The 144179-nt window shown below is 45.0% G+C and overlaps 1 protein-coding gene across 1 annotated transcript; it reads left to right on the plus strand.

Annotated features, from left to right (window-relative positions):
• The first annotated feature begins 61782 nt into the window (after positions 1-61782).
• On the plus strand, positions 61783-118348 carry LOC141272620 (potassium channel subfamily K member 9-like). Its single transcript, XM_073683528.1, has 3 exons — positions 61783-62084; positions 62767-63183; positions 115880-118348. The coding sequence occupies exons 2-3, from the start codon at positions 62853-62855 to the stop codon at positions 116794-116796; spliced, it is 1248 nt and encodes a 415-aa protein (XP_073539629.1). The 5' UTR covers positions 61783-62084; positions 62767-62852; the 3' UTR covers positions 116797-118348.
• The last annotated feature ends 25831 nt before the right edge of the window (positions 118349-144179 follow it).

Below are 144179 nucleotides of genomic sequence, written 5' to 3' on the forward strand. Positions count from 1 at the left end.
GCATCTAGCTCTGAAAAAATATTTGGGCTTCTAGCGGTGTGTGGGACTTGGTCTATTAGTCCATCTATACTGACCTCCATCAGGTTGCAAATTAAAAATAATTTTTTTCTGCATCTAACCCAGCCAATAGTTTTGGCCTAATACCACAGTTTGGCCACTCAGCTCTGCTCGGTTACCATCCATTGTTTTTTTGTGCAAACAACTCCAGAGTTGTGAATTAGTTAACCACCAAAATAAGTGGAAAAAGGCCTGCTGCTGGTGGAAAGGGGAATAGGCGTGTTGGGAAGGGGAAAAAAGGTTGTGTCCGTGGGGTAGGTGCAGAAGAAAGACCATCTTCCAGCCAAACTAAAATGTCTACTTCTTTTAGCGGACAATGTGATAAGATCCCTTTCTTACGGCCACGCCAATCGCTACAAATTCCAGATGAGGCACAAAAACAGCAGGTGCTTCAACGGATATCAAGTGCTCCTTTAAGTGGGCTCTCCTCCACATCAACTTCAACATCACAAATACTCCAGTCCTCAAAGGTGTCACCCAAATCGCACTTGCTTCCTCACAGCTCCCAAATCTCCAGCTGCCCGTCTGAGTGTGAGGTAGAACAGATGGTTGAGTCTGCAGAGCTGTTTACTCATACTATAGCCTGGGAATCAGAGGTCGACTCCAGCGCTTCTGTGAATCCAGACGAGGAAATGATCTGCACTGATGCCCAGAATCTTTATGAGTCGGATCCAGGACCAGACGCAGAAGGTTCTGACCATAATGTAGACCCTCATTCCCAAACTGTAACTCCTGTTGGTGGAGACAATGAGGAAGACGATGATAAGACTCAAATACCTGATTGGAGCGACAACTTTAGTTTTTTGTCAGGGCAGGAACAGGTTGGCTCTGAGGACGACGGGTGTGATAACGCACAGGGTGATGATGATGAGGTCGGAGATCCCACTTACTGTCAACCCACAGTCAGCCAAGAGATGAGGTCAGCAGAGGAGGTGGAGGAAGATGCTAGTGACGACGAGGTCAGGTTGCGCCTTCCTGGACAGAGACGTAGTACTGGAAGCACGTCAACAACTGCATCCTCAAACACAACTCTGCCTCTCACCACAAGTCGTGGTGGCTCTTCAGGTCGCATGGGTGCTAAGCCTTGCATAGCCTGGGCATTTTTTCAGATCGATAAAGATGACCCAACTCGTGTTATCTGTAACATTTGTCAGCAAAAGCTAAGTAGAGGCCAAAAAATACATAGTTTGAGTACTTCATGCATGAACCGGCACATGGACATGAAGCATAAGTTGCAGTGGGAAGCTCAGTGTGCTACAATGCGGCCTAGCCGGCCGGGCCAATCACCGTCTGCCATATCTTGTGCATCCGCGGCCTCTTCATCCTCTGTGACTGGGGGGACAGCAGTCACACCTGTTTTGGGGCGCAGACCTGCCACCTCTTTACCCGCAACAGCCAGCGTGATTGGCAGGTCATCATTTTCTTTGGAGGTGGTAACACCAGCTGGTGTTGAGCGCTGTCCGACATCGATAGCACCACCTTTGGATCAAGGCAACCTAACATGTCCGCCTGCATCTTCCTCACAGACCGGCAGTTTGCCGGGGACACCCTTATCAACCCCGTCTAAGCACAATAGCCAGCCCTCGGTCCCTCAGATGTGGACAAGTAAAAGACCATTTCCTCCTAGCCATGAGAAAGCTAAGAGGTTGAATTTCACCATCTGCAAGCTCTTGGCTACAGAAATGCTGCCTTTCCGCCTGGTGGACACAGAGGATTTTCGAGACCTTATGTCCGTCGCAGTGCCCCAGTACCAGATGCCCAGTCGGCACTACTTCTCAAAGAAAGGTGTGCCTGCGCTCCACCAGCATGTCGCACACAACATCACCGCTTCTTTGAGAAACTCTGTGTGTGACAGGGTGCATTTCACCACAGACACTTGGACGAGTAGGCATGGACAGGGGCGTTACATGTCGCTGACTGGGCACTGGGTAACTATGGTGACAGCAGGACAAGGGGCTGCTGTCCAAGTCTTGCCGTCCCCACGAGTTGTGCGTCAATCCTCTTTATGTCAAAGTTCCTCCACTGCTTCTTCCTCCTCAACCTCCTCTCGGTCTTCCACCTGCACCCAAAGCCTGTCTGGTCATGCCACAAGCTTTCTAACTGCGCAGAAGGGATCCTGCACACCTCCTTACTATGCTGGCAGTAGGGCTCAACGTCATCAGGCGGTTTTTACATTGAAATGTCTGGGAAATGTGAGTCACACAGCTGAGGAGTTGTGGTCAGCTCTGGAGAACCAATTTCATGAATGGTTGTCTCCACTGGACCTGAAACCAGGGAAGGCCGTGTGCGACAATGCTGCAAACCTGGGTGCGGCCCTTCGCCGGGGCAATGTCACACACGTGCCTTGTATGGCTCACGTGTTGAACCTGGTTGTCCAGCAATTTTTAGCCCACTATCCCAGACTAGATGGCCTTCTGCAGAGGGCACGGTCGCTGTGTGCTCACTTCCGCCGTTCGCATCCCGCAGCTCAGCGACTTACATCTCTACAGAAGTCGTTGGGCCTGCCACTTCACCGGCTAAAATGCGATGTGCCTACCCGGTGGAATTCAACTCTGCACATGTTGCAGCGACTGTGGCAGCACCGACAAGCCCTGGTGCAATACGTTCTGACGTATAGCCTGGGCCAACGAGATTCAGAGGTGGGGCAAATCACGCTGGAGGAGTGGTCTCAGATCAGGGACCTATGCACCCTTCTGCACAGTTTTGAAATGGCGACGAAGATGTTTAGTGCTGACGATGCCATTATCAGCATGACTATTCCGGTGATTTACATGCTGGAGCACATGTTAAACAGAATTCGGAGTCAGGTGGTGGCACAAGAGGAGGTGGAGGAAGTAGAGGAGGAGGAGTTGTATGCGGAAGGGCTAACATCTGCAAGGTCCAGACGGTCGGCAGCACCAAGGCGGCAGGCATGTGAGGGTGGGGGAGATGGTTTTACCAGGGCGCATGGTAGCAGCCAAACTAGTGAGGAAGGTGCAGGAGCCCAGGAAGAAGTGGAGGACGAACTGATGGAAGACTCATCAGATGAGGGAGACCTTGATCACATTTCTGTTGTGCGAGGTTGGGGGGAGAGGACAGAGGAAGGAAGCATGATTGTTACCTCGCCACCAACACAACAGGGACTTGGTGCTCCTGGATGCGCAACACACATGAGTGCCTTCTTGCTGCACTACCTGCAACATGACCCTCGAATTGTGAGAATTAGAAATAATCCTGACTACTGGGTTGCCACACTGTTAGATCCCCGGTACAAAAGTAAATTTGCAGAAATTATTCCTGCCATAGAAAGGGATGCACGCATGCAGGAGTATCAGCAGAGACTGTTGCAGAATCTTACATGTGCTTTTCCACAAAATACCAGTGGTGCACGTAGTGAATCTCACAGTTCCAACTTGCCAACCGTGGGACCGTCAAGTGTTCAGCACTCAAACCGTAACAGAACCACAGTATCTGCTGGTAACATCAATTTTGCGGAATCATTTCACCACTTTTTTAGCCCATCCTTTGCAAGGCCACAGGAGACAAGAAGTCTGACACATAGTCAACGCCTAGAGACGATGGTACAGGAGTATCTCCAAGTAAACATTGAAGCCACGACTGTGTCACTGGACCCTTGCTCTTTTTGGGCTTCCAATCTGGATAAATGGCCGGAGCTAGCCACTTACGCCTTGGAGATCTTGTCATGCCCCGCAGCCAGCGTTCTGTCTGAACGTGTGTTCAGCGCTGCTGGTGGTGTGCTGACAGATAAGCGCACGCGGCTCTCCACTGATAATGTAGACAGACTCACGTTCATAAAGATGAACAAATCATGGATCCGAAACGACTTTTCTACCCCTGTGTCATCCTGGGGAGAGTAAAAGCTTGATGATTGGTTAAAATCACCCTACCAACCGTTTTAAGCTTTCAAATTACTAATCATGTTTATCTGTATCTTGACTGGAAAATAATTTGGGCTTTGTAGCAGTGTGCAGCACTGATCCTATTAGGCCATCTATACTAAAGCTTCACCAGATTTAAAATTAAAAATAATTTTTAGCTGCATCTAGCCCGGAAAATAATTTTGGGGCTCCGAGATGCGCAAGGCACATAAGTGCCTTCTTGCTGCACTACCTGCAGCATGACCCTCATATTGTCAGAATTCGAAGTAATCATGACTACTGGGTTGCCACACTCTTAGATCCCCCAAACTTTTCGATCAACCTTTTCATTTTAATAAAGACCAAAAAAATGGTCATTTTTGAAATTATAAGCATTAGCAGGTTGTTAGAAACTGAAATCAAACAGTTTTCAACTCAAAACTTTATTCTAGGTGATGTTACATTTTCACATAGGACCCCTTGTTCGAAAGGAGCTTCTGAACTCTCTCGTCCATTGAATTTGTCAGGTTTTGGATGGTTTCTGCTTCAATTGTTTTGCATGAGGACAGAATACCCTCCCAGAGCTGTTGCTTAGATGTGAACTGCCTCCCGCCATCATAGACACTCCTTTTAATGATGCTCCAAAGGTTCTGAATGGGGTAGAGGTCAGGGGAGCATGGGGGTCACACCATAAGTTTGTCCCCTTTTATGCCCATATCAGCCAGAGATGCAGATGTTTTATGTGCAGCATGAGATGGTGCATTATCATGCAGAAAAATGATCTTGCTGTGAAATACACGGTTCTTCTTCTTGAACCATGGCAGGAAGTGCTGTTTGAGAAAATCCACATACATTATGGAGTTCATCTTTAGCGCCTTCAGGGATCCTAAAGGGGCCGACAATCTCTCTCCCCATGATTCCAGCCCAAAACATTACTCCACCTCCTCCTTGTTGGCGCTGTAGCCGTGTTTGCGTGGGGTGTCCATCAACCAGCCATCCTCCACTCCATCCATCTGGACCATCGAGCGCTGCACGGCACTCATCCGTGAACAAAACAGTTTTGAAATCAGTCTTCATGTAATGTTTGGCCCACTGGAGCCGTTTCTGCTTGTGTGAAGTGGATAGAGGAGGTCGACAGGATGGCGCATGCACAGCTGCAAACCTCTGAAGGACCCTGCATCTTGTTGTTCGGGGGACGTTGGAGGCACAAGCAGCTTCAAAAACTTGTCTGCTGCTATGACAAGGCTTTTTTGCCGCTGCTCTTTCAACCTGACGTAATTGCCTGTAGGAAAGAGTCCTCAATTTGCCCTTATCAGCACGCACACGTGTGTACTGTGAATCAGCTACATACTTCTTGATTGCCAGGACACTTCATCCTGATCATCGCACAATGTTGATTGTAGTCATGCCTTGACCTAAACACTCCACAATTTGTTGCTTCTCAGCAGCCGACACATCCTTTTTCTTTCCCATTTTGGCAGAAAATGTAGGCTGCTTAATAATGTGAGAGAGCCTTCTTAAGTAGTCTTGCCTTTCATTGGACACACCTGCCAAACTAATTAGCACAGGTGTCTGCAATTGCTTACAGTGATATAAAGAGCCCTGACACACATCACCATCAATGAGTTTAACTGACAAACAAACAAATTCTTCCCTTATCACTCCTAAACACTTTTTGTATAATAATTTGGAACGCAGTGTACATGTGCTTTTCCACAAAACACCAGTGGTTCACGTAGTGAATCTTACAGTTCTAACTTGCCAACCGTGGTCTGTATGGAGTTGTTCAATAAAGGGCCCAAAATTAAGATAACATAGATGGGAGAGGTCTCTATGAATAGGAATTCCTAAGTATTTGATACCCTGTGAGGGCCAGGCAAAGGGAAAGTTGGACTGGATGGAATCCTATATGGATTTGGGGAGGGAGACATCGAGGGCCTCAGACTTCGCTGCATTGATTTTAAAATTTTACCATGTAACAAAGTGATCTATTTCAGCCATAACAGCATGGATGGATATATGTGATTGAGTGATATATACTAGGACATCATCAGCAAATAGAGAGCACTTGTACTCGGTGCCTCCCACCTCAATCCACCTAATATTGGGGTTATGGCGAATTGATGAGAGCAGGTGCTCCGTCACTAGGATGTATAAGAGAGGGGACAGAGGACATCACTGCCTTGTCCCATTGGTGATTGTGAAAGGTGATGAAAATGTTCTGACGCACCCCCTGGGCCTTGGGACACCCGGAGCCGGACCCTTTTTGGTGGATGCTGGTGGTTGTAGTCTTCGTGGCGGCGACCCAGTTCCGTGGCTCAGGGCGGTCAAACCAGTGGCGGAACTATTTATGTGGTTTTCATGTTTAAATGTCCGACTACGCCACCCGTGGATTGCGGTCAGAGTGAACCGCCGCTACAGGGCAGACCACTGAGGCTGGTGTTGTGGGTGCAGCAGAGCGTAGCATAACTCCCCACGGGAGGAGTATAGCCTCAGGGCAGTGTATGCGGAGGATGGGGGTGATGGTGCAGGGCAGCAGCAGTAACGACACGGAGTCAGTGATGCAGTTCAGGGCCTTTACTCACAGTTCTTATTATCCAGACCACGTCTGCAGGTAACGGCTGCCCACGTCGTACTGTGCTCACCAGGTGAGGGGCTCAGACAACTCCCAGATAACTTTGGAGCACTTCACAGGACCCCCTTTGTGTGTCCTTTGTCTGGCCTTTCTTACCAACACTTCTGTCCGGCTGCCTCGGGCCTCCTCTTGGTAAACTTGGCGCCAGTTTCCCTGACCCTATGTGGTGCCTTCCTAGCGGGTGTAGCGAGGGGCTGCGCCACATAAAATGTCAGAGCCTCCGGTTTCTAGCTGAGGGTCGTTTCCTGCCTCCACTAGTTCGGGGACCGGTCTCCCCCTTTGGCCTGACCCCTCCACGCAGGTGGATTCGGGCGTGCGGTGGCGACTCGCCCGTCCGCACCCCTGGGATCCCTTCATTCCTCGTTCCTGGAGCCTTCTCCGCTCCTCTTACTTCCTTCTCCCTCTTCCAGGCCTGGGCCTCTGTTACTAGGCCCGCCTCCGGAGCAGAGCTCATGCAGAGCCCCTGCTCCCTGCCACTTCTGCTCAGACTTCTCTGCACTGAACTAAGATGGTGCCCACCTTTTATACTCCCTTCTCAATGCACCCAGGAACTGCTTCCTCCCTGCTCCTGCACTACAGGGTTCCCCTTCCTCAGTGTTCCCTCCCCCCACTCCAGCCAGGGACAGGGACTGTCGTGCCCATCTCAGGGGCATATTGGTCGCCCTGCCCCACGGCAATGTGGTGTAATGCATGCAGGTGTCGGGTCCTGATCCACACTCCATCCTTACCTGAGAGTGAGATATCACACCTCTGGGTGAGGTGCAATACGTCTTTAGCAACCGAGCCCTCAGGGTGCTACAGTTCCATTTATCTTCAGCCTAGGTGACGTATTGCGATACAGGGCCGTGATTTTGGCTATAAAAGGGTCCCCTAGACCCCTACCCCAAGCTTTTTAAGAGAATCATATATGGCGTGCCAGGAGACTCTATGGAATGCTTTCTCAGCATCCAACGAGAGTATCTAATTACAAATTTTTAACTGCATCTAGCCCAGGAAATACTTTGTGCCTAGTAGCAGTGTCTGCTAGTAAGCGGATTATCCCGGCTGTTAAGCAAGCTGCACCACCTGTAGTTTAGACACTTAATTTTTTCAAAGGAAATGCTTCGGGACCATGGGATACTTAGTGAAGAGCATCAGGAGGCACCCCAAGGCATAGGGGCTGGGACTGGCAGTAGGATGCCTTGCGGTGGACAGCCGAGCTCGATCCTTATAAAAGCTTTTTAACTGCAGCAGCTTTAGTGGACGCTACTGGAGCTGGAATTACCGCGGCTGCTGGCATGAGACTTGCCCTCCAATAGATCCTTGTAAATGGATTTAAAGTGTATTCATTCAAATTAGAGAGACAATTTAAATTAAAAAGCTTAGAGCTGCCTCCACCACAGGGGGGCTCGCTCGACCCACCAGCGGACAGGCACCAGTATTGGGAGAGGGGGGCTGGCCGTCAGGGTTCACCGCGGCTCTGGCACAAACCCGGCGACACGGAGGTGGCACGGGCAGGAGCGGACTGGCCGTGTCGGCTTCTCACTTTTTGGATTTTAGAAGGGCATGACATGCCTATATCTGTGTCTCCACCTCCTTTTACTCCTCCACCTCTTTTATTTTCGCATGACTATATGTACTTGTCACTTTTCCATGTGTTAGTTATGTCTTCTGAGCAGTTTGTCAGCTTTTGGACACCTTTGAAGGTGTTTTCTATGTGTTTCTATGTGTTTTTGTTTGCCTGCCATTGGTTTTAACGGTGTTCGAAGGTGTTCGACGAACAGTTCGACGAACAGTTCGGCGAACACACGGGTGTTCGACGAACCGAACCGAACTCGAACACTACGGGGGTGGCTCAACACTACTTAGCACCCATGCGACCTGAAGAGCCACCACGACTTGTGGTGAGAGGCAGAGTTGTGTTTGAGGATGCAGTTGTTGACGTGCTTCCAGTACTACGTCTCTGTCCAGGAAGGCGCAACCTGACCTCGTCGTCACTAGCATCTTCCTCCACCTCCTCTGCTGACCTCATCTCTTGGCTGACTGTGGGTTGACAGTAAGTGGGATCTCCGACCTCATCATCATCACCCTGTGCGTTATCACACCCGTCGTCCTCAGAGCCAACCTGTTCCTGCCCTGACAAAAAACTAAAGTTGTCGCTCCAATCAGGTATTTGAGTCTTATCATCGTCTTCCTCATTGTCTCCACCAACAGGAGTTACAGTTTGGGAATGAGGGTCTACATTATGGTCAGAACCTTCTGCGTCTGGTCCTGGATCCGACTCATAAAGATTCTGGGCATCAGTGCAGATCATTTCCTCGTCTGGATTCACAGAAGCGCTGGAGTCGACCTCTGATTCCCAGGCTATAGTATGAGTAAACAGCTCTGCAGACTCAACCATCTGTTCTACCTCATACTCAGACGGGCAGCTGGAGATTTGGGAGCTGTGAGGAAGCAAGTGCGATTTGGGTGACACCTTTGAGGACTGGAGTATTTGTGATGTTGAAGTTGATGTGGAGGAGAGCCCACTTAAAGGAGCACTTGATATCCGTTGAAGCACCTGCTGTTTTTGTGCCTCATCTGGAATTTGTAGCGATTGGCGTGGCCGTAAGAAAGGGATCTTATCACATTGTCCGCTAAAAGAAGTAGACATTTTAGTTTGGCTGGAAGATGGTCTTTCTTCTGCAGATGTTACTGTTGCTTTAACACCTACCCCACGGACACCACCTTTTTTCCCCTTCCCAACACGCCTATTCCCCTTTCCACCAGCAGCAGGCCTTTTTCCACTCATTTTGGTGGTTAACTAATTCACAACTCTGGAGTTGTTTGCACAAAAAAACAATGGATGGTAACCGAGCAGAGCTGAGTGGCCAAACTGTGGTATTAGGCCAAAACTATTGGCTGGGTTAGATGCAGAAAAAAATTATTTTGAATTTGCAACCTGATGGAGGTCAGTATAGATGGACTAATAGAGAAAGTCCGACACACTACTAGAAGGCCAAATATTTTTTCAGAGGTAGATGCAGAAAAAAATATATTCAGTTTGCAACCTGATGGAGGTCAGTATAGATGGATTAATAGAACAAGACCCACACACAGCTAGAAGCCCAATATTTTTTCAGAGGTAGATGCAGAAAAAACTATATTCAGTTTGCAACCTGATGGAGGTCAGTATAGATGGACTAATAGAACAAGTCCCACACACTGCTAGAAGCCCAAATATTTTTTCAGAGGTACTGTAGATGCAGATAAAAATTATTTTTAATTTGCAACCTGATGGAGGTCAGTATAGATGGACTAATAGAGAAAGTCCGACACACTACTAGAAGGCCAAATATTTTTTCAGAGGTAGATGCAGAAAAAAATATATTCAGTTTGCAACCTGATGGAGGTCAGTATAGATGGACTAATACAACAAGTCCCACACACAGCTAGAAGCCCAAATATTTTTTCAGAGGTACTGTAGATGCAGATAAAAGTTAGTTTTAATTTGCAACCTGATGGAGGTCAGTATAGATGGACTAATAGAGAAAGTCCGACACACTACTAGAAGGCCAAATATTTTTTCAGAGCTAGATGCAGAAAAAAATTATATTCAGTTTGCAACCTGATGGAGGTCAGTATAGATGGATTAATAGAACAAGACCCACACACAGCTAGAAGCCCAATATTTTTTCAGAGGTAGATGCAGAAAAAAATATATTCAGTTTGCAACCTGATGGAGGTCAGTATAGATGGACTAATAGAACAAGTCCCACACACTGCTAGAAGCCCAAATATTTTTTCAGAGGTACTGTAGATGCAGATAAAAATTATTTTTAATTTGCAACCTGATGGAGGTGAGTATAGATGGACTAATAGAGAAAGTCCGACACACTACTAGAAGGCCAAATATTTTTTCAGAGCTAGATGCAGAAAAAAATTATATTCAGTTTGCAACCTGATGGAGGTCAGTATAGATGGACTAATAGAGAAAGTCCGACACACTACTAGAAGGCCAAATATTTTTTCAGAGGTAGATGCAGAAAAAAATATATTCAGTTTGCAACCTGATGGAGGTCAGTATAGATGGATTAATAGAACAAGACCCACACACAGCTAGAAGCCCAATATTTTTTCAGAGGTAGATGCAGAAAAAACTATATTCAGTTTGCAACCTGATGGAGGTCAGTATAGATGGACTAATAGAACAAGTCCCACACACTGCTAGAAGCCCAAATATTTTTTCAGAGGTACTGTAGATGCAGATAAAAATTAGTTTTAATTTGCAACCTGATGGAGGTCAGTATAGATGGACTAATAGAGAAAGTCCGACACACTACTAGAAGGCCAAATATTTTTTCAGAGGTAGATGCAGAAAAAAATATATTCAGTTTGCAACCTGATGGAGGTCAGTATAGATGGATTAATAGAACAAGACCCACACACAGCTAGAAGCCCAATATTTTTTCAGAGGTAGATGCAGAAAAAAAAATATTCAGTTTGCAACCTGATGGAGGTCAGTATAGATGGACTAATAGAACAAGTCCCACACACTGCTAGAAGCCCAAATATTTTTTCAGAGGTACTGTAGATGCAGATAAAAATTAGTTTTAATTTGCAACCTGATGGAGGTCAGTATAGATGGACTAATAGAGAAAGTCCGACACACTACTAGAAGGCCAAATATTTTTTCAGAGGTAGATGCAGAAAAAAATATATTCAGTTTGCAACCTGATGGAGGTCAGTATAGATGGACTAATACAACAAGTCCCGCACACAGCTAGAAGCCCAAATATTTTTTCAGAGGTACTGTAGATGCAGATAAAAATTATTTTTAATTTGCAACCTGATGGAGGTCAGTATAGATGGACTAATAGAGAAAGTCCGACACACTACTAGAAGGCCAAATATTTTTTCAGAGGTAGATGCAGAAAAAAATATATTCAGTTTGCAACCTGATGGAGGTCAGTATAGATGGACTAATACAACAAGTCCCACACACAGCTAGAAGCCCAAATATTTTTTCAGAGGTACTGTAGATGCAGATAAAAATTAGTTTTAATTTGCAACCTGATGGAGGTCAGTATAGATGGACTAATAGAGAAAGTCCGACACACTACTAGAAGGCCAAATATTTTTTCAGAGCTAGATGCAGAAAAAAATTATATTCAGTTTGCAACCTGATGGAGGTCAGTATAGATGGATTAATAGAACAAGACCCACACACAGCTAGAAGCCCAATATTTTTTCAGAGGTAGATGCAGAAAAAAATATATTCAGTTTGCAACCTGATGGGGGTCAGTATAGATGGACTAATAGAACAAGTCCCACACACTGCTAGAAGCCCAAATATTTTTTCAGAGGTACTGTAGATGCAGATAAAAATTAGTTTTAATTTGCAACCTGATGGAGGTCAGTATAGATGGACTAATAGAGAAAGTCCGACACACTACTAGAAGGCCAAATATTTTTTCAGAGCTAGATGCAGAAAAAAATTATATTCAGTTTGCAACCTGATGGAGGTCAGTATAGATGGACTAATAGAGAAAGTCCGACACACTACTAGAAGGCCAAATATTTTTTCAGAGGTAGATGCAGAAAAAAATATATTCAGTTTGCAACCTGATGGAGGTCAGTATAGATGGATTAATAGAACAAGACCCACACACAGCTAGAAGCCCAATATTTTTTCAGAGGTAGATGCAGAAAAAACTATATTCAGTTTGCAACCTGATGGAGGTCAGTATAGATGGACTAATAGAACAAGTCCCACACACTGCTAGAAGCCCAAATATTTTTTCAGAGGTACTGTAGATGCAGATAAAAATTATATTCAGTTTGCAACCTGATGGAGGTCAGTATAGATGGACTAATAGAGAAAGTCCGACACACTACTAGAAGGCCAAATATTTTTTCAGAGGTAGATGCAGAAAAAAATATATTCAGTTTGCAACCTGATGGAGGTCAGTATAGATGGATTAATAGAACAAGACCCACACACAGCTAGAAGCCCAATATTTTTTCAGAGGTAGATGCAGAAAAAAATATATTCAGTTTGCAACCTGATGGAGGTCAGTATAGATGGACTAATAGAACAAGTCCCACACACTGCTAGAAGCCCAAATATTTTTTCAGAGGTACTGTAGATGCAGATAAAAATTAGTTTTAATTTGCAACCTGATGGAGGTCAGTATAGATGGACTAATAGAATGATGCTATGCCCAAAAGATTTTACTTCACTAGGTGCAGTAAAAAAATTGGTATTCTATACACAGGTGGTATATCTTGCAACACAGATAGGCTACTCCACTGACTAACACACTCTGCAATAGGCCAAAAAGGATTAGCTTTGCTAGATTCAGCCAAATGCTGTGAAAAAAACTTGCACAGCACTGGCACAGACCTGCCTGGCAAAAACTGATAGGAACTCATGTAACCTAGTCCTGAAAAGGACTGCAATTACAATTAGTCTTTACTCCCACAACCGATCTATTTAAGAGCACAGACCTCCCTGATAAAAGTCGTAGGAAATGCTGTAACCTAGTCCTTAAAAGGACTGCAATCACAACTATTCCCTACTCCCAAGCTATCTGTATATTTGTTCGAAAGTTGGCTTGAAATTAACAAGGTATAGCGCACACAGCAACAGCGGTGCCGTCTAACACGCAGCTGCAGCAGTGAGAAAATGGTGGCGACGGGGAAAATGGCTTGGTCTTATAGGGCAAGGACATGTGACATACACTGCCAATGACACATGCCCTTGCTTGTGTGAAAAAAAGCACTTCGCTCCGTGTGTGCGCTGCTGATAGGCTGACAGATTGCACCTCCCCACTGTAAATGCGGGAAAGAGAAAAAAAAAATGGAGATCTTCATTGTTCCTGCAGAGATCCATCCCCTGCCCCTCCCCCCACCCCGCTGTACACTCAAACTGCGTATTAACATTAATTTTCATCATTACTGAGAAAAAATCCAGTTATGATTTTGGTGCACGAACAGTTATCGAACATAACCTCGAACAGTCGAATTTTTCTCAAATTGTTCGTGTTCGCCGAACGGCTCGAACACCGCCCAAAACAGCTCGAATTTGAGATTGGCGAACAGTTCGAGTAGAACAACGCTCATCTCTACTTATGACGCGCAACCCGGAAGTGCGCGTTAAATGCCGCTGTCGGAGATTGACAGCGGCATTTAACATGTTAACAGCCGCGGGTGGATCGCGATTCCACCCGCGGCTGTTGCGGGCACATGTCAGCTGTAAGAATCAGCTGACATGTGCTCCGTTCAGTGAGGGCTCAGCGCAGCAGCCCTCACTGAAGGGGGGGTACGCAAATGTGCGACGTCATGGGTTGGAAAGGGGTTAAAATTGGAGCGAACATGAAACACTCTTTCAATTTACTAAAGGCTACAATAGCATCTTGCGACCAAACTTTTTAAGATCCGCCCCTTATGTGTAAGATCATTAAGGGATTTAACGATCTGTGAAAAAACCCTAATAAATTTTCTATAGTAATTGGTGAATCCTAGAAAATGTCGGAATGATTTAAGGTCACGAAGTTAAACACAATTAATTATAGCCTGCACCTTCCGAGGATCCATCTTAAACCCCTCAGAAGATACAATAACCCCAGGAATGATAAATCTTGAACAGAAAACGTACATTTTTCCAATTTAGCAAACAAGGAATTTTCCCTGAGCTTATGTAAAACAACACGGACATGTTCATAGTGCGAATCCAGATCAGGCGAAAAATTAGAATGTCATCAAGGTAAACCACAATAAACCTTCCAGAAAATCAGAAAAGATAGTATTCAAAAAGTTTTGAAAGACTGCTGGTGCATTGGTTAACCCAAAAGGCATGACAAGATTTTCAAATAGAAACGCTGTTTTCCACTCATCACCCTTCTGGATGCGTATCAAAGTATAAGCCCCTCTAAGATCAAGTTTAGAAAATAATTTAGCCTTAGGGGATGATTGGAAGTTGGTAAGTATTCTTAATCGTAATTTTGTGCAGTTGAAAGAAATCGAGACAAGGACAGAGACCCCTGTAACATGGTGCAGGGCGGTAGCCGTGGGTGAGGTACTCCTGTGTTGCACCCCAGCACGTTACATAAAGGTGAGGGTCCTGGCTGGGTGTGTGGACTTGTGCGGTGAGGGCGCTATGCCTGTGCAGGCCGCATGTAACCAAAGATGCTGGTTTGCCAGGACAAGATGTTAACGAGTTCATGAAAGGAGACCTTCAGTTCTTAACAGACGAAGCTTTACTAAACAGCCATTGCGTGGCAACTATGTACACAACTTCACGCACATTTCTTCATTAATACATAGCATCTCAATACACAGTCTCATTACTTCCTCGGCCTCACACATTCCTGCCTCCAATGGTCTCATTTCCTTCACCACCACCCAGCTTTACACCACAGTAGAAAGTAATTTCCTCTCCCCACGGTTCTGTGTCTACATCTCGCAGAGGAGAGGTTTTGCCAATATGGCGGAACTCAGCTTCAAGCTCTCAGACATTTAGGGAACTCCCGCCTGGGACAATCTATTTAGACTCACATTCTATTCTGTCCTGACCCATTACCTTTAAGAGCTGTAAGATATTTGGGGCGGTGCTGCTAGGCGTACTTTCTCTGGACCCTTCTCACTTGGTCACTCTGCGTCTCTGGTCAGTTTTGTGAGCTGACACTGTCCTTCTCTCTGCATCTCTGTAACTTTCTCTCTGTGTTGGTCTGTTTCTCAGGATCACGCCATCTCTGTATTGCCGGTCCCTCTGTGGGCTAGTCCCAACACTTAACTATGTTTTACCCTACTCACTGTCTTTTGCTGGGCAGAACTCCACTTCCTAACAGTACAGTGCAAAACATTACAATACACCACATCAAAATCCACACTACACATCACCATAACATTATACACAGTACAGTTTACATTATACATAACACTGATGTCTTCAAGAGGGAACATGGCAATATGTCCCTTGCTCCAGCTGTCACCACTCACCTAACTAAAATTTTCAACCTTTCCCTCTCATCTGGTATCTTTCCCTCTTCTTTTAAACACGCCAGCATACAACCATTACTTAAAAAACCATCCCTCGACCAGAACTGCACGGCCAACTACAGACCTGTTTCCAATCTTCCCTTTATCTCTAAACTCCTGGAACGCCTGGTCCACTCCCGTCTAATCCGCTATCTCTCAGACAACTCTCTTCTTGACCCTTTACAATCTAGTTTCCGCTCTTTACATTCTACTGAAACTGCCCTCACTAAAGTCTCTAATGATCTACTAACAGCTAAATCTAATGGTCACTATTCTCTGCTGATTCTCCTGGATCTCTCTGCAGCATTCGACACTGTGGATCACCAGCTCCTCCTCACTATGCTCCAAACTATTGGCCTCAAGGACACTGTTCTCTCCTGGTTCTCCTCTTATCTCTCTGACCGCTCCTTCTCTGTGTCTTTTGCCGGCTCCTCCTCCTCCCTACTTCCTCTTACTGTCGGGGTTCCTCAAGGATCAGTCCTAGGCCCTCTTCTTTTCTCCTTATACACCGCTCCTATTGGACAAACAATCAGTAGATTCGGTTTTCAGTACCATCTCTATGCTGATGACACCCAATTATACACCTCTGCTCCGGACATCACGCCTGCATTACTACAAAAGACCAGTGATTGTCTTTCTGCTGTGTCTAACATTATGTCCTCCCTCTACCTAAAACTGAATCTGGAATGCACTACCCAGGACAGTTCGATTAATTCCCAATACCCACAGTTTCAAGCGAACCCTAAAAACACATTTCTTTAGACTGGCGTATCACCTAAACACACTCTGTCCATCCCAGCTTTCCCCCATATTAAAATCTTCTTCAACTTCGGGTTCAAACCAACCATGCACATAAAAGCCTCTGTCAGGACTGCACACATACTGGCTGGCGACCAGTCCATGTATTATTATTTATCCTATTCAGTATATCAAGGCTGCATTATACAATATATGTACTTTTTACCTTTTGTGTCTCCCCCACTTCCTCATAGACTGTAAGCTCGCGAGCCGGGCCCTCACTCCTTTCGATATGAGATATGCTTATTCTGTATTGTCTGTATAAGTCCCCCCTAAAATTTGTAAAGTGCTGCGGAATATGTTGGCGCTATAAAAAAATAAACTATTATTATTATTATTATATGTCCATCTCCTTACACCCCCATCTTTCTTTTTAACAAAGAAAAACCCAGCAGCTACAGGTCAGAAGGAAGGACAGATATGACCCTTGCGCAAGCTTTCACCTACATATTCTTTCATGGCTATACATTCAGCACCCGATAAATTATACAGGTGAGCTTTAGGCAATTTGGCATTCGGGATAAGATTAATAGCACAATCATAAGGACGCTGGGGAGGTAGCATCTCTGTCTCTTTTTCTGAGAACACATCTCCGAAGTCTCTCAGGTATCCCAGCAGACTCTCCAGACAAGCGGAGCAAATTTGTACAGAACTAAAGGCCCCGTCACACTAAGCGACGCTACAGCGATCCCGACAATGATACGACCTGTCAGGGATCGTTGCTGCGTCGCTATGTGGTCGCTGGTGAGATGTCAAACAGTCAGATCTTCCCAACAACGCAGCAAGGATGCGGCGACCCGTAACGATCTGTATAACGATGCACGCAAATGTGTTTCTGTGTCTGAGTCGTTAACAAGGTCGTTGGTAAGGTGTCAAACACACCGATGCATGCTGCCCAGCGGGGCCTCAACGATCAAAGAAATGTCCAGACCATTCCGACACGACCAGCGATCTCACAGCAGGGGCCTGGTCGCTCTTAAGTGTCAAACATAGAGAGATCGCTGCTGAGGTCGCTGTTGCGTCACAAAACTTGTGACTCAGCAGCGATCTCGCTAGCGATCTCGCTTAGTGTGACGGGGGCTTTAGACATTTCTTATGACAATGAGGCTCCTGTTCTCTTCAACAGGAAACGGCATCAGATTGCTTATAGTGCAGAAAACTCTGCCACCCTATTATATCCGTTGAGGCAAAGAAGGAAATGTGTTTCCATGGTTACAGACTACAAACCCAGTGTGTAGTCTGATCCTGCAGTCACGTGTCCCTCTATATTCCTGCCTCTTCCTGCACGTCCGTCTAAGAAAAATATATTGCTAGTTTATAACTACAGCAGTTTCACCTTAATGACTTTATCAAGGTATAACTGATGGGAGTACTCTGATAAAGCTGAAAAGGCTAAACTATTTGAACACAATTCTACCACATTATCTTTATTACTGTCTGAAAAGTCCTTTTCTTAATGTCCTTATACTGACATTAGCTCCAAGACATCTTAGATCAGATTTTAATCTCTATATATACCTTGCGTCCAGTAAAACTACATTAAGAGGATTTAGTACCTCTACTGCTATGAGATACAGTCATTTATGGTAAGCGGAGAACCTCTTTAGTGTCACTGTTGAGCCACTATGCCAGTAGATATTCAGCCTGTGCAGTATTTTAAGCTTTTTATTATTTGTCACATTGATTGTTAGTGACAGCCTTGGAAATAACCTGAAATAAGTCCTGGAGAGAGGAAAATGATGTTTCTTGTGGTATTTAAATTCTAGTTTTTATACTACATATGCTCAGAGCATAATGTAAGAGATTCTTGTGACATAAACATTTACAATATAAAATTGCCTGCGTTAATTGTAATTACTTAGCCTGTATTTAATTGAATTGATATTGAAGAAAAATGAGACACTTTTTTCTATGCAGCTTTCACGGTAGATGAAGATTTTTGTTGAGGACTAATATAAATCTATGTTTTATTGTCCTCAGTTTACTGCAGTTTGTCTTTTGCAACATTAGTTTTAGGGCTTCCTTGATTGTGTTTTTATGGTTGGTTGTTTAAGTGATTTATAGTGAATTTGTGGTTGTTGTGGAGATAGAACCGTAGAGTAAAACATCAGTGGACTGAAAAGCACAAGGTCTCTATCTGTCCGGGTATTTATACAGTACAATTAGAAGCAATTTACATACACGTAACAAACAATGCTGGAGATAATGCAATAAAGTGAGAAAAGATCTATGTAATAACAAATTTACTTTTAGATATTGTTCAAACTTAACGACCAATGTCACCATTGGTAAAACAAGGAAGTTTGCAGACCCCATAAAACAGCAGACCATGTAAAGTTACTGAGCAGTGTGCTCAAGTTTCCGGGCCAATCTCCGCCTATCATTGTGTCCAAGACAAATATGGGGCTCATCGTTGAGGATAGACCAGCCTCACTTGCTCCATTACTGCTTTTAATCTCTATCTGTAGACCATATGGGCAGCGCAGTGAATAGACCTTTTTGAGGGAACATCACACCAGTCCCACTCCCAGGATTATGGTGTGGGGAGGCATAATGGAACCGGATCTCTCTAGTCTTTATTATAGGTACAGTAACATTGGCGCATTGATTTGATTGTGAAACCAATGGTACGGCCATTTCTCCAAAGTGTCCCAGGAGCCATTTTTAAAACACAACAAAGCCAGGCTGCATGTTGCTCATGCTACTGTGAGAAGTCTGCATGGCCTAAACATACTACCATGATCTGCAGCGTCTCTGGACTTGTCTCCCATCACGGACATCTGGGACGTCGTTGGTCGGCAATAACAAAGGGATCTGCCAGCAGTAGATCATGATGATTTGCCCAAGTGCATTCAGCGTAGCAGAACACTACTCAGACAATCATTAAGGAGTTGTATGGTACTTTAATGATACATCCATAGGATAGGCCATCAATACCAGATCAGTGGGGGTGCGATACCCAGCACCCTTGCTGATCAACTGTTCCTGTTGCCGTCGGCAGCCGGATGTTCTTAGATAAGAAGCCGATGAGCACAGCTCCATCAACTGCATAGTTTGTACATATCATAAAAGTAAAAGAAAAAACATTACATGCACATTACCTGTATACCGATATGCTCACTTACAGTGTATGCATCTACTACATACGTACCTATCACATTTACTGGATATATGCAGTCTCACTAAATACATGTGTACAAAAAATTCAGGCAGAATTGCTAAAATTTCTGCAGACATATAAACATTCACTTTTTTTTTAAATGAACTCATAATGTTGCCGCCTAAATTCTGTGCCCTAGGCACCTGATAAAGGAGGCCTTGTGTTAAATACAGCTCTGGGTACAGTATAGGCCTGATACAGGCTGATTTGGCTTAAGGCTTTCTGAGATATGAAGAATGCCTAAACAAAGTAAAAAAATAACAAAAAAACTAAATTCACTGGATAAATAAGCTGCAACCCTTGCACTGCAGCTCTGGTGCTTCTCATTAGTATTTGTTTAGCTTGCTGCAGTGGTGACATTGCCATCTGTTCATGTTACCCCTGCAGCCAATCACTGGCCTCAATGGTATATGGCACTAGACAGCTGAGGCTGGTGATTGGCTGCCACAGTCTACTACAACAATGTAGACAAAGATTGGTGGAGAGCGCTAGAGTGGGGGTACCTAGTGAGTTTATCAGGTACATAAAGGTTCTCCATTTAGACAATTTTATTCAACTCTTGGAAATATCCCTTTACATATAATTGTTATTATATATTAATAACTGCATTCTCCCCCTAAAACTAGTATATTTAAGTATAAGAATTAGATGTAACAGGAAGAGACAAATGAAATATAATAAATTTTCCTGGCACCTTATTAGTCCTGGATAAAGCTTAGTTTTACTGCAAATAGGAAGTTTCCCAAAGAGGGATTTCAATTACTCTGGAGCTGATTAGCTTAACGGGTCAATGGACACAATTAATTTGTGTTTGCTTACATGGTTACTCCATGTACAGACTCCTCCAATGTCTTTAGATTCAGTGATATTGGATTTATGCAAAACCAAATGAGGAAGGGTTATTCAGAGGAGGTAGTTCTGTGATTAGGTGACCATTGAAAAATGTAATATTCCATGTTGTAAGGAAATATTACTTAAAGACGTATTCCAATCATAAACATATATGGTGTATCCACGGGATATGCTATAAATACAGGATAAGTATTGGTTCCTCATCTGAGACCCTCACCTGTTGGGAGAAAAGGAAGGTCACATGATTCAGACAAAGTGCTTGACTGCTTTCATGTGTCCATTGAGATCTGGGGGAGTTCTAGAAAAAGTAGCACATACCTGACTATTGACTTCTAAGGGAAGAGTTTTCGACATTTGGCATATTATTAATAGGGCAATTTTTTTGTAAAATGTGGGTATATGGGCAGAAACATACTCAAAAACATCTAAACTAAAGTTTGTTTGATCAAAAAAAAGAGATAAAAAAGGGTTGGAGCATGTAGAGTTTTGGTTGCATGTCATCAGATTTCATGTCCTTCCCCTAAATTTTCTAAATTTACTATTTCTAGCATTTCAGAGTGCAGCTATGTCTTTTCTTAGAATTGTTGCCTTAGCTGGCACGTGTACACACTAGTTTGGATGTGCTGGTCAGTTTTTCTGTTGGCTGTGTGATTTTAGCCAGGTATGTTTGACTCTGAAATACTGTAGCGGCTCAGAGGAAAGCATAGCTTAAAAGCCGCTATGGACCGAGCCGCGCTGAAGACTAGTCAAATAGGTGAGTCCCCAGCGGCTTCTCCCCGCCCTTTGCCTTGTAGTGACAGGTCTCTCCCTGCATTTGTGTCCAGGATCCCCACTATAAGAGTCATTTTGTTACATTACTTATGGATATCTTGTTGATCAGTGATTCTCCACTGGAAAGATTGTCACACTTTTTCTGATAAATGCTTGGTTTGCCCACGAGATGGCGCTCTATCAATGTACATACTGCTGCAGACAAAACAGGAGACATATTAGTTTGGACAGAATTATTTGTCCCTCCCTAGTAGACACATTGAGGAATAAACACAGCAAAAAAGGGCAACAGTATTTACCTGCCAAGTTCACAGAACTAATGCAGGATGCAGCAAACCCATATAATAAAGATGGCGGCAACACAGGTGCAAAATACTGATAGTAAACTGTTGGCCTTGTAAACTAGGGTGTCTGTCCTCACGGGGTGCACTTATATAGTGCTGGGCAGCCTGCCTAATCTAATAGTATTGGCGTCACTAATAGGCTGTAAGCCAGATACTGTGCCCTACCTGTGCGTGACCAGTGCCCAGTCTTTTTTGTGTGCAATGTTAATACTAAGCAATCACCCTGTACGTGAACTGGAAGGTTTTGAGTGGTTGTCTCATCAGTATTTTGCACCTGTATTGCATCCATCTTTATTACATGGGTTTGCTGCATCCTTATTAGTTCTGCGACTTGGGCACAAATACTGTTGGCCTTTTTTGCTATGTTTTTTCTTTAATTTTTGGGGGAATTTTAATTCCTCTTTTTGTGACTTTGCTTTTAATTTTAGTCACATTAAGGCCGGTTTCAAACGTCCGTATATCTCTGGTACTGGAAAAAACAGTACTGGAGATATCCATGTCCCGTGTGTCCGAGTGTGTCACATGTGTGGCAACTGTGTGCTGCCCATGTGCCGCATCAGGATCACACAGACCGGCGCCTGGGAATCAATGTACAGTTAGCGCTGTTTCCAAGCACCGGTGCTGAACACTGCCTTCATCATGGTTCCCTGAAGGCGCTGCGATCATCACCAGCAGGGACAATGATGGGGGTAGTAGTGTCTGCTCCCGCAATGTCCACCTGTGCAAAAATAAGAATAAAATAAAAAAAATGGAGTAGCACCATCTCCTGCTGCCACTACATCCCGCCTCAGAGGACTGCCGCAGCGCTGGTGGACATCACCAGACACCACAGGTGGCGTAGTCAATATCACCACTCGATGAACACTAATCCTGAAAGCCCATTACACCCCTTTTTAGTGTGACGCCCTGGGCACGGAACGGGTCCAGGCCATGGCTACAACCCACCAAACATCTGACCCGGCTCCGAGTAACCCCACTTCCCAGGGTGAGGGCTGCGAGCGTCACATGATCACGTTGTGTTGATGATCTCCATGGTGACCCGGGGTCCCAAGATGACCACGGGGCCACCTAGGGACAGTGGCCTGTCAGTTCATGCTCAAAGCACGGCTGACACTCCTCCTCCCTGCATGTCAGATGCTGATCTGATGCTTTGCAGTGCAGAAGCATTCCAGAGTATCAAATCAGCGATCAGACAGTGTAAAGATGATGTCCCATCCTGGGACAATGTGAAAATGTAAGAAAAAAAAGTTAACAAACATTTTAAAAATATAAAAAAACAAAACAAAATAAAAAAACAAGAAAAAAAGAAAAAATATTAATCCAAGAAATATATTTACTTATGTAAAAAAAAAAAATACACATATTTGGTATCGCCGTGTCCGGAACGACCAGACCTATAAAACTGTAGATATTTCAGTGAACACCGTAAAAAAAAAAAAGACGAATGTACAGTGAATAAAAATGCTACCACTGAAAACATCATCTTGTCCCGCAAAAAAGCAAGCCACCATACAGCTCGATCAGTGTAAAAATATAAAAGTTATAGCTTTCAGAATCAAGCAATGCAAAAATAATTATTTTTTCTATAAAATAGTTTTTATTGTGTAAGAGCCCCAAAACATAAAAAAGATATAAATGTGGTATCGCTGTAATCGTACTGACCCAAAGAATACGGCGATGCACAAACTAGTTTTGGCAAAAAAGGTGTCTTTTAGTGTGTGACAGCAGCCAAACATAATAAATCTGGTATTGCTGTAATTACACTGATCCGAAGAATAAAGTCGTCTAATCACTTGTACTGCACGAGGAACGGTGTAAAAAATAAATAAAACCAATTCTTCACCTGCTGTTGATTTGTTCATTCTGCCTCCCAAAGATTGCAGTAAGGCTCGGGTTAAATTTATCCTGCGCTCTGCGCTAAGTGCTTACACCAGGGTTTCCGTGTTAATCTCTGAAATACGCGATTCAGACGCATCTGAGGCAGGTGGAGGCACTGTGAACGCCTTGTGATCCGGCGATGTCCGTCTTTTTAGGCGTGCATAAAAGTGGAGTCGGCCAACGCTGAACAGAGGCCAGACAGAGTCCAAAGTAACTCTGTTGCCTCATTATAGCTCATTATAGTGAAAGGATCACTCAGGGGTTTCATCTGAATCACGTCACTTGGAGATTTAGATGGAAACCCCGGTATACAGGTGCATCTCACTAAATTAGAATATCATCAAAAAGTTAATTTATTTCAGTTCTTCAATACAAAAAGTGAATCTCATATATGCTATAGAGTTATTACAAACAGAGTGATCTATTTCAAGTATTTATTTCTGCTACTGTTGATGATTATGGCTTACAGCCAATGAAAACACAAAAGTCATTATCTCAGTAAATTAAAATAATTAACAAAAAACACCTGCAAAGGCTTCCTAAGTGTTTAACAAGGTCCCTTAGTCTGTTTCAGTAGGCTCCACAATCATGGGGAAGACTGCTGACTTGACAGATGTCCAGAAGGCAGTCATTGACACACTCCACAAGGTCTCAGAGTTCCAATTTTCATTTGGATATCAAGGTCCCAGAGTCTGGAGGAAGAGTGGAGAGGCACAAAATCCAAGCTGCTTGAGGTCTAGTGTGAAGTTTCCACACTCAGTGATGGTTTGGGGAGCCATGTCATCTGCTAGTGTAGCTCTACTGTGTTTTATCAAGACCAAATTCAGCGCAGCCATCTACCTGGAAATTTTAGAGCACTTCATGCTTTTTGGAGATGGAAATTTAATTCTCCAGCAGGACTTGGCACCTGTCCACACTGCCAAAAGCACCAATACCTGGTTTAAAAACAACAGTATCACTGTGCTTGATTGGCCAGCAAACTCGCCTGACCTTAACCCGTTCTATGGGGTATTGTCAAGAGGAAGATGAGAAACACCAGACCCAACAATGCAGACGAGCTGAAGGCTGCTATCAAAACAACCTGGGCTTCCATAACACCTCATCATTGCCACAGGCTGATCGCCTCCATGCCACGCCACATTGATGCAGTAATTTATGCAAAAGGAGACCCGACCAAGTATTCAGTGCATTTACTGAACATACATTTCAGTAGGCCAACGTTTCAGATTTAAAAAACATTTTTTAAGCTGTTGTTATAAAGTATTCTAATTTACTGAGGTAATGACTTTTGTGTTTTCATTTGCTGTAAGCCATAATCATCAACATTAATAGAAATAAACACTTGAAATAGATCACTCTGTTTGTAATGACTCTATATAATATATGATTTTCACTTTTTGCACTGAAGAACTGAAATAAATTAACTTTTTGATGATATTCTAATTTAGTGAGATGCACCTATAAATGCTCAGCGTAAGAGCACTGGATAAATGTGATCCAAAATGTTATGTAAAATGTTCCCAATAAAATCTTCAACTCAATCCACAAAAAAATCCCTCACTCAGGTCCGTCATCTGTTATCGGAAATATAGGGGGCTTCCATGTTACTGGTAGTACAAAGACTCTGGAAAAGCATTATGGCTCCTCATCCCCCAAAAGAAATTCAATGAATTCTGCGCTCCCAAATCCAAATGCCCCCTCCCTTCTGAGCCAACATGTCTAAACCACATTTAGCGTCCACATGATTGGCATTTCTGTAGCGACGAGAGCACGCCTAATTTACAGGTGCGTGTCTCCAGAAGAACGAACTGGTCACAATGAACTGGCACTATTTTCGCTCAGCAACATCCACTACTGCTTGTTTCTGGAAAACACCCATGGAGTCAAAATCGTCATTACACCTGTAGATAAGTTCCCAAAGGGGTATAATTTCCAAAATGGGGTCACATGAGGGGTGATTCTGCTCTTCTAGCACTTAAGGGCTTTGTATATGGCGTCCGCAAACTATTCTAGGAAAATCTGTGCTTCAGGAAGCAAATAGCGCTCATTCCCTCCCGAGTCTCGCCGTGTGTCTAAGCAGTACTGTACAGCCACATATGGGGTATTTCTACATTCACCAGAAATTGGGGGACAAATTTTGGTGCCATTTTTACCCATTTCCCAGTGTGAAAATATAAAATCTGGGGCTAAAACAAAATTTTGGTGGTAAAAATGTAATTATTTTTCTTCACTGCCCAATGGTATAAAATGCTGTGACACACTTGTGGTGTCAATATGATCACTGCATCCCTAGATGAATTCATTGAAAGGTGTAGTTTGTAAAATGGGGTCACTTATGGGGTGTTCGGCTGTTGTGGAACCTCAGCAGCTTTACCAATGTGACATGGCACCCTCAAACCAGTTCAGCAAAATCTGAACTCCAATATGGTGTGTCTTCCCTTCTGAGATTTGCACTGTGCCTCAAAAGTAGTTTTCGACTACATATGGGGAATCGGTGTACTCAGGAGAAATTGCACAACAAATTTTGGGGTCCATTTTGTCCTGCTATCCTTGTGAAAATGAAAAGATTTGGGGCTAAAACAAAATTTTTGTGGAAAAAAAAATGTTCTGTGAAGCACCTGTGAGTTCAAGGTTTTCACCACGTCTAGATAAATTCCTTGATTTGGTCTAGTTTTCAAAATGGGGTCACTTGTGGGGGTTTCCACTGTTTAGGCACATCAGGGCCTCTCCAAATGCGACATGTCACCATTTCATCGAAATCTGCATTCCAAAACGTCACTACTTCCTTTTTGAGCCCTGCCATGCGCCCAAACAGTAGTTTTCACCCACATATGGGGTATCTGCGTATTCAGGAGAAATTGCACAACAAATTTTGAGTTCCATTTTCTCCTGTTACCCTTCTGAAAATTTGGGGCTAAAAAACATTCTTGTGGGAAAATTGTTTGTTTTTTTTCATGGCTCAACGTTATAAACTTCTGTGAAACACCAGGGGGTTCAAGGTGCTCACCACACATCTAGATAAGTTCCTTGAGGGCTCTAGTTTCGAAAATAGTGTCTCTTGTGGGGGAGTTCCACTGTTTAGGCACATCAGGGGCTCTCCAAATGCGACATGGCGTTCGCTAATTATTCCAGCAAATTTTGCATTCAAAAAGTCAAATGGCGCTCCTTACCTTACGAGCCCTGCCGTGCGCCTAAACAATGTTTTTCCCCCCCATATGGGGTATTGGTATGCTCAGTAGAAACTGCACAACAAATTTTGGGGTCTATTTTTTCCTGTTAGCCTTGTGAAAGTAACAAAAATTGAGTTTAAAGGAAAATTTTGGTGAAAAAATGTTGCCGTATTTTTCGCTTTATAAGACGCACTTTTTTCCCCCCAGATTTGGGGGGAAAATAGGGGTGCATCTTATAATGCGAATATACCTTACCGGCTGCGGTGGAACGGGATCCCAGGGTCGCTGCTGGCGGCGGCATAGGCAGGAGTGGGGCGATGCTGCGGGCACCACGCTGGGAGGAGGGGGTGTTTGTATGTGCGACGCTGCGGGTGTTCGTCGGTGCTGGAGCTCCGCCGACATTTTGAGAAAACCCGGAACCCCCGCACTTACATGGTATACAATGTGGTGGCCTTCGGGAAAATGGCCGCTGTGGGCGGCGCATGCGCAGATTGAGATCTCGGCACCGAGATCTCTGGAGACGAGATCTCAATCTGTGCATGCGCCGCCCAAGGCGGCCTTTTACCCGGAGTCGACCGCATTATGTACCATGTAAGTGCGGGGGCTCCGGGCTTTCACAAAATGTTGGCGGAGCCCCCGCGCCGCCGAACACCTGCAACATCCCCTCGCACCTCCGAACAATCCGCTCCACCCAGCCTGAGGCCCGTAGCATCGCCCCACTCCTTTCATGCCCAGCTTCCTGCAGCAGCGACGCTGGGACGCATTGACTATAAAACACGCCACAATTTTATTAAAAACATTTTTTTTCCCATTTTTCTTCCCAAAATTTGGGGTGTGTCTTACAATCCGGTGCGTCTTATAATCCGCAAAATACGGTAAATGTTTATTTTTTCCTTCCACATTCCATTAATTCCTGTGAAGCACCTGAAGGGTTAATAAGCTTCTTGAATGTGGTTTTGAGCACCTTGAGAGGTGCAGTTTTTAGAATGGTGCCACTTTTGGGTATTTCCTGTCATATAGACCCCTCAAAGTGACTTCAAATGTGATGTGGTCCCTAAAAACATGGTTTGGTAAATTTTGTTGTAAAAATGAGAAATCGCTGGTCAGCTTTTAACCCTTATAACTTCCTAACAAAAAAAAATTATGTTTCAAAAATTGTGCTGATGTAAAGTAGACATGTGGGAAATGTTATTTATGAACTATTTTGTGTGACATAACTCTCTGATTTAAGGGCATAAAAATGAACAGGTTGAAAATTGCAAAATTTTCAACATTTTCGGCATTTTTTTCACAAATAAATGCAAGTCATACCAAAGAAATGTTACAAATATCATGAAGTACAATATGTCACGAAAAAAACAATCCAATCTCAGAATCACCGGGATCTGTTGAAGCGTTCCAGAGTTATTACCTCATAAAGTGACACTGGTCAGAATTTAAAAAAATTGGCCTGGTCAGGAAGGTGAAAACTGGCTTCGGGGTGAAGGGGTTAAAGGGAATATGTCAGCAGATTTTTGCTACCTCATCTGAGAAGCAGCCTAATGTAGGCCAAGAGACCCTGAATCCAACGATATATTACTTAGATTACTGGAGCCGTTCTGATACAATCAGAGTTTTTAGATTTAAGCCCCCGTCTCACATAGCGAGATCGCTGCTGTGTCACGGTTTTGGCGACGCAACAGCGACCTCACCAGCGATGTCGCTATGTGTGACACTTTGCAATGATCAGGCCCCTGCTGTGAGGTCGCTGATCGCTGCAAAGTGTCCTGGACCCTTTTTTGGTCGTTGCCCTCCCGCTGGTCAGCACACATCGCTGTGTGTGACCAGCGGGAGCAGCGATCAGGCTGGTAACCATGATAAACATCGGGTTACTAGGGGCACGCGCGCACCTGTGCCCCTAGTAACCCGATGTTTATCATGGTTACCAGCCTGCTCCTGCTTCAGCAGGCTGGTAACCAGGAGCAGGACATCGTGGAAAGATTCTTTCCACGATGTCGCTGCTCCCCTGATCGTTGGTGAGCCTGCCTGTTTGACAGCTCACCAGCGACCACATAGCGACGCAGCAACGATCCCTGACAGGTCGTATTGTTGTCGGGATCGTTGCAGCGTCGCTAAGTGTGACGGGGCCTTTAGAATGAAGCAGAGCTGAGAGAGCTATCCCCGCCTTCACCAGACTCTGGTGTATAAATGTTTATAGATAGGGAGCTGTTGTAGTCTGGGAATGTTAGTTTCTTAGTGATAAGTCCTTCACAGATAGTAACAGCACACACATTTGACAAAAGATACATCCCTGAATTCTGTGTTTCAGCCTCTATCTCCTGCTGTCTTCAGATTACATAACAAAAACCTGCTGACAGATTCCCTTTAAGCACAGGCTACACAATGAATTGTTGACCAAGCAATGTGAACTGAGGTCTAAGATGGTAGACATGCAAGAAATAGGAGCATGTTCACACTAGCAAAAAGAAGCAAAACCTACAAAAGACAAAAATATATCTCATACCCTACCATCATTATATATAAATGAATTGTTGGCTATGTCCAATATATGCTGCAGAACAAGCACCGGATTTAATGCGATAGCAAGTTTTTTGCAACTTTAAAGAGAAATAATTTAGATCTTTTAAATAATTAACCCCTTAATTACCAGGGATGTATTAGTATGCATATTTGCGTACTGCCCGTTCAGTGAGGACTGCTGCGCTGAGCCCTCACTGAACGGAGCACATGTCAGCTGATTCTTACAGCTGACATGTGCCCGCAACAGCCGCGGGTGGAATCGCGATCCACCCGCGGCTGTTAACATGTTAAATGCCGCTGTCAATCTCTGACAGCAGCATTTAACGCGCGCTTCCGGGTAGCGCGTCATAAGCCCCGCCCACCGGCGACCCCGTCACGTGATCGCGGGTCGCCGATGGGTGGGCATGACAACCCAGGGTCTGCAGCAGACGCCTGTGGTTGTCATGATCTTGTCGCTATGAGCGCCACCTAGTGGTCGGCGCTCATAGCACAGGACCATTTCTGCTGCATGCAGGGGACCTGCTCGTCCCCTGTATGTAGCAGAGGCGATCGGATAGTTGCTGCTTCTAGTCTCCTATGGAGACTATAGAAGCATGCAAAAAGTAAAAAAAAAAAGTTTTTAAAAATATAAAAAAAAATAAAAAAATATAAAAGTTTAAATCACCCCCCTTTTGCCCCATTCAAAATAAAATAATAAAAAATAAACCCCACATACACATATTTGGTATCGCCGCGTTCAGAATCGCCCGAACTATCAATATAAAAAAAGAATTAATCCGATCGGTAAACGGCGTAACGAGAAAAAAATTCTAAACGCCAGAATTATGTTTTTTGGTCGCCGCAAAATTGCAATAAAATGCAATAACGGGCGATCAAAACATCTGATCTACCCCAAATGTTATCAATAAAAATGTCAGCCCGGTGCGCAAAAAATAAGCCATCAACCAGCCCCAGATCACGAAAAATGGAGACGCTACGGGTCTTAGAAAATGGCGCTATTTTTTTTTTTTACCAAATTTTGGAATTTTTTTTCACCACTTAAATATAAAAGAACCTATACATGTTTGGTGTCTATGAACTCATAATGACCTGTAGAATAAGAAGGGCAGGTCAGTTTTAGCATTCAGTGAACGTGGTAAAAAAAATAAATAAAAAACAACTGTGGTATTGCACTTTTTTTGCAATTTTACCGCACTTGGAATTTTTTTCCCGTTTTCCCGTACAGGATATGGTAAAACTAGTAATGGCGTTGAAAAGTACAACTCGTCCCGCAAAAAATAAGCCCTCACATGGCCATATTGACGAAAAAATAAAAACGCTATGGCTCTGGGAACAAGGGGAGCAAAAACGAAAATGCAAAAATGGAAAATGCTCCGGGGCTTAAGGGGTTAATGTAATCCAGTCCCTGAAGCAGAGTTAGGATACTTGTGCTATTCTCGCTGTCCTTCTGGGAAAGAGCTTTAGGTGGCACTTGATGGCGAAAGCTGTTATTCAATGACTCTTCTCCAATTCTTAATGCTGCGCATTAGAGGCATTAACGCGAATCATGGGTGATGAGGGGGGACACAAGATTGGTAATGCTATTTTCCCGTGTACTGCTGTTGCTGTAGCTTAACACTACGATGACTGGGGAAGAGGTGACAGCATCTACATCTGTAATGGCAGCTGGCTGGTTGCGCATGCATGCAAAACCACAGCATAGAAAAACTACAGAAGTATGCCTATAAATCTGTAAGTTTATTCTGTATTTACCCAAAGTAATTCATATAAACTATACAGTAAGGTATTGTTCACACCTGGCATATTTGTTGCAGAAATCCATGCAATTGTAAAGTTAAAGATTTTAAAAGAACATATCAGTTGCACTGTGTAATGGGATCCAGTGGTCCAAAGGTGTCTCACTTTCATATTACATACTTTACACTGCAGCTATTCTTCTTTTTTATTTTTTCTATCTGTATGTGTTTGTTACCAAACTTAGAATCCAGCAATGTAACTTGTTAGCCATGAATAAGGCATAACCTGCCACAACATGTAGGCCAGTTCATGGGCTCCAGCATTTTTTCATACGTTATTTTGACCATGATGAGATTAATGTTATTATGTCTTATGGGATTTTCTCTGCATTGCTGGGCTCTTTCTGAGTTTGGTTTTGAAAAGTCTGTGGATCCAGGCAGATGTCCGTACAAGCTGTGATTCCTCAATTTTTGGTACATGTTCATAGTATGCGTTTGTGAACTTTTCACATTTGCATGCTACACCTATGTTCACCACTAGATGGTGTAGAAGAGAATACATGAAAAAAATCTTAGTCCCGATTACCATTTGCAGATTCTTTTTTAAAATCAAATTTATTTTTCTGTCTTGATGTAGTCACTGATGTTTTTGGCACCGAAGTAATAAAAATGGCGCTCCTGATAGATGAATTTAGCGCAACATCAAAAATGGTCGTTTTTTTCTGTCTTTGACTGTTTTGTAACTTTTTAGAAAAAAAAGTTGAACATCTTGCAAAACGTTACAAAAATTGCACAGGGGAACTGGAGTACATTTGGGACAAATTTTGCTACTTTTTGAAATGTTGCAAATGATGAATCAAGCAGAAAGCCTAAATCTCACCCACAGTGGCGAACTAAAAGAAAACAGGCAAGTACATATAAAATAAATGTCAAAATATAGAAATGTGGATTTGGTGCAACAAAAAAATGGTGCAAAACACCAAAATCATGAATTGAGCCCCATATTCCAATAATAACTCAAACTAGATGAGGGCTAATTATTTTTAACATATTTCATAAAGATGCGTCTGTGTTCCTCGTGTCTGCAGGTGACACATAAGAAGACACCAATGTTATAAATTAGCACGTTGTATGAGTGTGTGGGGGAGGGAGGTGTGAGGACATGTTACTGATTTTGCATTGGTGCCTAGGAATCATTCAAGTTCAGTCGCTCTCTGACATTGCAGGCCCCAGGAAGAGGCGCTGCTGATGTACAGAAACCTTACTGCATAACCATTGGAGAACCTATTTTGTCCAATACTTTATGAACTTTATTCAATGGCATCCAAATAAATGACCACAGTTTCCAACAAACTTCTCTGGTGACATTGATGTAGGTGACAATGTCTGTAGGTCCTGGACATGATATGATAGGGCCTGATAATCATACTGCCAAAATGTAGGAGGACACTTACGAAACAATATAAAATATTAAAGGGAATCTGTCAGTAGGATTTCACCCTCCAAACTATTTATATGGGCATATAGCTCATTCAAAGAGAAATCCAGCAATACTTTTACATGGCCAGTCTGTTCCACCATTACTGAGAAATCAGCGTTTGTATTAATATGCAAATGAGGCTGAAGATCTGAAGCTTCTGTCACTCCAGCTCTATTCCCCACCCAGCGCCGCCTCCTCCTGCTTGACTTACAGCCTCTAAGCTGTGTGAGTTCACAATGGAATTATCAGTTAAGCAGGAGGAGGTGACACTGGACAGGGAATAGAGCTGGAGTGACAAAAGGTAGAGATCTACAATAGCTCTTCAGCCTCATTTACATATTAATTCAAACGCTGATTTCTCCATAATGGAGGAACATGTAAAGATATCGCTGGACTTGTCTTGGAAAGAGCTACATGAGCATATAAATAGTTTGAGATGTTAAATCCTGCTGATAGATTCCCTTTAAGACCTACGCCATTTAATGAACCACACAGACATAGTTTATTAGTATCTGGTTGACTGAGTAAACTGTATGTGTACTATAACACAAGTGCCAGCACAAGTCTTCTCTAAATGTTAACCAAACTTTGAATGTCGTCTTTTGTGCCTCGAGGATGATTCTATATGAACTGAGAATTCTGGAGCTTCTCATTAATTGCATGGTCATTGCTTCTTGTGTGATAATTAGAACAGCCTGTAGGTTTCATGAATGAGAAGTCAGACGTGAAAAATTCATTGTAACCAAATTAACTGCACTCCTATCAATATTTTGAAACCTAAAAGATATATTGCAGTGAATATAAAATTACTTATAAAGGTACATTTCTAGAGAGGATGGTAAACAAAACAAATGAAGGTAGCATGACAGCTACTCAGAACATATTTTGGGCCTGAAATATGGTTGTCACTGTTCAAACCAAGTCTTTTGTCATCAGTAATCTAAATAAAGTATGTTAATGGGGTTCAGGTCTGTGCATGTGTAAGGAGATGGACATGCTGCCCACATTCCCCCTTGAAGACACGTGTATTGTTTCAATGTGTTTAGATGTGCAATGTGTTTAGTGACATGTGTTCTTAGTGAGTTGTGCTCTGCCTAGCAACAGATAGTTAGCATGGGAAGACCGTGTTAATAGTTGGGACTAGCCCAGAGTGGGAGGGGATAAAGTGAAGGGACAGAGACAGCTTCCTGTTTCAAAATCAGTTTGGGCCTAGCTTGCAGCTAGAGCAGAGCTTTGGTCTGAGTACCAAGCAGAGAGGCATAACGTGGGTGTCCCTGACGTGAGTGGAGTCCAAGACAGTGGATATTGTGATCCTGAGCAGAGAAGGAGAGACGTGATGAAAGGACAGAGTGACATACTGGAGATGGGTCCTGGGACAGGACACCTAGCGGTACGGCCCCAAGTTTATAAGTCAGAGAGGTAACAGGCCAGGATGGAACAGAGAATGTAAGACAAAGAGAATGCCCCGGATGGGAGTTTCAAGGCATCATTAAGCTGAGAAGCTAAACACCGGCCATATTGGCAAGCTAGTTCCCTTAAGAAGAAAGAGGACGTGGAACCACGGGTTGGGAATAGGACTCTCACTAACTGGACTGTAGTAGTGTGCTGGGTGGTGGTGAAGACAGAGAAACTCGAGGCAGGAACAAGTAAACTTGAAGAGCTAGAGAGACTATGTGAAGATGCTCTGTGTTGTAAAAGAAACGTTATGCACACACTATCTATTGTACATAGTTCCCACCAAGTTAATATTGAGCAAAAGACTGTTTAAAGACTGTTCAACTTCCGGTCCTGGCCATCTGAAGTTACTGGCATTATGTGGCCTGCAAGGGCATAGCACTCCCATTGACGAAGCCCACACACCCAGCCAAAACCCCCATCTTCATGTAGCATGCCGGAAAGATGAGTACCTTGCCCACGGCTAGCGCCACATTACACAATGTCTTTAGACGCCGGCGTACCCGTACACCGGCGGTGATTTCCCTGAAGCGTCTTATTTGTTATCTTTTTGGGTGTTTTTGCGGCAGCTTTTTTCCTTAACTATATAGTTAGGTCCATATATATTTGGACAGAGACAACATTTTTCTAATTTTGGTTCTAGACATTACCACAATGAATTTGAAACAAAACAATTCAGATGCAGTTAAAGTTCAGACTTTCAGCTTTCATTTGATGGTATCCACATTAAAATTGGATGAGTTTCAGCTCCTTAACATGTGCCACCCTGTTTTTAAAGGGACCAAAAGTAATTGGACAGATTAAATAATTGTAAATAAAATGTTCATTTCTAGTACTTGGTTGAAAACCCTTTGTTGGCAATGACTGCCTGAAGTCTTGAACTCATGGACATCACCAGACGCTGTGTTTCCTCCTTTTTGATGCTCTGCCAGGCCTTCACTGCGGTGGTTTTCAGTTGCTGTTTGTTTGTGGGCCTTTCTGTCTGAAGTTTAGTCTTTAACAAGTGAAATGCATGCTCAGTTGGGTTGAGATCAGGTGACTGACTTGGCCATTCAAGAATATTCCTTTTCTTTGCTTTAATAAACTCCTGGGTTGCTTTGGCTTTATGTTCTGGGTCATTGTCCATCTGTAGTATGAAACGACGACCAATCAGTTTGGCTGCATTTGGCTGGATCTGAGCACACAGTATGGCTCTGAATACATCAGAATTCATTCGGCTGCTTCTGTCCTGTGTCACATCATCAATAAACACTAGTGACCCAGTGCCACTGGCCGCCATGCATGCCCAAGCCATCACACTGCCTCCGCCGTGTTTTACAGATGATGTGGTATGCTTTGGATCATGAGCTGTACCACGCCTTCTCCATACTTTTCTCTTTCCATAATTCTGGTAGAGGTTGATCTTGGTTTCTTCTGTCCAAAGAATGTTCTTCCAGAACTGTGCTGGCTTTTTTAGATGTTTTTTAGCAAAGTCCAGTCTAGCCTTTTTATTCTTGATGCTTATGAGTGGCTTGCACTGTGCAGTGAACCCTCTGTATTTACTTTCATCCAGTCTTCTCTTTATGGTAGATTTGGATATTGATACGCCTACCTCCTGGAGAGTGTTGTTCACTTGGCTGGCTGTTGTGAAGAGGTTTATCTTCATCATGGAGATTATTCTGCGATCATCCACCACTGTTGTCTTCCGTGGGTGCCCAGGTCTTTTTGTATTGATGAGTTCACCAGTGCTTTCTTTCTTTCTCAGGATGTACAAAACTGTAGATTTTGCCACTCCTAATATTGTAGCAATTTCTCGGATGGGTTTTTTCTGTTTTTGCAGCTTAAGGATGGCTTGTTTCACCTGCATGGAGAGCTCCTTCAACAGCATGTTTACCTCACAGCAAAACCTTCCAAATGCAAGCATCACACCTCAAATCATCTCCAGGCCTTTTATCTGCTTAATTGAGAATGACATAACGAAGGGATTGCCCACACCTGTCCATGAAATAGCCTTGGACGCAATTGTCCAATTACTTTTGGTCCCTTTAAAAACAGGGTGGCACATGTTAAGGAGCTGAAACTCCTAAACCCTTCATCCAATTTTAATGTGGATACCCTCAAATGAAAGCTGAAAGTCTGAACTTCAACTGCATCTGAATTGTTTTGTTTAAAATTCATTGTGGTAATGTCTAGAACCAAAATTAGAAAACTGTTGTCACTGTCCAAATATATATGGACCCAACTGCATACAGCTTAAACCAGAAGTTTACATACACTATATAAAAAGACACATATGCATGTTTTTCTCAATATCTGACATCAAATCAGAATAAACCTTTCCTGTTTTAGGCTGAGTGCACACGATGCGGTTTTAATGCGTTTCTGTGGCGGTTATTCTGCCGTGAAAACCATTAAAATCGCTTGGTAAGAGGTCTGCCATGTATACCAATAATAATCCGCATGAGCTGTGCACATGATGTGTAAATTTCCGCTGCGGATTATCAGTGCGGCACAAACCGCAGCACAACCAATTCGCGCCACAGCGGTTACCCGGGTCAAGCGAGGAGGCTGCTACTTCTCTCATCCGACCGCTGCTCTGGCTGATAACAGCGAGAGCAACGTGGATGGGAGAAGCAGCAGCCTGCTCCTTCCAGCCCGCGGGCCAGCGGCAGTTAAATAAGAATAAAAAAGTCAAAATTCAAAAAAAAACTTCATACTCACCTGTCCGGCAGCCCCAGGTGTCCTCCTCTGTGGAGTTGTCTCTTCGGCAGCTCGCGCTACACTGCGGCCCGCGCCCCACTGTGTACTTACAGGACATGTGGTGGCGTCATTTATCGCCTGATGGTCATGCGACCATCAGCTGATCGGTGACGTCAGCGATCACCTGATGGTCGAGTGACCATCAGGTGATCAGTACCGGCAGCAATCACGTGACCATCAGCTGATTGCTGAAGCCGGTAATCAGCTGATGCTTACCGTGGGAGCCTTCACAAGAAGGTTCCCACGGTCTCTAGCTCACCTGGGCTCATCAGCTGATCTTCAGCTGATGAACCCCAATGAACCCCTGCAGCACTGTATACTGGCAGGGGGTGATTTTACACCCATGTCAGTATACAGTGCTGTATTCTACAGCTATGGTATCAGTGATTGCTGATGTCACAGCTGTAGAAATGATCCGGATCATCGTGGGACAGTCGTGATTGTAGACTAAGTCGTTGACGTTGTTGTTTGTTTTTTTACGTTTTTTTTCAGGAGATCGAGGGCTTTGTGGAGGCGTGTAATAAAGAAAATTGTAGAACCGTGTGTTTTATTTCATTAAAATACTTTATTCTGGTTGTGTCTTTTATTGAAAATGCGCTGACCATTTTACTACGTGGTTAGTAATGGGGGCGTCTTATTGACGCCCTCCATTACTAACCTGGGCTTCACGTCAGCCGCCAATAGCGAGAGCGAGGCTAAGCGCCAGATTTGGCGCATCTTATGGATGCGCCATTCCTGGGACTGCTGAGGGGTAATATTAATAGCCGCGGAGGGGGCTAGTATTCATGGCCCCTTCCATGGCTATTAATATCAGCCAGCAGCTGTCTAGTTTAGCCTTTGCTGGCTCAATTTTATAGGGGGACCCCACGTCAATTTTTTTCTGGGGTCCCCCTGTAAGCTAGCCAGTAAAGGCTAAACAAACAGCTGTGGGCTGATATTAATAGCGATGGAACATTGTTAGCTAATGGCCCCTTCCGTGGCTAATAATATCATCCCCCAGCGGTTGGCTTTCCCTCTGCTGGTTATAAAAATGACGCAGGAGCCCACGCCAATTTTTATTTTTATTTTAGGCTTTGTGCTCATAATTCAGATGTAGCAGCACTTTGGACGCAAATTTTTGCTGCGTTCAAAACGTTGCATTCTATTGAATGCAGGTAAATCCACATGTGTTCACTGAACCATGCGGATTTACCGCATTCCAATACTTTCTAGTGGTCAGATTTCTGTTGTGGAGACTAGCGACTCCACAAGAGAATTTGACATGCTGCGGTCTTGATAGATGCACCGCATGTCAGTGTCCGCGGGTGATTCGCAGCCTCAGATGCACGTATAGCGGACATGGGATTTCTAGAGATCTCATCCACTATGCTGTAACATCTGGACGCTGCGCGTTTGACGCTGCGTAAACATGCAGCGTCAAACCTGCAGCGGGTCCTGACCGTGACCACGTACCCAAACTCAACCGCAGCATGTCAACTTCTGTAGCGGAAAGCTAGTCTCCACTGCAGATTTTGACCGAATGAAGTGTCATTATATGCGGTGGATTCACATTTACCGACAACAAAAGTGCGGCATTAGAACATTTTGTTTTGGACGCAACATAAATACATTGTGTCCAAAGAGCTGCTGAGTGCTGATCGGGGAAAGGGGACGTAGGGGTTAACCAACCAGCTGTGAGATGTTAATTATGGCCAGGGAAAATGTTTGCCTAGTAGCACATTCCCAGGCTAAAAAAAACAGCTCACAGCAGTTGCATAAATTACATGAATAGAAATGCTAATGAAGATTGGGTGAATGTGACTAGCTGACACCCAGCTCTTTTGTTTGGTGATGTCAAGGTGTCAATCAGACTTTTTCATGACCAAAGTAAAGAAACACACAGACACAGTGTAAATACTTTATTTGAAATACAACAGACCCATTCTTTAATCATTTAAATGATCCAATATACTCAACCCAGTTCTACGGTAATCCAAGGGCTTAAGCAATGTCCCACCAACTTTATTTTGCGCCAAAAATCATTGATTGATGCTCAAAAACGCTTAAAAAATCGCATGTAAAACACGTCAAAAACGTATGTAAAAACCGCATGGTTGTTTTCTGGCAAGGAGAGACAAAAACGCTCAGGAAATTTCTGCTTCAAATCTGCATCGTAGGCACATACCCTTAGGTCAATTAGGATTACCATAATTTTTAATATTTGCCAAATGCCAGAATAATGAGAGAGAATGTTTTAAGACATCTTTATTACTTAATGCAAAGTCAAAAGTTTAGATACATTTCATTAGTATTTGGTACCATTGCCCTTAAGCTGAATGACTTAGGTCAAACGTTTGGGATATCCATCCACAAGCTTCTCACAATAGTTGGTCAGAATTTGGGCCCATTGGACAAAACTGGTGTAACTGATCTAGGTTTGTAGGTCGCCTTGCCCGCACCTGCGTTTTCAGTTTTGACCATAAATTTTCAATAGGATTGAGATCAGGGCTTTGTGATGGCCCCTCCAAAACATTGACTTTGTTATTCTTAAGCCACTTTGTTACCATTTTGGCAGTATGCTTCGGGTCATTGTCCACTTGGAAGACCCATTTCAGCCCAAGCTTTAACTTCTCGGCTAGTGTCTTGAGATGTTGCTTCAGTATTGCCACATAATCTTCTTTTCTCATGATGCCATCTATTTTGTGAAGTGCACCAGTCCCTCCTGCAGCAAAGCAACCCCATAACATGATGCTGCCACCCCCGTTTTTCACAGTTGGGATGGTGTTTTTAGGCTTCCAAGCTTCTCCCTTTTTCCTCCAAACATAACGATGGTCATTATGCCCAATAAGTTCAATTTTAGCTTCATCAGACCACAGGACATGTCCTCAAAAATTAAGGTCTTAGTTCATGTGTGCATTTGCAAACATGAATCTGTTTTTTTTTTTATATTTCTTTTGAAGTAATGGCTTCTTCCTGGTAGAGTGACCTTTCAGCCCATGTTGATACAGTACTCGTTTCACTGTGGATATTGACACAATCTTACCCGCTTCCACCATCATCTTCACAAGGTCTCTTGCTTTTGTCCTTGGGTTGATATGCATATGTTGGACCAAAGCACGTTCATCTCTGGGACACAGAACCCATCTCCTTCCTGAGCGATATGATGGCTGGACATTCCCATCTTGTTTCTACTTGCATATAATTGTTTGTACAGATGAACAAGGCACCTTCAGGTATCTTGAAATTGTAGCCAAGGATGAGCCAGACTTGTGCAAGTCCACAATTCTCTTCCTTCCTGATATCTTGAAAAAGGAGAACAACTCAGCATATCATTGCAAAAGGTATATTTATTTAATCATACAAGAGTAAAGAGTAATTGTTTAAAAAGACAAAAGAGGTGACTAGATGGAAAAAATGCTTGAATGTCAGGCACACACAAGTATTAAAAATAGTGATTTTAGTCCGTGGGTTAGACAGAATTGCACAATTACCCGTAGTCAAAAAATACAAATCATAAATATGAATATATTAGATGAGCAAAAATCAATCCCTAATAAAGATCCCTCTATAAAAGAAGACCTTCCACCTATTGGAAGGTGAGAGAGTACCAATATTATAACATATGGGGAACATAGTCTAAACCAGGTACCAGAGCAGAGTATAAGTCCATGAATAATTACCTGACGAACTAGCACAGTCAGAGTGAAGGAGGGAAGATTAAGTGGTAACCAAAAGCCCAACGCGCATTTCGCGGTGTGACCAACCGCTTTCTCAAGAGCAGGTGATGAACCCGTGGTGCCCCTGAGTAGAGGCAGCTGTGAAGCAGGACACGCACCCGGAAGTGGCCAGCTAAACCGGGGGCGTGTCCCACCGATCACATGACGTGGAACAGAAACGGCGCATGCGCGCGGGTCAAGGAGCGCGCCGCGCGCCCCAGCTGTCAGACCGCTACCTCTACCACGCGGACAAAAGGATGTCCACGCAGGCGCAATCCCCGTTCTTTTATGGTGCGTGGTATTGATTTAGTACACATGGGGATACGAGGAGGCAATGCCAAGAAGTTGCTTGCTCAGAGGGAGTCGCAGTGGATCGTGCGCCTGAACACGGTGACACCTTACGCTTTGAATGAGTCCCTGAGCTTTGCTCCATTCTTATAACTATACCCTCTGCACATCCTACTTCCACATGCTTAGGGCTTAGCATGTGTGTTTTTGAGTGGTTTTAACCTTATACTTATTTTTGTTTTTATTTGTGGTTTTAATTATTATTGTTTTTTTGTTTTGCTATCCCTATTTTCCAATAGTGCACAACTGTGGATGTTCCCTCAGAATCTACTGCTATCTGGAGAGTCATGTGAAATACATCTACTATGGGACTTACTACTCTTGATGGGAGTGCTACTGGACCAGAATCTATATCATGTTCGGCTGTATTGAGAATACGTGCTATTTCTATTGATTAGTAACATAAACTGTATCTCTACTGGTCCATTTGTGCACTCGTCATACTGTTATCTTCTTGTCCCATTCACTCTCCGTCTCTGTCCCTTTAAAAATTCCTATAGGCAGCCTGAAGTACTACATACTTCCGTGGTGTGTGCGTGCGGGTGCGGGGTCGGGTCACGTGCCCGCCTGGCCGTCTCGGTGCTGCTCTGCGCCTGCGTGGACATCCTTTTGTCCGCGCGTGCGCGGTAGCGGTCTGACGGCTGGGGCACGCGGCGCGCTCCATGACCCGCGCGCATGCGCCGTTTCTGTTCCACGTCATGTGATCGGTGGGACACGCCCCCGGATTAGCTGGCCACTTCCGGGTGCGTGTCCCGCTTCACAGGTGCCTCTACTCAGGGTCATTACTTGACAGCGCATATAAGCGCACTTTGGGGCACCATGGGTTCATCACCTGCCCTTGAGAAAGCGGTTGGTCACACCACGAAACGTGCGTTGGGCTTTTGGTTACCACTTAATCTTCCCTCCTTCACTCTGACTGTGCTAGTTCGTCAGGTAATTATTCATGGACTTATACTCTGCTCTGGTACCTGGTTTAGACTATGTTCCCCATATGTTATAATATTGGTACTCTCTCACCTTCCAATAGGTGGAAGGTCTTCTTTTATAGAGGGATCTTTATTAGGGATTGATTTTTGCTCATCTAATATATTCATATTTATGATTTGTATTTTTTTTACTACGGGCAATTGTGCAATTCTGTCTAACCCACGGACTAAAATCACTATTTTTAATACTTGTATGTGCCTGACATTCAAGCATTTTTTCCATCTAGTCACCTCTTTTGTCTTTTTAAACAATTACTCTTTACTCTTGTATGATTAAATAAATATACCTTTTGCAATGATATGCCGAGTTGTTCTCCTTTTTCAATATGCTTTTCAGCATGCTGTTTGGATGGATGCCTGTCATGTGACTAGCTATCCGCCCAAACTTTTCTTTTTGTTTTTTTGTATGGCAGTGTCTCTGTTATTAATGTTTCTTCCTGATATCTTGGCTGATTTCTTAAGAGTTTCCCATGATGCTACACAAAAAAGCAGTGTGTTTCAGGTGTGCATTAAACACACATCCACTGGTGTGTCTCTAATTAACTCAGATGTTGCCAAAAACTCAGAAGCTTCCAAACACATGACATCATCATATGGGCAGTCCAGAATTGTTTAAAGGCATAATAATCTTAGTGTATGTAAACTTTGGATTTTGCAGTAAATAATAAAAATGCCTTAAAACATTTTCTCTCTCTCTCTCATAATTCCGGCATTTGGCAAATATTAAAAATTATGGCAATCCTAATTGACCTAAAACGGGAAAGGTTTATTCTGATTTCATGTCACATATTGAGAGCAACATGCATGTGTGTCTTTTTATATAGTGTATGTAAACTTCTGGTTTCAACTGTATATAAACTAATAAGAGGCTTCTAAACCACCAGAAGAATGGAACGGTCACTTCTTTTAGGCACTTTCACAAAGTCTGAAATGGGTAAAAGAAGACGCAGTGCTGGGCCATGAAGGGGGGGAGAGTAAAGCGCAGCTCGTTTTTTTCTTATATAACAAACTTTGCCTGGGAACTGGTATTTTCTAAAAGCGAACAATCCCTTTAACTGGTGAAAAACAGTTGTTTTAGTGTTTTATTTTTAATTTTTTAAAATATCTTAATTTTATGCAACATTTTCTTAAAATCCTTGAAAATTCCTTTGATATGGGGAATTCACTGATATTAAAGGAGTTGTCCACTTCTTTTATATTGATCACTTATCCCTAGGGTAGGTCATCAGTATATGACCTGTGGGGGTCTGACACGCAGAACTTCCACACATCAGTTGTTATCACTTCCCACGGAGTAGTAGACAGAGCAGAACAGCACAACTCCGTACACTCTTTAGTGGCTACTAATTGATCCTGCAGTTAAGCATCTATTGAAAAGAATAGGAGCTGATCCACAGTATTCAATAGCAGCCACTAAACAATGTGCAGAGTTGTGATGTCCTGCTAGTGTTTACATCCAGCCACCACTGGAGGCAGGGCCAGCATTAAGGGCAGGCAAACTAGGCATTTGCCTAGGGCCCCCACTCACCCAGGGACCACCAGCCAGTGGCGTGCCGCTAATAGCGGCACACCACGCGGCCACCATGTAGCCCGTGAGTCAGGGGGGCCCGGTGCCGGCTCTGGCCCTCCCATTCCCCCATTGCGCATTCAACTTTATCGGCATCTTAGATCGCTTCCTCTCCCATCATTCCTCCTCTGCGTCTGACGTCACTTCATCACGTGCCATGCTGTGCAAGGTAGTGGAGCTGCTGAGACGCGCTGCACAGACCGGAGCAGCAGGGGAACGAGGAGAGGTGAGTATTGTATTTTTTTTTTAATTAGTCAGTACGTGGTGGCCATAATACTTTATACTCTATTGGGCTGCATTTTACTATATGAGGGCTACATTATACTCTATAGGGGCTGCATTATTCCATTTGGGGCTGTGGAATTCGTGGCGTTATATAAGTGAGTAAAATAATTGAATAAAAATATCCCATGGATATGTCATCAGTATAAAATTAGTGGACAATCCCTTTAATATGCTATAAATCTCCCAGATGACAAAGTCCATAAAATATTATGATGTTTTGTTATTGCTCAGATACAAAATCATTACTTTATGGCCTGCTTTGGACAGATCCAGAGAATAATAATATAAATAAAAGCAGTATTATTTAATATGAGCTTTATATGTGCACGGCTTAGGTCTGTCGGTCTGTGCTTTTCCTATGGTCAGCTGTATTATCCAAGCTTTCTGATCTGCCACCTAAGTTTAGCATATTGATGATTCATTGCTACTGTGAGAGATCTGATGTCTAAAACTGAGCATCACAGCCGCATCATGAGACTTGTCGATATATTGAAAGCTTTATTGAATTTGGCTAGGGGGGAAGAATTGATTTTCTACATGTATTTTTCATGCAGATGGATATGTTGTTCTGTGAAACATGGCTTATCCAATTTGTTTCTTTAGAATGGTGAACAGATTGTACAAGACTGCTCTTGGTTTCCATTTAGGCTGAGTAAACAAAGAAATATGATGTCTGTATCCCTCTCGATCCGTGGTTGGCTATTAGGCATCTTCATAGATGGATATTGGTGTATCGTGCTTATAAAAACAAGAAATTTTGCAATTTACGGCTTATTAAAATTTGCAGCCATTCTTGTGATATTTACACTTGTTTACAACTTGTTGTCTAGGAGATCGACCACCTTTGCTGTCTAGGTTGTAAGCACTGCGCAGAAGCTGGATGAGATTAGGAGGTAACAGCGCGCTCCAGGGGTCCTGACCAGCTTTAAAGCAGTGCTTACAAGATCAGTAGAAAAGAGTTTATAAGCAGTGCGCATGTTCAGCTGTCTTTCAGTGGTGGTCGGTTTCCAAGGCTACAACCTATTAACAAAAGAAACATGTTAATATCTCAAGAACAGCTGACAATTTTAATAAGCAGTAAACGGCAAAATTGCTTGTTTTTACAAGCATTATCTGACAATATCCATTTATGAAGATGGGACTAACCCTTTAACTCGTATTAAAGGGGTTCTCCACCCTAAATGGAATCTGTCAGCGGGATTTTATCCCCAAACTATTTATGTGCACATGTAGCTCTGTTAAAGACAAGTCCATCAATACCTTTACTTGGCCTGTCATTATCCATTACTGAGAAATCAGTGTTTGAATGGATATTTAAATGAAGTAGAAGTGCATTCAGCAAGTGGGAGCTCTTCTCAAGCCAAGAGTCAGGAGACCCGCGTCCAGTCCAAGCATTAGTGGACCATGCTCAGACCGATTTGCACGGATGTCTGCATGAGCTCTTAGGTGTGAAATTTCACCTGTATGAAACGCCAAAAACTGACGAGAAATACCTCACAAAGAAAGCTTCATTTTGTTAGGGTTTCGTTGTGCTGCCCAAATGTGCTCCCAATCTCTGACTCTTAATTCAGGGATTGTGCAACCTGTATAAGGAATCCAGCATAATTGGCTCTCTGTAACATACAGTTAGGTCCATATATATTTGGACAGAGACAACATTTTTCTAATTTTGGTTCTAGACATTACCACAATTAATTTTAAACATAACAATTCAGATGCAGTTGAAGTTCAGACTTTCAGCTTTCATTTGAGGGTATCCACATTAAAATTGGATGAAGGGTTTAGGAGTTTCAGCTCCTTAACATGTGCCACCCTGTTTTTAAAGGGACCAAAAGTAATTGGACAGATTAAATAATTGTAAATAAAATGTTCATTTCTAGTACTTGGTTGAAAACCCTTTGTTGGCAATGACTGCCTGAAGTCTTGAACTCATGGACATCACCGGACGCTGTGTTTCCTCCTTTTTGATGCTCTGCCAGGCCTTCACTGCGGTGGTTTTCAGTTGCTGTTTGTTTGTGGGCCTTTCTGTCTGAAGTTTAGTCTTTAACAAGTGAAATGCATGCTCAATTGGGTTGAGATCAGGTGACTGACTTGGCCATTCAAGAATATTCGACTTTTTGCTTTAATAAACTCCTGGGTTGCTTTGGCTTTATGTTTTGGGTCATTGTCCATCTGTAGTATGAAACGACGACCAATCAGTTTGGCTGGATCTGAGCACACAGTATGGCTCTGAATACATCAGAATTCATTCGGCTGCTTCTGTCCTGTGTCACATCATCAATAAACACTAGTGACCCAGTGCCACTGGCCGCCATGCATGCCCAAGCCATCACACTGCCTCCGCCGTGTTTTACAGATGATGTGGTATGCTTTGGATCATGAGCTGTACCACGCCTTTGCCATACTTTTCTCTTTTCATCATTCTGGTAGAGGTTGATCTTGGTTTCATCTGTCCAAAGAATGTTCTTCCAGAACTGTGCTGGCTTTTTTAGATTTTTTAGCAAAGTCCAGTCTAGGCTTTTTATTCTTGATGCTTATGAGTGGCTTGCACCGTGCAGTGAACCCTCTGTATTTACTTTCATGCAGTCTTCTTTTTATGGTAGATTTGGATATTGATACGCCTACCTCCTGGAGAGTGTTGTTCACTTGGTTGGCTGTTGTGAAGGGGTTTCTCTTCACCATGGAATTATTCTGCGATCATCCACCACTGTTGTCTTCCGTGGGCGCCCAGGTCTTTTTGCATTGATGAGTTCACCAGTGCTTTCTTTCTTTCTCAGGATGTACCAAACTGTAGATTTTGCCACTCCTAATATTGTAGCAATTTCTCGGATGGTTTTTTTCTGTTTTTGCAGTTTAAGGATGGCTTGTTTCACCTGCATGGAGAGCTCCTTTGACATGTTTATGACGTGCCCCCTGGGCCACGGGGTACTCGGTGCCGGGCCGGTAGATGCTGGGAGTCACAGTGGCAGTGACCCGGTACGTGACCCAAGGCAGTCAATCCAAGGAGAATTCGTTACTGGGATTTATAAAGAGTCCGACTACGCCACCTGTGGAATGCGGCTAAGAGGGCCGCCACTGCGGAACAGTCCTCTGAAGCTGGTGGTATTACAGCAAGGATGATGTGACTCCCCACAGGAAGACTTAGCTTCAGGGCAGAGTGTGGATGATGGTGGTTGTGCAGGGTGTTGTAGTGCAGTAGTAACCACAGAGTCAGTATAGTGAAGTCCCAGGGTCTTTACTCACGGTTATTGCAGTTCAAGTTACAGGTACCAGTGCAACTTCCCTCGGCGTGCTGCGCTTACTCAGTGAGGGGCTCAGTCCACCCTCAGGTATTTCCAGAGTATTTACCAGGACCCCGTTCTGTGTACCTTCCTCAGTCATCTTCCTGCGCTGGCTCTCACCCTCCTGCCCTGCGCCTCACAGTCAGTGTCCCAAGCCGGTGGCCTCGGGTCTTGGCTGGCGACCTGCAGTCCCCTGGACCCTATGTGGCCACCTTTTCAGAGATTGTTAACTGTGGTAGTGGGCAACTGCACCCTGAAAGTACAGACGCCTCCGGTTGCTAGCTGAGGCTTGAATTCCTCCTCTACTAGTTAAGGGGCCGGTCCCCTCTGCGGCTTGATCCTTCCACATTCCTGCAGATTCAGGCATACGGGTGGCCTCCAGCACTTCCCGTACCCCTAGGATCCCTTCTCTCCTTCTGGAGTCTTCCTTGCTCCTCTCTCCTCCCTCCTTCTCCTTCAGTCCTGGGCCTCACAGGCTAGGCCCGCCTCCAGAGCAGAGCTCCTGCAGAGCCCCTGCTCTGTCACTTCTCCTTCTCTGACTGTCTTGTCTTTCTAAGATGGTTCCCTATTTTATACAGCTTCCTTTCAAGTGCTCCCCTGATCTACGCCCTCCACCCACACCCACTACATGGTTCCCCCTTACTGTGGTTCCCCCCACTCCAGCCAGGGATCAGGGACTGTGCTCTCCCGTAGGAGCAATCTCGCCCTGCCCTCGGAAATGTGGTGTAGTGAATGCAGGTGTTAGGGTCCTGAGCCATACTCCTTCCTTACCTGAGAGTGAGGTACCATACCTCTGGATGAGATGCAATACTTCTGTGGCGACCGAACCCTCGGGGGCGCCACATTTACCTCACAGCAAAACCTTCCAAATGCAAGCACCACACCTCAAATCAACTCCAGGCCTTTTATCTGCTTAATTGAGAATAACGAAGGGATTGCCCGCACCTGTCCATGAAATAGCCTTGGAGTCAATTGTCCAATTACTTTTGGTCCCTTTAAAAACAGGGTGGCACATATTAAGGAGCTGAAACTCCTAAACCCTTCATCCAATTTTAATGTGTATACCCTCAAATGAAAGCTGAAAGTCTGAACTTCAACTGCATCTGAATTGTTTTGTTTAAAATTCATTGTGGTAATGTCTAGAACCAAAATTAGAAAAATGTTGTCTCTGTCCAAATATATATGGACCTAACCTAACTGTAGATTACATGGGTGACATTACTATTAATAAAGGATTTAACCGTAAAACCAATATTAGATACAGGAACCTTTCTCATCTTATCCATGGCCAGCGATAGGTATTGCAGCTCAATACTATTAACTTCAGGAGAGATGAGCTGCAATCCAAGGGACAGCCACAAGTAGCGCTGTTTCTGGTAGCGTTGATAAAGTATCTTGTAAATGGGTTAAATCACATTATATAAAGTATACTTTATATAATATATAAAGGACTTTCTATAGATTCATTGCTGAGCACCATCAAATGTTAACAGGATAACATGTTTTTGTGGAGTGTCAATATTTTCTCTTTCTATTGGACTCATATATAAAGCTTATATCCTAGAAGAAGGTCGCCTTTTCGTGGCTGCTGGGCATACATGGATTGGCCAATTTATGTGATAAGTATCTTTGCTTTTTCCTATTTTCTAGAGCAGTAATGCAATTCCAATTTCATACATTTCATGTCACACTGGTGGCGAGAGGACTCTTCAGTCTCCAAAAGGAAACTCTGCTGTTGCAACAGAACGAACGCCTCAGCTTAACCAGAGACAGGCTACTTCAAAGAGGTCAGTATTAGTGATGAGCGAGTATGTTCTGTTAACCCTTTCGGGGAGCATTCTCGGGTGCTCGCCAAGTACCTTCAGTGTGCTCGGTGTTATGTTTTCGCCACTCCGTGCTCATGATTTGCGACTGACAGCTTTAATACATGTGAGGAATGCCTAATAAACAGTCATTCCTCACATGTATTAAAGCTGTCAAAGAGTCGCAAATCATGTACACAGCGCAACTAAAACATAACACCCGAGCACCCTGAAGATACTCGGGAAACACCCGACATGCCCGTAAATCTCAAGTAACGAGCATGCTCGCTCATCACTAATCAGTATAGAAGATCTCTAACCGGCAAGGAATGAAGCTAGCAGTGGGTTTATATAGTGTAAGGGAGTGGTCACAAGGTGATATAGCTGAGTACTCAAGCTACAAGTTCACAGCCAGAATTAAAAGGGTCCTTAATGTGACATGCGGAAGTAGTGCTTCCAAAGCATTCAACAACTGTTAAAAATAACACAAGCACAGGAGACAGGAAGTGTTGTGCTTCAGAAGCATCCAGCAACTAGAGGGGTTAACACAGTCACAGGAGACAGGGAGTGTTTTAGCAGAGTCCCAGGGGGATTGTGGGGAATTTGTTATTGTAGTCTGGCTGAAGCCGAAGAGGAAGGTGGTGTGTTATCTGGATCTGACAGAAGGCAACTGAACAGGATTTAGATCAGGAGAGAAACTAAACACAGGTCAGATAAACTCCCTGAACTAACAGTGCAGAGTATTATCAGGCAGGAAGATAAGGACTGGAAGGAATTGTGTCACAAGGATCATCTCCCTCATCAAACCCTCCCCCCCTCCATCTCCTTGCAGGATAAAGAATGCTGTGTACTATTGAGTCCTTGTGAAGGAAAAGCCTGTGGTTGTGTATGCATAGAAGTGTGCAGCTAATAGATCTAATCTATGCTGAATTATGCTACTGAAGAGACTGTAATACTGTGCCTTGTGAAGAAACTACTGTATTGTTACTGGAGCCGGTTGCTAATGAAACTCAGACTGTACTGTAATGAAGAGTGTTGCTGTAATATCCCTGAATTGCACTGGCCATGCTTCAGATTAAATTCCACTGTTAAACTGTTGAAAAAGACTCTTGTCAGATGTGTCTGGTCAGCAATTGAATCTATGGTGAGCCTGAGAGAAGCTGCAGCCTATGGTCGCCCTGAGTAACGGTTCCCCCAGGATTCCAAAGAATTCATGAAACCCGTCTCGCCCTATCTGAACCTAGCGGCATGCGTGTAACATTAACCCTTTCAGCACCGAATGAAAGTAAATCCACTCCCATTCAAGGTACTAGACAAAAGGACACTAAAGAGGACCTGCAATCGATTAAACATTGTGACCTTCTGATCCCAGATCTCCCAGGGATCACATCAGGAGGTGATACACTGTGACAGTTCATGTTTACATGCTTTAGCGTTACAGAGTGCAACTTTATTTGTTACTTATGTATGGATATGGCTACTCTTAGTATGCACCTGTTCAGACAAGTATTCTGTTTGGAAGTGACGTTCAGTGTTTTGATATTTATTTCCTATTAACACAAGATATATTTTGGTTATTTTGGTTTTAGGAATAAACTGATGGATGCCTTACAGCACAAGAGTGCACACATATCTAATAGACATCCTAAAATAAAATGCGACAGAAAACACAAAGCTACAAATCCAACTTCAAGGATGAGGGTAGAACATGTAAGTGACCTAAAACATTATTGCCTATTATATCGCTAGCATATTATGCAGAGCTGTACACAAAATGTAATAACTTACATCAGATTTCAGTCACAATCTGATTTCTGTATCTCTTACACCTTATATTTTGGGATAATTTTGTAGGAAACCAATAAATCAGCCAGTATGTATATATGTACTGGGAGGTCATACTACATGGGAGAAACACACGTGAGCACAGGGAGAACATACAGGCTCAATACAGATATGGATTTGTTCAGATTCAGCCAGCAATTAAATGGTTACCCCTCTCTTGTATGTGTGGATTTAATAAGATCCCTGGCGACTTTGTGTATCAGTGCAGTACATTGACTTGTGTTAATTGTGTTACGTGAGATTGTTTATCACATTACTGTGTGGGGGATGTGATATTGGCTTCATAATTCAGTTACAGAGATAAGGTTTATTGTTAGATTTCATTATATTCTGGAAATTACATGCTGCCCAATGTACACCTGACATGGAGAAATCGCAGGCTGCAGGGTGCCAGGTGGTTACAAATGCCATGCACTGCGGATGGGAGATGTCAGTGTCCTGCCCTGTTACATTTATACACTTCTACACTAGTTATGGATATTTTTGGGGAGAATTTTTGTATTGGATTTGGTAAAAGGATGTGTGATTTATGTTATATTAACTACCTACCTAAAACAGCCATTTTGGGTCATATAAAGAACTCTTTGTGGTCACACAGTCACGGAAGCTGCATACCAGTATTCAGACAGCTCTTTTCCATTACTGTGTATATTATCTTCCCCGTATATGCCTTCTCTTCCTGCTTGAGTGGTATGCACACCTACTGATAAGGTGCAAATGATCACAAGACATGTCACCCACACCTTAGGATCTAGTCATATAAATGTCTCCTCTTATTTATTACAAATAGAATCTACTGCATAGAAGAAAATGGCTGTAAAATATGGCAAAACCTCCCACTTTATACAATAATATGATGTATTGTTTTGTTTATTATTTGTGTTCTGCTCCATATAAAAACATTTTGTAAAAATATCATTATTTCATAGTAGATCTCACAGCAGAGATATTTTTCAAACTTTTATAATCAAGATCTATAGTATGAAATACTTAAAGAGGATCTTTCATTGGATTTTTTCAATGGAAACTGAGTTCTTCCTCCTAGTGGTGGTGTTCCACTGATTCTGGGGTCGTTTTTCTTTTTCTTCTATGCCCCTCCATTCCAAAGTTAAGCCCCCTTGTAATAAAGGTGCAAAATTCTCCCTTTAACCAGCTGGGCTTGTATCACAAAACTTCTCTATGGGTGTTTCCTCCTTATCTTCTGACATTTTCAGAAAAGGGTCTCTCCCAACCACTGTCTTACCCAATAGGTGGCTACCAGCCACTACATCCAGAAAAAAATATATAATTATTCTAAATGAAAGGGGGAGTTAACAGTGTGAGACATGTAATGACTGACAGTCTGCTCTTCTAATCTACATGTCTCACACTGGTAGTTCCTTTTTTCATTTAAAATAATCTCTGGAGGCTGATCCTCAGGTAGATCTGTGTCTGGCTCATAGATCTTAATGGCTCTTTTACATACTTAGAAAAAAGTGATTTCTCTGGAATAAGACATCAGATCGCAGATATCAAGGTAACATTTTGTTCAACTTTCTACGACCTACATGCCCATACAGACGGCTTAGCAGGGTTAATCCTACTGACAGATTCCCTTTAATCCTGACCAAATTCCCAACTTTATTTCCTGAAATCCAGCCCCAAACTTTCAAGGAACCTCCCCCATGCTTCACTGCTGCCTGTAGTCACTCATTATTCTATCACACTCCACACATTGATGAACAAACTGCCTTCTGTTACAGCCAAATATTTCACTCTTGATTCATCAATCAAGAACCCCTGTTGCCATTTTTTTGCACCACAGGTCATATGTTTTTGTGCATAATTAAGTCACTTGGCCTTGTTTCCATGTTCAAGGTATGGCTTTTTGTCCACAATTCTTACATGAAGACCACTTTTGACCAGACTTCTACGAACAGTAAATGGTGTAGCTGAGTCACATTGATTGTTGTCAGTTCTGAGTTGATGGCACTGCTTGACAGCTTCAGAATTTGAAAGTAAGCATGATATGTCCTTTTATCTGCTGCAATACGTTTACTTGGCCGGCCACTGTATTTATGGTCCTCAACATTTCCTATGATGCTTCTTCAAAAGACCTTGAATAGCACATCTTGAAAGCCCAATCTGCTTTGAAATCTTTGCCTAGGAGACACCTTGTGTCCTTGTGCTGTGCCATGGTGTATGACCTGTGATATGGAACTCTCTTCCACAGCCTCACCTTTGTAGCAGAGTTTGGCTGTTGCTCATCCAGTTTTAAACCTTAAACACAGATATTTCAGTTTCAATTAATGACTATATTTCAACCTACAGTTGTGCTCAAAAGTTTACATACCCCGGCAGAATTTTTGCTTTCTTGGTCTTGTTTCAGAGAATATGAATGATAACAAAAAAACTTTTTCTCCACTCATGGTTATTGGTTGGGTGCAGCCATTTATATCAAACTACTGTGTTTTCTCTTTTTAAATCTTATTGACAACCAAAAACATCCAAATGACCCTGATCAAAAGTTCACATACCCCAGTTCTTAATACCGTGTATTGCCCCCTCTAACATCAATGACAGCTTGAAGTCTTTTGTGGTAGTTGTGGATGAGGTTCTTTAATTTCTCAGATGGTAAAGCTGCCCATTCTTCTTGGCAAAAAGCCTCCAGTTCCTGTAAATTCCTGGGCATGAACTGCGCGCTTGAGATCTCCCCAGAATGGCTCAATGATATTGAGGTCAGGAGACTGAGATGGCCACTCCAGAGCCTTCACTTTGTTCTACTGTAGCCAATGACAGGTCGACTTGGCCTTGTGTTTTGGATCGTTATCATGTTGGAACGTCCAAGTACGTCCCATGCGCAACTTCCGAGATGATGGGTGCAAATTTGCCTCCAGTATTTGCTGATAACTTGCTGCATTCATCTTTTCTTCAACTTTTACCAAGTTTCCTGTGCCTTTGTAGCTCACACATCCTCAAAACATCAGCGATCCACCTCTGTGCTTTACAGTAGGAATGGTTTTCCTTTCAGAATAGGCCTTGTTGACCTCCCTCCAAATGTAACGTTTATGGTTGTGGCCAAAAAATTAAACTTTGGTCTCATCACTCCAAATTACCTTGTTCCAGACGTTTTGAGACTTGTCTCTGTGCTGTTTGGCGTATTGTAGGTGAGATACTTTGTGGCATTTACGCAGTAATGGCTTTCTTCTCGCGACTCGACCATGCAGCCCATTATTCTTCAAGTACCTCCTTATTGTGCATCTTGAAACAGCCACACCGCTAGTTTTCAGAGAGTCCTGAATTTCAGCTGATGTTAGTTGTGGGTTTTTCTTTGCAACCCTGAACAATTTTCCTGACTGTGGTTTGTTTTTTTTCACAGCCCCTGATTTTCCATTTGCTAATCACAGTTTGAACACTTCTGACTGACATTATCAATTCCTTGGATATCTTTTTGTATCCCTTTCCTGTGTTATACAGTTCAACTACCTTTCTCCATAGATCCGTTGACAATTCTTTTGCTTTCCCCATGACTCACAATCCACAAACATCAGTGTTTGGATCCCAGAAACTCACACAGCTTTTATGGACACACACTGATTATGAGCAAACAGGTCACAGGGGAGGATGTTACCTTTAGTAGCCATTTAAACCCATTTGTGTCAAATTCTGTGCATGTCATCAGGCCAAAATCACCCGGGTAGGTAAACTTTTATCAGGGTCATTTGGATGTTTTTGGTTGGCATTAAGATTTAAAAAGAGAAAACACAGTAGTTTGACAATAAATGGCTTCACCCAACCAATAACCATGAGTGGAGAAAAATTTTTTTGTTATCATTCATATTCTCTGAAACAAGGCCAAGAAAGCAAAAATTCTGCTGGGGTATGTAAACTTTTGAGCACAACTGTATATATGAAATGATAATCATTATACACTTTTGGTACAACTGGTTACTCATACACCTGATTATAATCCTACAAAATCTCTGAAAATCACCTAAAAGAATTGATGCTGCTTTGAAGGCAAAGGGCGGTCACACAAAATATTATTTTAGATGTAGATCTCTCTTTTGTTCCTTCACTTTGCATTTTGTTGATTGATAAAAACAAACTATTAACACTTACAAAGCATTTTTGCTTTGCAGATATTTTTGTACGCCTGCCTAAAACTTTTGCACAGTGGTATATATATAATATTGATTACAGAGGAGGCTGGGGAGGGTATGTTGTAACCTTCTCCCGGTGTCTTTCTTTAAGTATCGGAATGAAAAAAAAATGTGCATATAACATTTTTTGTAACATATATACATGTTGACTAATAAAGAAAATATGTGGTTCTTGTATAAAAATGGTAAATGGTAATGTATGCATATTACTCAGAATAAATAACCGTTGTCAGTATGCTCAAGAAATAGACATCAGTCATTGTACATAGAAGCAGACCAAGCGGTTGTTATGGGGTCCGTGTATAAAAGGGGTCATAGGCTGGTTGTTTCATCTCCTTTGCTATCAAATAGTGATAACCTGTGTCAGACGTCTCTATAGGGACGAATTAAGAACAATGGGTAGAGGAATTTACCCAAGAGTAATGAAAAGAGCATGAACAGGAAAATAAGACAACATGCCTTTCTGCCCTGGGTCTCAAAGCCAAGTAGCCTAATGATCGGCCTCATTTTAATCTTTGTTATAGGACCCATTGACTTCAATGTACCCCACTATTTGCTGTGCTTTTGAACGGAATTCATGAATTGGTTGTTGGTGCCGTGTCCCTCCCCTTCATGGTGGTCCAGAGGCTTGTGTGCCAGTCACTGGCATCCTAAGCATGCAAGGAGGTAGAGACTAATAATGTCATTATTTTGTGATGTGTGTCCTCCCTCTATTAACTTACCTATACTTAATATTGCTATTGCCTTGGTTGGTTCAACCATAACTTCCAAGCAGCACGCTTGCTGTCTTGGGGTTATATTTAACACAAAACTTTCCTTTATTCCCTATATCCAATCACTTACTCGCTCATGTCACCTGCATCTTAAAACATTTCCTGAATCCGATGTTTTTCCACCTTTGCAAAAACAGTTGCTCTTATTCATTCTTGTCTGCACTACTGCAACTCTCTACTCTCTCTCTAACTCAACTGTCTCCTCTCTAATCCGTCCTCAATGCGAAAATGTCCAGCTGCTTCACCGATGCCTCCACCTTGTGCCAGACATTGCACTAGTTGCCCATTTGCTACAGAATACAATAAAAACTTATCTCTCTCACCACAAAGCTCTCCACAGTTCTGCACTGCCTTGTATCTCCCCTTCATCTCTGTCTATCACCCTACCTGTGTTCTCTGTTCTGCAACTGATCTAAGACTAACATCCTCCATAATCTGAACCTCGCACCCCCTTCTCCAAGACATCTCTCGTGTTGCACCAGTTTTCTGGAACGCACTGCCCTAGACGATCTGACTATTACCTAGCCCCCACATTTTTAAGCATGCTTTAAAAACACATCTCTTTAGACAGGCCTATCACCTCACTTATCTAACTCTTCTCTGTTACCTCTTTCTACATTTTCTCCAGACTCTGGACCCTCCTATTCATCTGTCTCCACATCCTCCATGCACCCAATACCATCTGGTAACTGTACTTACACAGATACAATCTGATGACTGGATCATGCAGCTTTTTGAAATAACCTATTTTTTATAATGATGGCTGGACCATCCATAACAAGCACTTTCTACCTATTGTGTTCCCATCTCCTTACAGATTGTAAACTCGCAGGCAGGAATCCTCACTCCTCCTTGAACTGTTGAACTATGAGTTACTTTGTATTGTTTTTATTGTCTGTACATGTCCCCGCTTATTAGTAAAGTGTTGGAGAATATGTTGGCGCTAGATAAATAAAATGATAATTTTTATTATTACATTAGTCTTCTCAGATTCTCTGAGACAATTTAACATTATATCTGCTGAGTTTTCAAGGCTTTCAGTAATGAGGATAGCATTCTGCAGTATCAGAGACATGTCGGAAGTTTTAATTGGTGGGGATCCATGTGCTGAGACCCACAACAGTAGTGAATATGGAGGGGGAGGAGAAGCTGTCAGCCGAGTGCTGTTCTTCTCTGGGACTACAAACCGACTTCATAGAGTTTATGTTGAGCACTTTGAGGACTAATTTCACACTGCTTGCTAGCAATGTAGTTCCTCTGGGGAGTCCAGCATAGATTCATGACTCCCAGGAGGAAAGGAGATTAGACCATGTAGGGCATGACCTCATCTCTTCAAAAGTACCTTTGTCTATTCTGCACATACTCTTTTGTCTGCAGCTCACTGTATTAGAAGGCAGGCGTAAAATCAAATATTCCCATCAAATATTGCGAGTCTCTTCTGAATACAAATGTATTAAATCTATATTCCTTCTGGATTCTCCATTGTGTTTTGTGTCCTATCAGGCGAATTGGACTATGATCTTGGACCTCTGCTTGATGCATAATTAACTCATTTGACAATTTTTATTTTAGACAGATTTCATAATTTAATACTCATATTCACTCCAGATTAGAGCAGATCCATTCAGTTCTGAAAAACCCACAAACCGTAGTATTTACAAAGGCTTCTCTAACTCTCAGTGGAGCAATGGCTACCCAGGTGCAGTCTTGGAAATACATAAGATAGAGATCAGTCGTAACCAAATTATTGGATCTGTCAAAGAGGTAGTAATCCTGAAACGTGTAATCCTGGAGACTGGTTCATAAAAAGGGTGGAAGAATATCCTCCAATCCTGCAATGACTAATGGATAACATTCCTGATTAAGTGGAGAGGACAGTGCAATAAACTGGCACCTAATTTAAAGGGGTTGTCAAGAATTAGACAAACATGGCTGCTGCTTTCCAAAAACAATACCACAACTGTCAGTAGATTGTGTCTGGCATTGTAGCTCAGGTCCATTGAAGTGAATGGTGTGGAGCTGCAATACCATATACAGCCTGTGAACAGGTGTGGTGCTGTTTTTGTAGGAAGGCAGCTGTGTTTTGTAATCCTAGGGAACCCATTTATGCACCTTAACTTGCTGTATGCAACATATGAATTGGGAGCAGTTGAAAGGGAGTCTGTCAGTAGGATCAACCCTCCTAAGCCGTCTATATGGGCATGTAGGTCATTGGAAGCTGAATAAAATAATATATTGATATCTGCGATCTGATGTCTTATTCCAGAGAAATCCACATTTTTCTTAATATGGAAATGAGCTATGGGCCTGACAAAGCTCTCCCTGAGAATCTGCCTCAGGTACCTTTTTTAAATTAATGGGGGCGTTACTAGTGTGAGACATGTAATGACTGACAGTTTGCTCTCCGGATCTACATGTCTCACACTGGTGACACCCTCATTTATTTAAAATAAGCTCTAGAGACAGATTCTCAGGGAGATATGACACCCTTACTATGGTCCTACTGACAGATTCCCTTTCATGTAGTAATATGTGTGGTGGGGGTGCATACACTATCTACATGCGTGTCAGCCCTCTAGGCCTTATAAGGCGAATTTGAAAATACTCTCCAGGAAAGATCTGTGTCCTTTTTCCTACATAATATACGAAAATAAGCTCCCACACAATCACAGATGTGATTTCCTGTAATCTCCCCAGAAAAAGTTCGATGACGCCATAAAGTGGTTACTTAGATTTGAATGCTGAATGACTCCAGCACCTTGGACAGCAGCGACACTAAGCACAAATCACCAGAATTAGGGAAGAGTCAGACAGCTGTATAACATGGACCAGCTTCACAGTGCAATGCTCAGACTGGCCTGCGGCTCTTCCGACCCGAGCGTGACAGCATGTATTTCTATGCAACTACCACGCTTGGGATGGCAGAGCCGTCGGCCAGTCCGAGCATTGCGTTGCGATCCTCGATTTACACGGCCATCTGATTCTTCCCTAAGGCTTCATTCAGACGTCGGTTTTTCTCATGTACAAGAAAAAAGTTGATCTGATCATAGTTTGATGAGAATGTGGTACGGGTATCATCACTTTTTCTCGTATGTGGAGAAAAAAAAAATTCACCTCCTTCACCGTTCTGACAGTCAGAGATCGCTCCGATTTTTTTTGTTCACAGACCCCTAAACTTGTATTGCCAATTTTGAGCCAACCCACGGATCAAAATCGGACATGTCTCCGTGATTTTAAGTGGATCACTCGGTCCGAAAAACGTTTCAGACATGAGAATGGCCCCACAGACTACTGTATCACAGGTATGAATGCTATCACAAATAGCACTCGTATGCGAAAATCAGACGTCTGAATGAGGCCTTAAATAGAAGAGTAATGTGGGATCTAGAACTGCACATGATGTCTTTTTCAGGCACGCAAAACTGCCAGGTTTTCCAAGAGGAAGACGCTTCAGGAAACGCCAGTAGTTTTATTCCTGATTTTTTTGTTCTTGTTTTTTTTTGCTGAGCCATCCAATTGCCTTGTATTATAAAGTACAGAACGTCTTCAGAGCGGAAAACGTCTGTAGTAGATCACTTTTTTTTAACCCCTTGGCGTCTATTGAAACATAAAGCTGTTAAAAGATGCTCAAAAGACTGAACATATGATCAGCAAGGTATCATTTTCATCATAGAAATGTTTAAATTCATTCTTTTGAGCGTTTTAATTAGTGCTTTTTCAGGGGGGTCTCAAACATCTATTGAAGAACCAGATTAATTCCCAAAATGTCTCCCTAAAAATGAACACGCCTCCCCGACTCAAAGGAAGACTATTGATGACTGCTATGAATTAGGGGTGGGGGGTACATGGTGGATTACGTCCTGCAAGGTGCCACACCGGAGTCAGGATGTCAATGTGTTTTTTCTATAAATTCTAATTCACACTATCATTTTTTCTCTCCATGTGTTATCCTAGTCTACAACAAGCCTAATATCATCTGCATGTTAACCCTATAATAATTAAAGCGAACCTATCAGGCGATTCATGCTGCCGAACCCCCGGCCAGCATGATGGCAGCCAGGTATATGATTCTTTGAGATGGTTCACAGAACACAGACTTTGATGATCCGGTGGGGGACTATAGCCAGAGACCAGACTAGTCCTGCTCCGCCCCCCGCTGCCTCTTTTCAGCTCCACAGCAGGTGATTGACAGCTGTCTCCCTGTGCACACATAAGGGAAGGACTGTCAATCACCTGCAGTGGAGCTGAAAAGAGGCAGCGGGGGGCGGAGCAGGACTAGTCTCGTCTCTGGCTATAGTCCCCAACCGGATCGTCAAAGTGTATGTTCTGTGAAACACCGTAGCGTCAGAGAGTAATATACCTGGCTGTAATGGTGCATTGGGCATTTCATGCTGGCAGCGGTTTGGGCAGCATGAACCGTCTGACAGGTTCCCGGTAATAGGTAAACTCAATGAACGGTTTTCTGCACAGATCCAGCTCTGGATCTGTGAAGCAGAAAGCAGGCAGCATCAGGGGACAAGAATTCCCCATAGGAGTTAACGGGGACCCAAATATTGGCATCTGTAATACGGATCTGACAGCACACGCTACTTAGATGGAAGAAGCGCATCCAATAAGGACTAGACACCAACATACCAGCATGATACAGACCTGCTGGCAAAAGCACAGGGGGGAAAGTATACCAAGTGTACTGGACACATTACAGCCTATTATTCTCTTACTGCTGATGTGGGCACTGATTATAAGGCATTCTGTCTGGCACTATTTATGGGGGCACTCTTGCTAGTGCTGTGTATGGTGGCACTCTAATTGGCACTGTTTATAGGGGCACTCTGACGTAGTTTATTGGGGGAACTGACTGATACTGTTCATGGGGGTTATTGGCAGTCACTGTTTATGTACACACACTGACCGCCACTGTACGCTGACCGCCACTGTACGCTGACCGCCACTGTATGCTGACCGCCACTGTTTGCTGACCGCCACTGTACGCTGACCGCAACTGTACGCTGACCGCCACTGTTTGCTGACCGCCACTGTATGCTGACCGCCACTGTTTGCTGACCGCCACTGTTTGTGGGGACACTGGCACGCACTGCTTATGGAGCCAATCTGACTGGCAATGTTCATGGGGCACGGACTAATACTGTTTATGGGGGTAACTTCCAGCCTCTGTTTAAGAGTGCACTCTGGCCAGAACTGTTTTTGGGGACACTCTGGTATGTTTTATGAGGGCATTCTGACTGACATTGTTTATGGGGCATTCTGGCATGGTTTATGAGGGCACTGACTAGTACTGTTTATGGGGGTGACTAGCAGTCACTTTTTATGGAGACACTCTGTCCGGCACTGTTTTTAGGGGCATTCTGACTGGTACACACTGCACTCTGACCTGCACTGGTTATGGAGACACTCTGTCAGGCTCTGGTTATGGAGGCCCTTTGACCTGCACTGGTTATGGAGTCACACTGTCCGCCACTGGTTATGGAGACACTGTCTGGCACTGGTTATGGAGACAATCTGTCTGGCACTGATTATGGAGGCACTTTGACCTGCACTGGTTATGGAGTCACACTGTCTGGCACTGGTTATGGAGACACTCTGTCCGGCACTGGTTATGGAGACACTCTATCCGGCATTGGTTATGGAGGCACTCTATCCGGCACTGGTTATGGAGGCAATCTGACCTGCACTGGTTATGGAGACATTCTGTCCGGCCTTGGTTATGAATGGCACTCTGACCAGCACTGGTTATGGAGACTCTGTTTGGCACTGATTATGGAGACTCTGTCCAGCACTGGTTATGGAGGTACTCTGTCCGGCACTGGTCATGGACGCAGTCTACCCGGCAGTGGTTATGGAGGCACTCTGACCTGCACTGATTATGGAGACACTCTGTCTAGAACTGGTTATGGAGGCACTCTGTCCGGCACTGGTTATGGAGCCTCTGTTCGGCACTGGTTATGGAGACTCTGTCCGGCACTGGTTATGGAGGCACGCTGTCTGGCACTGGTTATGGAGGCACTCTGACCTGCACTGGTTATGGAGACACTCTGTCCAGCACTGGTTATGGAGGCACTCTGTCTGGCACTGGTTATGGAGGCACTCTGACCTGCACTGGTTATGGAGACTCTGTCCGGCACTGGTTACTGAGACTCTGTCCGGCACTGGTTATGGAGGCACTCTGTCCGGCACTGGTTATGGAGGCACTCTGTCCGGCACTGGTTATGGAGACTCTGTCTGGCACTGATTATGGAGGCACAATGTGTATGAAGTACTGTTTTGCTAGTAGCTCCATAAACACAATAAGGAAAAGCTGGCAGCTAAATGCCACAGAAATGAAAGGCACGTTGTGCTTATTAATACGAGTTGCCAGCACTTCCTATGGGAGATGGGCACCAGTTGTCTTCAGATGGTACAACGCTAGTACATGCCCTCTGCAGCCCTGTGCCCCCCACCCTCTGCTCTCCACTACTCAGTAGTATACACTGCATGTTGCTAAGTGGGAGTAAATCTTAAATTCTGCTATCTCTGTTGCTATGGCACATCTCCAAGGGGATGCTGCACCCCCACCCCCTCCAGTCCTTCAGGCAAGAGTTAAAAACCTGAGCATGCGCAGTGTGTTCTCAAGTGCTGAGACAGCAGCCTGTCGCGGGCCAGTTCAAAAGGCACCTGGGAGTGATGGAGAGCAGTCAGCGGCGCCTCCGCTAGCGGCGCAGGGGGCGCCCCCTCCCGGCCGGCTCAGGTGTGGCTGCGGGAGTGAACAGGTCCAGGGGCACAGGGGTGGACGCCACAATGGTATGACCCCCACTCAGCCAGGACTATGGAGGCTTCACCACTTGTAGGGTCCTGGGAATGATGGTGGCTGCAGGGAGTCCAGGCTGCACGGACAGTAGGACCTGTGAGAGGTGAGCTCAGACAGACAGCGGGCGGATACACCTACTACTGTTCAGGCGTCACCCCCAGCATGTACCGTGACTGTAGGTGAGGCACTGGCCATGCCATCCTATGCTAAAGTTTACCAATTAACTATTGATGGGTGGGCATGCCCAAGGTCACACTACTGTAATACCATATCATATTCTACCAGGTCTTTAGGATTGTCGCATAATACTATATCAGGCAGTTACTTAACTAGCAATTCCCTATGGTGGCCCCTAGTGAAGAGGGCAAATAATAAGATTCCTTATGATGCACTATAGATCCCAGCAGCCCTGCATCGTGGTATCAGTACCCCAGCTGGGTACATTGCTAGCATTGTGTGTATGTATATATACATATTGCGTATGATGCTCATCCATACAGGACCGTGCTTGATGCTGGGTTGCAGTAGTGAGGACAGCACAGGGAATTGCTTTCTATGCAGTTTCCATTTATACTCTTGAATTTAGGATGCGGGTGGTACATGTATAACCCAATTCATGTAAATGTAGCAGAGCTGAGCATTTCCTGACAGCCAGAAATCCCGCTGCCTTGTAATGTTTTGATTCACGCGTCAAACCCGTCTCTGCTACATGATCACATGTGATCAGCCCCGCTGAGAAGGTATCAGTGTGATGAATGATGTCTGGTATTTGTGTCTCCCCCCAGGTGCCAACTCTGGCTTGTGGGATTGTCTGGTGACCGTGCAGTCCCCGCGGTAAGATGTGATCAGTCGCAGGTCGTCCTGTGAACGAATGTCTAGTTTGATGTTCAAGTCCGGATTGTCACTCTTCCTACACAAAATGAAGAAGCAGAATATACGGACTCTGTCTCTGATCCTCTGCATGTTCTCTTACCTTTTGGTGGGGGCTGCAGTTTTTGATGCCCTGGAATCAGAATCTGAAAGTTCCAGAAAGAGAATCTTAGAGGAAAAGAGGACAGATCTCAAGAAGAAATATCATTTCAGCGAGGAGGACTACCGAGAGATAGAGCGCGTGGTCCTACAGTCCGAACCCCACCGAGCAGGCAAGCAGTGGAAATTTGCTGGCTCCTTTTATTTTGCCATTACAGTAATTACTACAATAGGTAAGAGTTGGTGCTGCCATGTATTCAGATATAGCAGAGCTGAGTGTGTGTCTCCTTTTTATAACCTCACAGGTCAGCATATTTACCTGCAGTCCTATGTAAGACTCTATACAAATGTATATATACTCCCTACTCCCATTTAATGCAATAAATGTTGCGTTACACTTTGAAGAGCTTTTCCAGCTGAATTACATAATACAGATCTGGCTTTCCATTCTAAAAAGCTTTTACCTGATGAAGCCTCTGAATAGAAAGCTCATGACATGATGTGTGATTGCAGGCTTTCTAGCTATAGAAAGGATAGAGCTTTTCTATGTACTTTACAAATAATATAGCTGTGTGACAGAGGCGGAGGGGTATAGCCAGCCTCCAATTCTTAGAAAGAGACCTTTTTAAAATTGCAAAAATAGTAATTCCATATCAATCTGCAGGACAGCTACAAGGATCTCATCACATCTGGAGGTTACGGGAAGATCCCAAGGCATTCCTTGCACAAATTATATTGGGCGTTATTGTTTATGCAGTTTTCTCCTCTTCTGTACTGATTATATTTTGTTAGAGAAGAAGTCACACTGCGAGGGGCAGAGAGCATGAGACAGAGGTGTAACTGGATGCTCCCATACGAAATCTGTTCCAGGACCCCAACCTGCCAGGTGTCAGTTCTAGCTCTGGGTCTTTGTGATTCGCTTAAGCACCAATGCCAGGTTTAAAGAGAGGAGGGTAGAAGTTTTTGGAGGCGTTTTTTGTTTCCTGCAGCATTTTTTTTTTCAGCTTTCTGATTTAAGTGTGCCTAGTTTGTGGGCAACATGGTGGCTCAATGGTTAGTATTGTCGTGTTTTGGTCCTGGCTTCAAATCCCACCAAGGACAACATCTGCACGGAGTTTGTATGTTCTCCCCGTGTTTGCGTGGGTTTCCTCCGGGTTCTCCGGTTTCCTCCCACACTCCAAAGACATACTGATAGGGAATGTAGATTGTGAGCCCCAATGGGGACAGTGATGATGTCCTTTCCCACGTTGAGTGTTTGGGGAGTTTTTAATGTTGCAGATTTTTTGCAGTGTTTTTTTATCCATTAGGCTGTGTATCCACGATGAGCTTTTGACGCTGTGTATTTCCGCTGCATCAAAAACACAGCATCTTACAGTTCCAGCAAAGTGTATGGGATTTTTTTTTAAATTTTTACTCAGCATAAACTGACCAGCGGTGCGTATTGTTACCTGCGTATTTTTCACATCTAATGCAATTCTATGGGGAAAATTGACACCTAAATCTCAGCGCAACTGTAGGAGAAATTGACAATAGCGTTCCAATGCTGCCCTGCTGAAAGTCTGGCTACCGGGAGGAAATAATCTTATTTTTGTGAGCAGCGGCTGTGTGCACGCCCCAGTACTTTGACAGCTCACTCTGCACAGCTACCCTGCACCAGTGTGGCGCTATGACTGAAAGCCGGCGGCTCCCGGGGCGAACAGAGTTCATTATTGCCGCTGCTGCATTTTTAATATGGCGGCTGGGCAGCATAGTAATGCTGTTTTACCAGCAGATTAATTCTATATCTGCAGGTACATAGCATTTTCCAAGGTTACAGGTAACCTAAAAGCATTTGACATGCAAAAGCTTGAAGAACATATGAACAGCAAGTAATTTTCCCATGAAAAAAAAGACCTAGTATGAGCATACCCTTAGGAAATGATTCATCAAAGTGTTTACACCAAGTGTTTCCAAATATTATAAATTTTTTTTTAACTCCCAGGCCAGCGAACTCCGCCAAATTCACCATCATCCATCATAACTTAGGCCAGAAATGTGAGTAGCATTTTTGGCATGGCGTACGTCACTGAGAAGATGCCCACTTTAATGAATTTGGAGCATCTTACCCCAACACACCATTTAATTAAGACTGTCGTTGTAAATGAACGATTTGGCCTCCATGTGTTATAATCGCTGCCTTTGTTTTGCAGAAACTAAAGTGTTATCAAACATGTTAATTGGGGTGACCGTTTCACCCCTGGTGTGGCCAAGCAGCTTAGTTCACCATTTCGCCCACTGATTTTGCATGCCCTCCCTCTCTCACATAGATTGCCAGTGCTGTCAATCATCGGTGAGAGACGCCGGGCATGCAAAACCAGTGGCCGAAATGAAGCAGTGAGCCTCTTGGCCACACCAAGGGTGCACAACACACCCTAATTAGCAGACTTGAGTAAGCTTCAGGTTCTTCAAAATAGAAGCACAAATTAGAACATATAAGTGCTGTATCCCCCGCACGGCTATGTGCTTCGCAAGTTAGTAGGTTGGGCGACAGACTCCCGTTAGCTGCAACCTCTCTGACTTCTGGCTCCAGATTCCTCAACAGAACCCCTGCAGATGAGTCCCCACTCACTTTTTCATAGATGCTCTTATGTGTGAGAAAAAGTGTCGCTAATTCTTCATAAATGTCATTGATAAATGATAAATGTCACTATTCGCTTTACAGCCTTATGTTCTTCAGCAGGGAAGAAAGCCTAAAATAAAAATCTGGGTGAAATGATGTTCACATTTTTGCAGGATAATATCGAAGTGTCCATGGAAACAGGCAGTTTCTTCAGAGTCCAATAAGCCGGCTCTTTTCTTATTGTAACCTCTGAAGGGTAGACCATTTCATTGCTTTATGTTGGTAAATGTACATTTCCTAATTCGTTTCGGCAGGTTTTCTTGTCTCTGCCAACAGATTAGATTTGGTCCAAATTGAATGTGCCCTGAAAATATGTATGTACACTCTGAGATTTCTCCGGCCCTCAAAGTACAATATATTGAGGGCTAATACGAGGTTAAAAAATAATAAAAGATTATAATCGCCTGTCTTTGGCCCACTCCTTGCCTGTCTTTGGCCCGCTCCTTGCCTGTCTTTGGCCCGCTCCTCGCCTGTCTTTGGCCCGCTCCTCGCCTGTCTTTGGTCCGCTCCTCGCCTGTCTTTGGCCCGCTCCTCGCCTGTCTTGACACTGCATCTTCGCACCCAGTCCTCCACTTTCTTCGGATTGGTCTTCTTCTTGGTTTTTGGCCCAGATTTTCGTGTGCTGACCAGGGCTGTGGAGTCGGAGCCCATTTTGGTGGAGTCGGTATAAATGGACCAACTCCAACTCCTAAACTATATAATAAATTGGGTACAGTAGTTCAATGCAGTTTGTGGGGAATATTTTTTCATAAGAATTTGGGAAAGTTATGAAATGTCCTATAAATGTCTGTCCTATTCCTGATCTAAGGGTCTAGACTTTTAGCTGAGATGAATCTGTGCTATATTAAATTTATAACTTAAACATGAGCCATGTATGAGGGAGTCAGAGTCATGGAGTCGGGGTCATGGAAATTGAGGAGTCAGAGTCGGAGGTTTGGCTTACCATCCCTGGTGCTGACTATGCCTCACATGACACAAGACATTGATGTCTCAGAATTTTGTGCTCCACGCCTAGTCAGCCCTGAAAAATCCAAACTGAAGAGAAGTATGACCTAAACTTTATCGTAGAGCAAGAAGAGAAGCAGGCGGTAAGCTACGACAGCATGAGATTTGAGGATCCGGCCTAGGACACGTAATCTTTTTTTCTTCCAGCCCTCAAAAGAATCAGCAAAGTAGTGGCTGGTCGCTATTTTGCTGGATTCGTTTGAATGGGCTCCAGAATATTTTGGGTTCAGTTAAATCTGAAATTTTTGTCAAATTTGTAACGAAGTAGAAATGTTATGAATCTGTTTGCTCATCTTTATTCCTAAATGATTTCCTGGTACTGATCATGCTGTTTTATCAGCCTGTCCCACAGGCAGGGGTTCAATAATGGTGCTGCTATAGGGGTGGAGAGCCCCAAAAGCTTTCCTTCCACATTAGGCACTGGTATTATAAATGGTATGTAGTAGATGAGGAGCCCAGGAGCTTCACGTTCTGTCCTATGTGTAATCACCTTCTGTATATACTGGTAATATTTGACTGTTATGTTTCTCTGTATATAAAAGCCATTAGTTCTTCTTTTCTCAGTCAATGGCCCGAACATCCTGCTCTCTGATGATTCAATCAGAAGTGCAGGGTCAATAAATCCAACAATTAATGCGGCATTTGTAGGCTGTATGTCAGACCACTTGCAAGCGTTTGGTCATTGCCTAGAAAACTGTCCATCTCTGTGGTGGCCGATAACTTTGGTAACTAGCAGTAAACTATAGAATTAAAAATTCGGAAATTCATGAGGCTTTTTATTAAGCAGTAAATTGCAATATTTATTTTTTTAACAACCACTTTGCAATTTTACCCATTTAATAAATTGAGACAGCCTCTTTAATAGAGGAGGGGAGTCACTTGTTCAGAATATTCACCAGTTAGCCACAACAATGAGTGTCTATGAAGGGAACATTGATATATGAAATCTAAACATGAAACCTACATCTCCTGCGCTTAAAATTGAGACAACCAAGGAAATCGCAATGCAAACCCACACTGCCCGAAGAGGTCTGTGTGAATCGATGCATAAAGTAAATACTGTATAGTAATAAATAATTACTGACCAATATTGCTGCGTAATGATGGGAACTGAATGATGCATGTTTCTTACGTTTCCTTGTTGTAGATCAGAGATGTAAAACTCAAACACACAGTGGTTCAAAATGAAAAATGTTACACGCACGCCGCTAGGTTCAGATAGGGGCGAGACAGGTTACATGAATTCTTTGGAATCTTGGGGGAACCGTTACTCAGGGCAACCTTAGACCATGTGCTGCAGCTTCTCTCAGGCACACAGGGGTATTGACCCTCAGGCACTGACACGTAGGTTGTTTCACTTGCTGACCAGACACACTTGATAAGAGTCTTCATAAACGGTAGAACAGTAGCATTTAATAAGAAGCTGCACAGCCAGTGCAAGTTAAGTCTTATGAGCAACAGGCTCCAGTAACAAACAGTACAGTTTCCTTAGCAGCACAGCAGCTCACAGTCTTCCCAGTAGTACAGGACAGCACAGTTCTAATGCAAAGGCACATTAATGAACACATCATTCTTTACAGCACAGTGAGATGGAGGGGGGGGTTTGCTGAGGGAGATGATCCCTGTGACATCATTTCTTACAGTCCTTATCTTTCTGTCTGACAATACTCTGCACTGCTAGTTCAGGAACTCTACCTGACCCATGCTTAGCTTCACTCCTGACTTGAATCCTTTTCACTTGCGGGGCGCTTCTGGGAGATACAGAACACACACACCACCTTTCTCTTGGAATCCAGCCAGACAGTAAACAAATTCCCCACAATCCCCCTGGGGCTCTGCTAAAACACTCCCCTTCCCCTGTGACTGTGTTAACCCCTCTAGTTGCTGGATGCTTCTGGAGCACAACACTTCCTGTCTCCTGTGCTTGTGTTACTTCTAATAGTTGCTGAATGCTTTTAAAACAACAGCACTACTTCTGCATGTCACAAACACTTGGACAAAGTTGCGGACCAACCAGTATACAGTATAATGGGCCCCACATAGTCCTCCATGTAGAATAATGGGCCCCACATAGTCCTCCATATAGAATAATGGGCCCCACATAGTCCTCCATACAGAATAATGGGCCCCACATAGTGCTCCATACAGTATAATGGGCCCCACATAGTCCTAAATGCAGTATAATGGGCCCCACATAGGGACGGTGGTTCTGGTGTCGCGGGCCAAATATAATCACCCTGCGGGCCAGATTTGGCCACTGGTCAGAGTTTGACACGTGTGTTGTAGCTATTCCGGATTGGGATAATGTATGTAGTCCGATAACTTTTTGTCCTCAGTAGCATCTTTTAATTGATCACAAGTATAACAAGTTGCTTTGGTTGATGACGTCATCCGCTACGGAAGCCTATAATGACCAGCAGTCCTACAAACGCGTTTCAAAAAGTAACGTTTTTCTACTGTTTACAATTTACTTTTTGCATACAAACATGTGCAAGTTTTCCGTTCCTCTGCAGCGCCCCTGCTGGTGAGAGGAATATAATTCTGGGCGCGGAAGCAGTTTCGACTGGGAAAACTCAGAATCTAAAAGGCGCCGAGTGCAAATTGATGGAGGTCTGGAAACAGAAAAGAGCCTGTCAGCCTTTTGGAGACTCCAGCCAAATGACTTTATATTAAGATCAAAGGGATTTATGGAAATATTCTAATAAGAAAAAGTAGAAATAAGTAGAGTAGGCTTTTTAACCTCCCAGTCATGTACACAAGTTTTCTCTATACAGACTACATTTTACATAGGGTAAAAAAACTATCAATATTGGTAGTACATTAGGGGGCGCCGATGAGTAAGTTCTGGGACATGAGCATTTCCTTGTAAAATCAGGTGATAAATGTTTTTGAAATTTGCATAAATATGAAATCCCCTTGTGTGCACTTAGTGACTTGGTTCTGTATATGGTTATTGTTCTGTACTGTGCTGGTATGTATACAGCAGAAAAGCCTGTGTGTATACGGGGGAGGCAGTAATGTGGCTGAGGGGGCTGAGATGTGGAGGAGGACAACTTCGTTCCTTTCCCTTGATCAAATACATTAATTTATAGTATTTAGCAAAATCTAAAAGGTCAAGTATCATTTTTTAGAAATGCCAAGCATATTTCTGAGTTCAGGAAAAAATGAACTGGTTAATATACTGAATCTTTTCCCACAGTTATAACTAATTATTCATGAGCTCATTCTGGGCTTAGATGTCCAGTGGGCAGTCCTAGTTTATGATTGACAGCTATCTCTTACACATGAAAGGCTGTCCCCACAGAGTAGGACCGCCCCCTGGACTCTTGAGCTCAGAATCAGCAGGGGTTTCGCTGAATAGTAAAAATGAATATTCTATCACCATTCTTTATATCATTTTTTTTGGCCCCTCCAGCTGTATACCATTCTGTTCTCACATTTAGATGCATTTTCATTTGCAGCCCGCGTACTTTTTTTTTTGTTATGATGTCTGTTCTGCTACATGTTCTCTATGAGGGTGCCGCTTTCAGTCTCCTCTTGTAGTGGACTTTCTCTGCGGAGGACGAAAGGATCGGTTGTTGAAAATCCATCAGGCCGGATCCTTCTCTCACCGGTATCATTTGTTGGGGAAAAGTTGAAGACCCCCATACACATTTTATTGTCAGCCAATTCCACCAGTATCAACCAATATCTAATCGTATGGGAAGCAAAGTAACCACATTAATCTCTCATGCCGCTGATAATGATTATTTTTATGGTGTCACAAGTAATTATCAACTGTGGTTTCAGAATTCTTCTACTTCATTAACACTGGTCAATTAACCTTCTGATTGTTCCGAAACGGGGGATTCATGATGGTAATCAGTTAGTGTAAATGAGCCTTTAATGGCGCCCTATTTAGGTTTACAGCATGAGCTGTGAATACTGCCCTGCCTGGAGTAATCACATCTCGCCTATTCTGCGCTCACACACGGACTAATTTAGGTAATATTTTACTGAAAAAGTCACATCTTCTGTATTGCTCATCCATTTTTCTTCTTGCTCCCAAAATATCCTTTTAGGTCCCATCTGCTTAATTTCTTTCTGTACTTGACATAACCTTAGAATGGCTCTGTGCTGTAGACAAGTCATTCTTCTCTCTGCTGTGTCTATTACTATGTGGCGATGTCAGAGGGTAACTGCAGACCTATTTTTGACCATACAAAATATTGTGGAATTGCTGAGAGTATCATTTCCCTCCGATATGCTCCGTGACTCCTATAAAACAGTTATTGCTGCATTTTATGATCTGTCAACACCCTGACTATAAGACTCAACCTTCATTGACTGCTATGAAAGATGGGATCAAGTGACTTAGATATGAAGAAGCAGAAAAAAGCAGCAGTTCAGCCTTTAAAGGGGTTTTCCACTTTGAAGAAAGTGGTCCCCATCCAATTGTATTCTTATAATAGTAATCCTAATAATAAAAGACAGACGATACTCATCTTTCTCCGGCCTTCTCCGGCCTAGTTGCTGCTCCTCCGGCCCCTGTATTTTGGCTATAGCGATGATGTCACAACTACAGTACACTTCACCACTGCAGCCAATTGCTGAGCTCACCGGCTCTGCTGATGTAGACAGCATGAGCTGCCTAGCTCAGTGATTGGCTAAAGCAGTAATGTGCGCTGTTGACGTGATGTCACCACTACAGCCAAAATACGGAGAGCAGTGGAGAGCAAGCACTGGACCACGGGAGGGGGAGTACCATCTGTCTTTGTGTGGTTTTCTTTTGTTTTTGACAACTATACCCCCCCCCCCCCCCCCAAGGTATCCAATCATTTTTGGATCGCTTTCCTGAAAGCAGAAACCCTTTTAAGTCATGGTAGCTCAAAAAGTTATTAAAAGAGAACCTGGTATCCCAGGATTAATCTGTATTAAGATATATATTCCTCAACATTAAAATTGCAACACCTGGAAGGAAAAATCACGTAATTATGAAGATCATAGGATCAATAGACAAATATCGAAAAAAATTTCAAAACATCTCAATTTATTCAGAATTGAGAATGAGCACCACGCACGGAAGTAGACCTTAGACCTCATTTACACATCAGTATTTTTGAACAGTATTTGTATGCCAAAACTAGGAGTGTCTCCAAAACACAGAGCAGGTGTCAATCTTTCAAGGTTTTCTTTGTAAGTTCCACATTTGGTTTTGGCATATAAATACTGATGTGTGAATGAGGCCTTACAGGCACTGGCTGATAGCAATTTAAGTTACTAATGTTTGTCTGAGGATTGTTCTACTATGCTGAATCCATTTGGACACACAAATAATCAAGATCCGCTCCTGGCAGCTCCCTTTGCAATGGCTGACCAATGACGTCCCAGACGTACTCAATGGGAGACAAGCCTGGATACGCTGCAGGCCATGTTAGCACATTTAGGCCACACAAACTGCTCACAGTAGCACGAGCAACGTGCAGCCTGGCGTTGTCTTTTGAAAAACGGCTCCCTTTCATGTTCCCTTGTGAAGGCATCTTCATGGTGTTGGTCTGGAGACCACGTGGATAATCTCCGGCTAAGGGCTCATTCACACATCATTGTTTCCGATACATGGGGTGACAGTTTCCACATGTACTGGAGACACTGACACATGTAGACCCATTCAAATTAATGGGTCTGTGCACATGTCAGTGTGTTTCCACGGACCGTGTGTCCGTGTGATCCATACGTAGACATGTCTGTTTTTGGCCGGCAGCACGGATTCAAGTCAATGGGTCCGTGTAAACACATACCGCACACGGATGACATCCATGTGACACGTACCGGCGCTTCGGGAATCAGCGGTACAGTTAGCGCTGTTCCCCAGCGCCGGGTGCTGAATGTTTTTTTATTTTATTTTTATTTTTACAGGTGGACACTGCGGGAGCAGACACTACTACTCTCATCATTGTCCCTGCTGGTGCTCATCGCAGCGCCGACAGGGAACAATGATGAGGGCAGTGTTCAGCACCCAGCGCTTGGGAACTGCGCTAACTGTACACTGATTCCCAGGCGCTGGTACGTGTGCTTCTGATGCGACACACGGTTGCCATCGTGTGCCACACAGGTGCACACGGATACTCATATCTCCGGGACTGTTTTTTCCGATACCGGAAATATCCGGGCGTGTGAAACTGGCCTAACATTGCATTCAAGACAAAAGCACTCATTGCTGAAGAGGATAGACCCTCGCTCCCCCGTCCCCCCCATTCCAGCCTCCATTGCTGCCTTGCTCTGCACCATTAAAGCCTTAGGAAGCGGTAATGTGAAGTCAATGGAACACCTATAGCTAGATGTCTGGCTTGTAGCCCAGTTTCGTACAAACTCCTTCTCATGGTTTGTGTAGACATTATTTGATGCTTTAAGCTTCGTATATGACATTCAGTTTCACTTGCAGTACAGAATAAATCAATCGTGGAGCCACTGGTACAAATTATTTCTCCAAAGTGTCCCAGTAGCTTTTTTTTTTTTTAACACCACGCCAGACTGCTTGTTGCTCGAGCTACTGTGAGCTGCCTGCGATGCTTAAATGTGCTACCATGACTTGTAGCCCATGGAGCACAACTGGGACGTCATTGGTTGGCAATTGCAAAGGGAGCTGCGGACAGCAGATCTTGATGATTATAGTGCACAAGTGCATTCAGCGTGGCAGAATATTCCTCAGACAACTAGTAATCACCTCAATGATATCAGCAAGTTTCTGCACCATGTGCTCATGCTTCATACTAAATAAATCAAGATGTTTTGAAAAAAAAAAAAATTTTTTTTTGCATACCATAACATGTTTATCCATCCTGTGATTATCATAATTTCAAGACTTTTGCTTGTTTGTGTTGCAATTTCAATGTTGAGGCGTGTATATTGTATGTTGCTCAGGTCTCTAGATTATTATGTCTAGAAATGTGTCTGCCTCTTCCCTGTACACTGTGTACAAATGGTAACCATCCAAGTAGTCAGTGGTGGCAATAAACATGCATTATATGCAACATTTGGCTGAGTAATATAAGCACTGTGAAAACTTGGAGGTGCGCATACATGTTTATGTCAAATACAGGACCAGACGAATCCCATGTACCAGTTTATGCCCTGGTAGAACAAAGCATTAGGAATGATAAAGTCCAACATGCTTAAACTCTTTCCCCCGACATCTGGTTTTGACAGACAACTACGTCACACCTGCAAGGGACGCACGTGGTTCGTGGACACACTGTGCCACAGGGCTGTGCCTGCCTAGTAAGGGGCACAGCTAAGCGGCTACCTAGTGTTCACTGGACGTCCTGATGCTGGAGACAGGCTGGGCTGCAGGTAGCCACCAGTTGCCACTCCTAGGTAGTCCCCGGCACTGCAGCTGCTGACCCCAGGGGTCAGGTTCGCTAACACGGACTCTGGCTACTTTCAGACTGGACTGATTCGGAGACTGATAGTAGCAGTCCGGATATACCGAATACTCGGATAGGCACAAGTTCAGACCCACAGGTGGTCTCGGATACTTGTGCTGGTACCGGCCGCACACGGACTGGGGTTCAGTCAGTGGCTATCCTAGGACTAGGGACTTCGGGTTCAGGACTGGTCGCACACGCATTGGATGAGGTAAAGGCGATGACTGCCGTAGGACCAGAGACTTCAGATTCAAGACTGGCTGCACAAGGACCAGGGACTTCGGGTTCAGGACACTGGACACACCAGGACTAGGGGACCTAACAACTCACTAGTAGGAGAAAGTGCACACTAATGAATACTATTGCTTCGGGGACTCCCAATAGGGGAGGAGGCTGTAGCGTCGGCGTCCCTGCCTCCTGCTAGGCAGGGACGCTGTTCCCCTCACCTCTCCACTCCGTGCCCGGCGTCCTCCTCCCGCTCTTAAAGGGCCCGCGCGCGCCGTCCTAAGGAGTCCCCGGCCAATGGCCGGAGGACCTCACCATATATAAGGCACCTCCTGGAGGTGCCCGAGCAATGTTGTTGCAAAGCCTTCACTCTGCTTCAGCCCTCAGGTCCCGTTACCAGTTACCTGCCAGTCACCTGCCAGATTCCTGCCTGTTACCTGCCAGTCACCTGCCAGATTCCTGCTTGATACCTGCCTGATATCCGTTTACCTGCTTGCAAGCCTGCGGTCCGACGGTCTGCCTTCCGACACCTGTCAGTCTGTCTATGGACCACCTGCCTGTCCAGAGACTCTTGCCTGCTCACCTGGGAGCGCTCACTGCTACCTGTCTGCTAGCCTACCTGGAGGCTCTGCCATCACTTGCCGTGACCACCTGCCCATCCAGAGACTCTTGCCCGCTCACCTGGGAGCGCTCACCTGCTACCTGCCTGCTAGCCTACCTGGAGGCTCTGCCGTCACTTGCCGTGACCACCTGCCTGTCCAGAGACTCTTGCCTGCTCACCTGGGAGCGCTCACCTGCTACCTGTCTGCTAGCCTACCTGGAGGCTCTGCCGTCACTTGCCGTGACCACCTGCCCGTCCAGAGACTCTTGCCCGCTCACCTGGGAGCGCTCACCTGCTACCTGCCTGCTAGCCTACCTGGAGGCTCTGCCGTCACTTGCCGTGACCACCTGCCTGTCCAGAGACTCTTGCCTGCTCACCTGGGAGCGCTCACCTGCTACCTGTCTGCTAGCCTACCTGGAGGCTCTGCCGTCACTTGCCGTGACCACCTGCCCGTCCAGAGACTCTTGCCCGCTCACCTGGGAGCGCTCACCTGCTACCTGCCTGCTAGCCTACCTGGAGGCTCTGCCGTCACTTGCCGTGACCACCTGCCTGTCCAGAGACTCTTGCCTGCTCACCTGGGAGCGCTCACCTGCTACCTGTCTGCTAGCCTACCTGGAGGCTCTGCCGTCACTTGCCGTGACCACCTGCCCGTCCAGAGACTCTTGCCCGCTCACCTGGGAGCGCTCACCAGCCACCCGCCTGCTGTCCTTCTACCCAGAGACTGTCCCTGTCACTTGCCGTGAGTACCCGTCCTTCTACTCAGAGACTGTCCCTGTCACTTGCCGTGACTACCTGCCCTTCTACCCAGAGACTGTCCCTGTCATTTGCCGTGACTACCTGCCCTTCTACCCAGAGACTGTCCCTGTCACTTGCCGTGACTACCTGCCCGTCTTCCCTGGGAGCCACCCGCTTCCTTACAAGGACCGCCCCCTTGTATAGTTGCTCAGAGGTTCCGCCACCCAGACCCGTTACAGTTTGCTCGGGCCCTGGAACCCGGTGGCACCCAAGCTCCCTCGCTCTCGGACCTATGTCATGAACTGTCCCATCAGAGGTCCCAACAGGAGTCCATCCTGAGTCATCTGCGGAATGTCAACTCTCGCCTGGACACTCTGACTGCTCCACCAGCAACCACCGCTAGTGTCATGACTCGCAGCCCGGCAGCGCCGCTGCCCACCAATACCATGGCATCCTGCCCCGGACCCCGGCTTTCTGCACCTCCTCGCTTCGGAGGCGACCCCGCTCAAGCTCGGGGCTTCATAAACCAGTGCACCCTGCACTTTGAACTCCTGTCCCACCAGTTTATCTCCGACCGGGCCAAAGTAGCCTTCATCATGTCCCATCTCACGGGGGAGGCACTGGCTTGGCTAAATCCTCTATGGGAGAGAGGAGACCCCCTGGTGTCCAACCTGCCAGCCTTTCTCACGGCTTTCCGGAAAGTCTTCGACGAACCTGGACGGAAGACCTCATCCGCATCATCTCTGCTACGCCTCCATCAAGGAAATCTCACCGTGGGCCAATATGCCATACGGTTCCGTACCCTTGCTTCGGAGCTGGCCTGGGATAACGACGCCCTGGTGTCTGTCTTTTGGGAGGGTCTGTCCGGCCGTATTAAAGATGAACTCGCCGGTCGGGACATACCTACCACTCTCGACGACTTAATAACTCTTGCCACCCGGATTGACATCCGGTTCCAGGAACGCGCCAAAGAGGTCACCCGTGAGAGGAGGTTTCCACGTCTAGCCCCTACCTTTCAGAAACCTGTCACTTCTCCCGCTACTCCCCAGGCGCACTCACCCGAGCCTATGCAGGTCAACCAGACCAAGATGGTCAAAACCCGTCAAGAGTTACGCCGTGCCGAGGGGAGCTGCTTCTACTGTGGCAGTAAGGAGCACCGGATCCGTTCCTGCCCGGAGAGGTCGGGAAACGCCTGTGTCTAGGATCGCTCAGAGAGGTCGTCCTAGACAAGAGTAAACCCTCTCCATCTCTGTTGCTGTCGGTCTCTATCATCTGCGGGGAGAACCGTTATTTTGAACTAGCCCAACTTGACTCTGGAGCTGCCGGAAATCTCATTTCTCAGTCTCTGGTAGAGAAATACCGCATTCCCACCAAACCTCTAGCTGTACCCTTATCTGTCGCTGCCGTGGATGGGGGCCTCTTACCACATCCCATCCAACTCATCACCGAATCCATAACCCTGCAGGTGGGAATGCTGCACTCTGAGAGCATCTTCTTTCATGTTCTGCCTCGACTCTCTCACGCCCTCTTACTAGGCCTACCTTGGCTTCAGAGACATGCACCCGTGCTTGATTGGCAGACCGGAGAAGTCCTTCGCTGGGGACAGGACTGCCATAAGACTTGTTTAGTTCCCGTCCATCCTGTCCGTCCTTCTCCTACTCCAGCCAATCTACCTGGTCTTCCGGCTCCTTATTGGTCGTATGCGGACGTCTTTAATAAAAAGGAGGCAGAGACATTACCCCCTCATAGACCATACTACTGCCCAATCGACCTGATGCCCGGCGCTACTCCTCCCCGTGGGCGCATTTACCCTTTGTCCGCTGCTGAGACCCGATCCATGTCAGAATATATTGAGGAGAATCTGGCCCGGGAGTTCATCCGGAAATCTACTTCCCCGGCGGGAGCAGGCTTCTTCTTCGTCAAAAAGAAGGACGGCTCACTCCGTCCCTGTATAGATTATAGAGGCCTTAACCAGATCACGGTGAAGAATAAATACCCCCTTCCGCTCATTCCGGAATTATTTGACCGTCTGAGGGGGGCTAGAATCTTCACCAAGCTGGACCTCTGTGGGGCGTATAACCTGGTCCGTATCCGTCAGGGGGATGAATGGAAGACGGCATTCAACACCCGGGACGGCCACTATGAATACCTGGTAATGCCCTTCGGTCTCTGTAACGCTCCTGCCGTCTTTCAAGAGTTGGTCAATGACATCTTCCGGGACCTTCTCTACTCCTGCGTAGTGGTGTACCTGGACGACATCTTGGTCTTCTCTCCGGATCTCCCCACACACCGGAGGGATGTTCGTCAGGTTCTGCTCAGGCTCAGGCAGAACCACCTCTACGCTAAATATGAGAAGTGCCTCTTTGAGCAGACCTCGCTTCCGTTTTAGGGCTACATAATTTCTCAGACCGGCCTACGAATGGATCCTGAGAAACTGTCTGCCATCGAGAAGTGGCCTCGACCAGAGGGGTTGAAGGCTATTCAGCGGTTCCTGGGCTTCGCCAACTACTACCGCCTCTTCATACCGCACTTCTCTTCCCGGACTGCCCCTATCTCTGCGCTCACCCGTAAGGGCACTAATCCCAGAAAATGGTCGCCCGAAGCAGAGGAAGCCTTTCTTTCCTTAAAACAGGCTTTCTCTTCCGCCCCGGTGCTGCATCGTCCGGACGGCAACAAGCAATTCTTCCTGGAAGTTGAAGCCTCCTCCTCTGGAGCTGGAGCGGTACTTACCCAAAAATCGTCTTCCGGGAGAATGGTAACTTGCGGCTTCTTCTCCAAACTCTTCTCCTCTTCTGAGCGCAACTATTCTATAGGAGACCGAGAGTTATTGGCCATTAAGCTGGCATTGGAGGAGTGGCGTTATCTGCTCGAGGGGGCTCTTCACCTGGTAATAATTTACACGGACCACAAGAACTTGGCTTACCTCCAGAGTGCCCAGAGACTTAACCCGCGCCAAGCCCGGTGGTCCTTGTTTTTTGCTCGCTTTGATTTTGTTCTTCATTTTCGCCCGGCTGACAAAAACATCAAAGCTGATGCCTTGTCCCGATCCTTCCTGGTGTCTGATCTTGAGGAGGAACCTAAACACATCATCGATCCCGCCAGAGTAATGCAGGTGGCCCCCGTGAGTCTAAATCGTCTCCCTCCCGGTAAGACGTTCGTAACGGTACCTGATCGGGAGAAGATCCTACACTGGGGTCACTCGTCTAAGCTTGCTGGCCACGCCGGTCAGAAAAAGACCCTCCAGCTTATCACCCGGCACTACTGGTGGCCTACCCTGCACAAGGACGTAATAGACTTTGTTTCTGCCTGTGTGTCCTGCGCCCGCAACAAGGTTCCGAGACACCTGCCAGCCGGTCGCCTCCTTCCTCTTCCAGTACCTGCTGCCCCCTGGCAGCATATAGCTATGGACTTCATAACAGATCTCCCTGTCTCTGCCGGTTGTACGGTCATTTGGGTGGTCGCTGACCGCTTTTCCAAAATGGCTAATTTCATTCCCCTGCCAGGCCTCCCGTCTGTGCACCCGAGCTGGCTAAAGACTTTATCCGCCACATCTTCCGTCTCCATGGCCTGCCCCTCCACATCGTGTCGGATCGTGGGGTCCAGTTCACCTCACGCTTCTGGAGAGCCACATGCAAGCTGCTAGACGTCACCCTGGACTTCTCCTCCGCATACCACCCACAGTCCAATGGTCAAGTGGAGCGGATCAATCAGATCCTGACCAGTTACCTCCGGCACTTCGTTAATGCCCACCATTCAGACTGGGTGGATCTCCTGCCATGGGCCGAATTCTCTTACAATAATCACGAGAGCGAATCTTCCTCCAAATCCCCGTTTTTTGTAGTCTTCGGTCAGCATCCTCGGATCCCATTTCCCGTCTCCACCTCGGTGGACAATCCGGCTGCGGAATCTCTCGTTAGCAAATTTTCCTCCATTTGGGAGAGTACCCGATCCGCACTCCTTCAGTCGTCTGAGCGGATGAAAAAACACGCTGACAAAAAACGCCTGGATCCTCCACAATTTCGTCCTGGAGATAAAGTCTGGCTCTCGTCCAAGTATGTCCGGCTCAAGATTCCTTCCTACAAGTTAGGGCCTCGGTTCATCGGCCCACTGGAAGTTATCAAACAAATCAACCCAGTGACCTATAAATTGAAACTCCCGGCCAACTTGCGGATCCCTAACTCCTTCCATGTATCTCTCCTCAAACCCGTGGTACTTAACTCTTTTTCCAAGTCTACCGGTACGCCTCCTGCTCTGGTTTCCGCTGAAAACGAGTTTGAGGTAGAGAACATTCTGGCCACCAAAAGGGTAAGAGGGAAAACCTTTTTTTCTGGTAGATTGGAAGGGGTTTGGTCCTGAGGAGAGAACTTGGGAGCCCCGGGAGAACATCCATGCCCCTCTCATCCTTGATAAATTTCTGTCTGGCCTAAAAAAGGGGGGGCCTAAAGGGGGGGGTACTGTAGCGTCGGCGTCCCTGCCGCCTGCTAGGCAGGGACGCTGTTCCCCTCACCTCTCCACTCCGTGGCCGGCGTCCTCCTCCCGCTCTGCTAGCAGCGCGCGCTGCTTCCCGGCCACTGTGCTTAGGGCGCGCGCGCGCGCTCCCCCTCTCTTAAAGGGCCCGCGCGTGCCGTCCTAAGGAGTCCCCGGCCAATGGCCAGAGGGCCTCACCATATATAAGGCACCTCCTCCAAAATGGAGGTGCCCGAGCAATGTTGTTGCAAAGCCTTCACTCTGCTTCAGCCCTCAGGTCCCGTTACCAGTTACCTGCCAGTCACCTGCCAGATTCCTGCCTGTTACCTGCCAGTCACCTGCCAGATTCCTGCTTGATACCTGCCTGATATCCGTTTACCTGCTTGCAAGCCTGCAGTCCGACGGTCTGCCTTCCGACACCTGTCAGTCTGTCTATGGACCACCTGCCTGTCCAGAGACTCTTGCCTGCTCACCTGGGACGCTCACCTGCTACCTGTCTGCTAGCCTACCTGGAGGCTCTGCCGTCACTTGCCGTGACCACCTGCCCGTCCAGAGACTCTTGCCCGCTCACCTGGGAGCGCTCACCTGCTACCTGCCTGCTAGCCTACCTGGAGGCTCTGCCGTCACTTGCCGTGACCACCTGCCTGTCCAGAGACTCTTGCCTGCTCACCTGGGAGCGCTCACCTGCTACCTGTCTGCTAGCCTACCTGGAGGCTCTGCCGTCACTTGCCGTGACCACCTGCCCGTCCAGAGACTCTTGCCCGCTCACCTGGGAGCGCTCACCTGCTACCTGCCTGCTAGCCTACCTGGAGGCTCTGCCGTCACTTGCCATGACCACCTGCCCGTCCAGAGACTCTTGCCCGCTCACCTGGGAGCGCTCACCAGCCACCCGCCTGCTGTCCTTCTACCCAGAGACTGTCCCTGTCACTTGCCGTGAGTACCCGTCCTTCTACTCAGAGACTGTCCCTGTCACTTGCCGTGACTACCTGCCCTTCTACCCAGAGACTGTCCCTGTCACTTGCCGTGACTACCTGCCCGTCTTCCCTGGGAGCCACCAGCTTCCTTACAAGGACTGCCCCCTTGTATAGTTGCTCAGAGGTTCCGCCTCCCAGACCCGTTACAGAGGCCTTATACACAAGATGCCTCTCAGCAATTGGCTGGGAGCCATCTTGCAGGTGTACACTGATACTAAATGCATCCCAGCTATTGGCTGAGGGCATTTTATTTTGTGCTCGTGCTGCCCCTTTAAGAACAGGGGTGAGCGCGCACACTAGGCACGTCTCCAAGAAGTGTGACGTGCACAAGCAGGAGGCACGACACCAGACGGGGAGGTGACTGCACGGCTGCGGTGGTGAGTATGTCAGTGTCCCTGCATGTGGGAAGGAGGAGAGTCATGCGGGGGCTCCAGCATAAACGTTACAAACTATATACATGAGATTGTCAACTGATCCCATTGAGACCCATTCATAAGACAATATTGGAGGATTTTGGCAGTTGTCTGAACAAGACAGTGGCCAGTTTTATGTTGTTGGCCACTGCCGCCATGCTGTATTCTGCCTGTAAGCAGACAGGAAATATCCAATTAGTGGCTCTCCGTCTGGCGGACCTGGGTGGTCTAAGTTTTCCATGGATATCTCTTTTATTTCAACAGGTGTCTTGTAATACTTAATTTTCCATGCAGCGTCACTCAGGGCAAATGAGGACAAGCCGTCAGCTCCTATTTGACATGTCAGAAGAAAGTATCTGCGCGGTCTGAGATCTCTACCAATTGCAATGCTAGCATTAGCATCAGTTACTCACTTCTATCTTATCATGTCCATGTGATGTCTGAAGGCACAAAATGTAAGGAACTGCTGTATGTGTAGTTTCAGTCCTGTAATAAGCAAATGGGTTTTATGCCCTGAGTTATCCTCATGACGTCTCTGACCTCCGTTTAAGGCAAATGAATGAGCGGAGATCTCTTTTCCTGGCCCGCTTGTATATGATCTTCTTAATAGGGCATCATGTTTTCTGTCAGTCTGTAGAGGGGTATACATGTCACTTAGTATGATGTTAGCTGATATCAAGTATGAATATGAGAACTTGTCACCATATTAGCGAAAGGCCCTTTGTCAGCAGCCAGATGCATTAGTCGGCCCTGTGATAAAATGGTGAGTCACACTGGAATCAAGTCTGGAGGTTATATTTATTATTCGTGCCGGCTTTTTTTCATGCAAAGACTTCTCAGAAGTGAATTTAGATGACAGAGTCTACAATAGTGACACATGCAAGTTCGCATTCAAGCACATGAAGTTGGCAATGTAACTGGGTCATGATGGGAGCTCAGCCAATGCAGCGGACCCGTGTATGAAAACTAACGCAGGCAGAAAGTAGAACAATTGCCCATGGCAAACAATCACATCACTTTAATTTCATTTTTCAACCTGTCTTAGAGAATTAGTTGGAATTCGAGTCCAAGGTATCACCTATTATAATGCCCGGGTGTCTCCATCAATCCTATGGACTTTGGACGGAGCGGCAGCGTGAATTGCAAACTGCTGCTACATTTAAAATGCTCCTCAACTAAGCTGTTTAAGTGGTCATGGAGATCCCAGTGATCATACATTTACACAGATTGAGATCCTTATTTTGTTTTTAGACATTTTTATTAACCCTTTCTTCCCATGGCACTCTAAAATCAGACACGTCAGAATTCTACATGCTCCATGACTCTTTACTTCAGCACTTCCATTGGTGGACAATCAGGAGGTCACCATACAGAAAATCATTAGCTAATCATCCTGAAATCGTCAGGGCGAGCCAAGCTGGTACCCAAACACATAGCACGCCAACCATTTCTCTTTGCTGGTGTAGTGGCCCCAGTCTCATTGTTAACGCCTATCTTGGCCTATGCACGATTGGGGCTTTTTCTGCGCTTTTCTTTACTCTAGTTTAATAAGGTTTTATGTCCCTTCTGTTCCATCATGTGACAAGAGTGCCAGTAAGTGCTGAACTCTTTGCTTCGTCCTTGTATCAGGAGGCAACAAATGTGCAGTTCAAGCATTAAAATAAGCGGGTGACGTCTGCAGCTGGCACCGATGTGAGTAATGTCTTCCTAAACTGACACATGTAAACAGTTTTTGGCTGTGTACACAAGGCGCTGAAAGTGTTTGTAGTTTCTTCACCGTAAAAGCACTTAGTGTGCTTGGTTTGTACGTGCTTGTTACAGCCGCCCACATTTCATTTACAGGCGGTTATGTCAGCCACTTGGCTATACAGGTGCTGTTGTGACAATGTTAGTCATGGGTCACACTGCCACGTTCATGTCCCTCTAACAATCCCATCAGCTCTGTCCTGAAAAGGGACTGCCAAGGCTTCATACAAGGCTGTATAGATACATTTAAGAAAAGAGTAGTCCCCTACCTTTGGTGTAATTGGAAATTATCTGTTTCTTTGGGATTACATTCAGATGATGACCTGCGAATATACTGACATACAGGCCTGCAAAGCCTAAAATAGTAGCAAATTTACATAATCAAGTAAAATGTTATAATAGGTTCCAATGCATCATTTGCAATAAGGACCCCCACCTACCATGTGCCATTTATAATACCAGTGTCTTCATATAGTATCTAAGGATTTGTAACGTCCTCAGGCACCTGGGTCCTGATGTGACGGCTGTCTCTGTACCCTTTCAGTTAAGCTCCTATATTTTATTTGACCCTCATCTATTATTCGGGTACTATAATTCTCTGCTGTCGAGTAACTTTACCTTATCTGGTAGTGAGATTTTATGATTTAATTGCAGTTTCTTTATTGTGTTTTGTATTTTATAAGCTGCTCACTTGCCTCCAATTTCTGTTCATAGAGAATTACATATCTAATAATTCCTAATTATTAACCTACCGATGATGCTTTATTTAGATAAAGGGTTTATCACATGAATCATAGTTATATAAAAAGTACAAAAAAAAATTATTTGCACTATTTCCACAAAAAGAAGAAATCTTTTCATCTTGTATTCTTTTTTTTTTTTTTGTGTGTCCCCTTAACATCACTGGTAATGTACGATTGTTGGCGGGCTGCTGGACATAACCCATTTCTCTGGCTGAAAATCCCAAAACCATTTGAGTTCTTTCTTTGTCTTTCACCATCTTTTTCCTTATTCTCCCACTGTACATCATTAACGGTGCTTTTCCAATATGGTAGCTGTAAATATAGTCTTCAGTAAGATCCCAGTTTGTCTCCTTCCCCCTCTGGCAGCTGTTAATATATAATCCCAAGTGAATCTACTTCCCTCTCTACCAGGATTAAATATAGTCCACAGTAAGTTCCCATGCAGATAGCTCGATAATAATTGTACCATAGAACATGTTGACGTGGAAAGAATTTAAAAATACTTTATGTAGTCATCACAAGAGTAGGAGCCCTGCCATAATGTTTGAATTCAAGACATAACAATCAGATATCTACATATTCTCTTAACAGCCAGATACATAGTTTGGGCTTCAGTTTGATGGGTGCACTGTAAGTTTTTGAGGGTTTAAAAAGTCTCCACAGAATTCAGTGATTAGGGACAATGACCAGATAAGGTGCCAGAAGTCAGCTTCCTCAGGAGAACATCTTTTGATGAGGAGATATTCATGAAGCCATTAAGTTTAAGGAAAATGTTGTCCCACTCATTGGTCATTGATGGGATGTTTTGAGTCCACTTCAGTTAAGAAGTTATGGAATTGGATTGGTAGCAAATTGCTCAGTAGCTATTAGTTAGAGAAACTAAAAAATGCCTACTCTGCTATGTTTAGTTAACTCCATATGTAGGCAGAGATCATCCAGGAGTCACTAACTAGTACTTGGGATACAGACGTACAGTACAGACCAAAAGTTTGGACACACCTTCTCATTTAAAGATTTTTCTGTATTTTCATGACTCTGAAAATTCTACATTCACACTGAAGGCATCAAACCTATGAATTAACTCATGTGGAATTATATACTTAACAAAAAAGTGTGAAACAACTGAAAATATGTCTTATATTCTAGGTTCTTCAAAGTAGCCACCTTTTGCTTTGATGACTGCTTTGCACACTCTTGGCATTCTCTTGATGAGCTTCAAGAGGTAGTCACCGGAAATGGTCTTCCAATAATCTTGAAGGAGTTCCCAGAGATGCTTAGCACTTGTTTGCCCTTTTGCCTTCACTCTGCGGTCCAGCTCACCCCAAACCATCTCGATTGGGTTCAGGTCTGGTGACTGTGGAGGCCAGGTCATCTGGTGTAGCACCCCATCACTCTCCTTCTTGGTCAAATAGCTCTTACACAGCCTGGAGGTGTGTTTGGGGTCATTGTCCTGTTGAAAAATAAATGATGGTCCAACTAAACGCAAATCGGATGGAATAGCATGCCGCTGCAAGATGCTGTGGTAGCCATGCTTGTTCAGTATGCCTTCAATTTTTGAATAAATCCCCAACAGTGTCACCAGCAAAGCACCCCCACACCATCACACCTCCTCCTCCATGCTTCACGGTGGGAACCAGGCATGTAGAGTCCATCCGTTCACCTTTTCTGCGTCGCACAAAGACTTGGTGGTTGAAACCAAAGATCTCAAATTTGGACTCATCAGACCAAAGCACAGCTTTCCACTGGTCTAATGTCCATTCCTTGTGTTCTTTAGCCCAAACAAGTCTCTTCTGCTTGTTGCCTGTCCTTAGCAGTGGTTTCCTATCAGCTATTTTACCATGAAGGCCTGCTGCACAAAGTCTCCTCTTAACAGTTGTTGTAGAGATGTGTCTGCTGCTAGAACTCTGTGTGGCATTGACCTGGTCTCTAATCTGAGCTGCTGTTAACCTGCGATTTCTGAGGCTAGTGACTCGGATAAACTTATCCTCAGAAGCAGAGACGACTCTTGGTCTTCCTTTCCTGGGGCAGTCCTCATGTGAGCCAGTTTCTTTGTAGCGCTTGATGTTTTTTGCAACTGCACTTGGGGACACTTTCAAAGTTTGCCCAATTTTTCGGTCTGACTGACCTTCATTTCTTAAAGTAATGATGGCCACTCGTTTTTCTTTACTTAGCTGCTTTTTTCTTGCCATAATACAAATTCTAACAGTCTATTCAGTAGGACTATCAGCTGTGTATCCACCTGACTTCTGCACAGCACAACTGATGGTCCCAACCCCATTTATAAGGCAAGAAATCCCACTTATTAAACCTGACAGGGCACACCTGTGAAGTGAAAACCATTTTCGGTGACTACCTCTTGAAGCTCATCAAGAGAATGCCAAGAGTGTGCAAAGCAGTCATCAAAGCAAAAGGTACTTTGAAGAACCTAGAATATAAGACATACAGTAGAGACCAAAAGTTTGGACACACCTTCTCATTTAAAGATTTTTCAGTATTTTCATGACTTTGAAAATTGTACATTCACACTGAAGGCATCAAAACTATGAATTAACACATGTGGAATTATATACTTAACAAAAAAGTGTGAAACAACTGAAAATATGTCTTATATTCTTGGTTCTTCAAAGTAGCCACCTTTGCTTTGATGACTGCTTTGCACATTCGTGGCATTCTCTTGATGAGCTTCAAGAGGTAGTCACCGGAAATGGTTTTCACTTCTCAGGTGTGCCCTGTCAGATTTAATAAGTGAGATTTCTTGCCTTATAAATGGGCTTGGGACCATCAGTTGTGTTGTGCAGAAGTCTGGTGGATACACAGCTGATAGTCCTACTGAATAGACTGTTAGAATTTGTATTATGGCAAGAAAAAAGCAGCTAAGTAAAGAAAAACGAGTGGCCATCATTACTTTAAGAAATGAAGGTCAGTCAGTCCGAAAAATTGGGCAAAAACCATCAAGCGCTACAAAGAAACTGGCTCACATGAGGACCGCCTCAAGAAAGGAAGACCAAGAGTCACCTCTGCTTCGGAGGATAAGTATATAATTCCACATGTGTTAAGTCATAGTTTTGATGCCTTCAGTGTGAATGTACAATTTTCAAAGTCATGAAAATACAGAAAAATCTTTAAATGAGAAGGTGTGTCCAAACTTTTGGTCTGTACTGTATATGGTCCTTTTAACAAAGAATTCTTTCATAGATACAATTTGGAAAGGGGTCCAGAAGTGGAATATAATTTTTGATGTGTGACCATGCTTGTTGAGCTTGCGGGTGCAGTGGAGTAGTTGCGCCTCCCTCTAAAAAGATTTAGAGATTAATCTACGCAGTGGGGTCTTGCAGTAGGGCCACAGAGTCTTTCTACCTTTGCTAGAAGATTGTATCTTCCAGGCTGAGAGCAATCTGTATAGGTTGCTGTTCAATGAACAGAGGATCGCTATACTAAGAATAGTAGTGGGGATCTGGAAGTGATGAGAGTGACTAAGTATCCGTGACCACCAGCACTTAACTTATTGCTATACAGTTTGTACCAGGTGGTGCCATTATAATTTAGGTAATAACTTTGATGTAAAGTGCAAATATTTTTTTTCATATTCTTTACAATAGATTTTAATATATGTTGAGCAATTCCATTTAATAGTGTTGTACAGTAAAAAATGAGCGTTTCCTTTCATAAACCGCACCACATCTGTCACCGGTGCAGCTTGGTCACGCTAAGCTTTGTTTGGCGTAATTTCAACTCTTCCTTATCATCCTATGTCTTCTCTCTACAGACTTTGTGGATGGAAACTTATTGTAGCCTGTATTTAGCAGATAGATTTCTGATGGCTACACTGTAAAAAGGGCCCCATAATGGGATGATGATGGTAGAAAATATGAAATCCTGTGACTACGAGGTCAGTGATCTTAACATCGCCAAGTCGCTGACAGAATGCAATGTATTAGTAACTTGCTATATAAGCAGTTTCCATAGTGGAGTTAAAGGGGCTGTCCAGGCAAAACAAAGCTTTGCCCCGGGGACTGGATAAGTAAAACATAATAAACTCGGTCAAACTCACCTACCGAGATCCGCCTAGATCCAGCGCTGGTTGCGCCGTGGTCTGTTCAGGGATAGGAAATGGTGAAGTCGCCATTCCGGACTGCTGCAGCCTGTGACTGTCTGCAGCGATTAGGTGAATTTGAGCAGTGCATCATAATAGAAAATCTTATGATGTGGTGCTTATGTCAGCTGACCACTGCAGTCAATCACAGGCCGTAGTGGTCAAGCTTCTGGTGGACCGGTGACATCATTGCTTTCTGGTTATGCACAGACCACTGAGCGACCAGCGCTAAACCTAGATGGGTGCCAGTAGGTGAGTATGTCTAAGCTTGTTATGGTTTACATATCCAGTCTCCTGGGCAAAGTATTATTTTGCTCGGACAACCCCAAAAATATTCTTAGTCTTACATTTTTATAATCTAGAGCTACATAAGACTAATAATCAATAAATATGTTGTATTGTATCTAGTACAATGTGCATTGTGCCAACAAGCACCAGACAAAAAGGGCATATATGACTATGAACAAGGTGTTGGTGAATCTAAATATAGGGGGCATGGACTCCAGTTCTGGAGACAGATGTAGGTGTAGCACCCTGAGGATTCGGCTGCTACAGGGGTATTGCACCTCAACCCAGAGGTGTGATATTCCACTCCCGGGTAAGGATGGAGCGTGGAACTGAGCTCGGTAGGCTGCATGCACTACACACATCCCATTTCCGAGGAGCAGACCGACGGTACTCCCACTTAGAAATGTGCAGGTACGACCGAGTCTGTTCCTGGCTGGAGTGGGAGGGGGGTGGTACGTCCCAAGTAGTGTAGGGGCAGATAGGGGGAGCAGCCTGGGTAAAGATAGGAGCTCATTGGGTGCTGGTCACCTGAGCTCACACATAGAGGGTGTATATAAGGTGGGCACCAACTAAGAACAGGGTCAGTTGCAGAGAGAAAGTCAGGAGCAGAGGAGAAGAGAGACCCAGAGTGAGAGAGGAGAAGAGAGAGAGACCCAGAGGGGGAAACAGCAGAAAAGGACTCCAAGATCCCAACTTAAATCCCCGGGTGAAGAGTCGGCACCAGGGTACCGGAACCCAAGCTGGTGGGGGTAAAAACACTCCCCAGCCAGAGACCGGAGACCGTGGGCAGCATTTGCCACGGTCACCCACCACATCCACCATGAAGGCATACCACGAGGAGGGTCAGGGAACCCAAGGCCAAGGGTCTCCCAACAGAAGGCCCGAGGGAGCTGGACCTGGGTGGATCAATAGTGGGGACGGCCAGAGAAAGGACTGAAGGAGAGCTCAGGGTCACGCTCCGGACTTATTTGGGAGTTGGCTGGATCCAGAACCTGGTGGACGCAGCACGGCTCGGGAGGTCACTCGAAGCTGGAGTGACCAGAACATCAGCAGTGAGTAAAACATCCTAAACTGCATAACCCGACTCTGTCTCTGATTGCCGTCTACACTGCATCACCACAACTCCCATCCTCTGCACCTGATCCCCTGAGGCTATACCCCACCCGTTGGGGGTTATATCACCAAAGCTGCACCTACACCAACAGCCTCAGCGGACCCTGCTGCAGCGGCGGCCACAGTGACCGCAACACAACGGGTGGCGTAGTCGACAATAAAGAACTTATAACATCTGTAGGACTGCCACATACAACTCAGTTTGACACCCTGGGCACGGACCGGGTCACAGCCACTCGGAAGACTACAACCCCCATCTGATCCGGCTCCGGATATTCCCATAAAGAATATGGCCCAGGGGGCGCGTCAACTTTGGCGTAGTCGGCAGGATTACGTGCCCGCAACATCCGGGTACTGCGTGCCTGAAGAAAAGAACGAGTTTACCTCAAAAAGAAGTCTCCTGCCGGTTCCGGAGGGTCCCCGCCATCGGACCCCATCACCAGTCGATTCCAGCCGGTTGTCCGCCATTAACAACTTTTTCCCGCCATCTGCAGAGTTTCCCGCCACTGGGAAGCGATTCCCGCCATTTCCAAAGGTTTCCCGCCTTGGAAGAGCGGACGCCATTATGGGCGTGCCAGAGGGTGGTGAGAGGCCGCCTCCCATCGTGGGCCAGGACCGAAAATGGCGCCAAAAGTGGAAACCGCCCCCACCAACAGAGACTGTGATGTTAGAGGTGTCTGTCAGCGTGAAAGAACTGCCCCTGGAGCTGACAATCACCAAGTGGCCCCGGGACCGCCCTCGAAGGGGGAGGAGACGAGAGAAAAGAACGAAGATGGGTGCCGCCTGGAGCAGTCTGGAGAGAGCGCACCCGGAGGCAGGAAGCCTGGAGAGGAGTAGCAGAGAAGCTCACCCGGAGATGGCCAGAGAGCAGAGCAGCACCGGCCCGCTGGCCAGGAACCTGCTGGAAGAAGAGCAGAGCAGCACCGACCCGTTGGTCAGGAGCCTGCTGGAAACCACGACCCCACTAGGCCTAGTGGAGGTCCTCGCACAGCTCCCCCGAGACCGGGAGTGTGCACAGACTGCCCTGGAGGGCCTCGCAAGGAGGGTGGCCCGGGTACAGCGAGAGACATTGGCGGAGTGGAGCCGAGAGATGGCCCAGCAAACCAAGACCCGGAGCACGCCAGCCAAGATGAGGAGACAGACCGCCTCTGAGGATGGCGCGGGAGGACCCAAGGCCGGAGACGGCGCCGAGAAGGGAGCCGAACGCATGGAGGCAGGTAAAGGGGACGTCTATACCCCAAGCCGGGACACCGCCTACCTGCCCCAGCTCCCCGTCGCAGAGCCCGAAAGTCCCCCTGCTGCGCCCGAAAACGCCATGTCACCGACGCAGACTAGGCCCCAACCGGAAGCCGCCGCCGCGACCCCTGTGACGTCACACGCCTCGACCCCGAGCGTGACCAAGCAGGAAGTACCACCAGCCTGGTCGCAAGGCCTAGTACCCCCGGGCGCCGCAATACCAACAGCGCCCCCTACCTCCGCGGAGCCTCCGGCCTGGCCGCAAGGCCAGGTAGCCCAGGGTGCCGCCGTCCTAACGGTGCCCTTCACCTTTCAGGTGCCCCAGGCCTGGCCGCAAGGCCTGGGCAACCCGGGCGCCACCACCACCGCGCCCGCACCCGTAAAACCAAGGGTGCCGCGTCTGGGAGAGGACTTGTTTGCCCAGCACACGTGGCCGGACGGGCAGCCTTTCATCTGGCCCCAGAAATATTATGAACTGGAGCACCAGAGGAGAGTTGGGGCCATGTGTGCACCCCTGATTCCGGCTCCGAAGCCCGTGATAAGGATCTCGCCCCCGCTTGAAGAGACCCAATTTGAGTGGGACCCCACCGGAGAAGACCTAATGGGGTTCACTCAAGAAACCAGGGCAGCTGCAGCGGAGCGTGCTGAGTGCTGCCGACAGCAGCTCGAGGAGTTTGCGAGGGAGCGGAGAGAGAGGCGGGTCCGGGAACAACAGGCCCAAATAAGGAGCGCCGAGCAGAAGAGCCGAACCAGGAGGGACCCCCGTGCAGCGCACAGTCCCCGCACCACCGGGACTGTAAGTAAGTTCAATATGCAGCATGGGTGGGGCTTCATCAGAGACCACAACACCCCCGGCGACGTCTTTGTCACGCGCAGAGATGTGGAGTCCCATCTGCCGGAGGGGCACAGAGGTCGTGACCTTTATATCGGGGACGAGGTCACCTTTACCCGGCACAAGTGTGCCAAAGGACCTTACGCCCTCCATGTGCATCGCCTGACAGAGGAGGAGCTGCGATGTGAGGAGGAAGAGCAAGAGGATCCGGACGGGTCTGAAGCTGAGATCCCCAAAGAAGGAGCAGGAGGAAGACGTTGTTGAGTACAGCGGAGTAGGTGCTGTAAATAGTTACCCGATCGGGGTATAAAGAAACTGTTACTGCAAATATAGTCCCCGTTGGGACCAGCTGAGTGAACTGTTTACCCGTTTACCCTTAATCCCACAGGCTGAGGACTGTGAGCAGCCATTCCCTTTCCCTCCTTACCTGGCCGAGGACTGAGAGCGGCCATATCCCTTGTATATAGTTGCGCGTCCTAAAGCGCCCCCTACCGGTTTTATAGGAAAACCAGTTTTTCTAAGAGACTGTCGCACTTTTCCCGGACACACGTTGCACAGTGTCCGGAGGAGGAACCAGAAACAAGAGACGACGAGAATGTTATATGAAAAGTTTTATATATATATAATGTTTTTATATGTTTTATATGTTTATATGAAAATTTTGTATGTTTTGGTGTTGTTTTTGTCTTACAGCCCGAGGACGTGCTGTGATTTACCAGGGGGGAATGTAGCACCCTGAGGATTCGGCTGCTACAGGGGTATTGCACCTCAACCCAGAGGTGTGATATTCCACTCCCGGGTAAGGATGGAGCGTGGAACTGAGCTCGGTAGGCTGCATGCACTACACACATCCCATTTCCGAGGAGCAGACCGACGGTACTCCCACTTAGAAATGTGCAGGTACGACCGAGTCTGTTCCTGGCTGGAGTGGGAGGGGGGTGGTACGTCCCAAGTAGTGTAGGGGCAGATAGGGGGAGCAGCCTGGGTAAAGATAGGAGCTCATTGGGTGCTGGTCACCTGAGCTCACACATAGAGGGTGTATATAAGGTGGGCACCAACTAAGAACAGGGTCAGTTGCAGAGAGAAAGTCAGGAGCAGAGGAGAAGAGAGACCCAGAGTGAGAGAGGAGAAGAGAGAGAGACCCAGAGGGGGAAACAGCAGAAAAGGACTCCAAGATCCCAACTTAAATCCCCGGGTGAAGAGTCGGCACCAGGGTACCGGAACCCAAGCTGGTGGGGGTAAAAACACTCCCCAGCCAGAGACCGGAGACCGTGGGCAGCGTTTGCCACGGTCACCCACCACATCCACCACGAAGGCATACCACGAGGAGGGTCAGGGAACCCAAGGCCAAGGGTCTCCCAACAGAAGGCCCGAGGGAGCTGGACCTGGGTGGATCAATAGTGGGGACGGCCAGAGAAAGGACTGAAGGAGAGCTCAGGGTCACGCTCCGGACTTATTTGGGAGTTGGCTGGATCCAGAACCTGGTGGACGCAGCACGGCTCGGGAGGTCACTCGAAGCTGGAGTGACCAGAACATCAGCAGTGAGTAAAACATCCTAAACTGCATAACCCGACTCTGTCTCTGATTGCCGTCTACACTGCATCACCACAACTCCCATCCTCTGCACCTGATCCCCTGAGGCTATACCCCACCCGTTGGGGGTTATATCACCAAAGCTGCACCTACACCAACAGCCTCAGCGGACCCTGCTGCAGCGGCGGCCACAGTGACCGCAACACAACGGGTGGCGTAGTCGACAATAAAGAACTTATAACATCTGTAGGACTGCCACATACAACTCAGTTTGACACCCTGGGCACGGACCGGGTCACAGCCACTCGGAAGACTACAACCCCCATCTGATCCGGCTCCGGATATTCCCATAAAGAATATGGCCCAGGGGGCGCGTCATAGGCACCAGAGGTGAGGCCCGCATCTATCAGACATTTATGGTATATACTGTGGATACCTCATTAATAATTGGGCGTGGCCTGGCAGACGGAGTACATAAAAATGCAACGCATTAGACAGTCTGGAGATTTTATTAAATATTAATTACAATATTCAAAATCGGAGGCATTAAATGTATCGTTGTCACAGAGAGAGGTTGAACATGCAATGGATAATTTCCCTTTTAAATGGAAGTCAGAGGCGATAAAATACTTGGGCGTGCTAATTTCTCCTGACTTTTCAAAACTTTTTGTACTAAATTACCAGTCGCTTTTGGATCGTACATATAAAGACCATATAAAGAATATAAAGACATAAAGAATTACAGTAAGCTGAGAATGTCCTGGTTTGGGAAAATGAACGCGGTAAAAATGGATATATTGCCCCGCTTTTTATACATTTTTCAAACTGTTCCTATTTCTCCCCCATGCAGCTTCTTCAGCAAACTACGTACAGCATTAATCAGGTTTGTGTGGGGTAAATATAGACCCAGGATAAGTATGCAGACATTAAACCACCCTAAAATAGCCGGTGGAGCTGGATTTCTGAATTTTAAAGTATACTTTCAAGCTTCTGTTTTAGGTCGCTTTATAGACTGGCATTTCAACTCTGTGACAAAACAGTGGGTCACTATTGAGCAGGAAGGGGTGGGTGTTTCTTTGAAGCACCTTCCTTGGCTTTTTGCCTCTGATGTTTCCTTGATAGGAGGATTGACAGAATTGACTAGGGGAACAATTAAAGTTTGGCATGCAACTATGAAGAAACACCATCCCTCTAGAACATTCAGCCCTCTTACGCCACTTTTCTCTAATCCTTTCCTCCTGGATATCTGCGAGAATCTTTCTTAGGATGGAGAGCTATGGAGGACACTCGCCTCCTACAGATATTAGAAAATGGTAAAATGCCGTCATTCAATACATTACAGGATAGGTCTCCGTCTAGAAAATTATGGATGGAATATTTACAATTACAATAGTTCTTGTCTTCTCAGAGGATGGCACCCCCCCTCCCCCATTCCAGTGTATACCATCTTCTTTTGAGAGGTTGTTCTTGCAGGAATCTCCCCCCAATCATATAATATCCCTGCTTTATAATTGTTTGATAGGGGAAAGTATCTCAGGAAAGTTACAATTTCAACACATGTGGGAACAAGAATTGGGGGTAGTCATATCTTCGTCAGATTGGGAAAAGGGATTTTTGTTTACACACAAAATGTCAGTCACAAGTTATGCGCAGGAGAAAAATTTCTAAATTATGGCAAGATGGTACCAGTATCCTGTAAAACTTCACTCCATATTTCCGGCAGCCTCAGACATATGTTGGCGATGTGAAGTGGAAAAAGGATCTATGCTTCACATATGGTGGGACTGTAGCAAGATCAAACCTTTGTGGGAAAAAATATTTTCCAGTTATAACCTAATCACCGGAAGTAGGGTTGAAAATCATCCTGATATAGCTCTGCTTTCCATCCTGCCTTCATCAATAGGATCTTAAAAAAAAGATATCTTAAGATTCTGTTTAACAGCAGCCCATACGGTGATCCCACCTTACTGGAAATCACCTCAAATCCCCCAAATTTCGGAATGGCATAATGAAATGGTTAATATTTGCAGAATGGAGGAACTTTCTGCTGACTATTATGGTTCTGCTGATAAATTCAGGAAGATCTGGAGTCTCTGGATCCTGTTTCAGGACTCATCTGAGTTTTATAGGCTGTTTGAGTAAGAGACTGATGAATTGGCGACTTGGATCCGGGTTGGTGCTGGGAACTAATTAGAGAGTCTAAAAATGAGCCTAAAGGCCCCGTCACACTAAGCGATGCAGCAGCGATCCCGACAACGATACGACCTGTCAGGGATCGTTGCTGCATCGCTAATACATCGCTGGTGAGCTGTCAAACAGGCAGGCTCACCAGCGATGAGGGGAGCAGCGATATCGTGGAAAGAATCGTTCCACGATGTCCTGCTCCCGTTTCCAGCCTGCTGCTTAAGCAGGAGCAGGCTGGTAGCTATGGTAAATATCGGGTTACTAAGTGCGCGTGTGCCCCTAGTAACCCGCTGTTTACCATGGATACCACTCTGCTACGGTGCGCTGGAGCCTCCGCTCACCGTAGCAGAGTGGTATCTATGGTAAACAGCGGGTTACTAAGTGCGCGCGTGCTCCTAGTAACCCGATATTTACCATGGTTACCAGCCAGATCGCTGGTCCCGCTGGTCACACACAGCGATGTGTGCTGGCCAGCGGGAGGCCAACGACCAAAAAATGGTCCAGGACACTTTGCAACGATCAGCGACCTCACAGCAGGGGCCTGATCGCTGTAAAGTGTCACACATAGCGACATCGCTGGTGAGGTCGCTGGTGAGTCACAAAAACCGTGACACAGCAGCGATCTCGCTAGCGATATCGCTTAGTGTGACGGGGCCTTTAGTTTATGTTCCCCTTCTCCTCTTCCATTCCCTAATCCTTCCCTTATTTATTATCTTTCCCTTTCTTTTTCCTCTTCTCCCCTCCCCCTCCTTTTTTCTTTTTTTCTTCTTTTTGTTTTTGTACTGTTGTATTGTCGATTTATGTAATGGTTTGCACTGTTGGATATGATAAAAAGTAATGTTTACATTATCAGATAAGAGGTGTAGGAATCTTATCAGAGAAGTGATAGAGAATATATGAGTATATGTTATTTTGATCACTATGACAAAACACCGGCATTTATTTATGTATGTTTTATATATTAATGTCTATTTCTATTTCAATAAAAAGAGATTATACTAAATATTAATTACAATATAATTCAGTTTTTTTTTGTTTCTCCATATTCCAGTATCTCCATTCTAGCTGCACTTTGAAGTCCTGTGTAGGGCGTTTACAGTCAGAAGCCGGCACCACTGAGCTGTATGATGTATACATTCACTTTCCTCTTCAGCTGCTTCTCATAAATCATATATATTTAGCCTTGCTGTATCCTCATCCGCCTGACCTTTTTTCTGGATTTTTTTAGAGTACATTCTTTAATAGCAAACATATGTGTATATAAAGCTACGACATTTACTGAGCAATGTGGATTTCTAAGGCTCTAACACCAAATGGAGTAAGTAATTTGAATATTCAGTTATTTATTTAGTTATTTTTAAATCCCCCTTCTCCCCCCGACTGATTGTTCTATATACTGCACTATAAGGCCGAAGTCACACTAGCGTGTAGCATCGGATGCGAGAGCTAATGACCCTCGTATCCTGCTCTGCTGCGAGCGTGAGCCGAGTGTCAGTGCTCTGTGCTCTGATCCTCTCGAATGAGAATCGCAGCTCAGGTGTGGAGGAGACGGAGAAAGTAATTTCTCCATCTCCTCCATTGCCGGCGTCCGTGGAAATCGCACTGCTCTCGGGTGACATCCGAGTCAGTCTGCGATGTTTCACATTCACCTATAGACTTGTATGGGTGCGTGCAATCAAATTCTCGCTGCCATTAGCAGCATGCTGCCGAATCGGCATGAGAAAGCAATCGCAGATGTGCACTGCCCCATAGTATAACATTGGGCCCAGGGCAATCAGATTTTTTATCGGAATGCATCCGTCCGATTTATTCTCTCGTGTGAGCGAGGCCTAAATGTATTGCAGTATATGGGCAAAATCATGTTCTCCTATGAAGTCCAGTTTGTTGCTGGACTTTACAGGATCACCAATGTGGGGGGCTTTGAGCAGGCTCCCAGCTGCCATGGCAGCACATCAACATCTCTGGGACAGCACGCCTTAGATTGACAGCGACATTTAAGGGGTTAAGAGCAGAAATCAGAGCTTAGCATGTTGTAGAGATCTCCTGCTGGAATCAGTAGTGTTTGTGCTGCAGAACATTTAAGGCCAGAAGTCTTCTGCACATGTAGACAAATTGACTCGGCCACAAGCTAAATTTAGAATCGTGTGGATGCGATTCCAGATATGAATTTTATTTTCTTGCTTTTACTGGAAAGCGCCAAGTTTCCACTCACTAATTCTGTTTATATGTTCAGCGTCAGACTTTGGTTTTTCGGTGGAAATGTTAATATTTAGAGAGAGGTTTTCTTCTCTGTAACAGCAAAGTAATCTGTACGAGAGTATTATGTAGGAGCTGTGCTGCACGGATTCTCCTCCATACCTGGCACAGCGGATTTATTTATTTCTCAGGGTGTTTTGTTTTTTAATTCTGCGCATAGTGGATACAGGCAGATATGGGGGAAGGCCGAATACTCAACGTCTTAAAGAAGCACTGCCATCAAATCTGATATTGCTTAAACCCTAAAATGTATATGTAGTGTAGGTGGATTGCTATACTTACCGATTGCCGTCTTCCCCAGGTTCCAGTGCCACTCTGGTCCTCTTCTCATTCGCGTGACGGCTATAGTGACTTTCCAGATCACACTGGGGTTTATTTGTGAGCAGGAAGTCACTTTTTAGGCCTCATTCACACATCAGTTTTTAAACATATACTTGAAAAAAATTCTGTGTTTTATAAGTGTATGGTCCATGTGTCCTTTTTTACCATCAGTGTGTCATCAGTGTTTTTCACAGATGGATAAAACTTCTCCTATTTAATCCAATGTTAAATACGAACAGAACTCGGAAGCCATCCAACGGTCTGTGAAAAAAACACGGACATGTGAACTACCCCATAGATTATAATGGGTACGTTTTGCATTCTTAAAGAAAACGGATTCAGCATGGATGTGTGAATGAGGCCTTCAATGTAAGTTTTTTGGAGCCTTGTTCTCATGCTCCTAAGACTTTGTAAAATTAACTTCTGGCTCACACATAAACCCCAGTGTGAGCCATCATGTGAGTGAGAAGAAGACTGGAGCGGCGCTGGAAACCGGCAAAGACGCAGATTGGTAAGTACATTGCTGCAATTACATTCTAAGCTGCAATACTGCAGTCTCTTGGGACTAAAAAAATAAAGTTTAAAAGAAAAAAAAGCTGTAAAATTTTAAATGGCCCATTTGCTGCTTCAAACCCGCTGCAAATCCGGACCATGTGCACATACCCTGAAAGAAAGATCTCTGCAGGGACTCTCAGTTTTGGCTCAAAGACAGGAGTCCCAAGCAGGGGACCCCTATAAAATGTTCATATGCTCTTATAGGCAAATAAATGAGTTTTTTTGTACAATCACTTTAATTGAAGACACAGACTGTTGTATTTAGGCTACTACTATCATTTTTATTGATTTGCTTTGTGGACTTGTGTTTTGTTTATATGAATAGTGTAGGAAAGCAGTAGGTAAAGTCCTGGATGGGAAATACAGTGGCTTGCGAAAGTATTCACCCCCTTGGCTTTTTACTTATTTTGTTACATTACAACCTGTGTCTAAATATTTCTGAATATTTAGATTTGAGAGTCCTCAGTGGTTGATACCTTTTAATGGCTAACTGAAAAGATGGTAACAAGTTGCAAGCTTTCGAGACTACTCAGGTCTCTTCATCAGGCATAGTATACCACAAAATCTGAAGAGTCACATATTTATACACAATAAGGCTATGGTGCCCACGTTGCATTTATGAAGCAGAAAATTTCTGCTTCATTTCTGCAAGTCCTCTCCCGGAAAAACGCATGCGGAATTCCGCACGCGTTTATCGCGCATTTTTCGCGCGTTTATCACGTGTTTTCCACATGCGGAATTGCCTTGCGTTTTTTATGCATTGGACAAAGGCAATTCTGCTTGCGGAAACGCAAAATTAAATGACATGCTGCGGATTTTTGAACGCAGCATAAACGCTGCGGAAAAATCCGCAGCATGTGCATAGAACTTGCGGAATCACATTGGGGACCATGGGGTGCGGGTTACCAAGCGTTTTACAAGCGTTTCCGCTGCGGAAATTCCGCATCAAAAACGCTTGAAAAACGCTACGTGGGCACACAGCCATAGACACACAAAAAATGCAATAGGTAAGACAGGTGATGAAAAGCAGATCTGAGTAGTCTCGAAAGCTTGCAATTTGTTACCATCTTTTCAGTTAGCCATTAAAATGTATCAACCACTGAGGACTCTCAAATCTAAATATTTTTCTATCTACTGGCTAACACGGTACAAGAATATATATTTTCCCTATAGAAATTTTCTGTAATTCGATTTGTGTGTGAGGCATCAGCAATAAATAGTCTAAGTTGTTGAGGTGAAGTGGGAAAAGTTAAATTTATGGGATCAAATACCGTATATACTCGAGTATAAGCCGACTCGAATATAAGCCGAGGCACCTAATTTTACCACAAACAACTGGGAAAACGTATTGACTCGAGTATGAGCTGAGGGTGGGAAATGCAGCAGCTACTGGTAAATTTCCCCGTCCTGGTAAGGATTGCCCACTCATCCCCAATCCTGGTATGCTTGGCCCCTTTATCCCCAATCCTGTTATGCATGGCCCCCTCATCCCCAATCCTGGTATGCATGGCCCCCTCATCTCCAATCCTGGTATGCATCATCTCCAATCCTGGTATGCATGGCCCCCTCATTTCCAATCCTGGTATGCATGGTCCCCTCATCTCCAATCCTGGTATGCATGGTCCCCTCATTTCCAATCCTAGTATGCATGGCCCCCTCATCCCAATCCTGGTATGCATGGCCCCCCTATCCTGGTATACATGGCCATCGCTGCACACATGAAAAAAATAAACACTTCTACTTACCTCCCTTCCCTCTGCTCAAGCGCTGCGTCCTGTTCTGCCAGCAGCAGCTCACCTCAGCATCTGAGCAGCGCATGACGCCACTGCCATGCGCCCTCAGACGTTAAGGTGAACTGCGGGAATATTCACTCCTTTCCACGCCGGGACTATGGGCGTGGAGATGAGTGAATATTCATTTTCTATAATAGCACACACTGTAGCCACAGCCGCCAGCTTCCTGCTGCTATCCCGTGTGCCCGCTACTAAAGAGAATGAATATTCATTCCTCTCCACGCCCATGGGAGTGGGGAGGAGTGAATATTCATACTCTGTAATAGTGGGCACAGAGGATCGCTGAGCCACAGCAGGAAGCTGGTGGCTGCGACTGATACTGTGAGTTCTATTAAATAAAATTAATATTCACTCCTCTCCACTCCCATAGGCTTGGAGAAGAGTGAATATTCATTTTCTTTAGCAGCAGGCACGTGGTAGCTGCAGCAGCCGGCTACTGCCTGTGCACCACGCCGCCGCAACACCCCCCACCACCCTCCAAAGCCGGAATATACTATTGTATAAGTATATACTCGAGTATAAATCGAGGGGGGCTTTTTCAACCTAAAAAATGTGCTGGAAAAGTTGGCTTATACACGAGTATATACGGTAGCTAAAAATTGGCATGTCTATATGTATTCACCCCTTTTGCAATGAAGCCCCTGAAAATTTCTGGTGCAAGCAATTACCTTCATAAGTCACATGCTTAGTGAAAGGAAGTCCACCTGTGTACAATCTAAGTGCACATGGTCTGTCAGTATATACACACCTTTTCTGAAAGGCCACAGAGGCTGCAACACCATTAAGTTAGAGGCACCACTAACCAATCAACACCATGAATGCCAAGGAGATCTCCAAACAAGTCAGGGACCGTTGTTGAGAAGTACAAGTCAGGGTTCAGTTATAAAATAATATCCCAATCTCTGATGATCCCCTGAAGCATCATAAAATACATTATCAAATGTAAAGAACATGGTATCGCAACAAACCTGCCAAGAGAGGGCCACCCACCAAAACTCTCAGCTCAGACAAGGAGGGCATTAATCAGAAAGGCAGCACAAAGACCAAAGGTAACCTTGAAGGAGCTGCAGAGTTCCCAAGCAGAGACTCGAGTATCTGTCCATACGCCCACAAAAAGCCATACACTCCATAGAGGTGGCCTTTATGGACGAGTGGGCAGAAAAAAGCCTTTACTTATACACAAAAATTGTAAGGCTCGTTTTGAGTTTGCCAAAAGACATGTGGTAGATTCCCCAAATGTATGGAGGAAGGTGCTGTGATCAGATGAGACCAAAATTTTACTTTTTGGCCACCAAGGTAAACACTATTTCTGGCCCAAACCAACACAATTCATCACCCCAAGAACACCATCCTCCACAGTGAAACATGGTGGTGAAAGCATCATGCTGTTTGGCAGCAGAGATAGGGAAAATGGTTCTAGTTGAGGGGAAGATGGATGGTGCGACAAACAGGAATATTCTTGAGTAAAACCTGTAAGTGATTTGAAACTGGAGCAGAGGTTCAACTTCCAACAAGACAATGACCCAAAGCATACAATTAAAGCAACACTCGAGTAGTTTAAGGGGAAATGTGTAAATGTTTTGTAGTGGCCCAGTCACAGCCCAGACCTTAATTCAATTGAGATTCTGTGGTCAGACTTGAAGATTACTGTTCACCAGAGGAAACCATCTCACTTGAAGGAGCTGGAGCAGTTTTGCCTTGGACAAAAATCCCAGTGCCAAGATGTGGAAAGCTTATAGAGACTTATCCAAAGTGACTTGCAGCTATAATTGCCGCAAAAGGAGGCTCTACAAAGTAATGACTTTAGGGGGGTTAATAGTTAACAGTTTTCAGTTATTTCTTTCCTATTTGTTGTTTGATTCACAATAAAAAGAAAACCAAATGTTCACAGTTGTAGGCATGTTCTTTACATGAACTGATGCAAACCCTCAAAAAAAACCAGAGAAATTCTAGGTTGTGAGGTAGCAAAACACGAAAAATGCCAAGGAGGTGAATACTTTTGCAAGCCATTGTATGTGTCACCAAGGTGGCTAGCCTTGGGAATGCAAGTCCCTGAGGTGAAGACTCCAGCAATAGTAGGTATGCTAGTGTTAAATCTTAGCACTACAGGTCCTGATACATGCACCTGGATAGCTACAACTAAAACCAGGCCTTGTGTTCTCTGGTCAGTCAGCTGGAGGAAGCTGGGCAGAGTGGTTTGTGCTGGAGCTGGAGAGAGACAAGTGAGAATCTCTCTAAGAGGAGACTGAACAGGCCGTGTTCACCAAACTGCAAGTATCACTGGTTTCTATGGATGATAGGTGTTTTATGTGACGGAAGTGAGACTAACTCACCTGTGTATGAGTAGTCAGGGTCTGTGTTTAGTTAGTGCCTGACAAGGCTAGGGATTTTATGTTTATCATTTTGTTTTTAGTACTATGCAACCTGTGGAAATAAATATTATTCCGTTTCTGAGATAAAAACACTGTGGCTTCGTGTTCCAAGTGGCTACCAGAAAGCAAGAATCCCTACAATAGGTATTAGATGTCTGTTGTGGGTGAACCTATTTAAACACATAAGGAACATACGTGATATGCCTCTTGTAGCTCTAATATGTGAGTATCACACATTCAAACGCAAACTCAAAATCTCGGCTTCCCAGACTTCTGTAACTATTGTATAGTGCAAAGTTGGGTCATGGGGTTAACTGAAGTCACTTTGAGTTTTAGGGCGCCAATAGATGTTAAATAACGTTTGGCCAAGTGGTCATTTATCAATTAATAATTTGTCCAAACCCTCCGCCACACCATAGCACCCCTCAATTGAGTGTGTATGTTTTGTCAATGGAGGGGGGAGAGTAAACTGCAACCAGACACCTGTAGTTGGTTTCTCTCTCAGGAATGAATGCTTACGTTCCACATGCCCAGACATCATCTGTTGGGTGAAGTACTGGCTTTATGATACCAGAGGCCAACACTGTATGATGTAGACGCAGCTTTCAGCAGTTACATCTTCAAACAAAGCTGACTTGGGCTCCGTTCATTGTAAACTGCAGCCATGATGTTTTGATGGATTCATCATGATCGATGAACCCTATTGACTATTCATTGTGACATGTCGTAGATCCATCGAGGTGTCCATTTTTTGAGGGAAAGAATAGTGAGCTCTGTCAACAGCGCTGGAAGCCACAATGAAAAAACATTGTGCATGTACAAACAGAGAATTATCATTTTACTCCAGCAACAGTGAAAACCAAGGACCACATTTATAGATTGTTAGTTCCTGGGTCTACAGTGCAAAATCTGTAACGTGGCATCTAGTTAGTACAAGGGCCTTTGATACTCCTTGAGATTCTAGCGTAAATGCTACTACTGCACCTCCTATAGTTAGACGCCTGGCATAGAGAATGTCGGTGGAGAGTGCTGCTGGTGGTCCACAGTTTGGCGGAGATGAAAAATAACTGTAAGCCAAGACCTCTGTTAATGCTGGAGTTCTACTTGAAGAGCTAAGTTTTTTTTCTCTCCATTTGCCACTTCCACCTTCATCTTTCTTTCTCACTCCCAGGATTCGCACACCCTCAGAAATGTTGACTGGGAACAAAGTTGTCTGTAAATAATGAATGAAGCTCTGCTCACTTATTTCAGTAATATTTAACAACGGCATTCATTATGCATTAAATAGAAATGCTCGGTGAGAGATTTATAGGAAATGTTTTCCCATTTGCATTTTAAGTAATAGGAGGTTAAAAGCAGAGATAATTTCCTCTAAACACAGGCCACTTATCTCCTCTGCTTGGCACTCATACCGAGTACTTATAATAAAGCCAGACGATGGCACTCAGTGTAATTCTGTGTCCGGGAGAATGGTAATTAGCACTCAGCCGCGTTCTCTTTCATATGGAGACTCTTTGTCATGGCTCTACAGACTGAGTACAGGCAGAACACTCCATGATGTTCCTCAAATCCTTGTCTCACATATCCACAACAGTGTATTCTCCTACACCTAAGGATGGTCATGGCTGGAGGTGATGAGGATTATTGGCCATTCATGAAGTGAATAAAGTCCTTCAAGACTTGTGGAAAACTAACTTGACTTTGTTGTATTGACTGCAGTCGTATTCTGTACCTAGATAGAGTACATGAAAAACAGAGTGATGGCGATCAGGGATTTGTTGTTTACACTTTGTCATAATCTGTGACCAGATCTGACCTTCCATTGCTGATACCAAGAGCATCCACTGGACAAGTCATGGTGTCCTTTATTATACTGGGAAAAAACACTTCTCTATACTTTTTTTCCTGGAAATATAGCATTTGTGACGGACCCTCCAATGCATATGTAAACTCAGCCTAAGTGGCCACTGTGGCTATTGAAGAACCTCTTTTTCAGTTAAGAGGGACATGGCGGTTAATGTGGACGGAGCAGAGGGAACTTAAACAGTTGCTTCTGCTGGAACAGAGAAGTAGGTCTATGTAATGCCACTTATCTCTCTTTTAACAATGTCTATTAAATCTGTTGTTGCTCTTCATGTGGGTTTCTGAACTGCAACCAGACTAAAGGGCTCCATACACAATAAAATAGCTTTTGGATAAATGATGGTTCAGTTAATCGTTTAGCCAACAGATATCTCTCCCTATCCCATGTACCCCCCATACACAGCAGTGCTTGCTCTGCCGATCGCTCCTCTGTTCACTACGAGAGCGTTCTGTCCGACTCCTCCGGTAGAGGGTTATCTTACCGAAAATACGAGGATCGGCAATATGAAATCAGACACGCCGGATCCTTATCTCCTCCAACATTATCTGGGAGAATTGGAAGGTCCCCATACACATGAGACTGTCAGCCGAGCCTTCAATGCCCATTTAGACATCCCGATAATCGGGGAATGATCATTCGTAGGAACACTCATTCCTGACCATAACAGCCCATCTACAGGCTAGTAAACACCTGAATAAGGAGCAAAATGTTCGTTTGTCAGGAGAGGGGATTGTTATTGGCAGCACATCATCCTGTGTTGCACTTCCGATGAATATGATATTTTATGCTCATAGAACAATCACTTTTGATCGTTTTTTTCCGTTCTTTTGTTTTTTACTCCCCTTTTTCTAACAGCCATAACTTTTTTTTATTTTTCTGTCAATATAGCCATATTGACGATATAGCCGTAGTGCTTGTATTCTGCAGGATGAGTTGTACTTTTGAATAACACCATTTATATTACCATATAGCCTACTGGAAAACATGGAAAAAAAATTCCATGTGCTGTGAAATTGCAAAAAAAAGTCCAATTCCACAATTGTTTTTTGGGTTTTTATTTACCATTTTTACTATATGGTAAAACTGACCAGGCAACATGATTCTCTCGGTCAGTACGAGTACGCAGACACCAAACATGTATAGTGTTTTTTTTGTTTTTTTAATTTATTTAACTGGTGAAAAAAAAATTGGAAATTTGTATGAAAAAGTTTTGGATCCGGGGTCGAGTGAGGGTTTATTTTTTGTGCCCTGATCTGACATTTTACTGATACCATTTTGGGGCAGATACCATGTTTTGATCACCTTTTATTTCAATGTTACAATGGTCAAAAAAATGTAATTCTGGCATTTAGAATTTTTTTCCTCATGTCGTTTAATTTATTTTATATTTTGATACATCGGATATTTCTGAACACAGTGATAATGTGTATATTTTTTTAATTGCTTTATTTTCAGTGGGGTGAAGGGGGTTGATTTAAACTTGTGTCGGTTTTTTTTTCATATTTTTTAATACCATGTTTTTTTTTTTTTTTTTTACTGTATTTAATAGTCTCCTTAGGGAACTTGAAGCTACGATTGGTCGATCGTTTATGCTATGCATGACAGTGCATCAGCACTGTTTTATATATAGCTGAAACCATGATCTTCTATGAACAGGAGGATTGTAATGACAGACTTTCATGGCAACCCATAGGTGCCCCGCGATCACGTGACAGGCGAGCTGATGGGAGCATGGAATGACGCGCTTCCTGCCGGCGCACGTTAAATCCCTCTGTCAGAGATTGACAGCAGGATTTAACAGGTTAACAGCTGCGGGCAGGACACCGCTCCTCCTGCGACTGTTAAAGGACCATGACGGCTGATTAAGTCAGTTGTCATGTGCAGGGAAAGATGCAGGCGCAGCGTGCGAGCCCGCATCAAAGGCAGGGACACTAAATATGAAGTTAATATACGTCATATGTTGTCAAGGGGTTAATGATTGTTCTGTAGTTTAATATCCTGTTTAAACCAACCATATGCTGACCTGCTTGCTATATAAACCCAACATAAGGACATGGATTGTGGTGGTTATGCCAGAATTCTGGTGCACCTTGAAATTGCACAAAAACGAATCTTGCATTATTTATTTTGTATTACTTTTTGCCTTTTTTTATACTAATCCTGGCCAGCTTTCGCCAAAGTGGATGAAACTGAAACTGTGGCAGGAGACAGCATGACTAAGCCAACAAATCTACTCCAGTCACTGGCTGGAGTAACATTTCTGGTGGAGGTGCATGCAGTTGTAAAATGTGCCTGACTCATTAAGTGGTGTGCGCCTCTCCTTATCTCCATGAATTAAGCGCATCTTACTCCATCGGTTCCTTCAGTAAGACTGGCATTAATGAATCTGCTCCATTGTCTATGGGATGACTCCGCTTACTAAACTACGGGGTTACTTATACTGTTCCCGTGATAAGAATAGTAACAAAAATACTACTAGGAAAGTTGAGACTTTCTCGTAAAATCATTGTATTGCTGTCGCTATACATAGACTGTAAAGAGATCAGACTATTACTATAAAAAAGTACAGAGGCAGCAGTTTGTGTCAGAATTGATGTGATCACCATGGTGCTCTATTAGAAACTGGTTTCACACCTACCTACTAAAGCTCCAGAAATAGCAGCAATGTGAGCTCCTGCACTGAGGTCTCATCAGATGTTCGGTCTGCGGGGAGCACGTGGCATCAATGTGTAGAGCTCAGTGTTCACACATGAGACGGTGGCTTCCGTGCCAGCAGTAAGTTCTATTTCTGTCTAGTCAGTATGTTTTTGGCTTCTATGAGTGCGACACTGTATTTCTGAAATGTTACCTGACAGATTGTGTCATTTCATTTTTAATTTAATATTCTACGCAGTGAGAATATGCAGCGTCAAAAACAAACCAAAAACTCTTTGTGGACCCACAGCCTTAGGGTCACCAACTAATCACAATGCTAGTAAGGGTACCTTTATTGCTGAAAATAACCGCTTTGAATCTTTATGTAAATGAGAATATAAGTGCACAGAAGGCAGGCCGATTCCTGCCTAGTACATAGATTCTCTGCATTATTCCCCACATAGGATGCAGCCCCGTCTGCTTCATTGACGTTTGTTTAACGTCACTATGTGAAAGAATATTGTGGGGTTGCTGGACAGGGAATAATCTGAAGGATCGGCCTGCCCTCCGTTTGCATGCAGCCTCATTTACATATAAATTCAATGTTGATTTTTTTCCAGCAAATGAATATCCATGTGTGGCTAGGAAGGTATGTCTGTACTTATTTTTTACTACCCTATCCAGTTTTTGACCCAGTAGCTCCTGATTGGTTCCATTTCAACAATTCACTATATACAACCCCTGGCAAAAATTATGGAATCACCGAGCTCGGAGGATGTTCATTCAGTTGTTTAATGTTGTTGAAAAAGAGCAGATCACAGACATGGCACAAAACTAAAGTCATTTCAAATGGCAACTTTATGGCTTTAAGAAACACTAAAAGAAAAAAAATGTGGTACTCAGTAAGGGTAATTTTTTTTCAGACCAAGCAGAGGGAAAAAATTATGGAATCATGAAAAACAAACACACAACAGAACACTCCAATACATCACTAGTATTTTGTTGCACCACCTCTGGCTTTAATAACAGCTTCCAGTCTCTGAGGCATGGACTTAATGAGTGATAAACAGTACTCTTCATCAATCTGGCTCCAACTTTCTCTGATTGCTGTTGCCAGATCAGCTTTGCAGGTTGGAGCCTTGTCATGAACCATTTTCTTCAACTTCCAACAAAGATTTTCAATTGGATTGAGATCCGGACTATTTGCAAGCCATGACATTGACCTTCTGTGTCTTCTTTCAAGGAATGTTTTCACAGTTTTTGCTCTATGGCAGGATGCATTATCATCTTGAAAAATGATGTCATCATCCCCAAACATCCTTTCAATTGATGGGATAAGAGAACTGTCCAAAATATCAATGTAAACTTGGGCATTTATTGAAGATGTAAAGACAGCTATCTCCCCAGTGCCTTTACCTGACATGCAGCCCCATATCATCAATGACTGTGGAAATTTGCATGTCCTCTTCATGCAGTCATCTTTATAAATCCCATTGGAACGGCACCAAACAAAAGTTCCAGCATCATCACCTTGCACAATGCAGATTCACGATTCATCACTGAATATGACTTTCATCCAGTCATCCACAGTCCACGATTGCTTTTCCTTAGCCCATTGTAACCTTGTTTTTTTCTGTTTAGGTGTTAATGATGGCTTATGTTTAGCTTTTCTGTATGTAAATCCCATTTCCTTTAGGCTTTTTCTTACAGTTCCGTCATAGACATTGACTCTACTTTCCTCCCATTCGTTCCTCATTTGTTTTGTTGTGCATTTCCTATTTTGGAGACATATTGCTTTAAGTTTCCGGTCTTGACACTTTGATGTCTTCCTTGATCTACCAGTATGTTTGCCTTTAACAACCTTCCCATGTTGTTTGTATTTGGTCCAGATTTTAGACACAGCTGACTGTGAACAACCAACATCTTTTGCAACATTGTGTGATGATTTACCTTCTTTTAAGAGTTTGATAATCCTCTCCATTGTTTCAATTGACATCTCTTGTGTTGGAGCCATGATTCATGTCAGTCCACTTGGTGCAACAGCTCTCCAAGGTGTGATCACTCCTTTTTAGATGCAGACTAATGAGCAGATCTAATTTGATGCAGGTGTTAGTTTTGGAAATGAAAATTTACAGGGTGATTCCATAATTTTCTCCTCAGAATTGAGTGATTCCATAATTTTTTCCCTCTGCTTGGTCTGAAAAAAATTACCCTTACTGAGTACCACATTTTTAATCTTGATTTCTTTTAGTGTTTCTTAAAGCCATAAAGTTGCCATTTGAAATGACTTTAGTTTTGTGCCATGTCTGTGATCTGCTTTTTTCAACAACATTAAACAACTGAATGAACATCCTCCGAGCCCGGTGATTCCATAATTTTTGCCAGGGGTTGTATACCGGTTAAATATTTTAAATGCGGAGTAACATTGAAGCTTGCAGATTTCAGTTTTCAGCAGAGTCATCAGCAATCGGGCATTGCAGGAGAATGAACTGTTTTAGTTGGGAGCAGCAACAAGTTCATTTAGCATCAGAATTTGGAGGATACAGTAAAGAACTGATGCACACAAACCAGGTCATACAGTTTGGTATTAAAGGGAACCTGGCCTGCGATTCATGTTGTCCTAAACGCGGACAGCATGAATTACAGCTGGGTACATGATTGCAGCCAGGTATACTTTTCTTTGAAATGCTCTGGAAGGTGCTGGCCACTTCTCTCCCTATGGTCCCCGACTGGATCCTCAAACTATATTTTACTCCAGCATTTCAGAAAAAAATACTCTTGGCTGCAATTGTACAGTTAGGCTCTGATTCATGCTGCACTTGGATTGTGCAGCATGAATCTTCTTACGGGCTCTTTTTAAAGGTAGTCTGTCAGTATAGAATGACTGTTCAAACCAAGTACCGGTGCTCAGTACACACCATGGCGGGGCCAAAACCATTCAGTGCACCTTCCCACTTGCTTGTTTTCCATCTATCTTGGTTGGAGTTTCAGCGAAAACAAGCAGGTGGGAAGGTGCACTTAAATGATTGTCCACGTCACAGTGCACCAAACACCCCTACTTGGTTTAAACAGTCATTCTGTGCTGACAAGAGTCCCTTTAAGGTCGGTTTCACACGTCCGGATATTTCCGGTACCGGTAAAACCCATACCAGAGATATCTGTGTCCGTGTGCACCTGTGTGGCACACGTGTGCACACGTACCGGCGTTTGGGAAATAGCGGTACAGTTAGTGCTGTTCCCATGCGCTGGGTGCTGAACGCTGTCCTCATCATTGTACCCCGCTTGCGCTGCGATCGGCACCAGCAGGTGATAATAATGAGATTTGTAGTCTGCTCCCGGTGTCTCCACCTGTAAAAAATAAGAATAAAATAAAAAAAATCCATATACTCACCTGTTCTAACTGCCCCTGCTGTAATCCATGCGACCACTCAGCAAAGGAGCCGGGAGAATGACTCACTCCAGCGAGCGAGCCCCGGACCTCCGCTGTGCTCAGTGAGTGACAGGACACCGCTCGCTGAGCGCAGCTCCGGGGCCCGCTCGCTGCAGCGACTCATTCTCCCTGGCTCCTCTGCTGAGTGGTCACATAGATTACAGCGGGGGACAGTTAGGACAGGTGAGTATATGGATTTTTTTTACTTTATTCTTGTTTTCACAGGTGGAGACACCGGGAGCAGAATACTACTCTCATCATTATCCCCTGCTGGTGCTGATCGCAGCGCAAGCAGGGGACAATGATGAGGGCAGCGTGCAGCACCCAGCGTTTGGAAACAGCGCTAAATGTACTGCTGATTCCCAATTGCCGGTACGTGTCACACGGATGGCATCCGTATGCGGTACGTGTTTACACTGACCCATTGACTTGACTCAGTCAGTGTGATCCAAAAACGGACATGTCAGCGTGTGGAGCACACAGACACATGGTCCGTGGAAACACACTGACGTGCGCAGATGCATTAATTTAAATGGGTCTACGTGTGTCAGTGTCTCCAGTACGTGTGGAAACTGTCACCACATGTACCGAAAATACTGACGTGTGAAAGAGCCCTAAGGTTAAGTGCACACGTAGCATTTTTGATGCGATTTCGTGACGTTTTTTCCACGCGGAAATGCATCAAAAACGGTATGTACAGTGGGGGAAATAATTATTTGATCCCTTGCTGTTTTTGTAAGTTTGCCCACTGACAAAGACATGAACAGTCTATAATTTTAAGGGTAGGTTAATTTTAACATTGACAGATAGAATATCCAAAACAAAATCTAGAAAATCACATTGTATAAATTAGATAAATTTATTCGCATTTTATAGTATTTGATCCCTCTGGCAAACAACACTTAATACTTTGTGGCAAGACCCTTGTTGGCAAGCACAGCAGTCAGACGTTTTTTGGAGTTGATGATGAGGTTTGCGCACATGTGAGGAGGAATATTGGTCCACTCCTCTTTGCAGGTCATCTCTAAATCGGAGCTTCAACTCCCTCCATAAGTTTTCTATGGGATTAAGGTCTGGAGACTGGCTAGGCCACTCCATGACTTTAATGTGCTTCTTTTTGAGCCACTCCTTTGTTGCCTTGGCTGTATGTTTTGGGTCATTGTCTTGCTGGAAGACCCAGCCACGACCCATTTTTAATGTCCTGGCGGAGGGAATGATATTGTCACTCAGGATTTTGCGGTACATGTCTCCATCCATTCTCCCATTGATGCGGTGAAGTAGTCCTGTGCCCTTAGCAGAGAAACACCCCCAAAACATAATGTTTCCACCTCCATGCTTGACAGTGGGGACGGTGTTCTTTGGGTCATAGGCAGCATTTCTCTTCCTCCAAACACGGTGAGTTGAGTTAATGCCAAAGAGCTCAATTTTTGTCTCATCTGACCACAGCATCTTCTCCCAGTAACTCACAGAATCATCCAGGTGTTCATTGGCAAACTTCAGATGGACCTGCACATGTGCCTTCTTGAGCACAGGGAACTTGTGGGCCCTGCAGGATTTTAATGCATTACCAATGGTTTTCTTGGTGACTGTGGTCCCAGCTGCCTTGAGATCATTAACAAGATCCCCCCGTGTAGTTTTAGGCTGATCTCTCAACTTCCTCATGATCAAGGATACCCCACGAGATGAGATTTTGCATGGTGCCCCAGATCGATGTCGATTGACAGTCATTTTGTATTTCTTCCATTTTCTTACCATTGCACCAACAGTTGTCTCCTTCTCACCCAGCATCTTACTTTATGGTTTTGTAGCCCATTCCAGCTTTGTACAGGTCTATGATCTTGTCCCTGACATCCTTAGAAAGCTCTTTGGCCTTGCCCATGCTGTAGAGGTTAGAGTCTGACTGATTAATTGAGTCTGTGGACAGGAGTCTTTTATACAGGTGACTATGTAAGATAGCTGTCTTTAATGCAGGTAACGAGTTGATTAGGAGCGTCTAACTGGTCTGTAGGAGCCATAACTCATAATGGTTTGTAGGGGATCAAATACTTATTTCTCACTGCAAATTGCAAATAGATTTATCTAATTTTATATCATGTGATTTTCTCTATTTTTTTGGGATATTCTATCTCTCAATGTTAAAATTAACCTACCCTTAAAATTATAGACTGTTCATGTCTTTGTCAGTGGGCAAACTTACAAAAACAGCAAGGGATCAAATGCTTATTTTCCCCACTGTAATACGTCTGCCAGCTAATACAATGACAATCCTGATGTATTGTGCACATGATGCGGAATTTTCTGCTCAGAATTGTCATTGCGTTTAAATACGCAGCATGTCCATTCTATGTAGCATTTCTGCAGCGTTTCCCGCCCATTGACTTTAATTGAACCACAGCAAACCTGCAGGTATAAATATATTTGCAGGTTTGCTGCAGTTGTTTGCTGCGTGTTTGACTAGTCAATGGGTCAAATACGCTGCAAAAATGCATATAGAGTGCTACCCGGGTCGGCTGGGGAGAACTTCTTCTCCCATTATCCAACTGCAGATCCCGCTGATAACATCGAGAGCGGCGCGGCTGAGGGGAGCAGCAGTCTCCTCAGCCGAGCCATGGCTGTGCGCGCTGTGCAAGTAGAAAAAAAAAAAAAAGTTAAAAAATAATAAAACACCTATTCTCACCTGTCCGGCATCCCCCGTTGTTCTCCTGGTGACCTCGCGATGTCCCCCGATGTCCTGATCCAGTGTACATTGCTGCGGCTTCGGCTGAGGTCACGCGAGTTCACAGCTGAAGATCAGCTGAGAGCTCCGGGACCTCACTTTACGGCACCGATGCTGCTTGGGAACATTTGTGAGAATGTTCCCACGTACCACTGATGCTGAGATCACCGGGGGTTAACAGCTGATCTTCAGTTGATGAACCCAAGTGACCTCACTCCTGCAGCAGAGCCATGGACACTGACAGGAGTGATTACACTCCTATCAGTGTACATTGCTGACTTCTATAGCAGTCCCATCAGTGATTGATGTGGCTGCTGTAGAAGTGACCCAGATCACCGATGAACAATCTGGATTATGTCATGATGGCGGGCAGGTGAGGGATATGGTTGTTTTTAATTTTTTTACAGAAGATCGAGGGATTCGGGGACTGAGTGTGCAGGAAAAAAATTATTAAAACCGTGTGTCATTTTATTTAGATAAAATACTTTATTCTGGCCGTGTCTTTATTGAAAAAGCGTCGTAAACCTTACTAAGGGGTTAGTAATGGGGGCGTCTTATAGACGCCCTCAATTACTAACCTGGGCTTCACGTCAGCCGGCAATACAACGCTAACATGAACCCCAACCCCATTACCCCACTACCCCACTCACCACCGCTACACGACAGTGGGAAGAGCGGAGGCTAAGTGCCAGATTTTGCGCATCTTATGGATGCGCCATTTCTGGGACTGCTGAGGGGTGATATTATTAGCTGTGGAGGGGGCTAGTATCCATGGCCCCTTCCATTGCTATTAATATCAGCCTGCAGCTGTCTGTTTAGCCTTTGCTGGTTAGATTTTATAGTGGGACCCTACGTCAATTTTTTTCTACGGTCCCCCTGTAATCTAGCCAGTAAAGGCTAAGCAAACAGCTGTGGTCTGTTATTAATAGCCAGGGAACATTTTAGGCAAATGGCCCCTTCCCTGGCTAGTAATATCAGCCCCCAGCAGTTGGCTTTCCCTCTGCTGGTTATGAAAATGACGTGGGAACCCACGCCATTTTTTTAAAAATTTTAGGCTTTGTGCCTACGATTCAGACTTAGCAGCGCTTTGGACGCATATCTTTGCTGCGTCCAAAACGTTGCATTCTATTGAACACAGGTAAATCCACATGTGTTCACTGAACCATGCGGATTTATCGCATTCTATACATTCTAGTGGTCAAATTTCTGCAGTGGAGACTAGCGTCTGCGCAAGAGAATTTGACTTCCTGCGGTCCTGAAAGACGTACGGTATGTCAGTGTCCACGGGTGATCCGCAGCCTCAGATGCACGCATAGTGGACATGGGATTTCTAGAAATCCCATCCACTATGCTGTAACATCTTGACACTGCGGGTTCAACACTGTATAAACACATAGCTTCAAACCCGCTATGGCTCCTGATCGTAGCCACATACCCAAACGCAGCATGTCAATTTCTGTAGCGGACACGCCAGTCTCTGCTGCAGATTTTGACCAATTGAAATGTCATTATATGCGGTGGATTCACATTTACCGACAACCAAAGTGCTGCATTAGAACACAGTGTTTTAGATGCAGCAAAAATACGCTGCATCAAAAGCACTGCTTGTTGCTGATCGGGGGCACGTAGCAGCTTATGAAACAGCTGTGAGCTATTATTAAAGCCAGGGATCATGTTTTCCTAATGGCACCTTCTTAGGCTAAAAATAGCCGCTCTCAGCTGCCCCAGAAATTACATGAATGAAAATGCTAATGGGATTAACATGTATGGGATTAGCTGACACCTAGCCCTTCTGTGTGGTGATGACAAGGTGTCAATCAGACCCTTTCATTACCAAACCTAATTAAACTAAAGTAAAGAGTTAAATAAAAACACAGACACAGAGCAAACACTTTATTTGGAATGCAAAATACACATTCTTTAATCATTTAAATTAACCAATATACTCACCCCAGTTCTGACAGTAATCAAAGGGTTAAAGCAATGTCCGACATTTCTTTTTTTCAAATAACTTTATTTAGCTCCAAAAAGCATTCATTGATGTACAAAAACGTATCAAAAAACGCGTCAAAAACCCAGCAAAATGCTCCTTTTTTTCTGCAGCGTTTATCCTGCCAAAGAGATGCAGAAACGCTTCAGAAATTTCTGCTTCAAATCCTGAACGTGTGCACATAGCCTAAGACCGTGCCATCTGCTGCCTGTTCAACGCAGTTCCTCCAGCAAAGCTGCAGCTGTTGCTATTACTCCAACCTAAGTTATCTTTTTTTATGTATCTTGTATTCATTTTTTGTAGAATATTTTAATCATGACTAAAGCGAAATGAAAGTTTGTGTTGAATTTTTGTAACCAGAGAGCAGTGATTCATGGGAGCTCATTTAAACAGAGCTTAGCTATGTGGCATATATCTGACAGCAGGCTAAAGCTAAACTGCTGCATCTTTCCAGAGGATTAGTATTTGAATTATTAGCGCACATTTCCATTAATCTCTGTTTTTAAGAAATCATTCTGTTTAATGTTCAATTTCAACCAGATTTTTTCATTTTTAAAGGTCTAGCCTCCCGAAACCCAAGCGGCACCACTTTTGTCCATAGGTTGCATCTGGTATTGCAGGAGCATTTCAGTAGACAATATCTGCTACGCCAACAGTATATGTATTCCAATGATTGTCCCTAGATTCAGATTCCTGTGCCTCTTGTTGGAATATTCTCTATTTAACACTTGTTTTTATTTTTCTGCAGGGTACGGTCATGCTGCCCCGGGAACTGATGCCGGGAAAGTCTTCTGTATGTTCTATGCTGTCCTTGGGATTCCTCTCACCCTTGTTATGTTCCAGAGCCTGGGAGAACGCATGAACACATTTGTCAGATTCTTATTAAAAAAGCTAAAAAAATGTTTCCGCATGAGGAAGACTGAGGTGTCCATGGAGAATATGGTGTTGGTTGGCTTCCTTTCTTGCATTGGTACACTAGGCATTGGGGCAGCAGCCTTCTCATACTTTGAAGGTTGGACCTTCTTCCACTCTTACTATTATTGTTTTATTACACTTACAACCATAGGGTTTGGAGACTTTGTTGCCCTTCAGAAAAATGAAGCTTTGCAGAAGAAACCACCATATGTTGCTTTTAGTTTTATGTATATCCTGGTGGGACTGACTGTAATTGGAGCATTCCTCAACTTAGTCGTCCTTCGCTTCTTGACCATGAACTCTGAAGATGAAAGACGAGATGCAGAAGAGAGGGCTTCTCTGAGGAGAGCACAGAATAGCATCTCTCTGCGATCAAAGATGGATGCCCGCAGTCGGAGTTCTATTTATCTTCCCATAGGAGATAGGACAAGCCAGATTAACCTGATACCTCTCATGCAGGATGATCCCGACAGGGGGAGACGCAGGTCTTCGAATGCAACCTCAAGAGCAGGGTCTTTTTGCACATGTATGTGCTACCGCTCCCCTTTTTGTGACAGTCCTGCGATATCACATCACGAGGCTCTGAGTTGCCACACCAACCCGGTTTATTACAACTCGATCTCCTTCAAAATTGATGAAATTTCCCTTAGCACTCGTGACAACACCGGCTTCTCTTCTCCTGACAGCTTTTTTTCACCAGAGAATCAGCGCTACACAAACCATTTCAGAGTCAGGAGGAAATCTATTTAAAGCATGGCTGGACGTATCAGCGTCATGTGTTTGATATCTGCGTGTGAACTCGTATTGCCCTGCTGTTAGGGTTCCTAGTGACCATATAGAAGGTCTATCAGACTGTAATGCAAGGACTCTCATGCTGTGTGTATCCTCTGCATGTTACCTTGTGAAGAAGATCTGCAATTACTAAATGACTTCCGTTTCTTTGTACTGTATAATGCTTCCTTTGTATGTAGCTCCTTGCAGCTCAAACCAGCAGAAACTAATGGGAATTGTGTAAAAAATCAGTGTATTCTTGGCAACTTAGTCTTTTTTTGGGCAGAATAACATAAGATATTATAGTGTAGAAAGAGAGAGATTAAATCCCAATGTGTTACTACCCCTTTATAAATCACTTGTAAGCCCACATATAGAATATGGAATGCAGTTTTGGACTCTGCATTTTAAAAAGGGTATTGGAAAGTTAGGGAATGTTTAACGGCAGCAATGAGATTATTACATGGGATGGAAGGTCTCTCCTATACTGAGAGGTTAGTGAAGTTGGCTTGTTTAGCTTAGAAGAAAGGATGCCTCAGGGGTGATCTCATTCACATGAATAAATACATGTGTGGTCAATACAAAGTCTGGCACATGTTTTATTCATTCCAAGGACCTCACAAAGGACCAGGCGACATTCATTAAGTGTTGAATGGGGATTCTGACATCTAAACAGGAAAGGGTTCTTTACAGTTAGAGCAGTCAGACTGTGGAATGCACGACCACAAGAGGTAGTAATGGCAGACACGAACAGCTTTTAAAAAAGGCCTTGTATGCTTTTATCACAATGAATGGCATTATGAGTTATAGATAATGTATGCTTGGTTGAATTTGAAGGACCTATGTCTTTTGTTTTCAACCTATGGAACTTTGTATCAATGGAAGACACTTGGGCTGATTTTATTAAGCTAAGTCTTAATCTGTTCCAAAAAACTCTTTGCATCACATTTATTTGTTTTAGACAGATTTTAACATACTCCATGAAGGTGCACAGTCTGTCATTAAACAAACAAAAGTCATGGCCTTAATCAGGATCCTGTGCGCTGACACTGGACCAAAAATTGTCAGAACTTTGTGAACCAAAGTAAGCAACTAAGAAATGGTATTAATTTAGGCCCTGATTCGTCATTGCTTTTTTCTTTAAGTAACTTTTCTTTTCTTGTCTTGTGGTACTTGTTGCCGTCTTTTGTGCCAAATTCTTCAAAATGTCACACACTGCTTATTTTTTCTTCTACACTTTTTGCTCATTTTTTAAAATGGTGTACCTTAGTCTTCAACTGCGCAAAAATAAAATTAGATGATCACGTAAAAAAGAAAACTGTGACATTTTGAAAATTCATAAATGATGATTAAACATCTGGATAAGGAAAACCATGTCCACATTGCTGACCAGAAAAAAAACATGCAAAGCCAAATAAAGTTAACATAAAAAAAGAGTAAATTAAATGGTGAATAAAGCGTAAACATACATACTGTAAGTCATTGTGCCTTTTTTTTCTGCAGTAAAATTTGTTCTAAGACTATAATGAATCAGAGCCTTAGACTAGACAGTCTAAAGATGCACCCGATTTATCATATTTTGGTGTATTTCAGGATGGTCCTCATTCAGACGGCCCATGTTTTTTCATGTACGCAAAAAAATGGTATGAGTGTCATCAGTGTTTTGGATCCGTGTGGCACCAGTGCTTGGTCTATATGTCAGTTTTTACCATCAGTGATTTTCATGTATAAAAAATAAATACATTGCAAATCTTCTATCTCCTACCTACAATGTTAATCACGGACAACACACTGATGCCATCCATGTGCTGTCAGTGATTTTCACAGACCTATAAACTTGGATGGGTGACTGTGACGGGGGACGCCAATTAAAAAAGGACATCTCTCCGTATTTGTTTTTTTTTTTTTTTTGCAGACACATGGACACATAAACAGTCCTTAGACTATAATGGGTAGGTTTTTGTATCTGTGACAATGTCGGATTGAACAGGTACATGAACAACGGTTGTCTGAATGAGGCCTAAAAGTTACACAGCTTAGTCAATCGGCCCCGTTGTGTAAATGGGGATTTCAGTAGAAGAACTTTTAATTCTTGGTCACTGGTCTTTCCATAGACCTGGTACACGTATCGATCTCCTGATCAGCAACCAAGAAACTGGACTGAAGCTGATGAATCCTTTTACTAAATAACGTAACCTCACGATCCATTCGTAGTTTCATATTACATTTGTCTCTCGTGCTTCAGAGCTTCATTTTGACATTGATTTAGTTGGTGGAGAATTGAGAATAACATTTTAGATTAGGATTTATACCTCCCTGCCGATGTCTAGCCTTATTGGTGATGTCATCCTCAGATTTTGATGAGTGGTAAAGTATTTAGTTTGCAAGGTTTCGGCCAAAATTTTGCCAGAAATCACAATGTGATTTAGAGCAGCACACCTGCACCAAAACATACAGATTTTGGAACAGATGTGTCTGTGGATTTTCCCCTGCGGAAAGCATGAAGGGAAAAAAAATGCTCGCCTTCCACTTCTGATCCTCTGCTATACTACTTGGCCTTCTACGAAGACATCTCAACCCATGTGATTGGCGCAGCGGTCACAGAGTGAGAGGAGGCCTGGTTGTCCCGACACTGCTTGAGGACCAGGTACAGGGAGGTTAGGAGACTAGTGTTTTTTTTTTGGTTTTTTTTGGTAGTTGGTGTTTGTTACTTATTTTCACTTATTGAACTCCCATAGCCACAAATTGATGAAAAAACTCCTACTATGTACAGGGTGGCCCAAAGGTAGATGGACAGAAAGTATAATAAGGTTATGAAGGGGGAGTTATATCAAACATGGTGTAAAGTGAAACTGTCTCAGTTGCCATTAGCAACCAATCAGATTCCACTTTTCATTCCTCACAGACTCTTTGGAAAATGAAAGGTGGAATCTGATTGGTTGCTAAGGGCAACTGAGCCAGTTTCACAGATCTAGTTTTCACAGATAGATCTCCCCCAAATCTGTTTCTTTTCAGATAATTCAGATAACACATAATGGCAAATAATTTAAATACAGATCAAAGAAAATGGATTTTAACACAGTATGAGAAATCTCAAAATGCTGAAACCGTTAGAGCAAATTGGGTTGAAACATTTGGTACTCAAGCCCCAAAGAGAAAAACCATTTAACGCATTCGTGACAAATTCAATGCCACTGGCTCAATCCTTAATGCTCCAAAAACTGGTCAACCCAAAACAGTCTGTACAGAAGATAATAAACAACTTGTTGCTGAAACATTTGTTCAGAGTCCAGAAAAGTCCACAGAAGAGCCTCTTTGGAATTGGGAATTTCACGAGCTTCTATCATGCGAATCCTGAAATCTATTGGGTGGAAAGCTTATAGCCCACGTCTAATTCATGGTTTATTGGAGGATGATCCAGACAGGCGGCTGCAATTTAGTGTTTGATAAATCTCCCCCTTCATAACCTTATTACACTTTCTGTCCATCTACTTTTGGACCACCCTGTATTATAAATGAGCAGCAGACATAGCCTGTCGTCTTTTCCCTAGCAACACGGACAGTTTGCCGGCTGACGCTTTACTACATGTGCCCCAGTGTACGGTATATGCAATATAATTGTGGATTTCTTATTAGTTAAAACTTGGCTGAGATCTTTAGGATTCATTTGCGGGAGAACTGGAGATTAAAATCAGCACAAATAAAATATGTAATGTTAAAGTGGCTTTAGGGAAGATGGGGGTTGTATTAAAGAATATGGCTGCAGAAATGCTGCCAAATGCAGTAGAGGTATCAATACACAGGACGTTTCTACATCAGATGTCAGGAAAATTGTAGGGGATGAATAAGATTACAAATCTATGGCTGCACACTTTTAGAAATGGCACTAGATTTTTGACCATTTTTGTCATTGAGGCTAAGCTGCGATACCAGATACAGCCCATGGACAAGCACGGCACTGTGTCTAGAAGAAAACTGCCATATATTGTATATATTTATTTAATATATTCCCATTATGATGTATTCAGACATGCCTCTTAAAAAAATGTGGCACATCTTTGGTTGCCCATGCATCAAAAGGCAATGGGATAGCAAAAATGACCCTGTAGCTTGCCTCAATTTCCAGTATTAATTATAATAACTTTGTTAGGTAACACTGGAGAGCCCCTGCCCTTTTGCTGAACCCCATAAAGTTTTTAGAAAAATAGCAAGAGTGGTGGAAAATAGATGTAATTTTTCTGAGTAAATGCAGTATGCTCTAAATTTATTTTAATTTCTTTTTTTTCAACACAATTTTCCAGCATAGACTTTAATTCTCCCATTATTGATTTTGATGATCTTTAAAGTGAAACTATCATCATATAAATGCTATCTAATCTGCAGGCACTGTGTTATAGAGCAAGGGGTCGGAGTAGATTGATATCTAGATCTATGGGAAAAGATTCAGTATAACATGGGTTTTAATCATTTTAATTATCTGCTCTTTCTTGGATTTTTGGTCCAATGGGCGGTCCTATCAGTGATTGACAGCTATGTATGCCAACTTATCCAATCACTAATAGGACCACCCACTGGACCAAAAATCCATAAGAACAGAGAATTAAATGATTAAAACTTAGGTTATACTGAATATTTTCTCACAATATATATCAGTCCTCTCAGCTCCTCCTGGTTTATAACATTGTGCCTGCAGATTGGACTGCATTTTCATGGTGACCGGTTCCCTTTAAGTGTTTTTATGTGGAAAGATGATATTTTAAAGTCTAAAATAAATTCTTAATGCAGCACATTATTCTTGGGGGTGGGAATGTGAGTTCTTATGTTGCATTTTAACATTCCCCTCCACTCCACGGGGATTATTTAAAATGCATGTTAAACGAAAGACATTAAACACATGAAAAAAAATGCTTAAAAATTCTTGACTTTTTTTTTCAAATATTTAGAAATACCCCCCAAAACCTATGTGTTAAAGAAGCCTTACCAAAGTTCACTTTTAAGCATGTTGCATGCAAGATTATTTTTATGTGCATTTTACTTGTCTTTGCAGAACCGTTCTGGATCAAGATAGCTCGTGTGGTGACCTGCACTTTAAGATTTTTTATTTAAATGCCAGATTCTTCACCATTCAAACCTAAATTGTAATTAAAAATTCTGATGTCCCTTCCTGTAATCTTGATGTGGATTTTCCTGTAATCTGGTTGCTGATTTTTTTTTTTTTTGCAATCTACAGACATTTTTGTGACAATAATGCTTTTTATAATTGCAATCCCACTAACAAACATCCATGAGGAAAAACTCCTTAGTCAAGCGCCCTACAGTAGCACTGTAACTGTCCTGAAGTGCTCCTGTGATCCCAGCCAGTTTACAAGCGCAATAGAAAAGCCCTTGTAAGGACAGCATATGTCCGGCCTTCAAGCTTGGACTGGCCCACAGGAGAATGGAAGAATCCTCCGGCGGGTCCCTGTGCAAGAGTGGGCCACCACCCTGTTATATGAGCAGTACTTGGCACTATATACTTGAATTACTATGCACAGACAAAGGCAACATCTTATTCAGTTAACAATCTACCCATTTCATTGTTATATACATTTGTGAATGAGGATAATGTTACCTTTGCATGTAGCTGAAAAGTGGGGACCGGGACTTGGTGGGCCCTTGGCACCTCAGTCTGACACTGCCGGCCATTACTGCCAAACAAGATTGAAACCTTTAATTATATTGAGAGGATCTACCTTTTGCAAGTATCCTCATTCAGATGGGTTCACTAACAATTGTACAAAATTGTGACCCAATACTCACGCATTAAAGAACTTGTCCGGGCATATAATATTGTTGATCTATACTTATCAATATCTGATCAGTGGGTTTCTAACACCCGGCACCCCTACCAATCAGCTGTCATTAGTTCTGGCAGCTAGATGTAAGAATTAATTGATGTGCGGCTCATCTCTGTTCAAAGAGTATCTGCCGCTGTCGGGTACTGCAGCTCAGCTCCTAGCAGCTGATAGCCGTTGATCAGGTGTCCTACAAATACTAGATATCTGGACAACCCCTAAGTACAGTGACATGTAAAAGTTTGGGCACCCCTGGTCAAAATTACTGTTATTGTGAACAGGTAAGCAAGTTGAAGATAAAATGATGTCTAAAAAGGGATAAAGTTAAAGATGACACATTTCCTTTGTATTTTAGGCAAAAATAAATTGTCATTTTTTACATTTTAAAAATTACAAAAAGGAAAATGGGCAGATGCAAAAGTTTGGGCACCTTTGGAGATTTGTGTGCTCAGATAATTTTGACCAATGTTTCAGACCTTAATTAGCCTGTTAGGGTTATGGCTTGCTCACTATCATCGTTAGGAAAGGCCAGGTGTCACGACACAGCTTCTAATCTTAATTACCCAGACGTCTAGATTTGTTAAGCCAGGTGAAATACACTATTATGTTTATGTTGACTTTTGAGTTTGTGTTTTTATTTCTTTGGGTAGAACAAGTAACATGGACTTTTGTCATAAGTCTGAATGCTGACTTCTCTTGGTCTGTGAACAATGAATGTTTGCTAAATATGTTGTTTAACAATTGTGTGGAACCTGTGGCTTGGTGACTCACAGAACATAGGAGTACAATTTATGAAAATTGATTAAATGCTCAAACAATAAGACATGAGCCCTGCACCTTCCTCCCTGACCTGTGAATGATGACCTGAGCCAGAGATGGAAGGCTGGAAGGATACAGATCTGCTCTATTGACCATCACTGACCCTATGGAGCTGTTTGGGGAAACCAGGATTGTGACAATCCGGTCACCTGGTTCCATGGATATGTTCTGAGATGCCAGGTTGGGACCATGTGGTCACCTGGTCCCATGGATATGTTTGGGTTAGCCAGGTTGGGACTATCTGGTCACCTGGAACCCATGGATACACTCCCCCGAAGAAATCCAGGTTGGGACCATCTGGTCACCTGAAACCCATGGATACACTCGGAGAAATCCAGGTTAGGACCATCCAGTCACCTGGATTCATGGATATGTTTGGAGAAAGCCAGGGTGGGATCTTCGGGTCTCCTGGCCACGTACCTCAATGGACTGTCAGCTTCCTAAGCTTGTCGCTACCTCCTCTCTGTGGGTGCCCGCCAAAAGTGGGGGGCCACTGGTTGAGGTAGTTGGCCTTGGAAGTTCCAAAGTCGCAGTTGCTCTATTCCCAGCGGGCCAGCCAAAGGGTGAGACTGTAATTTTGCACCATCTTGGGTATTTGCTAGAACTGTTCTACATGTAATTGTCTGTTTGGTGGTTCAATTAAGTATTGCCACACTGTTTAACCCTCACTCTGTGTTGACTGAGTAGTATTATGCCCACGGAAGACCCCGTGTCTTCACACCAGGTGATGCAAATTTCCCAGCTTTATGAAAACCCAACCTCCTCTAACCTTGTGCCAAAAAACAGCAGCCATGGGTTCTTCTAAGCAGCTGCCTAGCACTCTGAAAATGAAAATGGTGGAGGGTCACTAAGCAGAAGGCTACAAGAATATAGCAAAGCGTTTTCAAATTGCCCTTTCCTCGGTTCAAAATGTAATTAAGAAATGGCAGTTAACAGGAACAGTGGAGGGCAAGATAAGGTCTGGAAGACCAAGCAAAATTTCAGTGAGAGCTGTTCGTAGGATTGGTAGAGAGCCAAATCAGAACCCCTGCTTGACTGCAAAAGACCTTCGAAAGATTTAGCAGACTCTGGAGTTGTGGTACATTGTTCGACTGCACAAATATGGCCTTCATGGAAGAGTCATCTGAAGAAAACCTCTCCTGCATCCTCACCATAAAATTTAGCATGAGAAGCATGCAACAGAACATCTAAACAAGCCTGATGCAACCAATGAGGTTACAAAAGAACTATTTGGCCACAATGATCAAAGGTATGTGTGGAGAAAAAAGGGCACAGAATTTCAGGAAAAGAACATCTCGCCAACCATTAAACATGGGGGTGGATCAATCATGCTTTGGGGTTTTGTTCCAGCCAATGGCATGAGGAATATTTTGCCGTAGAGGGAAGAATGGATTCAGTGAAATTTCAACAAATTCTTGATGCAAACATAACACCATCTGTAAAAAAGCTGAAGTTGAAAAGAGGATGGCTTCCACAAATGGATAATAATTAGTGATGGGCAAGTACTAAAATGCTCGGGTGCTCGTTGCTCGGGTCGAGCACATTGGAATACTCGGGTGCTCGACCCGAGCAACGAGCCCAATGTAAATCTATGGGAAACGCAAGCATTTTTCCGACGACTCCCCCCGGCGGACTGCAGAGGGCCTAAAAATTGCCCAAAGCAATGGGAACAGTGCTCAAATGGCATGGGAACAGCATGGGGAAGACCCCTGGAAGCATTTCTGACTCCCAGGTCAATGCTGTTAACAATGTTGTCAGAGGTATTACGCCACTTTTACGGACTCACAATAAAACATACTAAAACTAAACCAAAATGGATTTTCCTGGGAAATATGTTAAGGAACATCTTTTCCAAGGTAATGACTTGTATATAAGGCAAAATAAATAACCAAAAAACAAAAATACTCCTCCACACCATGGGCTATGTTCACACGTAGGGTTTGTGATGCGTTTTTACACTTTTGCATTGCTTTCAACCGTGACAAATGCATTCACCGGGAAATGTCATTTTAATATTTTACAACCTTATTTGGCCATGTGGTGTGTGAGACATGATCAGACACATCCTGTTTCATTTATGAAGGAGGGACTCTGAAAGTCACAAAGCCTATTTTTATAGAGCCATCGGTGGCCTTTACTATTCTTAGAGAGCCATCAGCGGCTAGGCTTTGTTGTTCCCATTACTAAAGAGTGGCTCTCCTATACTGTTATTGCGTATGCAGTGAGTGGCAGGGCTGCCCAAAATTTGGACGCACCCCAATACCCCTTAGAAAATTTGGACGCACCCCAATACCCCTTTGAAGAGACTTAGAGGAGGGCCTCCTGAAAACAATGTTCCCATTATTAGGAAGTGGGTTTCCCATTGTATTTGCCTATGCAATGAATCCAAGGGTTGCCAAAAATTGGGAGGCACTCCAATGCCCCTTGGAAGAGACGTAGATGGCCTCATGAAAAAATGTTCCCATTATTAGTAAGTGGGTCTCCCATAGTGTTGGCCTATGCAGTGAATGCAAGGGTTGCTAAAAATTTGTAGGCACTCCAATGCCCCTTGGAAGAGACGTGGAGGTCAGAGGACCTCCTGAAAACAATGTTCCCATTATTAGGAAGTGGGTTTCCCATTGTGTTTGCCTATGCAGTGATTCCAAGGGTTGCCAAAAATTGGGAGGCACTCCAATGCCCCTTGGAAGAGACGTAAAGGGCCTCATGAAAAAATGTTCCCATTATTAGGAAGTGGGTCTCCCATAGTGTTGGCCTATGCAGTGAATGCAAGGGTTGCCAAAAATTTGTAGGCACTCCAATGCCCCTTGGAAGAGACGTGGAGGAGGGCTTCATAAAAAAATGTTCCCATTAGTAAGGAGCGGGTCTCCTATACTTGTAATGCCCATGCACTAACTGTATGGTCTGACAAACATTTACCCCTGGGGGTATACATGAACATAGTGTATAAACATTTTCGTTTACGGGCATCATAAACACCCTTTAAAAAAATTATGTGGATGTTGCATCACGGACCACGGTCACCCTGGTGATATGGTGGTGGAGGATGAGGAGAAGGAGGAGGACAAGAGCAAATAGCCAAAATCAGGAAGCGTATACCCATGTGTGGGTGTGAAAAGGTGCATGGGAATACACCTCCCAAAAAAAGACACTGGATTTAAGTTTATGTTATGCTGCTATCATTCGGTGGTGTTGAGAAGTCTGGCCCAATCCAGCCCTTGTTCATTTTTATAAGAGTCAGCCTGTCAGCATTTTCAGTTGACAGGCGGATGTGCTTATCAGTTATAATTCCACCAGAGGCACTAAAAACCCGCTCTGATAAAACGCTAGCGGCAGGGCAGGCCAGGACCCCCAAGGCATGGAGAGCCAGTTCATTCCACGTATCTAGCTTGGATACTAAATAATTATAAGGCACAGAGGAATCACGGAGGACGTTGGTACGGCCGGCAAGGTAGTCTCTCAGCATCTTCCCAAACTTTGCACTCCTTGTGAGAGTACCCCGCTCCTCAGGGCCTGTGTGATGGGAGGGGCTGAGAAAATTCTCCCATAACTTTGACAGTGTTCCCCTGCCTCTGCTGGATTGGAGTTGTGTCTCTCTCGCCTGTAGTCCTTTGTTGTCCAACGAACTGTGACCTCTGCCGCCAGTGTTTTCAGATGGTAATTTTTTTAATAGTTCCGCAACAAGGGCCTTCTGGTACTGCCCCATTTTTGTGTACCTGTCCACCTCAGGAATAAGAGATATAAATTTCTCCTTGTAGCATGGGTCTAGAAGTGTCACCAACCAGTAATGACTGTCGCCCGAAATTTTGAGAACGCGAGGGTCATGGGAAAGGCAGCGTAACATAAACTCAGCCATGCGTGCCAGACTGCTAACAGTCAAGACTTCCGTGTCCTCACCAAGAGGACAAGTGACCATGCTCTCCTCCTCCTCTCTGTCCCCAGGCCATCCACGCTGAACAGACGGTATGACAGTTGTGCAGGTAGTACCATCTATAGCGCATGAAACTAGCTCCTGTTCTTCCTCCTCCTCCTCTTCCTCATTGTCACCCAATCGACATTGGGATGAGATGAGGCTGGGCTGTATGTAATCACCCTGTATGGTTCCTTGCTCCATCTGACTCGCCCCCTGGGCCATGGGGCACTCGGAGCCGGGCAATCGGAAAATGATGGGGGTAGTAGTGGCAACCCGGTTCCGTGGCTCAGGGTGGTCAGACCATTGGTAGTCTGCGACGCGCTGTTGATGTGTCCGACTACGCCACCCGTGGATTGCGGTCAGTGCGGACCGCCGCTGCCAGGTAGACTGCTGGGGCTGATGATGTATGCAGCTGGGATAGTGTGACTCCCCACGGGAAGAGTGCGGCCCCAGGGCAGTATAATGGAAGATGGGAGTGATGGTGCAGGACGTCCCAGTACCATTAGTGCTGGAGGAGCAAGGAGCACACAGACAACAGGTTGCAGTCCAGGGTCTTTACTAGAACAGGTGAACTGACCCACAAACAGGCCCGGCTAGGAGGGGGCCTGGACGTCTGAGAGCAAACGGGAAATTGGCCCTGGTCAGGGTGAGGGTGTAGGCCTACCGTGCTCTCTGCGTTCCTTCTGGCTATCTCCTCCTGGTAGGGTAACAGCCCACGGTCCCGAGCTCACCGTGTCCTCTCGCCCGTATGGTTTGCAACGTGGGTTCCTTTCTACTCCCGGCCTGGTACGGCTTTGCTGGTCCCTTCTGTTGCGGCAGAGCCTCCGGGCTTCTTAGGCCAAGGAACATACAGTCCCCTGCGGACTGGTTATCTGCTGCAGGACGTGGAATCCTCACAGCCTCAGTCACCAAAGTCTGGTAGAGTAGTCTCTTTGTCTGCCAGGACAGGCGTACTTCACCTCTTGTCTCTGGCTTGTGGCTCTCCTACTGCCACACTTCCTCTTAGGGTGCAATACAACTGTCCATCTCTGCTCTGGGACACCTCTCAGTCCTGAGACTGGTCGTCCAGTTCTCCCTAACCCTGCCCCCAGTTCCAGCTTTTATAGGGGCAGCCTGCTCCCCCTACTGGCCTGAGACAGGAGGTATTGCATGATAATGTTCCCCTGACCAGAGAACCTCCCCCTTGCTCTCAGACACAGCTTTATTATATTTGTGGCATCCAGGCCAGGGTGACACATTCCCCCCTAGTAGAATTTAGTACTCCGGGACTAAACAGTAAACAAAGATAATATACATGACTATAAAATATTAGTAGACAAACGACGCACAGATCGAGTTCTTAAGGTCACAGTGTGGTCTGTGACCGGGTGTCCATATCACCAATACAACGGGGAGCCTTAACCAGGTGGGGGTCTGTCCTACCCCAAGTCCTTCACAGTCTTAGTTCATTCCTTGGTCAGGCTCCGAACGCAGTCCATACAAAGTCCCGGTTATTAAAAGTCCATAACCTTTGAGTCCGTACGGTAACTGCAAGAAACTGAAATACACTATTAATAATCATGCAGGTAACTTGGCAAACATTTCAACATTTGGCAACAGGGTTATTTACAATTTTAGTGCACCCTATATTCTCCAGCGAGCAGGTATTTGCCCCTTTGTGCTCCTAGTTGACCTACTTAACCCACTGTCTGGTGGTGGACCGACCTGGCTTTCCCCACTAGCGTTAGGGGTACAGCTACCAGCTGGGTGTACAGGTAGGGCAGGCAGCTGTCTGCGGGTCCTTTGGCTTACCGCAGGCATGGCAGGCTCACTGTCAGCAGAGGGTTGACTCTCCTGGGCTGCTGGTACAGGCTCTTCTGCCTCTGGAACTGCTGGCTCCTCTTCACCTTCCGGCTCTGGTGCAGGTTGTTGCTCAGTCGGTTGCAGGAAATGCAGGATGGGTACCACTATTGCATCGTTTATTCGAGTCCAGGACTGAGGGAACTCTCCGAGAACAGTGCTGATCATTTCTTCCTTGTCCTCTGTGGGTTCAAGGTCACTTTGATCCTCTTCTGCACTACGGAGTTGCTCGGGGCACCTTTTTAGGTGGTCTCTGGAGACGGTACTAGTGGTTTCTCCTCCATCCTTGGTGATCACGCACACCTTCGGGTTGTCGTGATCAGACTGCAGTACAGTGTAGGGTTCCCTTTCCCACTGGTCGTCCAACTTGTGAAGCCTTCTCTTTCGCTTCAGGACCTGCTCACCAGGTTCTAGAGGACCAGCAGGGGCGTGTTGGTTGAAGAGTTTTTCTTGCCTCTCTCTCACCTGGGCCAGGCTCTTCTCCACACTCTCCTGTACCTTCTTGTACTGCAGTTGCCTTTCCGTATCCCAGTCTGCATCCGGGGAGGTGTCCTCAGGTGTTAGGACTCCCATCTCCAGGTCCACGGGCAGCTTACCTGGTCTGGCTCGCATCAGGTAAGCCGGGGTGCAGTTGGTAGCATTCACCGGGATATGATTGTATAAGTCTATCAGGTCCGGCAGTTTTTCTGGCCACAGGCTGCGTTCCTCCAGGGGCAACATCTTCAGGAGATCAATGACTATATTGTTCATTTTCTCACACATCCCGTTGGTTTGTGGATGGTAAGGCGTTGTTCGAATCTTCTTACAGCCATAGAGGTTGCAGAATTCTTGGAAGATTTCAGCCTCGAACGCTGGACCCTGGTCCGTCAGGACCTGTTCCGGATACCCGTGTGGACCGCAGAAGTATTGCTGGAAGGCTCTGGCCGCCGTTTGGGCTGTCAAGTCTTTTACCGGGACCACCACTAGAAAACGGGAATAGTGGTCCACGATTGTCAGGGCATAGATGTATCCTGACCGGCTTGGAGCCAATTTGACGTGGTCCAGAGCTACCAGCTCAAGAGGCTGCGTGGTGACGATGGGCCTCAAGGGTGTCTTCTGGCTGGCACGGTCCTTCCTCCTTAGGTGACAAGGGCCACAGTCTCTGCACCACTTTTCTACAGCCCCTCTCATGCCGACCCAAAAGAACCGTCCTCTTAGCAGGAACTCCAGTTTCTTCCAACCGAAGTGCCCCGCTCTGTCATGGTAAGCCCCCAGGACCATAGCTGCATCCCGCCTTGGGACCACGACTTGCCAGGTCAGCTCGTGTGTCTGGTGGTTGACAAGTCTTCTGCACAGCTTGCCTTCGTAGAGGAACAGCTTGCTCTTCTCTTTCCATAGCTGCTTGGCTTCCTCTGGAGCATCCGGATCTATGCGGGCGTCTTCCTGGGTCAGCAGATCTTTCACCAGGCGGATTGCAGGGTCACTATCTTGGGTCTCGGCCCAGCTGTGGTGAGGTAGGGGATTGATCATAACGGTTGTTAAATCCTCCTCCTTCACGCGGTGGGAGTATTGAGTGGCTCCATAATGGTGAAATGCGGGGAGTTCTACCTCCTCCAGCTCTTCTGGGTCTTCGTCACCTTCAGGTAAGTGAGGCATTCTCGATAGGGCGTCAGCGTTGGCATTGGTTTTACCAGCCCGGTACTTGATCACGAAGTCATAATTGGAGAGACGGGCCATCCACCGCTGTTCCAGGGCACCCAGTCTTGCATTGTCCAGGTGTGTCAACGGGTTGTTGTCCGTGTACACGGTGAACTTTGCGGAGGCCAGGTAATGCTTGAAGCGTTCCGTTACGGCCCACACCACTGCCAAGAATTCTAGCTTGAAGGCGCTGTAATTCTCTGGGTTCCTCTCGGTGGGCCTCAGCTTCCGGCTGGCGTACGCGATCACCCGTTCTCTGCCCTGTTGGTTTTGCGACAGTACGGCTCCCAGTCCCACATTACTGGCGTCTGTGTGGAGAATAAAAGGCTGGCCATAATCAGGGTAGGCCAGGATCTCGTCCCCTGTGAGGGCCATCTTCAACTGGCGGAAGGACTCCTCTTCCGGTTTATCCCACTTGAAGGGTGGCTTTTGGCTTCTGGACTTAGACTGTCCTATCAGGAGGTCCTGCATAGGAGCTGCCAACTTAGTGAACCTGGGGATGAACCTTCGGTAGTAGCCTACCAACCCGAGGAATTGCCTCACTTCCTTGATGTTCGAGGGGCTTGGCCAGCTCTTGATTGCTGTTACCTTGTCAGGGTCGGGGGCTACTCCTTCCACACTTACCACGTGCCCTAGGTACTGGACCTTTGGTTTCAACAGGTGACACTTTGATGGTTTCACCTTCAGGCCATAGCCTGCCAGGGCTTCGAACACCTCAGCCAGGTGCTTTAGATGGTCCTCGTAAGTCTTCGAATAGACGATCACGTCGTCCAGGTAAAGGAGGACCGTCTCGAAGTTTCGGTGCCCTAGACAGCATTCCATCAGCCTCTGAAAGGTCCCTGGTGCGTTTCAGAGCCCGAAGGGCATACAGTTGAACTCGCTCAGTCCCATCGGGGTGGTGAAGGCGGTCTTCTCCTTGTCAGCCTCTGCCACAGGAACCTGCCAGTACCCGCTAGTAAGCTCCAAAGTAGAAAAGAAGTTAGCTGATTTTAGTGCGGCTAAAGACTCTTCTATTCTAGGCAGCGGATATGCGTCTTTGTGGGTGATACGATTGATTTGTCTATAGTCCACGCACATTCTCATGGTGCCGTCTTTCTTTTTTACCAGAACCAGGGGGGGCTGCCCAGGGGCTACAGCTATCTCTAATGACCCCAGCTTCTTTCATTTCCCGCAGCATACCCTTGGCGTTCTGATAATGTGTAGGGGGTACAGGCCTGTGTCTCTCTTTTATTGGTGGGTGGCTCCCTGTGGGGATGTGGTGTTCTATCCCTTTTACTCTGCCGAAGTCCAGCGGGTGCTTACTAAAGACTCTCTCGTACTCCTGTACCACCCGGTAGACTCCTTGTTTTTGGTGCAGGGGAGTGGAGTCAGCACCCACATGGAGTTTCTGGCACCAGTCCTCCTTTTGTTTCTGGGAGCCATTACCCTCCGCCCGTGGAGATGGAGGCAAGGGTTCCACGGACCTGATAGCTTTGTGTTCGACAACAAACAGTTTGGCAAGTGTAGCGTACCTGGGTAAGTGTACCTCTCTCTCCTCAATGTTGAGAATGCGAACGGGCACCCTCCCATGGCGGACATCAACCACCCCCCTGGCTGTCAAAATGGTGGGCCTGCTGTCTGAGTACACGGGTTCTACCATGGCTTGGTAGTCTCTACCTCTCAACCCGATTGCAGTCCGACACGAGATCATCATTTCACTTTTGGGAGGCATGGAAATGGGGAATGGGTCACTCATTCTTACGCTACCGATCTCACCACCAGACAGTTCTACCTGCTGCCGTCTCATCAGGGCTTTTATCTCCTTGTTGAGGACTCTCTGTTGGCTGGAACTAGCATTCACCGCCACCTGTTGTAGAATTACAATTACCTCTGAAAGACAATTTTCAATCACGTTAGTACCCCCAGTTATTTTAGGGTGACTTTCACGACGGTCAATGTCCACAATAATTACTCCCTGTGCAGGTAGTTCAACTTTACCAATTTTAATGGTCATCTCCTTGAACCCCATCTGCGGCACGGGTAAGCCATTACTGGCGATGATGCTCAAGTTACTGTCTGGATACCGTGTGATATCAGCATCAGTCCAATACTGCTTAAAAAGTACATAAGGGATAGTGGTTACTTACGACCCAGTATCCAGCAAGGCGCTCATGGGGATACCGTCCAGCACCACGGGTAAAACCGGGCGCCCCCCAACGTACTTATTACGCCAATTGTAAGGGCCTGGTGATCTTATGCCTGGGGGTTGGCCCTCTGCCCCAGGTTGGACCCGTTTAAATTACAGTACCTGGAAATGTGTCCGGGCTGGTTGCATCGAAGGCAAATGGGCTGTCCATCCTCTGCGTAGCGGTCTGTGGGCCTCCCTCGGAACGACGGGATCCTCCTCTGTCGACGCCACGGGACATCCTCCGGACTTGAAGCCAGCTCGATGGGTCTTGATGGGTCCACTTGTAACGCCTGGACGGTCCTGGTCAATGCCGCGACGCTCCTGGTCAGCTCCTGGACTTGGTGGTGCAGGTCTTTCGACGGGGCTTGGTTCAGGGCCTGTGCATCCGCCCCCACAGAGTCCATAGGGGAGGGCGCTGCCTCCTGGTGGTAGGTGAGAGCAGGACGTCGGTGGTTTATAGTGCCACTGGTTGCGGGTTCACAGAGCACCCTTATGGCCCTGTCCTTAAATTGGGCAAAGGTCAGATCAGGGTTCTGAAAGAACATGAGGCGCAGTTGGGCCCTGTGGGCGCTAGACAGCAGACCTTCTATGAATTGTTCTGTTAGCAGCTTGTCCGTTTCCTGCACGCTGCCAGGGTCAGTTTGTTTGATGGCCCTCAAGGCTTCCTGCAAATTTATGGCATAGTCTCTGATGCTGTCCTGTGCCCGCTGCTTACATCCATAGAACCGCATTTTAATTTCAGCGGAGGTACGGGTATCAAAGGTACCTCGCAGCCAGGCCAGAATGTCCTTTACAGTTCTTTTCTCCTCAGCGGGGCCACGACTTTACCTCCCGCTGGGCTGCACCGGTTAACTGACCCGTCAGTATGCTGACCTTCTGCTCCTCTGTCAGGGGGTAAACTTGGAACAAACTGTACAGCCTTTCCTTAAAATCAGTCAGGGCATGGGGCTCCCCTGAGTACTTAGGCAGCCAGGCCGCTCCAGGGATGTAGGGCAGGGAAAATGGCATCACCGCTGCTGCAGCTGCGCTGGTGGTAGTGGGCGCCTCTGTGTCCGACATCTTCCTCCCCCCTAGTTAAGCGTGGCCTATCTTCCAACGATCCTCTTCTGTAGGCCGCGGCTCCGCTGGTGCTGCTCCGGACGAGGACCTTGCGTGACGTCAGCGTCGCTCCCTCTCCCTTCCAGGACCTTGCGCAGCGTCGGTGCGTGGGGCGGAGCTTCGGGTCTTGCGCGGTTTGGACGTCCATGCCCCTCTTCTTCCCACGCGGCGTCCTGAAGATGGCGTCCGATGGTGGGAAAACGGCTGAAGATGGCGGGAACCAACAGAAGATGGCGGGAGACGGCTGAAAATGGCGGGAAACGGCTCCGGATGGCGGGAAACCTCTTCTTCAGGTACGTGTACAGTCTTTTTCAGGCACGCAATACTTGTTTGTGGCGGGTTGGTTACAATCCTGCCGACTACGCCAAAGCTGACTCGACCCCTGGGCCGTGGGGCACTCGGAGCCGGGCAATCGGGAAACGATGGGGGTAGTAGTGGCAACCCGGTTCCGTGGCTCAGGGTGGTCAGACCATTGGTAGTCTGCGATGCGCTGTTGATGTGTCCGACTACGCCACCCGTGGATAGCGGTCAGTGCGGACCGCCGCTGCCAGGTAGACTGCTGGGGCTGATGATGTATGCAGCTGGGATAGTGTGACTCCCCACGGGAAGAGTGCGGCCCCAGGGCAGTATAATGGAAGATGGGGATGATGGTGCAGGACGTCCCAGTACCGTTAGTGCTGGAGGAGCAAGGAGCACACAGACAATAGGTTGCAGTCCAGGGTCTTTACTAGAACAGGTGAACTGACCCACAAACAGGCCCGGCTAGGAGGGGGCCTGGACGTCTGAGAGCAAACAGGAAATTGGCCCTGGTCAGGGTGAGGGTGTAGGCCTACCGTGCTCTCTGCGCTCCTTCTGGCTATCTCCTCCTGGTAGGGTAACAGCCCACGGTCCCGAGCTCACCGTGTCCTCTCGCCCGTATGGTTTGCAACGTGGGTTCCTTTCTACTCCCGGCCTGGTACAGCTTTGCTGGTCCCTTCTGTTGTGGCAGAGCCTCCGGGCTTCTTAGGCCAAGGAACATACAGTCCCCTGCGGACTGGTTATCTGCTGCAGGACGTGGAATCCTCACAGCCTCAGACACCAAAGTCTGGTAGAGTAGTCTCTTTGTCTGCCAGGACAGGCGTACTTCACCTCTTGTCTCTGGCTTGTGGCTCTACTACTGCCACACTTCCTCTTAGGGTGCAATACAACTGTCCCTCTCTGCTCTGGGACACCTCTCAGTCCTGAGACAGGTCGTCCAGTTCTCCCTAACCCTGCCCCCAGTTCCAGCTTTTATAGGGGCAGCCTGCTCCCCCTACTGGCCTGAGACAGGAGGTATTGCATGCTAATGTTCCCCTGACCAGAGAACCTCCCCCTTGCTCTCAGACACAGCTTTATTATATTTGTGGCATCCAGGCCAGGGTGACACACATCTCATCGTGCTCCGCCTGCAATGCATCCTCTTTGATTGTGAGCAGAGAGCGTTTCAGAAGACAGAGAAGCGAGATGGTGACCCTAATTATGGCGTCATCGCGGCTCACCATCTTGGTGGAGTCCTCAAAGTTTTGGAGGATGGTACATATGTCTGACATCCATGTCCACTCCTGACGTCTTATGTGTGGAGAAAAACCAAAGACAAGCAAAATACCCAAATAACTGGAAGTAAATGGATAAATCGCACAGTGCAAAAATAATGATGAATAATAAAGGGTATTTAGTTAACATAATTTTGATCAAAATAATGTAAAAGCCATCCCACCACATCACGGTAACCCTTATGAGACAGTCCTAACTCTAATATTAAAACCTTACCATTTGTCAAGTGACATACATATGGATAAGGGCATTTTTTCTCTGTCTAGTGGCCTTATGTGAACATGCATTTACATTTTGCATGCACATCAATTTACGTTTCAGTTCAGACACCCAGGTTTTGTCTTATGTGTGGAGTCTGAACTGAATATCGACGGCCTTGTTGATGCTGGTAGTCAACAACTGCCCTCTTCTGCTCACAAATCCTTCCCAACATCTGCAGTGTAGAGTTCCAATGCGTGGGGACATCACACACCAGTCTGTGAGCCGGAAGCTGCAAAAGCTGCTGAAACATGGCAAGGGCAGCGGAAGCTGTAGGTGACTTTCTAAAATGGACACACAGGCGGCGTACTTTAACAAGCAGATCCGGCAGCTCCGGGTAGGATTTGAGAAACTGCTGAACCACGAGGTTAAGCACATGGGCCAGGCATGGTACGTGTGTGAGCTCGCCTCGCCTCAGAGCCGCCACCGGGTTCCTGCCATTGTTACACACGACCATGCCTGGCTGTAGGCTCAGCGGTGTGAGCCACAGATCTGCCTGATCTTTTAGAGCTGTCCACAACTCTTCAGCATTATGCGGTTTGTCACCTAAGCATATTAGCTTCAGCACAGGCTGTTGCCGCTTGGCCGAGGCTGTGCTGCAGTGCTTCCAGCTTGTGACTGATGTGGTCATTTCGGAGATGGAGGCTGAAAAGGACGAGGATGAGGTGCAGGAGATGTAGACTGTGGGGGCAACCCTGATTGACCTAGGGCCCGCAATTCTTGGCGTCGGGAGGACGTGTTCCGTCCCAAGGTCCGACTGGTCCCGGCTTCCACTATGTTAACCCAGTGTGCCATCAGGGAGATGTACCGTCTCTGCCCACAAGCACTTGTCCATGTGTCCGTGGTTAGGTGGACTTTCCTGGTAACTGCATTGTTGAGGGCATGGCTAATGTTTTGGGACACGTGCTTGTGTAATGTGGGGACGTCACATCGGGAGAAATAGTGGCGGCTGGGGACAGAGTACCGAGGGATGGCCGCCCCCATCAGGTTGTGGAATGCTTCCATCTCCATGAGCCTAAAAGGCAACATTTCGAGCGCAAGCAGTCGCGAAATGTGGGAATTTAGTAGTGTGGCCTGTGGGGCGTTGGCTGCGTATTTGCGCTTGCATTCCAAGGACTGGGGTATGGACAACTGAACGCTGCGCTGGGACAAGGACTTGGACTTGCTTCCTGATGCAGCTAGTTGAAAGTGTGCAACGATAGGTGCAGGGCAGGAGGCATCTTCGCATGCACCATGGACAGGGGAATGGCTTGCATGCATAACAGCGGCACCATGGACAGGGGATTGGCTTGCATGCATAACAGCGGAAGAAGCAGTGGTACCACCCGCAGACACTGTTCCTGGACCGTGGGGTTCTGCCCACAAAGTCGGGTGCTTTGCTGCCATGTGCCTGATCATGTTGGTGGTTGGCAGACTGGTTGTTTTGCCACCCCTGCTGATGCTGGCCAGGCAGGTGGTGCAAATGGCCTTTTTGGGGTTATCGGCAGAATCTTTAAAAAACAACCAGACTCGGGAAGACCTAACAGTTGTACTGGCAACTTCCTTCATGTTGGTGTTACGGGGAACGGTTGCCTGCCTTCTGTCTGTGGCCACCACACTGCTTCTTCCTGCCTGTTGGGGTGCTCTGCCTCTCTCCCCCTGTGTGCTGCTCTCCTCGCTCTTCATGTCCTCCTGCCAGGTTGGGTCAGTTATTATGTCATCCACCACCTCGTCTTCCACTTCCGCACCCTGGTCCTCCTCCTGACTTTCTGGCAATTGTGTCTCATCATCGTCCACCTCTTGTGCCACTTTCCCACCGTCGCCTTCGTGTGACCGTGGCTGCTCAAATATTTGGGCATCGCTATATGCGATCTCCTCTTGCCCCGCTTCAAGAGGACCAGGCGAGAGGCCCGAATCAATAAATGGGAAAGTGAACAGCTCTTCGTAGTGTCCAAGTGTGGGATCAGTTGTCTCTGGGCACTCGGCAAGGTGGAAGGAAGGAGGTTCAGGGTGGTTAATATGCGGTCCAGACTCACGGCTACTGAGACTTGACCGTGTGGAAGACAGGATGGTGGTGGTGGTGTCTAAGTAACTGGAAGCATTATCTGCTATCCAACCAATAACCTTTTCACACTGCTGTGTGTTCAATAGTGGTGTTCTGCGGTCCCCTATTAATTGGGACAGGAAGGTCGAGCGAGAACATGCGGGTGTTTGTTGTGGCACAATTTCAGCTTGCCCATGGCCTCGGCCTCTGCATGCACCATCTCCAATTCCCCGTCCCTTGCCACGTGCCTTGACCATTTTAAATGGAGGACAATATCTTCCACTCTCACTACAAATGACTGAATTTGGAGCGAACTTATATGTGATCCATGTGATGGACAAACCACAGTTTTAAATAGCTGGCCTGTAGGTAACTATTTTGAACAGCAAACCGGTGTCAAAAACTTTGCTGACACACTGAAACAAAATTTTAATGGAGGCCAGAAATGGCAGTATTTTCTGAAAAAGTATATGTGATTCATGTGACGGAGAAAAGCACAGTTTTAAATACCTGGCCTGTAGGTAACTATTTTGAACAGCAATCTGGTGTCAATTGCTTCACTGACACACTGAAACAAATTTTTAATGGAGACCAGAAATGGCAGTATTTTCTGAAAACGTACATGTGATCCGTGTGACGGAGAGAACAGCAAACTGGTGTATATTAGTGTGAATACATTTTTTTTTTTTTACTTACGAGCAACCTGAAGTTCCTGCACCTTGATCTCACTTGGTGGTGAAGACAGCGCCATCACCTGGTTCTCCCTTTTGGCATCCTCGTTGTGGGAAACTCCTGTCTCAGGATTCAGTCCCACCCCTTGGCCGCAGTCTTTTGCAAATTCATCCATACTACAAGCGGGAGTTGTGCCTCTGCTTGCACAACCGCATCAGGTGAGCAATTTCCTTAAGATACTCACCCTTTTAATTGATCAAATCTTACTATGCTTAGATAGCGCCACGTTTTTTCTCCTTTAGGAAATCTATTATCAAACAAGAATTGAAAGGCTGGCTACAAAAAGCATTTATAAGTTGTGATACTTGCAAAAGGGGGTGCTGCTAGGTACTAACCATGCAGGGTGCCCAAACTTTTGCATCGACCCATTTTCTTTTTTGTAATTTTTAAAATTTAACAAATTACTAAAATATATATATGTATATATAATTTGCCTAAAATACAAAGGAAACATGCCAAAGCTTTTACATGCCACTGTATAGGAAATGTAATTGTAAAAACAAAATGTGAAGCCGTCAGCTCGCTAGTAACAAATCATCCTCCTGTTAAAACAGCTAAGAGGGTTTGGGGATGGTTCACAGGTAACTGGACGTAGTAAATGCAGAAGTTGGCCCCCCCTCCTTTTATGGCAACAAAGCTACATGTGTGTGTGTGTGTGTGTGTGTGTGTGTGTGTGTGTGTGTATATATATATATATATATATATATATATATATATATATATATATATATATATATATATATATATATATAATATGTGTGCGTGTATATATATATGTGTATATATATATATATATATATATATATATATAGTATAATGTGTGTGTATATTATATATATATATTATATATGTCACAATGAGTGAATGTTTTAAGGCCTTTAAACAATTCTGGACTGCCCATATGATGATGTCATGTGTTTGGAAGCTTCTGATAGTTTTTTTTTGCAACATCTGAGTTAATTAGAGACACATCTGTGGATGTATTTTAATGCACACCTGAAACATATTGCTTCCTTGTGTAGCATCATGGGAAAGTCTAAAGAAATCAGCCAAGATATCAGGAATAGAATTGTGGACTTGCACAAGTCTGGCTCATCTTTGGGTACAATTTCAAGATACCTGAAGGTGCCTCGTTCATCTGTACAAACAATTATACGCAAGTGCAAACACGATGGGAATGTCCAGCCATCATACCACTCAGGAAGGAGACGGGTTGTGTGTCCCAAAGATGAACGTACTTTGGTCCGACATGTGCATATCAACCCAAGGACAAAAGCAAAAGACCTTGTGAAGATGATGGCGGAAGCTGGTAAGATTGTGTCAATCTAAACAGTGAAAAGAGTACTGTATCAACATGGACTGAAAGGCTACTCTGCCAGGAAGAAGCCACTCCAAAACAAACATAAAAAGGGCAGATTAATGTTTGCAAATGCACACAGGCACAAAGACCTTCATTTTTGGAGACATATCCTGTGGTCTGATGAAACTTAAATTGAACTTTTGGGCATAATGACCATCGTTACGTTTGGGGAAAAAAGGGAGAAGCTTTGAAGCCTAAGAACACCATCCCAACTGTGAAACAAGGGGGTGGCAGCATCATGTTGTGGAGTTGTTTGCTGCAGGAGGGAATTGTGCACTTCACAAAATAGATGGCATCATGAGAAAACAAGATTATGTGGCAATACTGAATCAACATCTCAAGACATCAGCCAGGAAGTTAAAGCTTGGTCGGAAATGGGTCTTCCAAATATACAATGGCCCGAAGCATACTGCCAAAATGATAACAAAGTGGCTTAAGGATAACAAAGTCAATGTTTTGGAGTGGCAATCACAAAGACCTGATCTCAATCCTATTGAAAATTTATGGCTCAAAGCTGAAAAGGCAGGAGCGAGCAAGGTGACCTACAAACCTGGATCAGTTACACCAGTTTTGTCAGGAGGAATGGGCCCAAATTCTGACCAACTATTGTGAGAAGCTTGTGGAAGGATATCTCAAAAGTTTGACCCAAGTCATGGGCGCACCCACCGTGGGGCAGAGCGGGATGAGGCCGGCGACGCTGTGGAGTCCGGAGCAGTGGCAGCAGGTGAGGTGAGTATTTTTTTTAATTGTATGGAGGCCTGTGGCAGTATAAGGGAGGGGGGTGATGTGGGGGTGTGTGACATCTTGCATGGGGCATTATAAGGGGGGGGGTGAAATCCTGCATGGGGCATTATAGGGGGGGTGAAATCCTGCATGGGGCATTATAGGGGGGGGTGACATCCTGCATGGGGCATTATAAGGGGGGGTGACATCCTGCATGGGGCATTATAAGGGAGGGGGGGTGTGACATCCTGCATGGGGCATTATAAGGGAGGGCGGGTGTGTGACATTCTGCATGGGGCATTATAAGGGAGGGGGGGGAACAGCCTGCATGGAGTGTTATTTGGGGGCCAGTATTCTGTATGGAGCGTTATATTGGGGCCAGTATTCTGTATGGAGCATTATATGGGGGCCAGTATCCTGCATGGAGCGTTATATGGGGGGCCAGTATCCTGCATGGAGCGTTATATGGGGGCCAGTATTCTGTATGGAGCGTTATATGGGGGCCAGTATCCTGTATGGAGTGTTATATGGGGGCCAGTATCCTGTATGGAGCGTTATATGGGAGCCAGTATTCTGCATGGAGCGTTATATGGGGGCCAGTATCCTGTATGGAGCGTTATATGGGGGCCTGTATTCTGTATGGAGCGTTATATGGGGGCCAGTATTCTGTATGGAGCATTATATGGGGGCCAGTATCCTGTATGGAGCGTTATATGGGAGCCAGTATTCTGTATGGAGTGTTATATGGGGCCAGTATCCTGCATGGAGTGTTATATAGGGGCCAGTATCCTGCATGGAGCGTTATATGGGGGCCAGCATTCTGTATGGAGCGTTATATGGAGGCCAGTATCCTGTATGGAGCGTTATATGGGAGCCAGTATTCTGTATGGAGCGTTATATGGGGCCAGTATTCTGTATGGAGCGTTATATGGGGGCCAGTATTCTGTATGGAGCATTATATGGGGGCCAGTATCCTGTATGGAGCGTTATATGGGGACCAGTATCCTATATGGAGCATTTTATGGGGGCCAGTATAATGTGTGGAGCGATTCGCTGGTTTCTGAGCTATTGTGGAATTTACAATACTGTAGATATCACTCATGTAATGTAAGAAGTGAAATCTTTGCATTGTACTATATATATATTTCTCTTCGGTATCTGTGACCATGGCTTGCCCCCCCCTAGTTTTGATCCTGGGTACGCCCATGACCCAAGTCATTCAGTTTAAGGGCAATGGTACCAAATGGAAATGTATGTAAACTTTTGACTTTGCAGTAAGTAATAAAAATGCCTTAAAACATTCTCTCTCTCACTATTCTGGTATTTGGCAAATATTAAAAATTATGGTAATCGTAATTGACCTAAAACAGGAAAGGTTTATTCTGATTTCTTGTCAAATATTGATAAAAACATGCATATCTCCTTTTTATACAGTGCATTGTGAAAGTATTTTGCCCCCTTGAACTTTTCTACCTTTTACCTTTCTGGCTTCAAACATAAAGATATAAAATTCTAATTTTTTGGGGAAAAATCAACAATAAGTGGGACACAATCGTGAAGTGGAACGAAATTTAAAGGATATTTTAAACTTTTTTAACTAATTAAAAACTGAAAAGTGGGGCGTGCAATATTATTCGGCCCCCTTGAGTTAATACTTTGTAGCGCCACCTTTTGCTGCAATTACAGCTGCAAGTCGCTTGGGGTATGTCTCTATCAGTTTTGCACATCGGGAGGCTGAAATTCTTGCCCATTCGTCCTTGCAAAAAAGGCCGAAGTTAATTGAGGTTGGATGGAGGGCGTTTGTGAACAGCAGTTTTCAGCTCTTTCCGCAAATTCTCGGTTGGATTCAGGTCTGGACTTTGACTTGGCCATTCTAACACCTGGATCCGTTTATTTTTGAACCATTCCATTGTAGATTTTACTTTATGTTTGGAATCATTGTCTTGTTGGAAGATAAATCTCCGTCCCAGTCTCAGGTCTTTTGCAGACTCCAACAGGTTTTCTTCCAGAATGGTCCTGTATTTGGCTCCATCCATCTTCCCATCAATTTAAACCATCTTCCCTGTCCCTGCTGAAGAAAAGCTGGCCCAAACCATGATGCTGCCAGGGGTGGATTAAGAGTAGCAAGGGCCCCGGGCAGTTTAGAAAGGGCCCCCCCACACACACACACACACCTGATTTATCACGTGACATGTCACATGATCCCCTGTGATAGATCATGTGATAGTTCACGTGAAATTAATTTGGCACAATATTAATTATAATATTTTTTTTTAGGCTGTGTGCTCACTATGCATTTTTTAAGCGTTTCCGCAGCGGCAATTCCGCTGCAGAAACGCTTAAAAAACGCTTGGTAGAAGGTCTGCAATGTTCCCCAATGATAATCCGCATGTGCTGTGCACATGCTGCGGAAATTTCCGCTGCGGATTATCATTGCGGAAAAAGCCGCAGCATTGCCAATTATTTTGCGGAAGCGCGGCGTTTTCGCCGCCATTGACTTGCATTAGAACGTATGGAATCCGCATCCCTGCATATGTAGATGCGGAATCCATGCGTTTCAATGTGCGGATGGTACCCGGGTGTGGAGGACAGGAGACTCTCCTCCGGACCCGGGTACCATAGAACCTGTAAAAAAAGAATAAAATAAAAAATAAATATTATACTTACCTTCTGATGGCCCCCGGTGTCTTTATCCGATGCGTCCTGGCTTGCCGGCAGCTCGCGATGGTCTGAAAAGGACGCACAAAGACACGGTGGTTGGAACCAAAGATCTCAAATTTGGACTCATCAGACCAAAGCACAGATTTCCACTGGTCTAATGTCCATTCCTTGTGTTCTTTATCCCAAACAAGTCTCTTCTGCTTGTTGCCTGTCTTTAGCAGTAGTTTCCTAGCAGCTATTTTACCATGAAGGCCTGCTGCACAAAGTCTCCACTTAAAAGTTGCTGAAGAGATGTGTCTGCTGCTAGAACTCTGTGTGGCAATGACCTGGTCTCTAATATGAGCTGCTGTAAACCTGCGATTTCTGAGGCTGGTGACTCGGATAAACTTATCCTCAGAAGCAGAGGTGACTCTTGGTCTTCCTTCCCTGGGGCGGTCCTTATGTGAGCCAGTTTCTTTGTAGCGCTTGATGGTTTTTGCAACTGCACTTGGGGACACTTTCAAAGTTTGCCCAATTTTTCGGACTGACTGACCTTAATTTCTTAAAGTAATGATGGCCACTCGTTTTTCTTTACTTAGCTGCTTTTTTCTTGCCATAATACAAATTTTAACAGTCTATTCAGTAGGACTATCAGCTGTGTATTCACCAGACTTCTGCATAACACAACTGATGGTCCCAACCCCATTTAT

This window comes from Phyllobates terribilis, unplaced genomic scaffold (genome assembly GCF_046119375.1).
Source record: "Phyllobates terribilis strain yellow unplaced genomic scaffold, ASM4611937v1 Scaffold_5__5_contigs__length_657084704, whole genome shotgun sequence".
Taxonomy (NCBI): Eukaryota; Metazoa; Chordata; class Amphibia; order Anura; family Dendrobatidae; genus Phyllobates; species Phyllobates terribilis.

What these genes read in the sequence shown, in the direction of transcription:
- LOC141272620 (XM_073683528.1), top strand. Translation starts at nt 62,853, where the DNA reads ATGTCTAGTTTGATGTTCAAGTCCGGATTGTCACTCTTCCTACACAAA. An exon ending in TACAGTAATTACTACAATAG is followed by an intron (nt 63,184 to 115,879) that starts GTAAGAGTTGGT and finishes ATTTTTCTGCAG; the next exon opens with GGTACGGTCATGCTGCCCCG.